Below are 144,179 nucleotides of genomic sequence, written 5' to 3'. Positions count from 1 at the left end.
ACTCCACCCCATCACCATGAAGCTCCCCACTGGAGTGTAGCTAACCTACCAGGCAAGCAGAAAACTGTTCAACCTCTGGCACCTCCAGGCCAGAATCAAGACCAGACCAACCTCTGTCATCGAGCTGCAGTACACAGGTGATGCCTGTGTGCGCGCACACTCAGAGGCTGAGCTACCAACCATCGTTAATGCATTCACTGACGCAAATGAGAGAATGGGCCTCAGACTAAACATCCGGAAAACAAAGGCTCTCCACCAGCCCGCTCCTGCCTCATGAAACTGACCCCCAGCCATCAAGATTCACGATGAGCCTCTGGACAATGTGGATCATTTCCCTACTCTCAACATGAGCAGAAATCAACGGTGAAATCAAGCAGCGCAATGCACCAGTGCAATCTTCGGACGCCAAAGACCGAGAACTCAAATCCAGCACCACGCTCATGATCTAAAGAGCAACCGTGGCCTCTGCCCTCTTCCATGCATCAGAAACATGGCCAATGTACAGCAGACGCATCAAATCCTTGGAGAGTTATCACCCACATTGATTGCACAAAGCCCTGCAGGACAGGCGTCCCAACGTGAGCATCCTCTCCCAGGCCAATATCCCCTGTATTGAGGCAGTGGTCCCGCTCGACTAGCTGCAATGGGTGGGCCACATTGTCCGCATGCCCAGCACAAGACTCCAGAAACAAATGCTCTACTTTGAGCTCTACAATGGCAAGCGATCACTAGCAGGGCAGAGGAAACGCTATAAGAACACTGTGAAACTCTCCTCCTGAAATAAATGCAATATTCCCATCGACATGTGGGAATCGCTGGCCTTAGAATGCACAAACTGGAAAAGAAGCACCCACAAAGGTGCCAAACACCCTGAGTGCCATAGGGTGGAGCATGTGGAGCCCAAGTGTGGCATGGAAAAAGAGTGTAGAATCCAGGGTGTCCCACCCACCCACCTTATCAAATACCACCCACAAAACCTGTGGCAGAGTCTGCGAATCCAGGATTGGACTATTCAGCCAGGGCAGAACCCCACCACCTCCCTGGAGTGGAAGCAAGTCATCTTTGGCCCTGTGGGGCTGCCCAAGAAAAGTGAAGAAGAAAAGTTGGAGTTGCAGGTCTTCTGAAAAGATGTTGAAACAAGGCCCCACCTAACCTCTCATGTCAAAGGTACTATGGCAAGATTTCAAAGAAGATCTGGTGAGTATTCCCTGGTGTTCTGGTAATTTATCACTCACTGGTGGTTAGCACTGCTGCCTCACAGCGCCAGGGACCCAGGTTCGATTCCGGTCTTGGGTGAAAGCTTGTGTGGAGTTTGCACATTCTCCCCCTGTCTGCATGGGTTTCCTCCGGGTGCTCCAGTTTGCTCCCGCAGTCTAAAAATGTGCAGGTTAGGTGGATTGGCCATGGTAAAATTGTCCCTTAGTGTCCAAAATAGATGTGTATATTATGCTAAGGGGTCATTGGGATTGGGTGGCAGAGTGAACTTGGGTCGAGTACTCTTTCAGAGGGTCTGTGCAGACTCAATGGGCTGAATGGCCTCCTTCTGCACTGTAGGGATTCTATGACTCTGTGATAAAACTGATTGCCTGACAACTGCAAAGTACTTAATTTTCTGTAAAATTCTTCGGGGTGCTGTGAGATCATAAAAAGAATAATACAACGGATTATCGTTCTGAATAGAAGTCTTGTGATGAAATCTTCAGGAATACATTTAGTTGGCAACCCCACCTGTAGGGTCACATTTGAGGTTGGTATTAACAGGAAATATTACTGAAGCATATGTTACAGCTGTGCTCAGGAAGGCCGAAGTATGGCACAAGTGATAATGCTCATTTGGAGAATGGCTGCAGACACAATGGCCAAATGGCCTCTTTCTGCACCTTAACAATTCTCTGATCATGTGATTGAATTGAATCATCATGACAGGAATATTCCAAAAATTACAATATTCAAATGCCTCCTGTAGTTTTATTGGACGATCGTGTTTTCTTGAGCGGATGCTATCATCAGATTATTTTTGATTATTTTAGCCATCTTCGGTGTTATAAATCTATATCCAAGACAAAAAAACATAGCTGCTTCATTTTGTTCATTTACTATCCAGAATTAATCAGCAGCCTGAGAATCCTCTAAACCTTCCTGCTTACTTGTTGTATGCTTCACCAATGGAAATGGAGCTCAAACACTTGGTTGAGCTCACGGTGGCAAAACGAGAATGTCAGTTGGCTTAACGCCCCCCCCCCCCCCCCCAGATGAGGGGAGAGAAGATGGCAATGTTGAGGCAATGTGTTGCTGTTCACAGGCACTGCTCCAATGATAATTGGTCACCCAACGGCATTCTGAGGAGCTTGGTTGCCCTTTACACCAGGGAATTTTGCACATGGGAAAAGATGCCATGGGGCGGTGCGGTGGCACAGTGGTTGGCACTGGTGCCTCACAGAGCCAGGTACTTGGGTTCGATTCCAACCTTGGGCGACTGTCTGTGTGGAGTTTGCATGTTCTCCCTGTGTCTGCGTGGGCTTTTCTTTATTTGTTCATGGGATGTGGGTGTCGCAGGCTGGACCAGCATTTATTGCCCATCCCTAATTGACCTTGAGGGGGCAGTTAAGAGTTAACTACACTGCTGTGGGTCTGAAGTCACATGTAGGTCAGACCGGGTAAGGATGGCAGATTTCCTTCCCTAAAGGACATAATAATAATATAATTATTATTAACAATCGACAATGGTTTCATAGACATCATCTGACTTTTAATTCCTCTGAGTGCTCCGATTTCCTCCCACAGTCCAAATGTGTGCAGGTTAGGTGGATTGGCCATGCTAAATTGCCCTTAGTGTCCAGGGATCAGGTGGGGGATTGGGCCTAGGTTGGGTGCTCTTTTGGAGGGTCGATACATTCCCGATGGGCCGAATGTCCTCCTTCTACACTGTTAGGATTCTATGATATGTAATGATTTTACCAAGGCAAAAGGATCAATATACAAAAATAGAAGGGGCCAAGAAGGAAACATGGAAATTTTCTATTTACTTACAAACTGAACCTATATTGAAAATAGGATAATTCTGCATTAAAATAATTTAAACAAAGGTTCCACTGATGTTACACTCTTTCTCATTCCCATACTAAAAATGGATATTTCCAAAGAGCCAACATCTCTTCAATATTTTAAGCCACCGGAGGTGCATAAATTCACGACAAAATACAAGATGTAAATTTTTAAAATGACAGCTGCTGCTCTAACTTCAGAAACACTGATGATTTCTCAAAGCTCTGCATCCATTTTATTATTTATGGCATAGCAGTATTTGAAGGATACCAAGATTTTGAAATAATTAATCAACAGATGACATGAAAACAATGCTTAAAATGGGCTGCAATAAAACGCAAAAGGTACACATACGGACACGTGTTGGTATACGTGTGGGTGAATGTTTTAGCAATAAATTAATCACCCTTCACGAGTCTCGGAACAATTGAACTTTAGTTGTCTTTTCTGAAAAACTTTCATCTTTTCTCCCAGCAATGGAATCATGGCCAACCAAGCTGCAGTCAGAATGTTTAAGTTTCAATGTGGTATCACTTGGGCCTGTGATAAATGTAAGAATTTCAGATATGTTGTGTTATATGTATTTGGTGCAGTAAAATTCAAATGCCTGGGTTAATGTGTGTATGACTGTTGATTTTAAAGAATACTGGTCTGAAAGGTTCGGAGAGTCAGGGGTGTAATTAAGGCATCGTAAATGTTTGGGCTCATGGAGTTGTGTTCGGATTAAGGGGGATTCCCTGTGGAGTTCATTAGATTTCAGCTCGGTAAGATGATGTAATTAATGGGGAGAAGCTAAGTAATCAGGCGTTTTGCAGATAGGCAGTTTTGTTGAGTGTTAGATGTAGATGTGAGCAGAAGCCAAGCATCTGCTCCCACTCCAGTTCAGTTAAAAGATATGCCTGTAGATAGATTAGCAGTTTCTTTCCAAGCAGTTTAGAATTGTGTGGGTGGAAGGTGATCTGAAACAAGCTGAAGCAGCTTCTGAAGAAATGCAGCCAGAGTTTCTGCATGGTTCTGACAGGATTCGGGACTTTTCTTTAAAAATCTCTCTTTCGCAAAGTAAGAGTATCCAGACATCTCTGTAAAGCAGGTATTCCTGAGTGCTAAATGTATTTAACAGTGGATTGAGAACTGTGACGGTTTTGTTGTTTGTTTGGGAATAAAGATAGCAGTTAAGGGTTAATATGACACTGCATTGATTAGTATTGTTTAAAGGGTAATTGGAAGCTATCTTTGGGTGATGTTAAAGATATTTCAATACTGTGTTAGTAATAGTTTGCTTTAATATAACATGTCCCTTTTTCTTCATGCAATCTCTCTTGGAGCGAGGTACCCTTTCCTCACAGTCTGACAAAAGTAAAATAAAACATTGGAATTTCTGTGTAGTAGCGTAGCTACTGTTGCCGTCTCATCTGAGATCTTAGAACGGTCCGGGCTGGTTTAGCACACTGGGCTAAATCGCTGGCTTTTAAAGCAGGCTAAGGCCGGCCAGCAGCACGGTTCGATTCCCGTACCAATGTAGATCCCCAAAATTTCTTTCTCTGTCAGTCTGGCCTCAATAAAAGTTGAGACGGATTCGCACGTAAAAAGAAGTTATTTATTTAGCTTGCAAGCTTGAATCATCTTACAGAAACGTAAAAGACATCCAGCCTCTTACATCCCAGAAAACGACTGAACTAAAAGACAAAGGGATCTCTGCAAAATCAATTCAAATGGTATCAAGTTTCACATACTCGACGGACATAGGTCAGCCTATGTCCCTCCTGACCTGTTCGATCTATTCTGATTGGCTCACTTCCAATCCCTTTCTCTGGCCCCTATCAATGCAGCATCACTCTCATAGACACACCTCTTCCTGCTTTTTCCATGCGGTCTCAAACTCCTTTGTCCCTAACTGCAAGAATCAAAGTGGCTTATTTCTACATTACATTAACTAGTAACTCTAAAGTAACTATTTTATATCACATTCGTCACCAGCCTCCCTGAATAGGCGCCGGAATGTGGCGACTAGGGGCTTTTCACAGTAACTTCATTGAAGCCTACTTGTGACAATACGCAATTTTCATTTTCATTTTCATTTCATTAATAGGCCCTATGTATCAGCTCCAGTTCCTGGGGTCAGGTGAAGAGGGGTGAAAAGAGGCTCACATGGATCATTAGGAATCATGATCCATATTCAAAAGTAACTGTGATACTTTATTATGTTGGGCCATCCATGTCTGATAAACATAAGAACATAAGAACTAGGAGCAGGAGTAGGCCATCTGGCCCCTCGAGCCTGCTCCGCCATTCAATAAGATCATGGCTGATCTTTTGTGGACACAGCTCCACTTTCCGGCCCGAACACCATAACTCTTAATCCCTTTATTCTTCAAAAAACTATCTATCTTTATCTTAAAAACACTTCTTTTTTGGGGGAAAATATTTTTATTCAAATATTTCAACAAACCCCCCCCCCCCCAACAAGAAAAATGAAACAAGAACACAACAAGCAGAAATTACACATTGGATTTCCCCCATATACAATGACCCCCCATATAACAGTAAAAAACACAAATAGGGAAACCCCCCCACCTTAACCCAAACGCCACCCCAAAAGAACCCCCCCCGCCCCTGGGCTGCTGCTGCTGCTGACCACCTCCTAACGCTCCGCGAGATGTCCAGGAACGGTTGCCACCGCCTTAAGAACCCTTGCACAGACCCTCGCAAGGCAAACTTTATCCTCTCCAGCTTGATGAATCCTGCCATGTCATTGATCCAAGCTTCCACACTAGGGGACTTTGCATCTTTCCACAGTAACAAAATCCTCCGCCGGGCTACCAGGGACGCAAAGGCCAGAATACCGGCCTCTTTCGCCTCCTGGACTCCCGGCTCGTCCGATACCCCAAATAATGCTAATCCCCAGCTCGGCTTGACCCGGGCGTTCACCACCTTGGACATAGTCCTCGCAAAACCCCTCCAAAACCCATCCAGGGCTGGGCACGACCAGAACATATGGACGTGATTTGCTGGGCTCCCCGAGCACCTCCCACATCTGTCCTCCACCCCGAAGAACCTACTCAACCTCGCCCCTGTCATATGCGCTCTGTGAGTAATTTTAAACTGTATTAGGCTGAGCCTGACGCAAGAGGAGGAAGAATTAACCCTACTCAGGCCACCAGCCCACAGACCCTCCTCTATCTCCTCCCCGAGCTCCTCCTCCCACTTGCCTTTTAACTCCTCCACCGAGGCCTCCTCCTCTTCCTGCAGCTCCTGGTAAATCGCCGAAACCTTGCTTTCTCCAACCCATACACCTGAAATCACCCTGTCCTGAATCCTACGTGCCGGAAGCAGCGGGAATTCCCTCACCTGCCGCCTCACAAATCCCTCACTTGCATGTCCCTGAAAGCGTCTCCCAGGGGTAGCCCAAACGTCTCCTCCAGCATCCCTAGGCTCGCAAACGTCCCATCGATGAACAGGTCCCCCATCCTTCTAATCCCTGCCCGATGCCAGCTCCGGAACCCCCCATCCATCCTTCCCGGGACGAACCGATGGTTCTCCCGAATCGGGGACCAAACCGAGGCTCCCACCTCGCCTCTGTGTCATCTCCACTGCCCCCAGATCTTTCAGCATCACTGCCACAACAGGACTCGTGGTGTACCTTGTCGGCGAGAGCAGCAGCGGTGCCGTCACCAGCGCCCTCAGGCTCGTGCCCACACAGGACGCCATCTCTAGCCTCTTCCACGCCGCCCCCTCTCCCTCCATTACCCACTTACGGATCATCGCCACATTGGCTGCCCAATAATAGCCACATAAATTCGGCAGCGCCGTCACCCCCTGTCCCTGCTACGCTCCTGAAACACCCTCTTCACCCTCGGGGTCTTATTCGGCCACACAAATCCCATGATGCTCCTGCTTACCCGTTTGAAAAAGGCCTTGGGGATCAAAATGGGAAGGCACTGGAACACAAAGGGAATCCTCGGAAGGACCATCATTTTGATCGACTGCACCCTACCCGCTAGTGAGAGTGGCAGCATGAAATGAAATGAAATGAAAATTGCTTATTGTCACAAGTAGGCTTCAAATGAAGTTACTGTGCAAAGCCCCTAGTCGCCACATCCCATCTTTTAAAATCTTCCTCCATCTGCTCCACCAACCGCGTCAAATTGAGCTTGTGCAGGGCCCCCAACACCTAGCTACTTGGATCCCTAGGTACCGAAAGCTCCTTTCCGCCCTCTTCAGCGGTAGCTCGTCTATCCCCCTTCCCTGGTCCCCTGAATGCACCACAAAGAGCTCACTCTTCCCTACGTTGAGTTTATACCCTGCAAAGTCCCCAAACGCCCTAAGGATCCGCATGACCTCTGCCATCCCCTCCACTGGATCCGCAACATACAACAGCAGGTCATCGGCATGCTACGACACCCGGTGTTCCTCCCCCCCCCGAACCAATACCCTCCATTTCCTGGACTCCCTCAGTGCCATGGCCAGCGGCTCAATTGCCAGTGCAAACAACAAGGGGGATAAGGGACACCCCTGCCTCGTCCCCCGGTACAGCCGAAAGTACTCCGACCTCCGCCGGTTCGTAGCCACACTCACCACAGGGGCTTTATATAGCAGCCTGACCCAACTGATGAACCCCTCCCCGAACCCAAACCTCCGCAACACTTTCCAAAGATACTCCCACTCCACCCGATCAAAGGCCTTCTCCGCGTCCATAGCTGCCACTACCTCCTCTTCCCCCTCCACCGAGGGCATCATAAACACATTGAGGAGCCTCCGCACATTAGTATTTAGCTGCCTACCCTTCAAAAATCCCGTCTGGTCCTCATGAATCACCCCGGGACACAGTCCTCAATTCTTGTAGCCAGCACCTTCACCAGCAACTTAGCGTCAACATTGAGGAGCGAGATCGGTCTATACGATCCACATTGCAATGGATCCTTGTCCCACTTCAAAATCAAAGAAATCAGTGCCCTGGACATTGTCGGGGGCAAGGTCCCCTCCTCCCTCGCCTTATTAAAAGTCCTCACTAGCAAAGGGCCCAGCAGGTCCACGTATTTCCTGTAAAATACAACCGGGAACCCATCCGGCCCCGGGGCCTTCCCCGCCTGCATGTTCCCCAATCCTTTAACCAGCTCCTCCAGCCCAATCGGAGCCTCCAAACCAGCCACCTCCTCCTCCTCCTCCACCCTCGGGAACCTCAGCTGATCTAGGAATCGTCGCATCCCCTCCTCCGCCGCTGGGGGCTCAGAGCTGTACAGATCCCCATAGAAGTCCCTAAGTACCGAGTTTATTCTCACCGCACTCCGCACCGTATTCCCCCCTCTATCCCTCACTCCACCAATCTCCCCCGCTGCCTCCCTCCTACGAAGCTGATGTGCCAGCATCCGACTCGCCTTCTCCCCATACTCATATGCCGCTGCTCGCGCTTTCCTCCACGGTGCCTCTGCTTTCCCCGTGGTCATCAGGTCGAATTCCGTCTGGAGGTTCCGTCGCTCCCTCAGTAGCCCCTCCTCGGGGGCCTCTGCATAACTCCTGTCCACCCTTAAAATCTCCCCCACCAACCTCTCCTTCTCCCCCCTCTCTCTCTTCTCCCTGTGGTCCTAATGGAGATTAGCTCTCCCCTGCCACCGCCTTCAACGCCTCCCAGACTACGCCCAACTGCACCTCCCTGTTGTCGTTGGCCTCCAAGTATCTTTCAATACACCCCCGCACCTGCCCACACCCCCCCTCATCCGCGAACAGTCCCACATCAAGGTGCCACAGTTAGGCACTGGTCCCTCTCCTCCCACAACTCCAGCTCCACCCAATGCGGTCCGCATTGTAGGGCGTAGTCCGAGATGGCTATGACCGAATATTCCATTCCCTCTAATTTCGGGATTAGCGCCCTACTCAAAATGAAGACATCTATCCAGGAGTAGGCTCTATGGACGTGGGAAAAAAAGGAAAATTCCCTGGCCTGCGGCCTGGCAAACCTCCATGGATCCACTCCCCCCATCTGGTCCATACACCCCCTGAGCACCTTGGCCACAGCCGGCCTCTTACCCATCCTGGATGTGTTTTATAAATCCGGCATCATCCCAATTCGGGGCATATATGTTCACCAGTACCACCCGCACCCCCTGCAACATACCACTCACCATCACATATCGACCTCCATTATCCGCTACAAGATACAGTGCCTCGAACGACACCCGCTTCCCCACTAGTATTGCAACCCCTCTGTTCTTCGCATCCAGCCCTGAATGAAAGACTTGCCCTAGACATCCCTTTCTCAGCCTAACCTAATCTGCCGCCTTCAGATGTCTCCTGGAGCATAACCACGTCTGCCTTCAGTCCCTTTAAGTGCACAAACACCCGGGCCCTCTTGACCGGCCCGTTCAGGCCCCTCACATTCCAAGTTATCAGCCGGATCAGGGGGCTACTCGCCCCCCTTCCCCTGCCGACTAGCCATCTCCTTTTCTAGGCCAGCCACGTGCCCGCGCCTCCCGCACCCTCCAGTCCCCCAGGCGGCGGACCCCTGCCCCGACTACCTCCCCTACTTCCAGCTCCCCTTTGGCCAATGCAGCAGCAACCCAGTTCCCCCCCTCCCCCCTCCCCCGCCGCTATCTTAAAAACATTTAATGAAGGAGCCTCAACTGCTTCACTGGGCAAGGAATTCCATAGATTCACAACTCTTTGGGTGAAGAAGTTCCTCCTAAGCTCAGTCCTAAATCTACTTCCCCTTATTTTGAGGCTATGCCCCCGAGTTCTGCTTTCACCCGCCAGTGGAAACAACCTGCCCGCATCTATCCTATCTATTCCCTTCATAATTTTATATGTTTCTGATGCATGTGTAAGAGCTGAGATTGATTTTCCAGGATGGCTTAGGTCCTTCCTCATTGTGCCACATTCGTTAGGTCCAACAAGCTTTTAATTTAAATTCAATATGTCGCCAGGAGGAATGTTTTCACTGCCTGTCAGGCAGGCTTTCAGGGAGCTAGGATGGAAGCTCAGAACTAGAACAAACAGAGTTGTTATCTCTGGGTTGTTGCCCGTGCCACGTGATAGTGAGATGAGGAATAGGGAGAGAGAGCAATTAAACACGTGGCTACAGGGATGGTGCAGGCGGGAGGGATTCAGATTTCTGGATAACTGGGGCTCTTTCTGGGGAAGGTGGGACCTCTACAGACAGGATGGTCTACATCTGAACCTGAGGGGCACAAATATCCTGGGGGGGAGATTTGTTAGTGCTCTTTGGGGGGGTTTAAACTAGCAGGGGCATGGGAACCTGGATTGTAGTTTTAGGGTAAGGGAGAATGAGAGTATAGAGGTCAGGAGCACAGATTTGACGTCGCAGGAGGGGGCCAGTGTTCAGGTAGGTGGTTTGAAGTGTGTCTACTTCAATGCCAGGAGTATACAAATTAAGGTAGGGGAACTGGCAGCATGGGTTGGTACCTGGGACTTCGATGTTGTGGCCATTTCGGAGACATGGATAGAGCAGGGACAGGAATGGATGTTGCAGGTTCCGGGGTTTAGGTGTTTTAGTAAGCTCAGAGAAGGAGGCAAAAGAGGGGGAGGTGTGGCGCTGCTAGTCAAGAGCAGTATTACGGTGGCGGAGAGGATGCTAGATGGGGACTCATCTTCCGAGGTAGTATGGGCTGAGGTTAGAAACATGAAAGGAGAGGTCACCCTGTTGGGAGTCTTCTATAGGCCTCCAAATAGTTCTAGGGATGTAGAGGAAAGGATGGCGAGGATGATCCTGGATAAGAGCGAAAGTAACAGGGTAGTTATTATGGGAGACTTTAACTTTCCAAATATTGACTGGAAAAGATATAGTTCGAGTACATTAGATGGGTCGTTTTTTGTACAGTGTGTGCAGGAGGGTTTCCTGACACAATATGTTGACAGGCCAACAAGAGGCGAGGCCACGTTGGATTTGGTTTTGGGTAATGAACCAGGCCAGGTGTTGGATTTGGAGGTAGGAGAGCACTTTGGGGACAGTGACCACAATTCGGTGACGTTTACGTGAATGATGGAAAGGGATAAGTATACACCACAGGGCAAGAGTTATAGCTGGGGGAAGGGCAATTATGATGCCATTAGACGTGACTTGGGGGGGATAAGGTGGAGAAGTAGGCTGCAAGTGTTGGGCACACTGGATAAGTGGAGCTTGTTCAAGGATCAGCTACTGCGTGTTCTTGATAAGTATGTACCAGTCAGGCAGGGAGGAAGACGTCGAGCGAGGGAACCGTGGTTTACCAAAGAAGTGGAATCTCTTGTTAAGAGGAAGAAGGAGGCCTATGTGAAGATGAGGTGTGAAATTTCAGTTGGGGCGATGAATAGTTACAAGGTAGCGAGGAAGGATCTAAAGAGAGAGCTAAGACGAGCAAGGAGGGGACATGAGAAGTATTTGGCAGGTAGGATCAAGGAAAACCCAAAAGCTTTATATAGGTCTGTCAGGAATAAGCGAATGACTAGGGAAAGAGTAGGACCAGTCAAGGACAGGGATAGGAAGTTGTGTGTGGAGTCTGAAGAGATAGGCGAGATACTAAATGAATATTTTTCGTCAGTATTCACTCAGGAAAAAGATAATGTTGTGGAGGAGAATGCTGAGACCCAGGCTAATAGAATAGATGGCATTGAGGTACGTAGGGTAGAGGTGTTGGCAATTCTGGACAGGCTGAAAATAGATAAGTCCCCGGGACCTGATGGGATTTATCCTAGGATTCTCTGGGAGGCCAGGGAAGAGATTGCTGGACCTTTGGCTTTGATTTCTATGTCATCATTGGCTACAGGAATAGTGCCAGAGGACTGGAGGATAGCAAATGTGGTCCCTTTGTACAAAAAGGGGAGCAGAGACAACCCCGGCAACTATAGACCGGTGAGCCTCACGTCCATAGTGGGTAAAGTCTTGGAGGGGATTCTAAGAGACAAGATTTATAATCATCTAGATAGGAATAATATGATCAGGGATAGTCAGCATGGCTTTGTGAAGGGTAGGTCATGCCTCACAAACCTTATTGAGTTCTTTGAGAAGGTGGCTGAACAGGTAGACGAGGGAAGAGCAGTTGATGTGGTGTATATGGATTTCAGCAAAGCGTTTGATAAGGTTCCCCACGGTAGGCTATTGCAGAAAATACGGAGGCTGGGGATTGAGGGTGATTTAGAGATGTGGATCAGAAATTAGCTAGCTGAAAGAAGACAGAGGGTGGTGGTTGATGGGAAATGTTCAGAATGGAGTTCAGTTACAAGTGGAGTACCACAAGGATCTGTTCTGGGGCCGTTGCTGTTTGTCATTTTTATCAATGACCTAGAGGAAGGCGCAGAAGGGTGGGTGAGTAAATTTGCAGACGATACTAAAGTCGGTGGTGTTGTCGATAGTGTGGAAGGATGTAGCAGGTTACAGAGGGATATAGATAAGCTGCAGAGCTGGGCTGAGAGGTGGCAAATGGAGTTTAATGTAGAGAAGTGTGAGGTGATTCACTTTGGAAGGAATAACAGGAATGCAGAATATTTGGCTAATGGTAAAGTTCTTGGAAGTGTGGATGAGCAGAGGGATCTAGGTGTCCATGTACATAGATCCCTGAAAGTTGCCACCCAGGTTGATAGGGTGGTGAAGAAGGCCTATGGAGTGTTGGCCTTTATTGGTAGAGGGATTGAGTTCCGGAGTCAGGAGGTCATATTGCAGCTGTACAGAACTCTGGTACGGCCGCATTTGGAGTATTGCGTACAGTTCTGGTCACCGCATTATAGGAAGGACGTGGAGGCTTTGGAATGGGTGCAGAGGAGATTTACCAGGATGTTGCCTGGTATGGAGGGAAAATCTTATGAGGAAAGGCTGATGGACTTGAGGTTGTTTTCGTTGGAGAGAAGAAGGTTAAGAGGAGACTTAATAGAGGCATACAAAATGATCAGGGGGTTAGATAGGGTGGACAGTGAGAGCCTTCTCCCGCAGATGGAAATGGCTGGCACGAGGGGACATAGCTTTAAACTGAGGGGTAATAGATATAGGACAGAGGTCAGAGGTAGGTTCTTTACGCAAAGAGTAGTGAGGCCGTGGAATGCCCTACCTGCTACAGTAGTGAACTCGCCAACATTGAGGACATTTAAAAGTTTATTGGATAAACATATGGATGATAATGGCATAGTGTAGGTTAGATGGCTTTTATTTCGGTGCAACATCGTGGGCCGAAGGGCCTGTACTGTGCTGTATCGTTCTATGTTCTATGTTCTATGTTCTAGATGTTTGGGATTTAGCCGTTCTGGTATGCTGACAAACTTCTAAAAGCTCTTGCCATGGTTTTCGGTGATGGCGATATGCTGAGAAGTCACATGTTACATGTCCCTGCTCACACAAACCTGAAAATAGGTGCTTTTCACCCGAAGCAGTCTGCTAACACAAAGAAAAAACATCCCCACACCTCTGCCAGCATCAATACGAGGGGAAAATGCCAAACAACCGCCATTCCAGAGGCCGTGTGGAAACTAGGAGCGGAAAAAGCCTGGAGAAACAAAAAGGCCGAGTGGGCTAACGCATTAAGCGGCGAAGCTTGGGCCTTGCCAGAGCGAGAAGGACCACCCACATCAGGGGGTCGGTGGAGGATGTTTCACTCAAGAAAATTGAAGAGACAAAAAACAACTTTCAAGCTGCGGTCAGGGGTGGGGTTATGGAAGCTCTGGCGACTATGTAGGTGGTCCTAGACCAGGTGGAGAGGTGACTGGAAGCTGAGGAAAACAACAGTAAGAGCTGGAGAAACCCACAACAGACTGGATCGTCACCCTGGAGAGAGAGGTGGCAAGGCTGGTTGCGACCCAGGGGAGCCTGAAGGCAAGAATCAATGACCAGGAGAACCGATCGAGGCGCCAAAACCTACGGATCGTGGGCCAGCCGGAGGGGACCGAACATAGGAACCGCGCGGACTATGTGGCCCAAATTCTGGGCATCCTGGTGGAAAGGGACAGCTTCCCCAACCCACCAAAAATAGTCAGAGCCCACTGGTCATTTCACCCGGGGAACAGCCGAAGGCGATGATCGTCAAAATGCACCGTACCAAGACCGGGAACGAATCCAGCGCTGGGCGAGACAAACTAAGAACTGTAACTGGGAAGGTCACCAGATTTGGGTCTATTGGGACACTGGGGTTGGCCTGGCGAAGCACCGGGCAGGATTCAATAGTGCGAAGGCCACACTGTATAAGAGCAGCCTAAAGTTTGGGATGCTGTACCCAGCCAAGCTCTGGGTCACATTATCAAGGAGAACTTTATCATGGATGCGGACAAGTTTGTCCTGGAGAACAGACTCGAGAAATGGCAGCAGGGATAGCAATGAAGAATCCATCGGGAAAGACATTTACTTTTTGAGTTGCAAACTGTGAACGAACATGTTGAACACTTTGCGCGGGATTACACTGCCTTGTTCTGGGGACGAGGGAGGAAAGAGAGGAAGGAAGGAGTGAGGGCAGCAGAGCGCAGGAAAGGGTGAGGGTAACGGCAGGTAGGGAGCTCAGGGAAAGGGCGACGGGAGAACACACAACTAGCCCTGGGAGAGGGGGACACCACACTAGCCGGGAAGCTACCAACGGGAAGCGTGCAGGATAGAGAGGCCACGGCACATCTCCCGCAAGGGGGAAAGCGCCTGACAAGGGGAGGCAGACATCGGTAACAGGGGGATGACTGGGGAAGAAGTGGAGGATGAGGGACACCTATAGGGAGGGGGGAAGGAAGACGGGGGGAGAAAACACCACAGGTGGAACATTGGAACAGAGAGAACAAGAGCATTAGGCTGGCTGCAACAGCCACACGTGGTGACTTGGAACAAAATTGTACAGTAAGCAACCACTTTGGAGGGTCCCTGAACAGTACAGATTAACTTACTTACCTTGCAGGGAGTACAGATTAACTTACTTACCTTGCAGGTTAGCTGTTGAGTTCGGGAGTGAGAGCTGGGACCTTAGAATCAGCGCGGGAATTTTGAAAAAGCGCGGGGGCTGCGAGGCAGAGGGGACCATTTAAAAGGTCGCTGTCTGTGGTGAGGTCAGCTGTTGAGTTCGGGAGTGAGAGCTGGGACCTTAGAATCAGCGCGGGAATTTTGAAAAAGCGCGGGGGCTGCGAGGCAGAGGGGACCATTTAAAAGGTCGCTGTCTGTGGTGAGGCCAAGTCGATTTCAGCAGGAGCGGAGCAGGCTAGTCCATTTCAGCGGGGGCAGTGCGGAAGTGATTTCTGGGAGGTAAGTTTCTCCTTTAAATAATTTTTTAAAAAAATTCTAGTGTTTAAGGTGGGAACAGGAAGTCGACCCGCGGACTTCTGGGAAGACCCTCACCAATAAATTCTGGTGGAGAGGAAACCCGAGACACTACACGTGTAGTGTCTCCCACCCGCCCTCCTCCTCTAACCTAATAATAAAACCCTTTGGTGTGAGGTAAGTACCATATTTTATTATTGTTATTACTAATATTATTTTTTTTTATATATAAAAAAAAAATTTAGTTTAGTTGTTAGCCAGATCTTGGTAGAAAGTTAGAGGAATGGCAGGGAAGGGAGTGCAATGTTCCTCCTGCAGGATGTTTGAGGTGAGGGATGCCGTTAGTGTCCCTGCTGATTTTACCTGCAGGAAGTGCTGCCATCTCCAGCTCCTCCAAGACCGAGTTAGGGAACTGGAGCTGGAGTTGGAAGAACTTCGGATCATTCGGGAGGCAGAGGGGGTAATATATAGCAGCTTCAGGGAATTAGTTACACCAAAGATTGGAGATAGATGGGTAACTGTAAGAGGGACGGGGAAAAAACAGTCAGTGCAGGGATCCCCTGCGGTCGTTCCCCTGAGAAACAAGTATACCGCTTTGGATACTTGTGGGGGGGACGACTTACCAGGGGTAAGCCATGGGGTACGGACCTCTGGCACAGATTCTGTCCCTGTTGCTCAGAAGGGAAGGGGAGAGAGGAGCAGAGCATTAGTAATTGGGGACTCTATAGTCAGGGGCACAGATAGGAGATTTTGTGGGAGCGTGAGAGACTCACGTTTGGTATGTTGCCTCCCAGGTGCAAGGGTACGTGATGTCTCGGATCGTGTTTTCCGGGTCCTTAAGGGGGAGGGGGAGCAGCCCCAAGTCGTGGTCCACATTGGCACTAACGACATAGGTAGAAAAGGGGATAAAGATGTCAGGCAGGCTTTCAGGGAGCTAGGATGGAAGCTCAGAACTAGAACAAACAGAGTTGTAATCTCTGGGTTGTTGCCCGTGCCACGTGATAGTGAGATGAGGAATAGGGAGAGAGAGCAATTAAACACGTGGCTACAGGGATGGTGCAGGCGGGAGGGATTCAGATTTCTGGATAACTGGGGCTCTTTCTGGGGAAGGTGGGACCTCTACAGACAGGATGGTCTACATCTGAACCTGCGGGGCACAAATATCCTGGGGGGGGAGATTTGTTAGTGCTCTTTGGGGGGGTTTAAACTAATGCAGCAGGGGCATGGGAACCTGGATTGTAGTTTTAGGGTAAGGGAGAATGAGAGTATAGAGGTCAGGAGCTCAGATTTGACGTCGCAGGAGGGGGCCAGTGTTCAGGTAGGTGGTTTGAAGTGTGTCTACTTCAATGCCAGGAGTATACGAAATAAGGTAGGGGAACTGGCAGCATGGGTTGGTACCTGGGACTTCGATGTTGTGGCCATTTCGGAGACATGGATAGAGCAGGGACAGGAATGGATGTTGCAGGTTCCGGGGTTTAGGTGTTTTAGTAAGCTCCGAGAAGGAGGCAAAAGAGGGGGAGGTGTGGCGCTGCTAGTCAAGAGCAGTATTACGGTGGCGGAGAGGATGCTAGATGGGGACTCATCTTCCGAGGTAGTATGGGCTGAGGTTAGAAACAGGAAAGGAGAGGTCACCCTGTTGGGAGTTTTCTATAGGCCTCCAAATAGTTCTAGGGATGTAGAGGAAAGGATGGCGAGGATGATCCTGGATAAGAGCGAAAGTAATAGGGTAGTTATTATGGGAGACTTTAACTTTCCAAATATTGACTGGAAAAGATATAGTTCGAGTACATTAGATGGGTCGTTTTTTGTACAGTGTGTGCAGGAGGGTTTCCTGACACAGTTTGTTGACAGGCCAACAAGAGGCGAGGCCACATTGGATTTGGTTTTGGGTAATGAACCAGGCCAGGTGTTGGATTTGGAGGTAGGTGAGCACTTTGGGGACAGTGACCACAATTCGGTGACGTTTACGTTAAGGATGGAAAGGGATAAGTATACACCGCAGGGCAAGAGTTATAGCTGGGGGAAGGGAAATTATGATGCCATTAGACGTGACTTGGGGGGGATAAGGTGGAGAAGTAGGCTGCAAGTTTTGGACACACTGGATAAGTGGAGCTTGTTCAAGGATCAGCTACTGCGTGTTCTTGATAAGTATGTACCGGTCAGGCAGGGAGGAAGGTGCCGAGCGAGGGAACCGTGGTTTACCAAAGAAGTGGAATCTCTTGTTAAGAGGAAGAAGGAGGCCTATGTGAAGATGAGGTGTGAAGTTTCAGTTGGGGCGATGGATAGTTACAAGGTAGCGAGGAAGGATCTAAAGAGAGAGCTAAGACGAGCAAGGAGGGGACATGAGAAGTATTTGGCAGGAAGGATCAAGGAAAACCCAAAAGCTTTCTATAGGTATGTCAGGAATAAGCGAATGACTAGGGACAGAGTAGGACCAGTCAAGGACAGGGATGGGAAGTTGTGTGTAGAGTCTGAAGAGATAGGCGAGATACTAAATGAATATTTTTCGTCAGTATTCACTCAGGAAAAAGATAATGTTGTGGAGGAGAATGCTGAGCTCCAGGTAAATAGATTAGATGGCATTGAGGTACGTAGGGAAGAGGTGTTGGCAATTCTGGACAGGCTGAAAATAGATAAGTCCCCGGGACCTGATGGGATTTATCCTAGGATTCTCTGGGAGGCCAGGGAAGAGATTGCTGGACCATTGGCTTTGATTTTTATGTCATCATTGGATACAGGAATAGTGCCAGAGGACTGGAGGATAGCAAATGTGGTCCCTTTGTTCAAAAAGGGGAGCAGAGACAACCCCGGCAACTATAGACCGGTGAGCCTCACGTCTGTAGTGGGTAAAGTCTTGGAGGGGATTATAAGAGACAAGATTTATAATCATCTAGATAGGAATAATATGATCAGGGATAGCCAGCATGGCTTTGTGAAGGGTAGGTCATGCCTCACAAACCTTATCGAGTTCTTTGAGAAGGTGACTGAACAGGTAGACGAGGGTAGAGCAGTTGATGTGGTGTATATGGATTTCAGCAAAGCGTTTGATAAGGTTCCCCACGGTAGGCTATTGCAGAAAATACGGAGGCTGGGGATTGAGGGTGATTTAGAGATGTGGATCAGAAATTGGCTAGCTGAAAGAAGACAGAGGGTGGTGGTTGATGGGAAATGTTCAGAATGGAGTTCTGTCACAAGTGGAGTACCACATTGACCTGTTCTGGGGCCGTTGCTGTTTGTCATTTTTATCAATGACCTAGAGGAAGGCGCAGAAGGGTGGGTGAGTAAATTTGCAGACGATACTAAAGTCGGTGGTGTTGTCGATAGTGTGGAAGGAAGTAGCAGGTTACAGAGGGATATAGATAAGCTGCAGTGCTGGGCTGAGAGGTGGCAAATGGAGTTTAATGTAGAGAAGTGTGAGGTGATTCACTTTGGAAGGAAAAACAGGAATGTGGAATATTTGGCTAATGGAAAAGTTCTTGAAAGTGTGGATGAGCAGTGGGATCTAGGTGTCCATGTACATAGATCCCTGAAAGTTGCCACCCAGGTTGATAGGGTGGTGAAGAAGGCCTATGGAATGTTGGCCTTTATTGGTAGAGGGATTGAGTTCCGGAGTCAGGAGGTCATGTTGCAGCTGTACAGAACTCTGGTACGGCCGCATTTGGAGTATTGTGTACAGTTCTGGTCACCGCATTATAGGAAGGACGTGGAGGCTTTGGAACGGGTGCAGAGGAGATTTACCAGGATGTTGCCTGGTATGGAGGGAAAATCTTATGAGGAAAGGCTGATGGACTTGAGGTTGTTTTCGTTAGAGAGAAGAAGGTTAAGAGGAGACTTAATAGAGGCATACAAAATGATCAGAGGGATAGATAGGGTGGACAGTGAGAGCCTTCTCCCGCGGATGGAAATGGCTAGCACGAGGGGACATAGCCTTAAACTGAGGGGTAATAGATATAGGACAGAGGTCAGGAGTAGGTTCTTTACGCAAAGAGTAGTGAGGCCGTGGAATGCCCTACCTGCTACAGTAGTGAACTCGCCAACATTGAGGGCATTTAAAAGTTTATTGGATAAACATATGGATGATAATGGTATAGTGTAGGTTAGATGGCTTTTGTTTCGGTGCAACATCGTGGGCCGAAGGGCCTGTACTGCGCTGTATTGTTCTATGTTCTATGTTCTAAAGGGAAACCCGGTGTGCAGGGGCTGACCCATATGGCATACATGCAGTTGGCAGTCTTGTTGGGTGCCGCCTGGGCAAAGGGAAACCACGGAGCCCGACCTCATGAAGAGAATGGTGACAGTGGCCACCATTGAAGATGGCCACATTACAAATGGACATCCCCGAGTGCAGGGGTGCATCCAATGGGTAAGTATTGTTGATCCCGTTGAAGCGAGGGTCAAAAACCTCCCATCAGTATGGTCACCTGGAATTCAGGGGAATTTAACGGCCCAGTGAAAAGATCCAGACTCTTCGCCCACCTGAAGAGTTTGAAGACCGACATAGTCTTCCTCCAAGATATGCATCTGAGAGAGAAGGACCAGCTGCGGGAAAGGAAGGGCTGGGTGGAACAGACCTATCATTCCTGCTATGGGCAAGGACCAGGGGGGTAGCCATACAATAAACAAGAGGACGGTGTTTAAGGTGCCAAGGATGGCTATGGACGTAGGAGGATGGTACGTCATGGTCAGCGGTGTCCTGGGCGGGGCACTGGCAGTCCTTGTTAACGTGTACTCTCCCAACTGGGACAACACGGAGTTTATAAAAAAGACCATGCCGGAAATCCCCAAAATAGATACCCACCGACCAATCATGGGGAGGGGGGGGGAGAACTTTAACTGCATAGAGGACCCTCGGGCAGACAGGTCGAGTCCCAAAATAAGAAGGACCTCCAACATGGCGAAAGATCTCAGCTTATTCATGGAGCAGATGGGGGCTGTGGACCCATGGCGGTTCACCAACCCAGGGGAGAAGGAGCTCTCCTCCCAAGTGCACAATGTATATTCGCGGTTTGACTTCTTTGGAGTGGGGAAAAAGCTGCTCCAGGGCTAGTAAGAGCGGAATATTCCAAGATTGTAATCTCTGACTGCGCTCCGCAATACGTGGATGTGAGGTCGGAGACGGGCCGTGCCCAATGGCCCCCATGGAGGTTGGGCACTGCCCTACTGACCGATAAGGCTTTCTGTGAATATATATCACAGGTCAGAGGCGAGTATATTACAACCAGAGTGGGGAGATCTCACCCTCCACGTTCCGGGAGGCGCTGAAGGCTATGATCAGGGGTGAAATTATCGTTTATAAATCACGGAGAGATAGGAAAGAGAGGGTGGCAAGGCAACAGCTAGTCAACTCTATACTGGAAGTAGACCGGCGATACTCCGAGGCCCCGAGCATAGAGCTCCTGGCAGAGAGAAGAAAGCTACAAATGGACTTTGGCCTGCTCTCCACGAGGAAAGCAGCGCACCACCTCCACCGGGCTCAGGGGACTCTGTACGACGAGCAAGGAGACAAGCCAGCCGCCTGCTGGCTCATCAGGGGAGAAAGCAGGTAGCCAAGAGGGAAATAGCCCAGGTTAGGGACAGCAGAGGCAAAATAGTAGCGGAGCTGCAAAAGGTCAACAAACCCCAGCAGGGTACTTGAGGATGAAGCAGTTCCTCGATGGACTGGACATGCCAGTCATGAGAATCAAGATCGGAGATGGGGCCTGGAAGCACCGCTGGAACTGGGAGATGTCATGCAGAGTATCAACTTCATGCAGGCAGGGAAGGCGCTAGGACCAGATGGTTTCCTAGCAGACTTCGACAGACAATTTCCGACAGCACTGGCCCCTCACCTACGGGAGATGTTCACAGACTCACTGGCGAGAGGCATCCTTCCACCTATGCCAGCACAAACCTTAAACTCGCTGATACCCAAGAAAGACCAAGACCCAACTGAATGTGGGTCTTACAGACCCATCTCGCTGCTAAATGGAAACGTGAAAACACTGCCCAAAATCCTAGCCAAAAGACTGGACGACTGCATACCAGAAGTGGCAGCAGAAGACCAAATAGGCTTTGTCAAGGGTAGGCAGTTAACATCGAATATCAAGTGTCTGCTAAATGTGATTATGACCCCATATGGGGAGAGAGCGTCCGCGGTGATCGTCTCGTTGGACGCAGAAAATACCTGCCTGGGTAAATTCACTGCCTGGGTGAAACTCCTATACAAAGCTCCCACAGCGAGCGTACGGACGAATACCTCCAGCTCTAAGTGCTTCCAGTTGCAGAGGCAGGAATGCCCGTTGTCACCGCTGCTGTTCGCCCTCGCGATTGAACCAATGGCGATTGCGCTTGGGGAGTCAAAGAATTGGAAGGGGATCCGGAGAGGCGACAGAGAACACAGCGTCTCACTCTATGCGGATGACCTGCTCCTCTGCATCTCGGACCCGCAAAGCAGGATGGAGGGAATCATGGCTCCTGAAAGAGTTTGGAGCCTTCTCGGGCTACATACTCAACCTGAGCAAAAGCGAGATCTTCCCGGTGAACAACCAAGAGGGAAGGGTAGTCTGGTGGGAATGCCATTTAAAGAGGCCCAACACAAATTCACTGGCAGGGAGAGTGCAGGCGATCAAGATGAATGTACAGCGGACATTCCTCTTCCAGTTCAGATCCATCCTGATCAACATCTCCAAGGCCTTTTTCAACTCCCTAAAAAACTGATCATTCCATTTGTGTGGGGGCGGGAAGAATGCAAGGATCCCAAAGAAAGTACTGTACTGCAGAGAGCGAGAACCATGGGGGGCCTAGCCCTCCCAAACCTGCAATATTACCACTGGGCGGCAACCGCGGAGAGGGTAAAGGGGTGGATAAAATACCCAGAAGCCGAGTGGGAGCTTACAGAGAAGGGCTCCTGCAGAGAGACCTCCCTCCGGGCCCTCGCCACGGTGGCACCAGATAAATACGCAATGAGCCCAGTGTTGATAGCAATACTCCCAATGGGAACCAGCGACGATAGCACTTTGGGCTGACCAAAATGTCTGACAAGGCCCCCATCTGCAACAACCACAGGTTCACACAGGGAACAATGGATGCCACCTTCAAAAGGTGGAGACAGGATGGGGGGGACAGTTAGAGACTTTTACACTGACAACAGACTGACAACGCTCGAGGAATTAACAGGGAAGTTCCAGCTTATGGGGAGTGAACGAGCTAAGATGCATGCAGGTCAAAAGCTTCTGACGCAGGGAATCAATGGCTGATAGACTTCACGCATGGTGCCTTTCTGGGAGTGCCCCACATTAGCAGGAAAGGGATCAACTCCCTAAACATCCAGCTCATGTGCAACCACCACATGAGAATCATACACGTGAGTGCATGCTTCCCAGGATGTTTGCGCGACACCTACATCCTGGGGAAAGTGGACTCCCCAGCTTCTTCGAGGGCCACCGCACGATGGCTGGTTGACTCTCGATGGATAAGGGGTCCCCCCTGAGGAGCTGACTAATGACAACAGTACGGAGGCGGAAGACCGATGCGGAGATCTGACACAATGAGGCCCATGTGGCCACCCAGTCTGTCATTGAGCAGTGTATTGGACTGCTGAATCACTCCAGTGGTGCCCTTCAATACACCCCCGGAAGGTCGCCCACTTTGTAGTAGTCTGCTGTGCCCTCCACAAGCTGGCACAGCCGCGGTACGACGTTTTGGAGACCGCCTCTGAGAATGAGGAGGCGGATGGGGAAAGGATGATGGGGAGAGGTCAGACCAGCAGGGGTGGAGTAGGAGGACACCTGCTATGGAGAGATGGGCCAAGGGTTCGGAGATCACGCGTGTTGCGGAAGAAAGTGTCAGAGGCATCATACTGGTTGTGGTGAATGGTTTTCAGTGCTTCACAGGTGTCCAACAATGCCCCACTCTCCCGTTGGTGCATTCCACACTCCCCTCCATCCACTCACCAACCCCTCATCCCTGCCGACAACCCCTCTTGCCCCCCCCCCTCCCCCAGTGCCTCCTCAGTGATCCTCAACATGCTTAGCCTTCCTTGCTCGACTGGCAATTGTGGGAGAGCCTCTCCTGCAGAGACACAGAGAGGGCATTGTCGGCCGCTCGCATGGGTCACAGTGGTAGGGGGTTGGTGAAGGAAGGGTTTGGTTGAAGGGACTGGGGGTAAAGGGAGGGTTGGGAGGCACATGGAGGGTTGGGGGGGGGATGCTCGCTTGGGGGCGAAAAGGTCTCGGGGTGTGGGAGAGGTGGTGGTGGGTGGTGTTAACTCACCTGTGATGCTCAGTGTAGGTCGTTGACCTTCTCGCGGTCTTCCTAGTCACGCTGCCCGAGCTGACGGCCACTGCCACTTCATCCCAGGCGGCACCGGCTGCCCTGTAGCTCACCCTCCCAGACCCTCGGGGGAACAGGACGTCCCTCCTGGCCTCGACCACATCTAGGAGCCTCCTCAGGTCTGGGTCTCCAAACCTTAGTGCCGGGTGTCGCAGCGCCATGACAGCAAATTGGGTGGGGTTTGCCTTGCAAGTGAAGTTTAAGTGCTGCCCGACTTTGTAGGTCGGGGGCTGGCGAGCACGGCCTCGGCAAATCGGCTGCCGAGCCTTGATTTGCGGCTCGAAGCCCTTGTGGCCTCATTAAGTGGAGCAATTAACATTGTATTGCATTGCCGGCCTTACCAGGCCGAGCATCGGGAAGCTCATGGCAGTTCCCGCTCGCTACCATTCTTTGCAGAGAATCGCGCCCTCAATGTCAAATTATGTTTGATAATACCCCTTGTGGCATTACACTTTGAAGGTACTTTACAAATGCAAGTTGTTGGAGTTGTACAGTGACTAAATTAAATTGAAAGGGTCAGCAGTATTTGCCAGGTGCGACAAACATGGAGGCAATGCCTAAGACCCAGATCATTGGGAGATGAAGCATGAATGATGAGCATGGCTGACAGTAACTTCTCGCAGGAGGAGAATGCTATGAAGCAGGATTATTCTAAATAACCCCGTGCAGGCTTGGTCACTGCGGTTCAAAGTGTTTTTGAAAGTTGTGTTCCGAGATTTCGAAACAACTCTGTGGTGAGCTACAGCGAGAATAAACCTGAACGTGATGTCTGTGTTCATAGTGAAGCATTGTAATGAGATCATGCATTTGCTGACTGGGGAGTTTTCTGGTCAGGATCCGTTTTAACATCATCCATCTTGGAGGCTTGACATATATTGAACATAATATAAATACTGCGGAAAGGAAGGCCATTGATGTATCCCATTTGTGTAGTGTTGAGCAGACTATCTTGTTGGTGTGCACTGGGACTAGAAAAGCTGCATTCAGGAACATTAAGACCACTATAGAATGTCTATCTGATGAATGGATCAATATTGCTAAGGGTTTTCTAACTCTTAAGCTGTCAAGATGAAGAATGGATTGAAACATGTAGGCAAGACTTGTGTTAAAATTTATATCACACATATAAAGCCATAAAGTTTTTCAATAAGCAAACCACAGATACCAATTCTGATAATCGTGAAATAGTTCTGTTACAACATTATATTTTTTTCAGTGAGGGCAAAGATCATTACATATTTTAAGAGGAAATAGATCTTTATTTGAAGCAGAAGAATTACATAGGGTGAGAATGAGATCGAGAGAGAATAAGGCAGTGGGATTCGTTTTGGATGGTAGCACTAAAGACATGATCGGCTGAATAGCCTGTTGAGTTGTCAACATTGATACCCCCGTGGCATCATTATGCACAAATAGAGTTGAACAGCTGGACTATTGGCATAAGTTACCATTGGGAAAATATCTTTAACAGAACAACAACCTGTAGTTATATAATGCATATAACGTAAAACAATGGTCCAGTTACTTCTGTGCAAAGGGTGATCAGAGATGAGGAAGAGGAAGGGCTAAGGATAGATTGTTGAGGATTTCAGGGGCAATGGTGCATGGACGAGAGATTGGGTTTGATTGCGCGCGTCCCTCTATAATATCTGGCCGCCATATCTAAAAGGTGCCAAACAATATTGACCTGCTGTTGAAGAAAGAAGATCGACCTCTTTAAAAAGGAGATAGACCTCCAGTAACACTCTGAGGCTGGAAGATGGACCTCCTCAGTGACACTGAAGCTGGAAGATCCAGCTGAAAGATGCTCCCCCTGCCAACTGTTGTGGAGTTCCAGGGTCCAAGATAATTGGGGGCCTCCTTATGAACATCAGAGCCAGCCCCAGGGATTCTTCAGGTATTTCCTAACTTCTGCAATGCACTCTGGGCGCGATTCTCCACTCCCACGCCGGTTGGGAGAATCGCCTGGGCCGCCAAAATTTCCGGGGACGCCGGTCCGACGCCCTCCTGTGATTCTCCCAAGCGGCGGGAATGGCCCGGTCGAGTTTCGCGGGCCACAGGCCGGAGAATCGCCGGAGACACCGAAAATGGCGATTCTCCGGCACCCCCGCTATATGAGGCCTGGATGGGCCGCGCGGCCAGGCCAAAACGGCGGGTTCCCCCCGGCGCCGTCCACACCTGGTCGCTGCAGTCGTGGGCGGTGCGTGAACGCTGGGGGGGCGGCCTGTGGGGGGGCGAGGGGGATCCTGCACTGGGGGTACCTTAAATGTGGGGTGGCCCGCGATCGGTGCCCACCGATCATCGGGCCGTCCTCTCTGAAGGAGGACCTCCTTCCTTCCACGGCCCCGCAAGATCCGTTCCCCATTTTCTTGCGGGGCGGATTTAGAGAGGACAGCAACCACACATGCGCGGATGATGTCCGTTATGCGGCGCCGGCCGCGTCATCTATGCGGCGCCCCTTTTACGCGGGCGACAAGGCCTGGCGTGGGTAGATGACGCGGCCCCGATACTGGCCCATTGTCAGGGCCTGAATCGGTCGGGAGCGGGGCCGTTCCGCGCCGTTGTGAACCTCAACGCCGTTCATGACGGCGCGGCCACTTCGGCATGGGGGTGGAGAATCCCGCCCATTGTTCCAGGCGTGTTCTGGACCCAATTGGATAGATAGGAATGGAACCACGTCCGGCTGGTCCCACCAAGTAGGACAGTGGGCGTGAGGCATTGGAAGAGAATGTTGTGGTCGGGCTATGTTAAATGTTGCAGAGGCGTCGGGAATGAGTAGTGCACCCATGGCAACAATCCAGTCAGAGGATGTTATCTGTGAGTTTAATTAGGGCTGTATCAATGCTGTGGCAACAGCAGAAATCTGACTACAGAGGGTGCGATTCTCCGGCCTCGCCCGCCTGGCAACCGGAAATTCCCACCCGATGTCAATGGACCTTTACGTGGTCTGCGTTCCGTCCGTGGCGGCCTTGCAGCAGGCAGGGCAGAATAATCCAGCCCAGAGACTGAAACCTGGGTGGAATTCTCCTATCTGGAATTAAGTTCTGTGGCAAGAGTGGGGGTGGGGATAGGGAGTGTTTCCTGCTACAGAGGGTGATGGGAAGCCATGCCAGATCTTCCTGCCCCGACGTCATTAATTATGCATCTGGGGCTTTAGCGCCATATTGCGTGGTGGGGTGGGTTTGATTGCGGGTGTCCCTTCATCATATTCGGGTGCCATATTTAAAAGGCGGCCAACAATACTGACCCACTGTTGAGGAGATAAGATTATCTCCAAGACTACTCTGAGGCTGGAAGATGGACCTTGTCGATGACACTGAAGCTGGAAGTTCCACCGGATTGATGCTCCTCCCATGCACTGCTCTGGAGTTCCTGGGTCCCTGGTGGTCTCCATCCAGAACTCCAGAGGCAGGTCCAGGGCTTCTTCAGGTAAGTTCTGACTTCTGCACAGTACGTTGTTCCAGATGTGTTCTGGACCACCGTGTTTTCCTGCCGGCATCGCAGAGAATCTAGTGGGCGAGTAATTATGGTCGGGCCTTGATTTGAACCCCTTTAGCGGGATGCACATCAATTTCACACCAGCCACAAATGTATTTCCCGATCTGCCATGGCAGGCACCAGAGAAAAATTCTGCGGGAAACCCATGCCGGCATAAAACTGATTTTTGGGCCTCCTGCTGAATTCTCCCACCCCCGCCTCCCATTGAACCTGCTGACAGGAGCATGGGAGAATTCCGTGCATGGAGTGTTGAAAAAGATTGGAATGGCGTTGGTAGGCAAAGAAAAACATTGTAGGATTTTGAAAGGAAAGGAGAGTTAGGGATGACCTGGTACATTGCAAGGACAGACGAGTGGAAGGTCTTATTTTGAGGGATCAGCAGCAACATTTTTGACAAGCATGGTGTGGCAACCATCAGCTAGCATTCTGCGGAGGAAAGGAAGGGGGTAGTTAGCGGTTTGGTGGGAATGGAGATCACAAGAGCAAAAGGCAGATCCCATGGGCAAGGTGAGCATGGAAAGGAAATGGGGGAATACAGGAGGGAAATTCAAGAAGCAAAAATTGCCCAATCACCAAGAGAAAAAAATGGAGAACACCATTGATGACAAAGAAAATAATCATGCTTTGTGGTACAGACAACAAAGCGGGAATGAAGATTATCCTTGTAGTCTAAGGCATGTCAAACAGCTGATGGGGCTACATTACTGCAATCTTTATCATTTACCTGTTACTTACAGCATAACTTTACTATCTTCAATGGAGAAATTTAAAACACAGTCCATCGCTGGTAATTGAATTGAAGTTCGGATTGGTTTATGAATATCACCAGAACTTTTTTTTATTCGTTCATGGGATGTGGGCATCGCAGGTTGTGCCAGCATTTATTGCCTACCCCTAATTGCCCTCAAGGGGGCCGTTAAGAGTCAATCACATTGCTGTTGGGCTGGAGTCATATGTAGGCCAGACCAGGTAAGGACAGCAGATTTCCTTCCCTCAAGGACATTAGTGAACCAGATGGGTTTTTACAACAATCGACAATGGTTTCATGGTCATCATTAATTCCAGATTTTTATTGAATTCAAAGTTCACGGGATTTGAACCTGGGTCCCCCGAGCATGACTCTGGGTCTCTGGTTTACCTGTCCAGTGATAATACCACTACACCACCACCTCCCCTAAATACGTGTGGTGTAAAGCACATAAAGAGGCCATTCAGCCCAACCTGTCCATGCTGGTTTGCCCTCCACTTGGGCCTCCTCACATTTTTCGTCATTTAAATCTATCATTGTAATCCTCTAGTCCCTTCTCCCTCAAATGCTGGTCTACTTCCCCTTTAAATACATTCATACTCTTCACTTTAATCACTCCCTGAGGTAATGTCCTCTGACTTCTTACCACTCCTTTAGAAATAATTCCTTCTGAATTGCTTGTTGGATTCTTTGCTGATTATCTTGTATTGATGCCTTCTCGTTTTGCTCTCCTCCATGTTATCCCAGGCTGGAATTTTCCGACTGCTCCCGCCAGCAGGATCTTTCAGTCCTGCCAAAGTCAATGGACTTTTGAATGGCTGGTTGCATTTTCCGGACCCGCCTCTGCATGATGGGCTGGAAAATTCAGTCCTCTGTATCCACACAATCGCAACTTTTCATAATTTTAAATACCTCTGTTAGGTGGTAGGTCAGAAGGTTGGACAGAATATAAAGAACAGCAAAGAATGGCAAAAGAAAAGAATGAAAAATTAGAGTATGAGAGAAAGCTGACTAGAAACATAAACACAGATAATAAGGCTTTATAGAGATAATGAAATAAGAAAAGTGTTAAGAAAGTGAGCAGTGGTTCAAAAGAACGTGCTGGGAATTAATAATGGAAAATAAAGAGATTGCAGATGAATTGAACAGGTATTTTGTATCGGTCTTCACTATAGAGGAGACAGGTAACATTCCAGGGCTGAATTCTCCGCCATCGGGATGCTCCGTTTTGCTGGCATGGCGTGGGACTGCCCCACAATGGGAAACCCCACTGACCAGCCGGCAAAACGGAGAATCCCGACAGCGTGCTGAACCAGAAATCTGGCGCGCCGGAAGGAGAAACCCGCCCCAGAAATAGTTGTCAATCAAGAAATGGAAGGGAGCAACTCAGTAAAATTACAATCAGCAGGGAAATGGTACTGAGAAAAATGTTGGAGCTGCGGGATGACAACTCCCCTGATGGACCTCGTCCTGAGGTCGGGAACAAATTGGCAATGACATAGTTGATGCATTGGTTTTCATTTTCCAAAATTCCCTGGATCCATGGACAGTGCCATTAGATTGGAAAATAGCAAATATAACTCGTTTATTCAAAAAGGGAGAGAGACAGAAAGTAGGAAATTGTAGGCCAGTTAGCTTGACAGCTGTCATAGGGAAAATGTTGAGATTTTTTGACAGGGCACTTAGAAACATTCAAGGCAACTGGACAGAGTCAAGGTCAGTTTATGAGATGGAAACCATGTTTCACCAATTTAAAAGTTCTTTGCAGGAGGCAAGTATGTTATGGGTAAATGAGATGTATTATATTTAGATTTTTTAAGGTGCCATATCAAAGGTTATTGCAGAAAGTGAAAGCTCATGGTGCAGCATGTAAAACATTAGCATGGATTGAAGATTGACTAGCTAACAGGAAATGGACAGTAACTATAATTGTGTCCATTACTGGTTGGCAGGGTGTGTCAGAGGGATCATTGCTGGGGCCTAAACTTTCCACAACTATATAAATGACTCGGATGAAGGGACAGAAGGTATAGTTGCTAAATTTGTTGATGATAAGGTCAGAAAGTAAGTTGTAAAGAGGACACAAGGAGGCTACAAGGGGACATAGATGGGTGAAGTGAATGGGTAAAGACCTGGCAGATGGAATATTATCCATTTTGGCAGTAAGAATAAAAAAAGAATACATTACGTAAATGGTAAGAGATAGTAGAGCTCTAAGGTTCAGAGGTATCTTAGTGCCCTTGTGGATGTATTGCAAGGGCCTTTTTCTGTACTGTAAAACTCTATGACTCCTTGACTCGAGTTAAGTATTAACAACAGAAGGTAGTGAGTCTTTGGAACTCTCTTCCTTGAAAGGCAGTGGAAGCAGAAGGCATGATTCAGCGGGCTTAAAACTATGTCCTCTTTTGGGCGCATTTGTTGGGGTGATACTTGGGGCTACATTGCCGAGAATCACTTCGCTATTCAACGGGTTTTTTTGGCCTCCCTGCTGAGGCTGCACATAAAGAGATTTCCTGCTGGCGAGCTGAACTCAACAGCAGGAACGGTTTATCTCAGATCCCAGCGCCATTTTGATTGGTAGCTCCGATCTTCCCCTTCGCTACTTTCAGGCGCCCCCAACACCGCCCCCCCCCCATCCACTTTATGGACCTTCCCCTTACCCCAACCATCCTGAGGTCCCTGGGAACCCCCCCTTCCATAGGCAATGCCCCACGCTTGGCCTGACTCTTGGCAGAGCAAACCTGACACCCGGGCACTCCGGCACTGCCGGGATGCCAGGCTGGCAGTGCCAAGGTGCCCTGGTGGCAGGGGTAATGCCAGGGTATCACCCTGTCCTGTCCTCGACCGTCCAGGGGTCTCCAGTGTCCTGAGAGCTCCCCCCCCAAGGTACTGTTACGCCTGGTCCACATTGGTGTGGACCAGTATTAAACGGCGTCCTGGCGAGGTTTCACAGGCATGGCCATTGAGTTCCGGGGGCCGGGTGAATATCCTTAGACTCATTAAAATATGCGGGTCTGGATCTCGCCCAGCGAGGGTGGGATCCAGGTCACACCGGGCGGAGTGAGTCGGGTGACTCATGATTGTCCCGCTGCGGAGTCCGAGTTGAGTTCCACATCAGGTGCAATGGGGTTGCTAAATCGCACTGAGTCTGAATGTTTTTAAGGCAGAGATACATTACTTCTTGATAAACCAGGTTTGTAAAAGGATATCGGGTGTGGGTGGGGCATTACAATCAGATCAGCCATGATCTTATTGAATAGCAGAGCAGGAAGGGACTGAGATACCTATTCCTAATTTATTGGTTTGTATGTTCGTATGTGAGGCAGTTGCATGTTTTTGAAGTTTCATTTGTAGAAAATTTAAAGGGTGGGATTCTCCAATAATGGGGCTATGTCCCCATGCCCGCTTGTAAATGTGCGTGAACCACTCCGGCATCATCGGTCCCCGATAATGAGGAATGATTCCCTTCCGAGGGGGCTAGGTCGACGCCAGAGTGATCCCCGCAGCTCCAGCTGGCGCGGAACGACTAGCGCGTGTTAACGCATGCGCGGAACTGCTAGCGTGATTCCGCACATGCGCCCTACGGCCGGCGTGATTCGGCGCATGCGCGGGGATTCCCTTCTCCATGCCGGCCCGCGGGCAATATGGCGAAGCCCTGGCACGGTGGAGCATAGGCTCCCACGAAACCAGCCCGCCCGCCGATCGCGGGCCAGGCAACCGTGGGGACCCCCCAGGGTCGGATCCCCCCGCCCATCTCCAGGACGGCCCCCGTGTACACACCTTCCAGGTCCCGCCATGTGGGACCTGAGTAACGCACGCCGGCGGGACCCGGCCGAACTGGGCGGCCACTCGGCCCGTCGGGGCCTGGAGAATCGCCGGGGGGGGGGGCGCTTTCAATGGCCCCTGACCGGCGCGGCGGGAATCCCACGGATGCCCGAGAATCGGCGGGGGAGAATCGGTAAGCCGGCGTCAGGGCACAATTCTTACTCCCCCCACCCCCCCCGCGATTCTCAGACCTGCCGCGGGATCGGACTATCGCGGCCAAAGCATCTGGATTACTGACAATTATACTGCACTGAGAAAAAGGACTTTTCGTGACATAGTGGATCGTTATGAATGAGTTACTTCTTTAAACAATTTGCTTTACATATTTTATCGTCACTATATGGTTCTTTGGTTCTATACTGATATAATGGGCCAATGGGCAGGTACGTGCCACAGCTTTGGATAAGAGGCATCACTGGAATGTCTTACATTGCTTGGCAATGGGGGGCAAGGAGGACCATGGAAATGGGTGGAGGGCCATAGCTTGGCATAGGGTGCACGAGAGGTCATCGATTGTGGGTGGGGGCATTTAGTGACATAGAATGCATGATGGAGCATGAGAATGGGTGGAGGAGCACTGTTTGACATTGGATGCATGAGGGGTCATGGAGAGGGTGCGGGACACAACTTAACATGGGGGCATGACTAGCTATGGAAGATGGGTGGGGGGGCATGAGATGGCATGGATGAGACATGGGGAGGGGTCTGGGGCCCGTTTTTATTTTAATTCGACAAAGTCCCACAGCACCAAGGTGAGCCATTTGAACAATCCGGCTCCACACCCAGGAGACCTTGTGGCTTCCTCCGAACACCTTCCGCGTCGGCTGGCCCAGGCTGCAGCCAACGCCCACAATGAAAACCCCATCCTTGTGGGCACTTCCACCCAAGGTGGGTGGGTAGGGGTGCTGAGCCAAGATTTTACCAAACTCTCAGCACCCACCTCAGGGGTGAAAATCCGGATCCAGGAGAATCCTCCTCATTGTCATGTCTACCATTGGTGCACGGACCAAATAAGATTGTTTGTTCACCGTTATGTTGCCATTTTGGGGGGATCTTGCTCTTTCCTACATTACAACCATAACCAAACCATTAAGTATTTAATCAATTCAAATTAAAAGAACTTTTGAACATCCTGAGGTCATTATGTCAATGAAAATTATTATTTCTTCCTCTTCGGTTCTTTTCCCTCTCTATTTCTAGCTTTATAAACTCATTGGTATTTCTTTGGAACAGTTTAATTGTTCCTGAAACAATTCCCTTCTTGTTTCTGTATTTCATTACTTCATTGTTCAGCGAATCTGGGGACATTTTGTTTGAGGATACGACAATGTTTCAAACTGCTTCTCTGGTATCTCTATACAGTCACAACAATGGCTCTGGGAATTTCCTTTGAGTCAAAATTCCTTTACTTTCTTCCTCTCCTACGCCGCCCCCATTTTTTTTTAACAGTTCCCCTTCTGGTTTATTTCTCTGGCTCCCCCATTTTCCCTCGCTCTCCCTCAGCCTTAGTGACTGTTGGCTATTTCCTCAGGTAACAGAGAATCTGCTCAGCGAGTCCGTGCGATGTCTCAGAAAACATAGCAGTTCGTTTTACGTGCGTTTAACTTTATTATTTCAGGACACATACAGCACTCCCCCTCAAGCTGCATCATTTATTCCAAGATGCCTTGAGCTCCCTTCGTCTTCTCTTCATGCATCTTTTATCAGTCACCTGATGGCTGCTACCTGTGGTTTTGTAATAGAGAGGCACTGATTTTTTACACTGTTACCAAATGAGATGGACAATGAGAGTACATAATATTTCATTCTGATGATTGACTCTTTCCTCCAATAATTTTCATGGTCATTATTCCGTATTTGGGTAGCATTCCAAAAAACCGGCATGCCTTCTTGCATTCAAATACGATTCTTGCAGGTCTTTCGGGAATCTGGCTCAAATTACCTTGACTGGTGAACATTTTATTTTGAGGATGCCAAATCCATTTTGCCATTTCCTCCTTTGTGCCAATTCCCAGAGTGATTTCAGTCAATCAGGCCACTCATGTTTCTGAAAGAACGCCTGGATAGCATTTTCCCAGCCTTCCGCAGATGTAACCTCCAGTTGGCCACAAGAGGGTGGTATGCCAATGGTTCAGCAGCCATGTTGTGGCACAATTGATGTGCTGAAGCTTTCCCTTTGGGATCAATTGTCGTGACCACTCCTACTCCTTATTCTTCACCACATACTCAAATAAAATTACAGGGATCAAATTTTCTTTTTAAAGTTGCCAAATGAAAATTAATAATTGCAAAAGGTTTTTTTTGTAAAAATAATAACTCTATTAAAAACCCTCATAAAATTCAGGAATCCAGTTGACAAGTGTCCTTTGCTGAGAACCCCGCTGATGTTAAATGCGAGGATATCCCAAAACCCAGAAAGGTAACTTGGAACTCCGGTTCTTGAATGCTTATTTTGCAATTTGGTTTATTGTTGGGAAAGATATGCAAATCGGTGAGGCCAAGTCCATTCTTGTTGTAATCATTCAAATAAAATAATGTTTATTAACTTGTAAAACACACAACATGAAAGGTAATAGCAAGGGACAATTCACAATTAATTACAATAACGACTAAACACACAGTATACTTGTATTAACCCTGACGAATGTGATATAAAATAGTTACTTTAGAGTTACTAGTTAATGTAATGTAGAAATAAGCCACTTTGATTCTTGCAGTTAGGGACAAAGGAATTTGAGACCGCATGGAAAAAGCAGGAAGAGGTGTGTCTATGAGAGTGATGCTGCATTGATAGGGGCCAGAGAAAGGGATTGGAAGTGAGCCAATCAGAATAGATCGAACAGGTCAGGAGGGACATAGGCTGACCTATGTCCGTCGAGTATGTGAAACTTGATACCATTTGAATTGATTTTGCAGAGATCCCTTTGTCTTTTAGTTCAGTCGTTTTCTGGGATGTAAGAGGCTGGATGTCTCTTACGTTTCTGTAAGATGATTCAAGCTTGCAAGCTAAATAAATAACTTCTGTTTACGTGCGAATCCGTCTCAACTTTTATTGAGGCCAGACTGACAGAGAAAGAAATTTGGAGCTCTACATTTGGTGCCGAAAACCGGGATTTCTCTGGGCGATCCTGATCCAACTGCGAAATCAGAATTAGACTGATTATGAACAGGAAGATGGGGAACAAAGGGCCCTCAATGTAGAACTGGAAAACGACCGCGCATTGATTGTTCCCCTCTTCTTATCGTCTGATTAGTCTGGTCACTCGCGGTTGGCACAGAAAGACCGCCTCGACGAAATCACAGGTCAGTCTGGGGATTAGCACTTTAATTGATGGGATTTCATATTGTTGTTTCGGCTTGGGTTAGGGTTTTGGGCTGATGGGACTTTAATAATGAAGGTTCAGTCTATTATCAGGGTTCAGAGGCTGATGGGACTTAATTAATGAAGGTTCAGTCTATTATCAGGGTTCAGAGGCTGATGTGACTTAATTAATGAAGGTTCAGTCTATTATCAGGGTTCAGAGGCTGATGTGACTTCATTAATGAAGGTTCAGTCTATTATATGGGTTCAGAGGCTGATGTGACTTCATTAATGAAGGTTCAGTCCAGTATAACTGTTTTTAAATCTGAAGATGGTTCAACTCTATGTGTGAGTGTTTTAAATATATAGTTGATTAAGCTAAAATTGTCTCCTTGGACTGTAAATTTCCGAGGTCTAGTTGAGATTGTGAGGAATGCTGCATATTGGTTGAAGCAGAAGTCTCTCAAAGGGTTAACAGCAGCAGGCGGAGTTGAAAACAGACAGTGCTTCTCACTCAGGCTTTGAGATAACAGCAGCAGCCGTAGTGTAATCGGATACCTTTCCTTTGAGTCAGTGAACACCAGCAAAGTTACGTTTTGAATTAATTAAAGGAAACCAGTGGGTTTCTCCACCTCTTTGATAAAAGTTATTATTTTCGAAAGCAATTGATTGAAATTGCCAGAATCTTAAATTTTACTTACTTGAAATAAGGTTTATCTCATTTTATCTGGAGATTAATAGAAACTTAAAGAAGATCATGGACACCATTTTAAAAAGTGTCAATCTGGAGATGATAGTTGATTTTGCTAATACTTATGATAGTTGATTTTGCTAATACTTATGTGTATGTAAAAGAAAAAAAACTTGTTAAAAGAAAAATTGTTAAGATAAAGAAATAATTAAGTTGTAAATGTTATACAAGTTTGTGTTAAGCAAATTGTAAATTTAGTTCTGAGTTGAGATCAGAGCTAAGCTTGCAAGTTGCAGTAATTCAATTTGAATTTTCAAACATTTTTAAGTTTTAAAAAAAAAGACAGCAAATAGAGAAAAGAAGGACACAGATCTTGAATGCGTTGAATAGCACATTTCAAAGGCCCATAAATCTTTCTGTTATCTTAGACCTAAAACCTAGGAAGATTGACGAGCCATAGGAATTTCTGGGGCGTTTTAATGAAATCTACCGGGGGCAGTCAGGCGATTTGCTGTATCAAAATGGTCAGAATTCCCCTCAATACTGTGCTATGTTAATGCATTGCCTACCACCTTCTGTGGTTACTGCTGTGAAATGTAATAACATGAATTGGACAGAGAACGACCCTTCCCAGATGGCAAGGGCAGTCAGATTTTACTGGAAGGAGGGTGTAGGCCAAGAAGGAGGCTCAGTTACAAAGGTTAAGACTGAGTATGTAATGAAAAAGGATGATCTGCGATCCCAACAAGCAGCAGAAATGGTAGTTTACCAGCAGGAGCTCCAATATAGTGACTTTGGGTGGGTGGATCAGCGAAGAGGAGGATGAGACAACAGTGCTATATTTCTATCACCCCCCAGTGGTGGACGTTAGACATTGAACAGTCACTGCATCACGTTACCCTGGCCTATGACAGAACTGGACGAAACAGGGAGTTGGAGGACAAATACCGGCCATTACTTGAGACCGAATGGCCAGTCAAGGTTACAGCCACAGTCACGGGAAAAGAAGGTACAGCCGATTTTGTTACAATATCACCACATTTATGGCCACAGTCAGCTTCGGTAAGCCCTCATATTACACGTCAGGTCCATGACCAGTACCATGCCAGGGATATGGGGCGAATGGTCAGCATCTTACCGCAGCTCGTCAGAATAGGTATGAGATATACCTTTTGAACAATCCACGTCTGACATTTAAATACTGTACCACTATCAATCCAGCCTGTTTTCTTAGTGGTCCCCCTGTCCATGAAGACGCACCTGGCCACGACTGTTTAGCCTTGATTCAGGAAACTACCACAATAAGGGGCGATTTGAGTGACATTTCGTCAGAACAACCTGACATGATTATGTGTGGTCAAATATCCCACCGGGGTTTAGTTAATGACCTACTGCAGGCCCTCCTTCTGCCAGCGCAGATTTCCGTTATTAAATGCGCTGCCCACACGAATGGTACAACCCCAGTTGACGTTGGTAATGAACGAGCAGATTGTGCAGCGCGCACAGCCGCACAAATTCAGCAAGTGATGGTGCCTAAAATGTTAAGTCAGACTAAACGATCTACTATGAATGTGTCTGCTTCTGACAAGCCAATGCCAACCATCCAAGACGTCATAAGGTTACAGGAGGACGCTCCTGAGAGTGATAAACAAATGTGGAAACGGTTAGGTTGTACATATGATTCTGTTTCCTCTTTATGGACCACGCCTGCACATCAGACTTGTATGTCTGATGTACTGGCTTTATGGGTCATCGAATGTGTACACTTTGCAACTCATTGTGGGGCTCGAGGGACTAGTGATTTGTTGCTGGACACTTGGTGGCACCCTAAAATGCAGGGGTTGGCCCAAAGTATCAGTAATCGGTGTTTGATTTGTCAGCAATATAACACCGGAAAAGGTATCCCTTGTGGGAAGGGGCAAACCCCGTTGCCCAGTGGTCCCTTTGAGACGCTCCAAATGGATTACATTGAGTTGGAAAGGTGTCAATGTTACAAATATGTTTTGGTCATTGTGGATGTGTTCAGCAGATGGGTCGAGGCGTATCCGACTATCTATAGTAAAGCTGCTACTGTGGTTAAAGTCTTGATGAGGGAAATCATTCCCCGGTACGGTATACCAGCTCAGTTAAGTTCTGATAATGGGCCTCATTTTATTGGACAAATTAACAAGGAGTTTTGCTCCCAGTTGGGCATACGCCAGCAGTTACACTGTGCTTACAGACCGCAGGCAGCCGGGGTGGTTGAGAGACACAATCAGACCCTCAAAACTAAATTGGCTAAATTAAGAGCAGACACGGGACTGACATGGCTTAAGTTGCTCCCCGTTGCCCTCTTCCAGCTGCGGGTTACACCTGCGGGACCAGCCCGGCTCTCTCCCGCCGAGATTCTTTATGGCAGGCCTCTTAGAACTCCTTGGAGCCTGCAGGTTCCCAGACGGGTTCAGTTTCATCAGATGACTGAAGAAATGACCACCTATGTTCTAGCCCTTACGCAAGTGCTCAAGGAACTCCATGGCCCAGTCCGTGCGGCTCACCAGCCATTGCCCCAGTACCGAGCTCACTTTCAGTCCAGCCCGGTAGTTATGTCATGGTCAAAAATTGGACTAGGAAGGGGTCGGAGCCGCGATGGGACGGGCCCTTCCAAGTTCTCCTTACCACCCCCACAGCAGTTAAAGTGGAGGGGCGAAGTGCTTGGGTCCACCTACATCACTGTAAATTGAGTCCATCTCCACTACTGTAAAAGGTCGGATACTAACCTGCCTCCCTTCTCCAGTGCTATTTTACAGGTGTGGAGCATGATGGAGTGGCTACGCATCGTCTGTCTGATATTTGGCCTCACTTCGCTTGGCGTGTTATTGGCGATGGACATGGAAAAGGGGAATATTATGTATCTGTGTAGCCCCAACCAATCTACAAGGATACATCACCTATGCAAAGGTGATGTTCTTCACTGCCCCCATATACGAGGACATGGTATCGACTCATGGAAGGTCATCAAAGTTAAGGAGAATGCGGGAGTCATGAAGCAGCTGCACCGGTCCCGGCGATGGGAAGGGAACATTATATGGACATTGCCTTGTTTTTGGAATACATGTAAATTTGATTTTGGATGTGTTAAAAGTGGTACAATAAAGGTAACATCAGGCTGTCAGAAGAGTGTAGGAAGAGACCATGAGAAAGAGAAAGGGACTAGAGAGAGGACGGGGCGTGTGAGAAGGGAAGTACAGCTAGAACGTAGGTTACCGGGAGATGCACTTAAGTTAATTAAAGGCCAAACTGAGGAAAACCCGGGTAGTATGAATCTCTTCTACCAGATTTACCACCGTCTGTATGGCCAGGGACGGGTTGTCTGCTACCCAAACCCCGCAGCGGTGTCTAGGTTATTTTCTGTTTCACCGCTTTGGGGCACTCCCCAAACGGTGGTTCATTGTCAGCGTTCCGAGCCATTGCCCGAGCACGTCACTCTTCCTTACGATCCGGATTCAGCACCACCGGCTATTTGCCTTCCCCTCCCTCGGGATAATTCCCATTCACAGTACGATAGGCTGCGACGGTGGAGGGCGTACATACCTAGCCACTTCACTCCCAATAGGGATTCCCGGTCGTACGAGAATTGCTTCAGCAGTGAAGGATATGGCTGTTTGCTGGTAGAGGTGGACACAAATATAACATGTCTGTTTCCCACCTGTACGGACAGGAGGTGCCATATCACCCAGGCGTCTGGCCAATGCGTTTGTTATAACACCACTTGCGTTCCATTGAACGCTGGCCTCCAGCTCCTTTGTGGCTGAGCGAATGTCTCTCATATCACTGTTGGGAATAGGGCTTTCCGCATTGCTGGGCGGCCCGAATGGGCATTTCAAAATTGGATAAACTGGGCTACTGGGAGGTCCTTACGCAACCGATATGCTGATTGTGATGCTAGTCTCCACACGGAACAAGGATACTACTTTTTATTTAATGGTACGGCGACCAACGTTTTGTCACCCCATTTCCCCGCCGAATTGCTATAGGGACTCTAGTCCCTACCACAGTCCCCTGCCCTTCGGCGTGGAACCTGCATAATCAGTTAGCACGCCGGGCAGTCTCTGCTGAATTTTGCGAGAACTGGAAAAAACCTCAGGTTCTTGCACCCAACCGGGGCCACTCAGCCGGGTGGGGCATTCTGAGCGTATTGACACTGGGAGGTGTGGGGGGTTCCTTGGCTGTTAGTGATCGGAATTATTTTATTTGCGGCCTTACCATCTTGGGAAATGAAACCTTGGGAGCCCTCGGGGCAATAACTAAGGAGTTGTCTCAGCTACGGTTGTTTGCAATGCAGAACCGGTATGCTCTTGACTATCTTCTGGCCTGTGAGGGTGGGGTATGCACCATAGTACAGGGCAAGTGTATCATGGGTGTTCAGGACTTGACCGCTAACATTACTAAATTTATGGATCGCATACGGGATCACTTGGACGGGATGCAGGATCCTGACTCTTGGGGTAACTGGGGATCTGGAGGATGGAAGGACTGGTTGATAAATATGGCCATGTATCTAGTGGTAGCTATCGGCTGCATCTTTGTGGGCCTGGCCATCCTTAAATGTGTGATGGGTAGAATGCGGGGTGCACTAGATCAGATCACCGCCCCAATCACCGAGAAAAAAAATTTAACTGTTAAAATCCATGAGGGTGAGGCAGATGAAGGGGGGCTAAGACAGGAATTGGAAATGCAGCGACGGATCTTTTTAGATGAGGAACCGTAGCTATAGATTGGATAGTTCGGTTATCATGGAATGATAAAAGGAGGGAATGACGAATGTGATATAAAATAGTTACTTTAGAGTTACTAGTTAATGTAATGTAGAAATAAGCCACTTTGATTCTTGCAGTTAGGGACAAAGGAATTTGAGACCGCATGGAAAAAGCAGGAAGAGGTGTGTCTATGATAGTGATGCTGCATTGATAGGGGCCAGAGAAAGGGATTGGAAGTGAGCCAATCAGAATAGATCGAACAGGTCAGGAGGGACATAGGCTGACCTATGTCCGTCGAGTATGTGAAACTTGATACCATTTGAATTGATTTTGCAGAGATCCCTTTGTCTTTTAGTTCAGTCGTTTTCTGGGATGTAAGAGGCTGGATGTCTCTTACGTTTCTGTAAGATGATTCAAGCTTGCAAGCTAAATAAATAACTTCTGTTTACGTGCGAATCCGTCTCAACTTTTATTGAGGCCAGACTGACAGAGAAAGAAATTTGGAGCTCTACAACCCCATTCCAAATCTATCCACTTTCCTAAACTCCGATAATATACCTTCGCCAAAACAACATCCCATTGGTTTTAACACTGAGTCAAATCCAGAAAATAATTACCACACAGCACCTGAATCTTTATTTTGAGAAACTTCTTCTGTTTCAGCGTAGTCTCTGAGGTTTAAAACAGTAGCATTCAGAACAGAAGCTTGCTTTTTGCAGAATTCTGTTTCCAGTTAGGCGTGGTTGTGATTTAAGTTGCTCGCACTGTACAAGACTAACCATACCTCTGATATATGGCTCATCACATTTGATCTTGTTCCACCTAAACAATCAGTCTTAGAAGTCACGTTTTAGCATATGTGTGACATGCATTCTTATCTCTTCATTTGAACTCCTACACTTTGTATCTTTAAGTCTTACAATTATATGACCAATTGTACTCTACTTGACTCAAGTAGATATCTGTTCACCCCACTGCTAGGCTAATCAAACATATCAACAGCCCTCAGTGCAACTGAAGGTTCCTTTTATCCAATACTTTAATTGTTATTTTATCCATGCTTCCTAACACCTTCCTCCTTGAGAAATATGCCTGCTTGCTGCCTTATCTGAGCAGAACATTTCAGTCAAGAATTTTGTGGATGGTGCAGGAGGAGCAAGAGCTTCAACTTCTTCCCTTGAATGGCGTTCGAAGGATTACTTTAAGCTGCTTCACGCCAAAGTAGTCCAACACGAAGAACAACAGAATATCTCAGCCAGTACTACCATCAGCAAAGAACCCATACAAGTCGTACATAACTTGGAAGCCAGCATAATAAAGCTTTTTGTAGCTTGGAAATATTATTTTAGGAACTTGTGTGACATTGTATGTATTACAACCCTATGAATTCCTTCTTAATGGAACAATGCGTAAGGTAATTATTCTAAATGGTGTTTTCGTGTCAATTGGCTTAAGAGCTATTTGAAGTCTGTAATGCGTGCCGGAGCAGTTATTAGCTTGGTTACAGCTGTCATATTAACTCTTCTTGCAGAAATAATAGAAATTTTTTTGATTTAATGAATGATTTTTTTAACACATCAGGCAGAACCCCAATCAAATCTCTTCTTTAGGAATGACAATGACTCATTCTGCTTGAAAATGTAATTATGTGTGCCGCTGGTAATTATCAACTCCCAATATCTGGGTTGGGGATATTGCAACTTGGATTGTTCATGGAAATGGGATTTGAGGTTATGGCCGAGAGAGGGGGACACCTTTTATCTTCCTCAAACAGTTACTAATCCTCTAGGATTGCCCTAGATTCTCCTGCAGCTAAGGGGTAACCTCAGAAAATTCAGGAAACTGAACCAAGAAATTGTGTTTACGGTTAAGTTTCTTTGCACATTGTTTATTGGTTATAAAGATAATAGCGCCACAAGTACACCAGATGGGCTACAGCAGTTCGGGGAGGTGTCTTGCCACCATGTTCTCCAGACTACTTGGGGATGCGCAACAAATGCTGGCCTAGCCAGCAACACTCACATCCCAAGAAGGAATTTAAAAAGGTCCAAATCAACCGATCAGGTAATGGTGCTTCAATTTGCTTTCCAAATGGCAGAAGGAAAGCAGTATGGAATGTGGGGAAAGAGAGAGTGGAGGCAGGATGTGCCCAGTGCATATCCAAGCAAAGTTGGCAACCCCAGCCCTGCAGCAGTTTTGAGGTATCCCTCATGTACCCTGAGAGATTCTGCCCACTTAAATACAGATCCAATGATTCTTGGGGTTTCTGCTCGATTACACTGGTGTGGTAACGCAACCCCTTTCAGGGGCATGCCCTTGTAGTCCATGTAACTGGTTTGGGGCCTATCGTGCAGGAGCACATGAACCCCGACCAATGAAGAAAAAGCACAGGGCCCGGGGAGTGGGGTTCTGGTCAGAGTGAACCCAGGAGCCAGATTGCGAACACCTGAATAGAGACTCGGTGTCTGTATGTAAGTTACCCTTGTTAGTTGCCAATAAACACTTTGTTCTGCCTTGCTGATGTCTACACGGTATTGCCTCGAGATACCACAAGTGTTCAATAATAGTAAACCCCAGGATGTCCAGTATCCTAGGCCACTGTTGAAGTTTGGTCTGGGATTGCAATAATGTCAAACTTTCATTCCTACACAGGACAAATGCAAGGACATTTGACAGACAATTTGAATGGATGAAGAGTGAGAATCTTCAGAGACATGGGGCGCGATTCTCCGACCCCCCACCGAGTCGGAGAATCGCCAGGGGCCGGCATGAATCCCGCCCCCGCCGTGTCGCGAATTCTCTGCCACCAAAGATTCGGCGGGGGCGGGAATCGCGCCATGCCGGTCGGCGGGAATCCGCCGGCGATTCTCCGATCCGCGATGGGCCGAAGTCCCGCCGCTGTCAACCCACGCCAGCCGGCGTGGATTGAACTACGTTTGGGACGGCGGGACACGACGGCGCGGGCAGGCTCTGGGGACCTGGGGGGGGGCGCGCGGGGCGATCTGGCCCCGGGGGGGGGGTGCCCCCACGGTGGCCTGGCCCGCGATCGGGGCCCACCGATCCGCGGGCGGGCCTGTGCCGTGAGGGCACTCTTTTCCTTCCGCCTTCGCCATGGTCTCCACCATGGCGGAGACGGAAGAGACCCCCTCCACTGCGCATGCGCGGGGATGCCGTGAGCGGCTGCTGACGCTCCCGCGCAAGCGCCGCTCGGCAAGGTCAGTTTCGCGCCAGCTGGTGGGGCACCAAAGGCCTTTCCCGCCAGCTGGCGGGGTGGAAATCAGTCTGGCTCGGGCCTAGCCCCTCAAGGTGAGGGCTCAGCTGCTCAAGATGCGGAGACTTCCGCACCTTTGGGGCGGCGCGATGCCGGACTGATTCAGGCCATTTTTGGCGCCGGTCGGCGGACATCGCGCCAATATCGGAGAATTACGCCCATGATTTAGAGCAAAAGTGAATGAGAGACTAGGTTGGAGCTGGCTCTGGTGGTTGAATGAGGAGCAACTTATGTGGATTGTTTGTTGGAGATAAAACTACCAAAATGTTCCTCCCAGTTGGTGGTTGAGGAGATGGTAGCAGTGCCTGGATGAAGCAAATTGGGAGAGACCATGGCCGAATCATCCTCCAGAATAGTGAATGATTTTGCCTGCCGCTAACAAAGCACCCAATACAGAAAAACCCGTGACAGGCAGTTTGTTATTATTTGCATAGGTTGGCTCCAAACATAACTAAACACCCTCCAGGACACAATAAATTAAATATGGTAGGTAGCACAGGAAATTCATTGCTAGGAAGCAAAAAAATAAAATTGCACGCAAAATATTTGACATTGATTAAAAGATACATGAAGTTCTATTCAATAAATCACTGTTAGCGAGAGCAAATATATCAATTCAAGTAATAATGATTGTAGTAAATTAGATTTAGCGCTAACGTAATGTGAAATGGAGCCATGCAAATCATCAATTTATAATCTGAATAGTGAATACAAATTTAAAACAGGGAACCTCTGAAGGAGCTAACAGATGACTATATAATTCCCTTCCATTGAAACTTTGTATGACATGAATCCTTACATTGTATCTGGAGAGCTATGACAGGATACTTCACTGGAGATATGTGCAATGTCATACACAACATGGTAATGGCACGCTTGAATCAATGTCATTGAATAATAGTTCAGTATTCTTCTCGGGTTTTGAGTGCAACTCTTGGAGGTCTAATTGGTAATGCATCGTAAATGTGTCATGGACGATAGTGACAATCTTCTATACACCTGCATTAAAATAAGTAGGTTCAATGACATGCATTAAAATAATGTGCAAAGGATTCTTAACATAAATCTCCTTAATGGGTCAACCATAGCTATGCGAATTCCAGAATCCACCCTTTCAAGTTCCAGTAAGTCACAAAAATAGGATTCAGGAAGCTGGGGTCAATGACCAAAGCCTTCTTAAAAATTGATGCCGACAGTCCACAAAAAATGCATGCATACATAATTAATGGCACCAAGAATTTTTAAATATTTCGATTGGAATCATGCTGAGCAGTATATCAGTAAAGCAAAGATTGTTTTGAAATTCTTTCATCTCCAATCTTAACTATTGAGCACTTGAACAGATTAATATCTGCAGACAGTCCAAAACAGTAAATACAGGATTTAATGTACATTTGTGATTGCATTAATTTTATACATGTAATTGTCATGATATGCAAACATGCAGCTAATGAACACATAGAATAGGACACGACCAATGAGCAGTCAGGACACTCAGGGGTGGTATCTCACTATAAAAGGGATGAGGGACTCACACCCCGCCTCTTTCCACAGACCAACATCTACAGAGTGAGACAGGGTGTATCCTCAGCATCACACCCCAGCATGTGGCTTAGAGCAAGGCTGGTTCAGTTAGACTGAGTTACTACATTTAGATTAGTGGAGAGTCGAACTCATTGAGAACTGTGCTAATAGTTCAATAAAACACATTGAACTCACTTCAAAGTCTGGAGCATCTTTTACTCAAAACTGCATCAAGTGGCATCTTGTGTTATTCCAAATTACATAACACATCACTAATTTCGATGTAATTGACAACCCAAGGTTAAAATACACACAGAGAAAGAAAACTGCTGGCGAATCTATGACGATTCCAGTTGGAATGTTAACCATTGTTAGTGACTGAAATGTTGACTTCACTGGAAAAAATTTGCATTAAGGAGAAAATTGTCCCATTTCATCAGCAGCAGGTTTGATGGTGGGCGAGGGCGGAGAATCCTGCGGGAGACAAAAAGCCAGAAACCTGCTACTGTAAAAACAGTTTCAAATTCTCCCAGTGGAGAGTTGATGGTATGATGGTTTTCTCACTGCCTGGTGACATGCATGTCATTTGCATTCATTTGCACCTCATGAATGCTCATTAAAACTGCCTCTTGCCGGAATCTCATCAAGTCGTCCAGGTGTGCGTCACACCAGCGGGAAATTATATCAGCCTCAAACCCATTTGAAAAAGACCTAATTTTGCAATATACTTGGAGATGAGTGCAACATACATAGCCTGCCTGCCATAGCCAGCTCCATGCTGAGCTGGACTTTATGGATAGCACTGTGTGTGGTGTTCTTTGTGGTTCTGATCCTAGGATGGTTGGCGTTATGTTCACAAAGACCACAACTAGCTTTTGTATTAAACAAAGCTGAATATTTATGTACACTATTTAATTGAATTCGACCTCTTACTTCTATGTAATAAACAATTGGCAATAAACATACAATCTACACTCATCTACCACTAATCTCTAACTAATACAATAACGATGATCTGCTCTCACTCACACTAGCTTTCCTATAGTATTTCTCCCAGCCTTCTCCTCAACACTCTCCCAGAAGGTTTAGAATTGATGCTTTATATAGTCCTGCATCTAGCTCCTTCTAGTTGTTGATTCAGACATAATATTAACCCTTACAGTTCTGTACATTTCTCATAATGTCACACTGTGTTCCTCAACTCAAGGACCCTTCCCTTTCACTGACTCAGATTAGTACTGCGCCCGGGGTTGGGGAATGCAGGGGTCTTCTTCTCTTGGTGACTCATGCAACCTCCACTTCAGCGGACTGAAGGTCGGCCGGGGGGAGGGGGGGGGAGGCATTTGGGGGGGTGAGGGGTTGTGGGGAGCTGATGATGACAAGGGGGCAATGTGAAAGGAGGGCTGTGCAATGGCAGAGGGAAAGGCGAAGGGTTCACAATGGCAGGCAGAGGGGCGAGGAGATGGATAAGGATGAGGGACAATGGAATGCAGAGGGAAGACCGAGAGCTGGGAAGCTGGACCCCCAACAAGGCTACATGAAAAGCTGACAAACAAGGGCAGGGGTGCTCAAGGATACCTCATCGCTTACTGTAAGTGAATGCAGATTCTACAATATGGGGATGGGGTTGCCTTGTTGGTGTGGCACCTTGGGAATGGTTCACACCAGCATGTCGGGGGGGTGCAGTGGTTTGGAAGGGTCATTTTGTACTTTGTCCTCTTTGGAAAGGGGAACTATGGCAAGCTTCCCATTTTAGTTCAGGGGCTGGCAGACAGGAGTCAGAGAGTGCAGACATTCTTGCTGTGAAATGGAAAGGAGTCACAGATGACAGGCAATCCAGGGGCTATGTGGATCTCACAGTCTGGAGTTAAAGATTAGAGACATTGCAGAAGTGCATCAGGACAAATCATTGGAAGCTTCGTGTACCCCAGCTACAGGGAGGAGCAAGGGCTTTGTGCTCCACAGGAAGAAATCACAGTTTGGTGCGCAGGGCTGTTCCGCGTGGGTTTCCTCCGGTTGCTCCGGATTTCTCCAAGTCCCGAAAGACATGCTGTTAGGTGAATTGGATATTCGGAATTCTCCCAGTGGACCTGAACAGGTGCCGGAGTGTGGCGACTAGAGCCTTTTCACAGTAACTTCATTGCAATGTTATGTGAGCCTACTTGTGACAATAAAGATCATTATCATTATTGACGTCCCTGGTGGGCTCTGCACTGGATTGCAGAGGGAATGGTGATGGTCACTGGGGCATTTGCAGCCTGTCGGTAGGGGGCTGGATGTGAATCTCTAATGGGATCATTTTTGAACATAATGGTGCACACACTCTGTAGGTGATGGGGTCGGAGGTGGGGGAGGGGGGATCAGAATGTCCACTACAACAATGACTGGATCCAGTATTTTATTTTGTAAATTTAGAGTACCCAATTCAGTTCTTTCCAATTAAGGGGCAATTTACCGTGGCCAATCCACCTAGCCTGCACATCTTTAGGTTGTGGGGGCGAAACCCACGCAAACACGGGGAGAATGTGCAAACTCCACACGGACAGTGACCCCGGTCCGGGATTCGAGCCTGGGACCTAGGCGCCGTGAGGCAGCAGGGCTAACCCATTGCGCCACCGTGCAGCCCGTGGATCCAGTATTAGTGGAGAGTCTGGAAAATAACAGTAGGCCGGTGTACCTGCACATCGTGAGGCGCCAGGCTAATCAGAGGCGTGCAGACACTGAGGGAGGCAGGGGCAAACTCCATTCTGAGTAGAGGTTAACACCACCATCTTGATGTCCCAGAATAATGGCGTTGTGCAAAAACAAAAGTAAGATAGGTTCTGTCTGGCAGTGGTAAGAGTCATTGTGAGAGGACAGCTACAATGGCTATAAGGCTTGTTCTTGGGATCAACAGTGGCCACGACCTGGCTGGTTACAAAGGTCAGAGACATTGTTGCCGAGGAAGTAACAGCAAGCCAATCATTTCATTCTGAGTTGTTAAATGAATCGGCAGGACCCAATAGCCTCACATCAAAGTTTCAATATCAACAGGGTCAAAGGTCAAAATTCAGCCTCGGAGAGTGAAGGTTGTAGTGCAGGGGGCACAGCTGTGCAATATCTGCCAATATATCACTAAAGGGAAGTCATGGGTTAACAATTAATACCATTCATCTGTGACCGAGTGGATTCCACTCATTCACCATGCGCAACTGAAACGTCATAGTTGTGCAACTGCAAAAAATTGAGTGTCAAACTATTTTTATTCAAACGTTTCATTCACAACTTATCACCCCTCAGAGTGCTTCAGATGTCATGGGCTAGATTCTTTGAGCCCCAAAGCCAAAATCACGTTCGGCGACGGGGCAGAGAATCTCCGATGACGTCTGAATCGGGGGCGCGGCCACTTTCAGGCTGCTCCGTCCCCTGAAAAACGCTGTACTCTAGGAGTTCACCGCACGCTATATCCACGGCCTCAGGCTATTGCCTGAGACCCGCCCCCCCGATGCGCCGTCCCCAACCGGCTGAGTTCCCGATGGCGTCAGACTCTCATGGTCTCATTCGGCTGGAATACAGCGTTGCGGCTGCGGACTCAGTCCAGCGACCCCACAGTCAGGAGAGGGCAGATCTGCGAGCAGGGGGGGCATTATTCGGGGCTGGGGGTACTGTGCAGGGGCGGTCTGGGGCACGCGAGGTAGCCAAAGGGAGGCACTATTTTTGAGGGCCGGGTCCGTGGGCTGCTACCGCCATGAAGCACGGCGCGGTTGTTGCAAGCCGCCGCCGCGCGCATGCGTGGACACGCACCCGGCAATACTCCGGGCCGTATCGGCAGCTAGAGCTGGGAGCTGTATGCTGCTCGCTCCCCCCGCCCCCACGGATCAGGGAATCGGAGGCTGTTTTGCGCCAGTTTTCCTGGCGTAAAACACCACCGTTTTCACACCGGCGTGGGGACTTCGTCCCCCAAATGGAGAATCCAGCCCAGTATCTCGGGATTAGATTGGTGCTTCCCTCCATGTGTGTGCAATCAAGGAACCCAAAGCTATGCAGTCCCACATCTCCCATTGCTCTCTCAATCAGAGTGTCCCTATCTGCACTCTTTAACCATCATTGCCCTCTGGGGGATATATTAAGGGTGGAAAGGAGCTATGCAGAGGCCCCCGAGGAGGCACAACTTAGGGAGCGACGGAACCTTCAGACGTAATTCGACTTGCTGACTACTGGGAAAGCAGAGGCGCAGTGGAGGAAAGCGCAGGGGGCGGCGCTTGAGTATGGGGAGAAGGCGCTGGCACATCAGTCGGATGCTGGCACATCAGCTTCGGAAGAGGGAGGCAGCGAAGGAAATTGGTGGAGTTAGGGATAAAGGGGGGAACACGGTGCGGAGTGCGGTGGGAATAAACAAGGCATTTAGGGACTTCTATGAGGAGCTGTATAGGTCGGAGCCCCCAACGGGGAGGGGGAGATGCGCCAATTTCTAGATTGGCTGAGGTTCCCGAGGGTGGAGGAGGAGCAGGTGGTTGGGCTGGGGACACCGATTGGGCTGGAGGAGCTGGCTAAGGGACTAGGGAGCATGCAGGCAGGGAAGGCCCTGGGGCCGGATTGGTTCCCGGTAGAATTTTATAGGAAGTACGTGGACCTGCTGGGCCCGCTGCTAGTGAGGACTTTCAATGAGGTGAGGGAGGGGGGACCTTGCCCCGACAATGTCCAGGGCGCTGATCTCTTTGATTTTGAAGCGGGACAAGGACCCATTACAGTGTGGATCGTACAGGCCGATCTCGTTCCTCAATGTCATGCGAAGTTGCTTGCGAATGCACTGGCCACGAGAATTGAGGACTGTGTTCCGGGGGTGATTCATGAGGACCAGACGGGATTTGTGAAGGGTAGGCAGCTGAACGCCAATGTGCGGAGGCTCCTTAATGTAATTATGATGCCTTCGGTGGAGGGGGAAGCGGAGGTAGTGGCGGCTATGGACGTGGAGAAGGCCTTCGATAGGATGAAGTGGGAGTATCTTTGGGAGGTGCTGCGGAGGTTTGGGTTCGGGGAGGGGTTCAACAGTTGGGTTAGGCTACTATATAAAGCCCCGGTGGCGAGTGTGGCTACGAACTTTCAGCTGTACCGGGGGATGAGGCAGCGGTGTCCCCTGTCCCCCTTGTTGTTTTCACTGGCAATTGAGCTGCTGCCCATGGCATTGAGGGAGTCCAGGAACTGGAGGGGATTGGTTCGGGGGGGAGAGGAACACCGGGTGTCGCTGTATGCCGATGACCTGTTATTGTATGTTGCGGACCCAGTGGAGGGGATGGCAGAGGTCATGTGGATCCTTAGGGAGTTTGAGGACTTTTCGGGATTTATATAAACTTAACATGGGGAAGAGTGAGCTCTTTGTGGTGCACCCAGGAGACCAGGGAAGGGAGATAGATGAGATTCCACTGAAGAGGGCGGAAAGCAGCTTTCGGTACCTGGGGATCCAGGTAGCTAGGAGTTGGGGGGCCCTGCACAAGCTCAATTTGACGTGGTTGGTGGAGCAGATGGAGGAAGATTTTAAAAGATGGGATATGTTGCCACTCTCACTGGCGGGTAGGGTGCAGTCGGTTAAAATGACGGTTCTTCCGAGGTTTCTCTTTGTATTTCAGTGCCTTCCCATTCTGATCCCTAAGTCCTTTTTTAAACGGGTAAGCAGGAGCATCATAGGATTTGTGTGGGCGAATAAGACCCCGAGGGTAAAAAGAGTTTTCCTAGAGCGTAGCAGAAACCGAGGAGGGTTGGAGTTGCCGAATCTATGTGGCTACTACTGGGCAGCCAATGTAGTGGTGATCCGTAAGTGGGTAATGGAAGGGGAGGGGGCGGCGTGGAAGAGGCTAGAGATGGCGTCCTGTGTGGGCACGAGTCTGAGGGCGCTGGTGACGGCACCGTTGCCGCTCCCGCGGACAAGTTACACCATGAGTCCGGTGGTGGCGGCGACTCTGAAGATTTGGGGGCAATGGAGGCGTCATAGGAGTGAGGTGGGGGCCTCGGTTTGGTCCCCGATTCGAGAGAACCAGCGGCTCATCCCGGGAAGGATGGATTGGGGGGGTTTCTGAGCTGGCATCGGGCAGGGAAAGAAAGGGGGACCTGTTCATTGATGGGATGTTTGCGAGCCTAGGGGCATTGGAGGGGAAGTTTGGGCTACTCCCGGGAAACGCTTTCAGGTACATGCAAGTGAGGGCGTTCGTCAGGCGGCAGGTGAGGGAATTCCCGTTGCTTCCAGCACGCTGGATTCAGGACAGGGGGATCTCGGGGGTATGGGTTGGAGAACGCAAGGTCTCGGCGATTTACCAGGAGCTGCAAGAAGAGGAGGAGACCTCGGTGGAGGAGCTAAAGGGCAAATGGGAGGAGGAGCTCGGGGAGGAGATAGATGAGGGTCTGTGGGCTGATGCCCTGAGTAGGGTTAATTCTTCCTCCACTTACGCCAGGCTCAGCCTGATACAGTTTAAAGTTGTTCGTAGAGCGTATATCACAGGGGCGAGGTTGAGTAGGTTCTTTGGGGTGGAGGACAGATGTGTGAGGTGCTCGGGGAGCCCAGCAAATCCTGTCCATATGTTCTGGACGTGCCCGGCACTGGATGGGTTTTGGAGGGGTTTTGTGAGGACTATGTCCAAGGTGGTGAACGCCCTGGTCAGGCCGAGCTGGGGGGTAGCATTATTTGGGGTGTCGGACGAGCCGGGTGTGCAGGTGGCGAAAGAGGCTGGTATTCTGGCCTTTGCGTCCCTGGTAGCCCGGCGGAGGAATTTGTTACTGTGGAAGGATGCGAAGCCCCCTTGCGTGGAAGCCTGGATTTACGACATGGCAGGGTTCATCAAGCTGGAGAGGATAAAGTTTGCCTTGCGAGGGTCTGTGCAAGGGTTCTTCAGGCGGTGGCAACCGTTCCTAGACTTTCTCACGGAGCGTTAGGAGGAGGTCAGCAGCAGCAGCGACCGGGCCCGGGGGGGGGTGGGTGGGGGGGGGTGGGGGGTGGGGGGGTGGGGGGTGGGGGGGGGCTAGGGGTGAGGAGAGGGGGGTTTTCTTTTGGGGTGGCGTTTGGGTTAGGGTGGGGTGTTTCCCTATTTGTGTTTTTATTATATAGGGGGTTATGGTAGTTTGGGGAAATGCTATGTATAGTTTTTGCGGGTTGTGTTCTTATGTTCTTGTTTCTTTTTTCTGTGGGGGGAGGGGGTTTGTTGAAAATCTGTTGAAAATGTAAATAAAGATTTTTTTTTTAAAATCATCATTGCCCTCAATGTTTACTTTCAGTGAGAAGGCAAGAAATAAATGAGTGTAGTTCTCCAGGCTACATTTCTCAGTGGAGGAGGTGAAGGAGGGATAGACGTTAGCATGCACAGTTGCAGCAGGAGGCACTGCCTGGGAGACAAGGCCAAGGGGAGTCTGAGCATAATCAGGAGGCTGAGGAGGAGAGACGCAAACAGCAGAGGGGTCTCCCCACACCGAGAATCTATCGGCAAAGAGTCTCCTCTTATAAAAAGGTAATAGGCAATGCCGGCATATCTGCAATTGTCCAGAAACCTCGTACATCTCATATGCCACATTCTTTGTGGAGACCTGATGCCATGTGGGGTTGGAAGCTTCCTCTGCCAGTGGTCAGTGACAGTAGCACTCAATTTATTTTCCTCTGGATCTTTCCGGGGATCAACAGGGGACTGGAGCAGGATTTCTGAGCCGACAACACATCACTGCATAAAGGTGACTGATGCCCTTTACAGGAAGGCCCAACATTATGCCACGTTTGCTCTGGACGAGGATAGCCAAGCTTAAAGTTTCACTGGTTTTGCAGCTATCTCAGGTTTCCCAAGAGTACAGGGTGTAATGGACCGCATCCATGTGGCTATATGAGCTCCCTGGCTACCCCTAAGGTTTGTAAAGCATTACCATTCCATCAATGTGCAACATGTTTGTGACCATTGCATGCACATCCTGCATGTGTGTGCATGTTACCCTCGGAGTTGTAATGGCTCCTGCATCCTCAGTTACGCTTAGGTGCCTGGTACTTTCAAGGGGCCAGAACGCAGGGATGGTTGCTGGTGGATAAGGGCTACCGACTTAAATGCTGGCTGATAACTCCAGTGTGCAGCCCTCAAACCCATGCCGAAGAGGTACAGTGCTGCTCACAGCTCTACAGTGCAGACCACAGGACCTCTGAAGATACAGTTCAGATGCCTGGACAGCTCAAGTGGCTCTCTGCAATATGTCCCAGAGAGGGATTTCTGAGCCCTTCACAATCCCTTGATTGGTGATACCTTGCCAGCATTGAGGGCATTTAAAAGTTTATTGGATAAACATATGGATGATAATGGCATAGTGTAGGTTAGATGGCTTTTGTTTCGGTGCAACATCGTGGGCCGAAGGGCCTGTACTGCGCTGTATTGTTCTATGTTCTATGTTCTATTAGGGTGAACTGGAGAAGGATGAGAGCTCATTGGAAGTTAAAGATGAGGAGGTGCAGGAAGCTCAGGAGCTACCAAGGGACTGTGTGAGTGCGTTGATGCTATGGACGAGGGAATACATGGGAGACGTGGAAGATGTACCCATGACACTTTAATAGCTGACAGGTTCCGGGAGGAAAAAGGTTAAGTGATGGCATCTGGAAACATCTTCCCTAACCAACTAAGCCATTCCCTGTCAGCTTAGGGAATAGTCAAACCATTGCTGAGAGGACAGGTCCTGCATTCACACTTGAGCGTTCTGACTTCATGACTCGCGAGGACATGATCTTAGCTTTGTTCAGCAGTGACCTGCTAAAGTACTCGCTCTATGAACTTAAAGTCCACTGAGAAACAGGAGAGATGTAAGACAAGGCTTGAAGCTTTCAACGCCATCTAGTGATGCAAACACTGCCGTGAATGAGATGCGGACCAGCCTTGGACTCTTGTCCTAAAGTGTCTTGTGTTCAGACCCTATCTGAGGAGACCCAGATGCTGCTTGAATATCAACGCGGATGATCTGTTCTCAACCATTGCTGTCACTTGAGGAATAAGGATTCAAAATATTACCATCATACACTCATAACAAAGATTTCAACCAGCTTCCTGACAACACACAAGGGTCCAGAGATCAGTTGCGTTGAGGTTGACATCACAGGAATGTGCATCTTAAAATGCAACACTCTGAGTGGGAGGAGGATAGCTGAACCTTGAGGTAAGAGGATTCCAAAGAGCAAAATCAAAACACTTGTATCTGACCAGAACATTCACATACCCTCCTAATGAATTTCAATAAGTGCAATTTATTTGCAGAGTTCGAATACCCGTCAACAAGAGGTGACAGCAAAATATCTAAGCTTTCCTAACCCTGCGCCTCGGTACAGCCCCGACATCAGCAGCAGAGGTGGAGGAGGCCTGCTGACTGCGACATTCTGATGCCTGTGATGGCCTTTGGCAGATGGCTTCTGGTCATAGATGCAAGACAGAAAAATGAGTAAAAGTGCAGAATAGCCGTGATCTGATTGAATGGCTCGCAGACTCGAGGAACTCAATGGTTTCCTTCTGTTATTTTGCTGAGAGGCAATTCAGAGTTACCATTGATTCCCTATCCTAGTGACACTCCCTGTGCCACGTGCCAGTGAGGTTAGAAATAGGAAGATAGAGCAGCTAAACACATGGCTAAACAACTGGTGTAGGGGGGAGGGTTTCCATTATCTGGACACTGGGAGCTCTTCCGGGGCAGGTGTGACCTATATAAGGATGGGTTGCATCTAAACTGGAGAGGCATAAATATCCTGGCCGCGAGGTTTGCTAGTGTCACACGGGAGGGTTTAAACTAGTATGGCAGGGGGGTGGGCATGGGAGCAATAGGTCAGAAGGTGAGAGCATTGAGGGAGAACTAGGGAATAGGGACAGTGGGGCTCTGAGGCAGAACAGACAGGGAGAAGTTGCTGAACACAGCAGGTCTGGTGGCCTGAAGTGCATATGTTTTAATGCAAGAAGTATTACGGATAAGGCAGATGAACTTAGAGCTTGGATTAGTACTTGGAACTATGATGTTGTTGCCATTACAGAGACCTGGTTGAGGGAAGGGCAGGACTGGCAGCTAAACGTTCCAGGATTTAGATGTTTCAGGTGGGATAGAGGGGGATGTAAAAGGGGTGGCGGAGTTGCGCCACTGGTTAGGGAGGATACCACAGCTGTACTGCGGGAGGACACCTCAGAGGGCAGTGAGGCTATATGGGTAGAGATCAGGAATAAGAAGGGTGCAGTCACGATGTTGGGGGTTTACTACAGGCCTCCCAACAGCCAGCGGGAGATAGAGGAGCAGATAGGTAGACAGATTTTGGAAAAGAATAAAACAACAGGGTTGTGGTGATGGGAGACTTCAACTTCCCCAATATTGACTGGGACTCACTTAGTGCCAGGGGCTTAGACGGGGCAGAGTTTGTAAGGAGCATCAAGGAGGGCTTCTTAAAACAATATGTAGACAGTCCAACTAGGGAAGGGGCGGTACTGGACCTGGTATTGGGGAATGAGCCCGGCCAGGTGGTAGAAGTTTCAGCAGGGGAGCATTTCGGGAACAGTGACCACAATTCAGTAAGTTTTAAAGTGCTGGTGGACAAGGATAAGAGTGGTCCTAGGATGAATGTGCTAAATTGGGGGAAGGCTCATTATAACAATATTAGGCGAGAACTGAAGAACCTAGATTGGGGGCGGATGTTTGAGGGCAAATCAACATCTGACATGTGGGAGGCTTTCAAGTGTCAGTTGAAAGGAATTCAGGACCGGCATGTTCCTGTGAGGAAGAAGGATAAATACGGCAATTTTCAGGAACCTTGGATAACGAGAGATATTGTAGGCCTCGTCAAAAAGAAAAGGGAGGCATTTGTCAGGGCTAAAAGGCGGGGAACAGACAAAGCCTGTGTGGAATATAAGGAAAGTAGGAAGGAATTTAAGCAAGGAGTCAGGAGGGCTAGAAGGGGTCATGAAAAGTCATTGGCAAATAGGGTTAAGGAAAATCCCAAGTCTTTTTACACGTACATAAAAAGCAAGAGGGTAGCCAGGGAAAGGGTTGGCCCACTGAAGGATAGGCAAGGGAATCTATGTGTGGAGCCAGAGGAAATGGGCGAGGTACTAAATGAATACTTTGCATCAGTATTCACCAAAGAGAAGAAATTGGTAGATGTTGAGTCTGGAGAAGGGTGTGCAGATAGCCTGGGTCACATTGAGATCCAAAAAGACGAGGTGTTGGGCGTCTTAAAAAATATTAAGGTAGATAAGTCCCCAGGGCCTGATGGGATCTACCCCAGGATACTGAAGGAGGCTGGAGAGGAAATTGCTGAGGCCTCGACAGAAAGCTTTGGATCCTCACTGTCTTCAGGTGATGTCCCGGAGGACTGGAGAATAGCCAATGTTGTTCCTCTGTTTAAGAAGGGTAGCAAGGATAATCCAGGAACTACAGGCCGGTGAGCCTTACGTCAGTTGTAGGGAAATTACTGGAGAGAATTCTTCGAGACAGGATCTACTCCCATTTGGAAGCAAATGGACGTATTAGTGAGAGGCAGCATGGTTTTGTGAAGGGGAGGTCGTGTCTCACCAGCTTGATAGAGTTTTTTGAGGAGGTCACAAAGATGATTGATGCAGGTAGGGCAGTGGATGTTGTCTATATGGACTTCAGTAAGGCCTTTGACAAGGTCTCTCATGGTAGACTAGTACAAAAGGTGAAGTCACACGGGATCAGGGGTGAGCTGGCAAGGTGGATACAGAACTGGCTAGGTCATAGAAGGCAGAGAGTAGCAATGGAAGGATGCTTTTCCAATTGGAGTGCTGTGACCAGTGGTGTTCCGCAGGGATCAGTGCTGGGACCTTTGCTGTTTGTAGCATATATAAATGATTTGGAGGAAAATGTAACTGGTCTGATTAGTAAGTTTGCAGACGACACAAAGGTTGGTGGAATTGCGGATAGCGATGAGAACTGTCAGAGGATACAGCAGGATTTAGATTGTTTGGAGACTTGGGCGGAGAGATGGCAGATGGAGTTTAATCCGGACAAATGTGAGGTAATGCATTTTGGAAGGTCTAATGCAGGTAGGAAATATACAATGAATGGTAGAACCCTCAAGAGTATTGAAAGTCAGAGAGATCTAGGAGCACAGGTCCACAGGTCACTGAAAGGGGCAACATAGGTGGAGAAAGTAGTCAAGAAGGCATATGGCATGCTTGCCTTCATTGGCCGGGGCATTGAGTATAAGAATTGGCAAGTCATGTTGCAGCTGTATAGAACCTTAGTTAGACCACGCTTGGAGTATAGTGTTCAATTCTGGTCGCCACACTGCCAGAATGATGTGGAGGCTTTAGAGAGGGTGCAGAAGAGATTTACCAGAATGTTGCCTGGTATGGAGGGCATTAGCTATGAGGAGCGGTTGAATAAACTCGGTTTGTTCTCACTGGAACGACGGAGGTTGAGGGGCGACCTGATAGAGGTCTACAAAATTATGTGGGGCATAGACAGAGTGGATAGTCCGAGGCTTTTCCCCAGGGTAGAGGGGTCAATTACTAGGGGGCATAGGTTTAAGGTGAGAGGGGCAAGGTTTAGAGTAGATGTACGAGGCAAGTTTTTTACACAGAGGGTAGTGGGTGCCTGGAACTCGCTACCGGAGGCAGTGGTGGAAGCAGGGACGATAGTGACATTTAAAGGGCATCTTGACAAATACATGAATAGGATGGGAATAGAGGGATACGGACCCAGGAAGTGTAGAAGATTGTAGTTTAGTCGGGCAGCATGGTCGGCACGGGCTTGGGGGGGCCGAAGGGCCTGTTCCTGTGCTGTCCATTTCTTTGTTCTTTGTAGTATCCTTTCAGCGCAGTCAGTGCTTTCAGTGTAATCAGTCCCCTTAAGTTTCATCTTTCCAAACTGAAATGAGTCATTGCAAGTTAAACAACCACAAAATACCTTTACACTATTTCTCAATTATTACAGGTGAGTGATTTTATGTCAGCTGCAGACGTTGAAGTTCACATCTCCAGAAAGCAGAATTCCGTGTTGGCTCTGTGTAATTTTATACTTTAAATTTTTTCTCTTCTGAATGCACAATGTACCTCATGCTACAACTTTGCTTAAAGATGTGAATGAACGTGCTGCTGTTGTAGATGTTTGAATGATTTTATTTTGCATCCAGGCCTTAGTCCATCTTCTATTGGACAGGGCAAGACAAAGCTCTCCATCTTCCCTCTCGAGTAGTTGTTTAAGTTCCCTTGTCATAGCTCGAGATAACACTCCGGAGACTTCCAGTAGGAACAAACGGGTTTATTAATGAAAGGTCAAGGCTGGTAACACTACAGGCATAGAACACAATAGCATGGATCTTAGCGCTCAGGCTCCGGGGTCCACACTATCTAGGCCTCACACCTACTCGTTATTGACCGGTCACTGGGCTGCCAGGCCCACCTCCTTAAATGGGCCATGCTACCACATTCCTCGCCCTTAAGTCCTTTGTCACATTTTACAATATCCATGTATAGGCTCTTATACCTGGCAAAAGACATTAGGGGAAAGAGAATTTATCAAAGAATCAGTCAATCTGGGGATCTTCAAGTCCTCCCGGACCTCCGTGGTCCTCCAACAGGCTCAACAGCCTCCAGGGTTGTCATGTTGTCAGCGTCCAACAACAGATCAGGGAATCCCATACCCTTGGTAAAAGAACTGATCTCACCGACTTCCATTGGTACAAATGGCTGGCTTGACTTGGGAGTTCTCAGCTCCCTCTGTGCAGGAACATTCGTCAACAACATTAATTGGATCCGTCTGCTCTGAACTAGGGGGTCACTGCCCCCTTGCTCCTCAAATGGTCAATATGCTTTTTGACGGTCCTGCCATTTACATTCACCACATGACATGGTCCCCGACTGGGAGACAATCTGCCCAGCTAACTAAAGTTGCAAAGTTGCGAACTAGGTCCCCCCCATCCGAATGATCTGTCGTCCCTTTGTGTCACCCGTCGACTTCGCTGGGAGGCCTGACGTGCCTCCACATTCCCTACAAAGTTAGGAAATACCAAATCCAAATGAGTTCTGAGGCGACAGTCCATCAGCAGCCTTGAACCCCCTTTGTGGTGTGGTGGCTCGTGCTGCACGACTACAGAGGATTTGCAAGCCAGTGGCACAGCGGTCTGTCTGATTGTTTTCTCATGGTGTCTGTATGGCGCTCTTGGCCAACCCTTTGGATGTAGGTTGGTATGAGGCCATCCTGGTGCGGCAAATGCTGTCTGCTCGACCAAAATTTTGGAAGTCGTTCCCAGTAAGATCAGTGCCCTTGTTGTATACAATGGATTCTGGCATCCATGTAGAGTGGCGACAAGGCGTAAGGTGCCCACTGTAGCCACGAAGGTTGTGGTTCCTATTTCCTGCCCAGACACCCATTTGGACTGGAAATCCACCAAAACTAAAAACATCCTGCCTATGAAAGAGCCTGCGTAGTCAACATGGATCCTGGTACATGGGCAGCCCGCCTAGTTCTAGAGGTGGACACTGGCCGAAGGAGGCAGCAATTGTTGAGTCTGACAGGAGAGACTTGCTGCATCATTTCTTCGATGGCTTTATCAATTCTTGACCATCATATATAGCTGCGTGCCAGCATCTTCACCTTTGTTGGCTCTGAGTGGGCCAACTCCTGTAAGAGACATCCCCCAATGGTGGCAGAACCATGACTCGTGAGCCCCACAGTATCACACCATCCTAACAGGTCAGTACATCTTGGTGGGTTAAATAGGGCTTCCAGCTGCTCTGATGTCCCATTGTGCCACCAAGTCTATATCATCCATTTTATTTATGACAATATCAGATTCCACTGGGTTCAGTTCTGATTGTGTCCAGCCGACACTGGCAAGATATCCAAGATGGTTAATGTCAATATGGTCTCCTGGGTACTGGTGGTGGTTCATTCAGTAGGGGGAGTCAGCCCAATGCACCTGCATTGTCAATCTCTGTACCAGGTCTGTGCTGGAAGGCATAGTTGTAGGCCACAACTGCAAGGCCCAACACTACACCCTTGCAGAGGCTATTGGTGGCATTGGTTTATCCTCTATCAAGAGACCCAGCAGTGACCTATGGTCAGTGATTAGAATGAATTGCCATCCGTACATATATTGATGAAATTTCTTCACACCACGTATAACTGCTAATCCCTTTCTTTATTTGAGCATAGTTTCACTCTGCTTCCGAAAGTATCCTCAAGCAAAGGCGATAGAGTGCTCATCTTGTGGGATAGTACTGCCCCATTATAACCAGAGAATCATAGAATCCCTACAGTGCAGAAGGAGGCGATTTGGCCCATTAGGTCTACACCGGCCCTCTGAAAGAGCACCCTACCTAGGCCCACACCCCCAACCTGTCTCTTTAACCCCATAAACCCACCTAATTTTGGCCACATTAAGGGACAATTTAGAATGGACAATCCACCTAACTTACATCTTTGGACTGTGGGAGGAAACCGGAGCACCTGGAGGAAACCCACGCAGGCACGGTGAGAACGTGGGGTGCAAACCCCACACGTCGACCCATCAACGTGAATTCAAAAATAAGTAACTTCTGAGGCCTGGAATTTACATTTTACACGTCTGAGGCCGGCGTGTGGGTCCCAAAGCCTTTTAAACACCTCCTCCAGACTAGGCATGTGTTCTTCAGGAATGGTGCCAGTAACTAAAATGTCAAGGCAGACCACCAGCTTGGGAATCCATTGAAGGAGGTTTTCGGTTGTATGCTGGAAAATAGCACAGGCTGACCCTGTCATGATATACACCAGTATATCATGGTGCAGATACAGACACACTGATGGACACACAGCAAGACCAATCAACACACACAACACCGCAGCCAATCACCAGTTAAAGCACACTCACTATAAAGACAGGGGGCATCAGAGTTCCAGCTCATTCGGGATGCAACCTCCTACAAGGACAGAGCTTACAGCTTACAGCACAGGTCCTCACCATGTGCTGAGTTCATAGACTGGTTCAGACAGGCATAGGTCTTTAGTTTAATCTAACATCATGTTAACCCACAGTGAAAGTATGTTCAACAGTTTCTAAATTAATAAAATAGTATTGCACTATTTTAAGTGTTGGTGGCCTGTATGTGATCCACGGATCCAGAACACCCAACACATCATGATACCAGGAGTTGAGGGATATTAGAACTTCTTAGACCTACCTGCAAGTGATCTGCCTTCCACCAGCATACAGTCATCCTGCAAAATGGACAGCGTCCGCCCGCCGCCGCCGCTCCGCATCACCGGTAACCTGGGGGCCAACTGGAAGATATTCAAACAACGCTTCCAGCTCTACCTGGAAGCCACAGACCGGGAAGATGCCTCGGACACCAAGAAAATCGGTCTCTTCCTATCCACTGCCGAAGAACATGCCATCCACATTTTCAATTCTCTCACCTTTGCTGATGTTGAAGATAAATCAAAATTCAAGACGGTCCTCCTCAAGTTTGACACTCACTGCAACATAGAGGTGAATGAAAGTTTCGAGCGCTATGTATTCCAACAGCATTTACAGGGTAAGGATGACCCTTCCAGTCCTTTCTCACCCACCTCTGCATCCTTGCACATTCCTGTAATTGCGGGCCCACCTCCGACTCCGTGATACGCGACCAGATCGTTTTCGGTGTTCAGTCGGACCCCCTACACCAGCAGCTCCTTAAGGTACAGCAGCTCACCCTAGCGACCGCCATCGAGACCTGCGTGCTACACGAACACGCCACTAGTCGGTATTCCCACATCCAAACGACTGAAAAGGCGCGGCAAGGTCCCCACGAGGCTGAACGGGTCCAAGCAATTGAGCAACTCCAGGGCCTCAGCCCGGATGAGGGCGGCCATTTTGCGCAGTTTTCGCGGACTCCCGCGCTTATGCGCACCGAACGAGGGGACGGCGACGTTGACGAACATACTGCGCAGGTATGCACAACGTGCAGCCGCACCACGCATGCATGGTGGCACAGCGAACGTACTGACGCTACAACGTGCGGCAACTGTGGCTCCGCCCTCTTAAAGCGGCAATGCCCTGCCAAATCTCGACAATGCCTGAGATGTGGCAAACTTGTACACTAAGCTGCTTTATGCAGATCAGCTCGGCCTGCCAATTCGTATCGCTCCGGCCAGACTCGCAGGAATGTCCGGTCCATTCAACCCACGGTCACCGAGTCCGATGCGGACCTACTACCCGATATTGACACCGAGGACCCGAAGACACCTTTTTGAATCGGTATCGTTACAAAAAACAGGGTGTCCCCGAAGCAAAGAATCCAGCCTCCATCGGTATACAGCATCGATCCAGACGATGAGTGGTGTGCCACCCTTACAGTCAACCGGTCCCAAATACGGTTCCGCCTGGACACTGGTGCCTCCTGCCATCTCATTGCGCGGTCTGACCTCCAAAGCCTTTGTGTCAAACCAGCCATCCTCCCATCAGCCTGCCAGCTATTAGATTATAATGGCAATGCCATTGCTGCCAGCGGCTCATGTCAGCTCGAAGTGACGCACAAGTCACACAAAGCCATCCTTCCCTTTGAAATCGTGGGCTCCTCGAAAGCCTCCCTGCTTGGCGCGCAGGCATGCAAGTTGTTGAACCTAGTTCAGAGAGTTCACTCTCTCTCTCCTGCTGACGTGTCTGCCTTTCAGGACACCGACTTCAGGGCGCAGCTCGACGCCATTATCAACCAATACCACAAAGTCTTCAAGGGCATGGGCACGCTCCCATACACCTACAAGCTTTTATTAAAACCGAATGTCACGCCTGTGGTTCACGCACCTCGTAGGGTCCCAGCACCCCTTAGGACCGCCTCAAGCAGCAGCTGCAGGACTTTCAGGACCAAGGAGTGATTTCCAAAGTCACGGAACCGACCGACTGGGTCAGTTCCATGGTATGTGTAAAATAGCCTCCGGCGAATTGAGACTTTGCATCGATCCAAAGGATCTAAATCGCAATGTCATGAGGCAGCATTATCCAATTCCCAAGCGCGAAGAGCTCACATGCGAGATGGCTCGCGCCAAGCTCTTCACCAAACTCAACGCCTCAAAAGGATTCTGGGAAATCCAGCTCGATAAATCCAGCAGGAAACTTTGCACATTTAATACCCCCTTTGGCAGATATTGTTACAACAGGATGCCGTTCAGGATCATATCTGCATCAGAAGTGTTCCATAGGATTATGGAACAAATGATGGAAGGCATTGAAGGTGTTCGCGTCTATGTCGATGACATAATTATTTGGTCCAAGAGCATGTTAGTCGCCTCCAGCGCGTATTCAGACGTATACATGAGCATGGCCTCCACCACAACAGGGCCAAATGGTCTTTTGGTCAGACGGAACTCAAATTCCTCGGGGACCACATCTCCCAATTGGGTGTGCAGCTGGATGCGGAAAAGGTAGCTGCCATCACAGCTATGAAAACACCAGAGGTCAAGACGGCGGTCTTCCGATTTCTGGTCTGGGCAATTTTTTAGGGAAATTTATCCCGAACCTCGCCTCTCATACCACGACTCTCAGGAACCTGGTCAGGAAGACAACAGACTTACATTGGCTCCCTGCCCATGAGCGCGAATGGAGAGAACTCAAAGCAAAACTGACCACGGCCCCGGTCTTAGCTTTCTTTGATCCAGCAAAGGAGACCAAAATTTCGACCGATGCCAGTCAATCCGGCATTGGGGCAGTGCTCCTTCAATGAGATGAGGCCTCATCATGGGCCCCCGTTGCATATGCGTCACATGCGATGACCCCCACGGAGCAGCGCTAGGCACAAATAGAAAAGGAGTGCCTGGGCCTTCTGACCGGTGTGGTTAAGTTTCACGATTATGTCTACAGAATTCCTCAATTCACCGTCGAGACCGATCATCGCCCGCTGGTCGATATAATATAGAAAGACTTGAACGATATGAAGCCTCGCCTCCAGCGTATTCTTCTCCAGCTCAGGCGATATGACTTCCAGCTGGTATACACCCCAAGCAAAGACCTCATCATTGCTGATGCTCCCTCCAGGCCAGTCAACACTCCATGTGACCCAGCGGGATTTGTCTGCCAGGTTGATGCCCATATGGCATTCGGGGCCTCCAATCTACCTGCCACGGATGAACGCGTCGTCCAAATTCGCCGTGAGATGGCGGCTGACCCCTTGCCTAAGCGTGTCATGTGCCACCTAACGGACGGGTGGCTCAAGGGCAAATGCCCTCAGTTCTATAATATCAGAGATGATCTGGCGGTAGTAGACGGAGTTCTTCTAAAACTGGACCGCATTGTCATCCCACATAGCATGCGCCAACTTGTCCTGGAACAACTACACGAGGGCCACCCTGGCATGGAAAAGTGCCGCCGACGGGTCCGAGGGCAGTGTACTGGCCCGGCATTAATGAGGACATAGCCAACACACTGCTCAATTGCCCCACTTGTCAGCACTTCCAGCCGGCCCTACCATGTGAGACCCTGCAGCCCCATGAGTTGGTCACGTCACCATGGACCAAGGTAGGCATCGACCTGTTCCACGCGCTGGGTAGAGACTATGTCCTGATCGTGGACTACTTTTCAAATTACCCGGAGGTGATATCGTTGCACGACATCACCTATCTGCCATCATTAGTGCATGTAAAGAAACATTTGGTCGACACCACATCCCGCTCACAGTTATGTCGGACAATGGCCCCTCCTTCGCCAGCCAGGAATGGTCCAACTTTGCCAGGCAGTACAATTTTGCCCATGTGACATCCAGTCCCCTGTACCCCCAATCCAACGGTAAAGCGGAGAAGGGAGTACTTATAGTCAAACGGCTAATATGCAAGGCTGCCGATGCTGGGTCTGATTTCAACCTTGCCTTGCTGGCCTATCGCTTCGCCCAGCTGTCCACTGGCCTGTCGCCAGCCCAGTTACTCATGGGTTGTACCCTGAGGACGACGGTGCTGTCCATTCACGTCCCAGACCTCAACCATGTTCCTGTCCTTTGCCGGATGCAGCTGTATCATGCACAGCACAAGGCGGCTCATGACTCCCGTGCAGCTGATCTCCCTGCTCTGGCTCCAGATGACAACGTCCGCGTCCATCTTCCGAATGGGGGCTAGTCTGCAACCGCTGTTGTCCTTCGGCAGGTGGCCCCCCGCTCGTTCCTGGTTCGTCTACCGAATGGCTCCATTCTGCGCCGCAATCGACGCGCCCTTCGTCTCGTTCCATGCTCACCACGTGATCCTCCACTGTCGCCTTGCCCTCCTGCTGACCTTGCCACGGACTATGCAGAGCTCCCTGTCATTCTGTCTCCCCCTGACTCTGATGCAGTTCAGCCTGCTCCTGAACCGGCGGCTTGAGGCGGTCAACCAGAATTCGTCGCCCACCTCAGAGACTTAATTTATGAACTTTGCGGACTTATAGACTCTCTGAATTGTTTTGTTGCTTTGTTTGATCGTTTCCCTGGTTTGTATATAGTGTTGATCTCGTTATTCTTGTTGCATACTGCTTCTCTGCACCAGGCACCTTCCCATGTAAATAGCTTAGTTCTCATGTAGGTAGTCCTGTAAATCTTCGCACCCAACACGTAGTTAAGAACATTCTCACCATACATTATTTATTGCCACACACATAAATTCTTTTATAAAAGGGGGAATGTCCTGATACACACCAGTATATCATGGTGCAGATACACACACACTGATGGACACACAGCAAGAGCAATCAACACACACAACACCGCAGCCAATCAACAGTTAGAGCACACTCACTATAAAGACAGGGGGCATCAGAGTTCCTGCTCATTCGGGATACAACCTCCTAAAAGGACAGAGTTTACAGCTTACAGCACAGGTCCTCACCATGTGCTGAGTGCATAAACTGGTTCGGACAAGCATAGGTCTTTAGTTTAATCTAACATCATGTTAACCCACAGTGAAAGTATGTTCAACAGTTTCTAAATTAATAAAATAGTGTTGCACTATTTTAAGTGTTGGTGGCCTGTATGTGTTCCACGGATCCAGGATACCCAACATATCAGACCCTATTGCAAGTGGCAGCCTTATGTACTGAAATTGGCCATTATGTGTATTTATCTTGGTAAACTTCTGGGACCTTTTCTCCAATTCTAATTGTAGTTATGCGTGGCTGGGATCTAATTGAGAGCAGGTAAGGCCTCCCGCCAGCTTGGAGTAGAGGTCCTTGATCCTGAGGATTGTGTCCCTATCCACCTGGCCAGGCTCATTGACGGTTAAATTGTAGAACTGTTGCTAACTCTTGGTTCGTCCTTAATTTGGCTCTATTTAATCACGTTTGCTTAAGAGTCGCCAGGTATCTGTCAACACCGCCACAAGGTTCAGAACCGAATACTGATCAATGACTCGATACACCAGTTAGTAAGTTCAAAAGCAATGCTCATTTAGTGACACACAGTCAAATCTACTCATGCATAAACTCTACAAACTAAACTACCACTATTACTAAAGCCTATACTTAGCTTCGGGCGCCCACTCAGTCAGAGGAACAATGGCCGTTGCTCGGCTCTGAGGCTGCTGGGTTGAGCTGTTTACAGGGTAGCAACTAGGAGCATCTATCTCGTAGCGTGCGTTGACTTGGGACTTACTTGGTCTGATGCAGCTGCTAGGCAGGTCTCTCGCTTCGGTGAGAGCCAAAGCCAAAGGAGAAAGATTCTCCCTTGGGTGATACCTCTTATACTGCAAAGGGCTTCGCGCTCTTTTGGGCGGGCCTTGAACTTGGCCTCAACTAATTGGGTCTTTCCTAATCATCTGTATCGATTTTCCTCCAATAGAGGGGTGGTTCCCTGATCGCTGGGCATGTCCTGGTGACTGTCAGTCTGCTTTGTCTTAGCTACTTCTGGCGCCGGGGAGTCTGTCCTAACATTGTGTATCTAAATGTTTCCCTTTTGTCCCCGGAGATGGCTCATTAGTATGTAAATTGTTTGGTAGTTTCTGTCCTGTCTGAGCGTTTAAGGTTCTAATCAACAGACAGAGCTTACATCTGCTTGTCTCTTAGCATTGTCCAATTTTCCCTGCATTCTTTGCGGTGTCCATTTTGTAATCGAGACGTGGCCATCCCAGGTGGCTAAACTCCCTCCTTGTGATCCTCAACGCGAAGCGTGAAGGATTACATTACCATGGTGTCTTCATCCTCTGATCCCCAGGGCACCCATGCTTAGGCCCTACACTGTCCTATCCAATGCAACACAATTTTACCTAAACCATTTTAAATACATTCATTATCATAAAATTCTACGGGAGCTATGACATTAATACATGCATTACAGAAAAATAAAAAAAATTGGAACCTCTAACTATTCTCAATAAGCTATCCTCATTCAAACAATCAAAAATACAAATAATCCAAAAATAATCTATACATTTTGAACTGTACAAAATAGCAGCACACAAATTTCTCTGGCCTGGCAGTCAGACACAGAGATTTACATCTCTTTATTTCATAGAATACATTAAACAAAATGGATGCTTTTTAATCCATCCCAATGGGTTCGGGGGTCTGGTGAAACCTGAAAATGGGGGACCTAAATCTGAATACCGGGGTGCGAGAGCGATATGCTCTGTTTTGCCATTTTCTGACTCTAAACGTTTGCACGACACTGCAAAGTATCTCCAGCACTAAGAGTGCTTTGACTACATATGAAAGTGAGTACCAGGTGATAAACACCAGATCGGCTGTCGCTGGGCTAGTTATCTCGGGGTTCCGTGTATTGCATGGGTGAGAGTCATTTGTGGTTTGTGTGGTAGGGGTCAGGGGGGTAGCGTCCATGCGCAACTGAAGGGATCCCGCTAAGATCCCTGTGAACACGAAGGCTGTCTTCATATTTGTCGGACTTCTTTGTCTTCCTCTGTGGTTCCTGGGTTTCTGGAGTTCTGTGAACACAAGCATAATTTCTGTTATTATCTTGCTTAAGATCTCGTATGTCTGTCTGTCCTTTACTGCCAATTTCCCTTTATAATTGGTCACCATCTGTTACTCCCTCATTTTTTTATTTAAACCGAATATTTGGACTAGACATCTAAGAAAAATACTGCCGTATTGCGAGCCATCTCGCAGCCTGTGTGATTTACCATCCCAGTGTTTGAGGATGTAAATAGCATAGGGAAGCAACCTAAGGGTTGCCAAAGCCAAACAAAAGAATTTTGAACGTAACGAGCCAAAATGGTGTGCGTATGGGCCGCGGCGGGTAAGAAATGAGTGGACTCCCCGGGTAGGACGGTGATCAATGCCGTATGTGCTCGGCCCGAGCATAGCTGACCAGAGGGGGGTCCTCAGGTAGGGCGGGAACCAATACCGTTTCTCCACTGCCTGAGCAACCGGCAAGAACGGGTAAGAATGTGGTCGTCGTGGGGGCTGCCTCTCGAATTATGAGAGCAACTGTGAGTCGGGTTCTGTCGACAAACTAGTTCCTCTGAACTATTGTCTGGAACAAACTTGTTCCATTAACAATTTTCTGGGGACAAACTAGTTTCTCTAACTGCCATTGGGCGTCAAAGGGGGTGGTGATGTGGGGCTGTGAAAAAACTTTCCGAGTTTACACACAGCACTTAACGATAACACTAACGAACAAACATTCAACAAACATGGTGCAGGTTCCATCAGAAAGGACACCGTATCCCTCCATCGGTTCCTTTTTTCTCCATCATCTGGACACCTCACTGCTCAATAGCGAACAGGGTCGCAAAGGGATTCGTTTGGTGGGAGTCAGACTCTAAGTCATCATCTTCTCCCGGCTGCCAAACTCTGGTCTGTAGTAACCGTGCTAAAGCTGCTTGGGGCGAATTGGGGTCCATCTCATCATTCCGGATGAGCCTGAACGAATTGTCTTGGTGCCAGAATCGTGTGTCGAGGTTGGAGCTACTATGCTTCAATCTGTAATCGTCAGGCTGTGGGTCTGGGTCAGGGGCTTTGATATAAGTGATCTCGAATGGGTCGGTAGAATCATGCTCAGATTCGCTGGGAGTGGGGCCTGGTGCAGGGGTATAGTCGTAACGTGGTGTGCTGTGGCTGTCGTCATCATGAACGTTATCACTGTGGCTGTCGCTGCTGGTTGAGGGAAGGGAGAGGCGGAGTCATGCCTCTGGGGGCGGAGCTGAAGTCGTGTCTGAGGGCGGGCTGGAGTGGTTGGGGGAGGGTAGGAATACATCATCTGTGGACGTGGCGTGCTCATCTGCTGCTGAGACCAGGATGTGGTGTGTGTGGTTATTCTGTGAGCCATAAGCCTTGAGCTGGTTTGTATGAAACCACGCAGACATACCATTGGGATAGGTTATTTTGCATACTGAGGGGTTGACTTTGTCTGAAATGGAGTACGGTCCGGAAAATTTTGGGGAGAGGAATGAACTGGGGTTGCAAAGGGAAAGCATGACTTGTTGCCCTACTGTAAACTCAGTGGCGTGTACTGTTTTGTCTAAACAGGCCTTGCTCTGTTTCTACCTGGTTCCAAGTCTCACTGCTGCGGTGAGTTGGGCTGCCTTTATGTTCTGTCCTAGTTGTGTAACCGCATTTTCATGCGTGTGGGCTGTAACTGCGGGGCTGGCCAAATCCAGTCCTAATAAGTACTCAGTGCCTTTCATGGGGAGTCCGGTCATGAGGGTGTGGGGGGTGTAACCTGTGGATGTAGATCCTGTGTTTCGTGAAAACATCAAAGCAAATGGGAGTACTGAATCCCAGGTGCTATTATTTTGCTGTACCATTTTCCTGAGGGTGGCTTTGAATGTCCTATTCATTCGTTCTACAATACCACTTGACTGGGGGTGGTATGCGATATGGAACTTTTGTCTAATTCCAAAAATCGTGAGGACGTTTTTCATTACACGTCCGGTGAAATGGGAGCCTTGGTCGGACTCTATACCGCGTGGGAGGCCCCATCTTGTAAAGATATGGTGTGTTAATATTTTAGCCGTCGTCTTGGCCGTATTAGTTCATGATGGAAATGCTTCGACCCATTTTGTGAAGGTGCCTATGACCACCAACACAAACTTGTATCCATTTCTGCATGGGGGTAGGGGTCCTATATAATCTATCTGGAGATTTGTCCAGGGTCCATTAACGAGGCGGGTATGGCTAAGTTGAGCCTTTTTAGCATATCTGTCTGGATTGTTCTGGACACAGATTAAACAATTCTCTACGTAGTGTGTGACATCGATTTTTAAATCAGGCCACCAGCAAAGCGGTCTGAGGTGGACTAGGGTGGGTTCAATTCCTTGTTGTCCATGGTTGTCATGGAACTGACAAATGATCTGGTTTCTGTCCTGGCTGGGAACTATATAAATGACATCCTTTAAAATCACACCGTCGTGTGTGGTTATTGCGTTTTTAAACTTGTCGTACGGGGCTGGGAAGGTTCCCTATAATACTTCCCTGAGTTTCTCGTCCTCTTTCTGGGCCTTCGCTAAATCCTGAATGTTGGTCTGCGAGACATGAACTGCGTGTACTGCGGTGCTTTCGGGGGGTTCCAGAAATAACCATGCCTGGAGCCTGCCTTCATTCGGGCGCCTGCTTTAATGTTTCCAGGGGGGGAAGAACGGTGATGACTGCGAACCTTAATTGTGCCGTATTTCCTATCCTTCGCTGTCTCTAAGATATGGCGGAGTAATGGGGCTGAGGATAGGGGTTTACCGTCCGCGGAAACAAATCCTCTTGTTTCCCAGAGTGGTAGTAACTCTGTCAAACTATTACAGACATGCAAGCTGTCTGAGTCGATGTCTGCTGGGGTCGGGAACGAGGCTAGGTGGTCTACATTATATGCAATTGCTGCCAGCTCTGCTGCCTGCGAGCCTAGGTGTCCTGGCAACTGCAAGGAAATTTCATCTAGGGCACGTCCCTGCGTGTCCTCTACATATATATCGCAACCGGTAATTCTCTCTCCATTTAACACTGTGGATGAGCCATCCACAAAGATCTTCAGGGGTGCGCATGTGTCTGTGGGCTGGGGTCTCTGGGGTTTACTACCTGTTTTCCTGGGGGGTGTTTTGGGAATAAATGGGCCTGTGTTCTGTTTCGTGGTGATGATCTCACATTCATGAGAGGTGCCTGCATACTGCAAATTATCGGCAAGGAATGTGTGGGTTTTGGTTCTCTTTACCGTGATGACCCGTCCCTGTGAAAGAAGGATCCAACGGGCTGCGCGAATTTGGCTGACTGTGCCATCTGTAAGTCGGCCATCGAACAATAGCTGTGTCGGTGTGTGCTCTGTGAGGAGGTGATGGGGTTGAGGCCTGTAATGTAGGCGACGTTTGTACTGCCCAAAAAACTGTGAGCAGGTGCCTTTCACAGGCGGAAAATCCTTGCTCTACGGGGTCTAACATTCGTGAGGCGTATGCTAACTGGTCGTGGCGCTCCTGGAGGAGCACGGCCGAAAGCATTCGGTCGGTGCTTGCTACCTCAATAGCGTACGGGGAATGTGGATCTGGGACCTGAGTGCTCTTTTTAAAGCAACCACGGCATCTGTATGCTGTGGAAGCCATTCCCAAGGTGCCTGCTTCTTGAGAAGTTCGGAAAAGGGCGCTGCTTTAGTGGCGAAACTGTCAATATGGTTTCGGCAGTAACCAACTAGTCCTAAAAATGACCGGAGGGCTGAGACATTGTGGGGAAGGGGCAATTTGACGATGGAATCAATTCTCTTGTGCTCGATCCCGCGTTTCCCATGAGTGATCACTATCCCCAAGTAAATCACTTTTTCTTTCAGAATCTGGGCCTTCTTGGGGTTGACTTTACAACCAATTTCTTTTAGGAGTGCTAGGAGTTCGGCGAGAAGCAAAATGTGCTCTCCCTTTGTGTCTGTCTGTAGTAACAAGTCGTCTACATGCTGGACCAGACAATCGGGGCGTGAAAAGTTTGCTAATCCATTTGCCAGCTGTCGGTGGAAAATGGAGGGGGAGTTGTGGAGGCCTTGTGGAAGGCACGTCCACGTGTACTGTTGCCCTTGGAATGTAAAGGCGAATTTGTACTGGCACGCTTTAGCCAATGGAATGGACCAGAAGCCATTACTAATGTCCAAAACCGAAAAAAAAATTGACTGGAGTCCCTGTTTGAGCATGGTCTCGGGACTCATGCCTACAGTGGGGGCTGCTGCTGGGGTTACTTTGTTCAGTTCCCGGTCATCAATGGTCAGTCGCCATGATCCATCCGGTTTCCTGACGGGCCAAATCGGTGCGTTGTTTGTGAAGGCTACTGATCTGAGTATGCCTTGATCCAACAAACTCTTTATTACTTTGGAGATTTCTCCCTCTGCTTCCTGGGGAACTCCGTATTGCTTCTGGGGTTTAGGGTCGGGACCTGTAATGTTCACAAAGCCAGCCAAATTGCCACAGTCGTGCTTGTGCTGTGCAAATGCTGCTTTATGTTCCTGCAGGACTGCCCTAACTTGTTTGTCTGCACTAATGGCTCGAGGGTCGAACCAGAAGTCTCCTACAGAGCTAATCCTATTTACGTATTCTCCTACTGTGAGCGTGGCGGGGGCTCGTGCTGCCTTTGCCATTTTCCATACACACTTGTTCACTGGGTCGAAAGAAAGGTTATGGGAGCTCATGAAATCGATCCCAAGGATATGTTCTGCTGTCTGGGGCAGATCAACTAAAACTACAGGGTGCTTGGCTGTGATGTTCCCTATCTGTATTGCTATAGGGGCTGTGATGTGTCCCTGTTGTAAATGGCCTGTAAAGCCGCTGAGTGTAATGGTGTCTGTTGTGGGTCACGTATCTCGCTGGAACATCGTGGAGGAATTGAGTGTGGTGCGGGACCCTCCTGTGTCCCAAAGAAATTCCACGGGTTGTCCCCGAACTTTGCCTGCTACTACCGGTCTACCGGACCTGTCCCAAAGGGTGTCGCAGACCCAAGTTGGGGAGCCCAAACACAGTCAGTCGGTGCCGTTCATTTCTGTACTCTCTGAACGGGCGCTAACGTTATGGATCGGCTTTGCCCTATTCTAGTTTAGGGTGCCTGTCTGTTGGTTTCTCTGCTGCTTCTGGGGCGCATTGCACTCTCGTGCAAAGTGTCCTAGCTGTCCACAATTATAACATTCCTGAGCTTTGGGCTGGGGTTGGCTGTTCCTGCCCTCATTTACCCATGCGGGGTTCTGGTGTGCTTTAACTGGGTTCATTTCTGCCTGCTCTTCATTGGATTTTATAAATGCGGTTATGCCTGCAATTGATTGCTCCCAAGCGCGGGACAATCTTTTCAAAACCCATTTTTCATTGTGGGCCTCATCTGAGGGGTCATAATTTGCGCCACCTTTTCGTCCTGTTTCTGTGGCATGGGAGACTAGAATTCGAGTCCATTTGGCCATATTATCTGGGGACAAATGGGCACGGGCTAACTCTCCAAAAACTGCAGTGAAGTGAATCCACAAACGTCCAGCAAACACTGTGGGGTGCTCTGCCTTCTTTTGCCAACACTTATTTAGGCCTTCAACGGGGTCTCCTCTGTTAAAGCCGATCGCATCAAGGATCACTGTGTGCATCTCTTGGAGTGTGCCTCCTCCTACATACTGTGGGTCGGGAAGGGCTGCTACGACTGAAGTGTCGAGGCTTAAAACTGTGAGCTTCACTTGCTCCTTTTCATCCAGGCCGGACATGGTTGCCCGTTGTTTGACTTTCGCGAAACATTGGTGGAGGTCTGAAGCGGGAAGGAACGGTGTAATTTACCACACACGTCCCGTAATTGGGTCACGGTTAATGGGGTTGTATAAAGGAAATCTGCTTCTTCTTCTCCTGCGGCCCTGCGGTGTGTGGTCACAGGATTCATGGGGGGGGTGTTCTGCCTGTTCGGTTGGGGCGCTTTCCTTTTCTGGGGTTTTTCCTGCGTACATGTCCCATGTACGTATCTATGGGCAGTCTCGTTCAATTCCTGCCAATCGGGGCCATTTTCTTGATCTAATTGGGGTCCGATTGTACTCTGAAATCCATTTTGCATGGACAGCAGAGATTGCAATTCTGAAATTTGCTTCCGGCACTTTGCATGGTTGACTGAGATCTGCCTTTGTTCCATCGTGGAAGTATGGAGTGCTCGTAGGGCTGCTTTTAAATCGTTGCACTGTTTCTGTAATTTCTCAACTTGCGGTTCTGTTTCTTGTCTTACCAAGACCGCACGTTGCATGTCCTGGTAGGCCTTATCGTATGTGTCTGAAAATTGTTCAAATGCGCGAGACAAGACTGATGTGCCCCCTTGGCATCATCCACCTCTCTGTCCCTTGCTGCTAACTGCTCTTTCAGATCTCGATTCTCTTTCTCTACCTCACTCACGTCTACCTCACTACTTCTGTCCCTCTCCTCTATCTCTCTACGTAGCGTCCTAACGACCTCCTCTGTGCCTCGCAATTGTGCCAAACAGGACATGATTGCCTTCGGTTTGCGAGCTTTTCCCAAGCTCTTCTTGTGGATCTCTGACAGGTTCCCCCACCAAGTATGTCCTATACTCCCGGGTCCTGTTTCCTCATTATCACAGAATTCACTCCAAACGGGCCATCCTTTCCCTTTGAGATATTTCCTGATCTCTTCTTCCCAAACGGGACACTGTCCTACTCTACCGTTGGTCACTGCAGCCTCGAATTCCTGGGCGTTCATAAGGCATTCCATTGCCTTCATTCCCATTCTCTCTTCTAGCATCTCGACCGAATTTGGAACAGAGGGTGATAAAGCGGTGATGGAAACACGGGTACGGCTTACGCTAATTTCCGGCCTACAAAGCTCCCGACAGTTTTTCGCAACAAAATCTCTCAGGTTTACCTTATATCCCTGTTAGTACGCATGCATTAACACACTTCCGAATCTCAGAGGCTTGATCAGTACTGTTTTGACACTTGTGGTTTTTCTGTTCCCAATTGGATTCTCAATTCAAATTTTGGGTTCTCTCGGAGTGGTTAGGCCACTTCTAAATCGAGTCCCGTCAGATGTCGCCAGTAAATGTCGCTAACTTTTGGTTGGTCCTTAATTTGGCTCTATTTAATCCCGTTTGCTCAAGAGTCGCCACGTATCTTTCGACACCGCCACAAGGTTCAGAACCAAATACTCGAAACACCAGTTAGTAAGTTCAAAAGCATTACTCATTTATTTACACACAGTCAAATCTACTCATGCATAAACTCTACAAACTAAACTACCACTATTAGTAAAGCCTATACTTAGCTTCGGGTGCCCACTCAGTCAGAGGAACAATGGCCGTTGCTCGGTTCTGAGGCTGCTGGGTTGAGCTGTTTACAGGGTAGCAACTAGGAGTGTCTATCTCGTAGCGTGCGTTGACTTGGGACTTACTTTGTCTGATGCAGCTGCTAGACTCTCTCTTTGGTGAGAGTCAAAGCCAAAGGAGGAAGATTCTCCATTGGGTGATACCTCTTATACTGCAAAGGGCTTCGCGCTCTTTTGGGCGGGCCTTGAACTTGGCCTCAACTAATTGGTCTTTGCAAATCATCTGTATCGATTTTCCTCCAATAGAGGGGTGATTCCCTGATCGCTGGGTGTGTCCTGGTTGTGGTGTTGGGTTCTCTGGTGCACAGATGAGCCAACACAGTTGTATGTGGTACAACTCTATTTTATTTTAACTCTTATATACAGTTCGTTCTGGATACTCTGCACGTGCTGTCTCCCTGAGTGTGTCGTGTAACAGGTCTGTCCTGGTCCTTGTCTCCAGCTAATACTGACCACCAGGTGTCATGTTTGTGCTTTTATATCTTTCTGTGATTGGTTGTGGTGTTGTGTGTTCTGATTTGTCTGTTGGTGTGTCTATCATGATGTGTGTGTTTGAATATCATGACATCCCCCCTTTTTACAAAGATATGTGCCTACGTGGTTATAAATATAATCGTGTCGTGAGTGCATCTAAGAGTGTGTGTGTGTGTTGTGTACAGCGTGTGTATATGACGTAACTATTTACATGGAGCGATGTCGGGTGCGTCACACTAACAAAGTTGTACCATAACAAAACATGAATGCGAGAAAAAAAAAAACTTGAACAGTGGTCCGGTCAGACGATATCTGGAACGATAAACAACAACAGGTTATAATACAGAAGTGTTTGACTTTTTGAACGTATGAACAGCGTTATAAGTCCAATCTAATGGGTGACCGCCTCAAGAATAGGCTGGTCCTCAAGCCGGTTCAGCTGTGGAGATTTGGGTTCACACTGGTTCACCTTGGACTGTTGGAGGTGATGCTGCTGCCGAAGTCTCTACTTTTCCATTTGTTGTACTTCGTGCAGTGCTTGGTTTTTCATTCGTGCAAATATAACATTCAACATCTTTGTTAGTGTTGCCTTGGCTGTGGTTTGGTTCTGGTGGCGATGGAAGGGGCATGATCCGTGGCATCTCCACAAAGTCATCCTTGGGAACCAGTGGAGGATCCGGCGTGTGCGTACGGTTCAGTTGCGAGCGTGGAAGGCGGCGCAAAGCTCGCTGATTGCGCCTACGCACCAATCCATCCGCCCTGCATGCCAGGAACAAGGTGGAGTCTTTTTTCTTTTTATGTTTGTGGTGGACGGCATCTTGTAGCCGATGGGTCGTTGCCATCGAAGAAGCACCATCACTAATATCATGCAAGGCGATGACTGTGCCAGATGTGGAAGTTGGCCTAGACCGTGCACGCTGGTTCCGGCCACCTGCTGTGCCGGAAGGGCGACTCCGCAGAGAAACGTCGCAGCATGTCTCCTTGGAGAGAGAATTGTTGCTCGCATCAACGTCTGGCGATGGCGCAAATTGGTGTGTCCGTCTTGGACCGCCGGTGCTGGTCGCCACTGCCGACCTAGTGGGACTGCCACGCGATCCATTCCCTGTTGCCGTGGCATCCGCCATCACCCTGAGCGTGCCATCACCGAGGCCGCGACACCGCCCGTCCGGAGCAAGGTCTGGCGTACGCGAATCAGAGTCGGCGCTTGGCTGCTCCCCATCTGGAGTCCGGTCTGCCTTCCGTCGATGCTCCCCGTCCGGAGTCCCAACAGGTTCACTGGAGGCAGCCGAGATTCCCTGAAGCTGCACTTCTGGAGTCGGAACATGCAGGAATGCACCGACCAATGGAGAGGCTCGAGCCATCGAGGGTGGAAGCGGTGCGCCGCCACCGCAGTCATCAGTGGTCCCACCGTGATCGTCGAGTGCCTCGGTACGCACTAGGCGAGGTCTGTCACCTTGCACCTTTTGCATGGGAAGTGGGATGCTGTCGTCACTCGTCTCACATCCCGTGGATAGATCCTCATTAGCAGCTTGCTGTTCACTAGGGTTGGGTAAATTGTCAGAGTTTTCATCTGGTGGTGCACACCATGTCGGTGGACTGTCATTGTCTTGCCGTTGTCCTTCATTTGGGCTTTTCTTCTTTGGAATTTTAAATCTTCCCCCAGACATTGCAGAACCTTGTTTATTACCCCCAAATTCTCCCATATGTATGGTCTCGAATATAGGATCCAATGTTTCTATCGACATTGTACTATTTTCCAAAGAACATTCCGTTTCACTTTTCTTCTCAGGTACCTCATATGTATCTTTGTCTAATGTACATGCCTTCATGGTCTCTGGGTCTGATTTTGCTGGGACTGGCATGGTCACAGTCTCTCTTTTACTGTTCTCAATTGCCCACATTATACTCCCCATACATAACTGCTTAATCACTGGGGTTAGTGTGGTACAATGGATAATCGGGTCGACCTTATCTGCATCTTCACCATTAGTGGAAAGCACACTTGGTTCACTTGAAACTGCTGCGGATTTTAAATTCGTTATCTGGCTACTCGATGTCGGTGTCCTCAGGATTCTTGCTCCAATGTTCTGCTCATTTATCAGTGGAGTGTGTATGGGTTCAATGCAATTAATGTTCCCCTCAAGGTTTGAAGAGTCATTACTGACTAACTGCTGGTCTCCGAAGTTGGGACTTTGCGGCGTTGTGTTGAAGGGAGACATTTGTCCCTGCTGTAGATATGATTCAGGTTGTGTTATTTCCATTACCTGAGGATCAATGTCTTGTCCATTTTTTCGATCCGTACTAAAACACTGGCAATTCTCAGTCTGCTCCTTGCAAGTTAAACATTCAATTAATTTCGTTAGCAAATCCTCAGCATCCTTCTGTGACCGTGCAGAATTATTAATCTCTGTTCGGCTATAATGATCCTGAAGGTCAGAGCATAAACCTTTTTTCTTCGGGCTTGGAAGAGGCGATTCCTTTGGCTTGTCTTCAGTTGGGCTGGAACATTCTTCAGCGCTGTGCCCTTCATTGTAGCATGAGAGACCGTCATGGTCATGCTGCTGTGTAGTGGAGCATGGTAGGCTGTTATAGCCTTCTTGCTGTTCACGTGAGCATGGCAGACTTGCATTGTCTGCCGCTGGTTGTTCAGGAGAGGTTGCTAGACCATCATGGTCTTGTTCCTGCAAGGACCGCACATTGGAGTCTTGCGTTGCTTCTATCGTGGAGGCTGTCCACGAGCTCTCTGTGGAGGCTTGTGACACTGGAGTCACTTCTTGTTCGTGCAAGGACTGCGCTCTGGAGTCTTGCATTGCTTCTATCGTGGAGGCTGTCCACGAGCTCTCTGTGGAGGCTTGTGATACTGGAGTCACTTCTTGTTCGTGCAAGGACTGCGCTCTGGTGTCTTGCGTTTCTGCAATTGTGGAGTCTGTCCACGAGCTTGCTGTGGAGGCTTGTGACTCTGGAGTCACTTCTGGTTCATGCGAGGACTGCGCTCTGGAGTCTTACATGTCTTCTTTCATAGAGTCGGGAACGTTGAGCGGGACGTGGACCACGCTCTGTGTGGCAGCAGGGCGCTCTCCGTGTGCTTGCACCACTCCCTGTCTGTTAATGTCAGGCTGCAGCATCATCCGGTACTGATAAGTTGGGACGTCATATCTGCTGGGTTGAAGATCCTCAAATCCGAAAAATGAATCCGCACCTTCGTCGGATTCAATGTGGGGGCCGCCAATGTGCAACACGACAGGTTCGTCCGAGTCATAGTCGTATAGGACCACGGAGCTATCATTGGGCTCGCGAGGTCCGGAAACACTGTAAAGATCGTCATCGAAGTATTCGAGGTCGGAATCATCGGCTTGTGCGTTGGTAACTGCTTGTCGGAGGGTTCTTCGAAGGTCAAATTCATCTCCTGGGTCAATTTGCGGCAATGTGCTGTCATTCCAGGTGAGGGAAGGTTGTTTTACAGCTTTAACAGATTTTTGTTTTTTTGATTTGGGACATTTCCCTTTTAAATTGGATTTGGGACGTTTCCCCTTTAAATTGGTGCGGTCTGGGTCCTCTGACATCCTGACGCTCGGTATGTAGCACGTAGGAAGCGACTGCGCATGCTCAGATCGCTGTTCCTTTACCGATGGCCGTTTTCTTGATTGCGCATGCGCAGCACCTCGCGCATGCGCAAACGAAACTTCCGGTTCTGCGCACTGCTCGCGCAACTATGCTAGCGTTATACCTTTAGCAAGATGGCCGCCGACCTCGACCCAGCCCTCTCTCAGGCCCGGGATTTCGGCCTCTTGGAATTCGGGCTCCGGGATCCCGGCCACGAGGTGAGTACTGCCGCTTTTCTTCCGTTTGCTTGCCGATTGGATTGCGTTTTCTTCACAGTACTTGGAGAATTTGTCCAGGACTGCCTGGCAATCGTACCTTTGCTGCCTCCTGAAGAACCTGAACCTTGTGAATATTTCTCTTGCCCTTGCACCGGCGATGCTGCGGAGAAATTCAATTTTTTCGCTATCATCCAGGTCTTGGTGTTCAGCTGCCACCAGGAACAATTCGAACACTTGCCGGAATCGCCGCCAGTTTTCGCGGAGATCGCCGTGGCACTGGAGCGGCTGCAGAACCGGGAGCTCTATCATTTTGCCTGGGCACTGCTGGTTGTCTGTGTACACTGAGGTATGCCGGCAGGTATCGATCCACTCCTGTACCATGTGGTGTTGGGTTCTCTGGTGCACAGATGAGCCAACACAGTTGTATGTGGTACAACTCTATTTTATTTTAACTCTTATATACAGTTCGTTCTGGATACTCTGCACGTGCTGTCTCCCTGAGTGTGTCGTGTAGCAGGTCTGTCCTGGTCCTCGTCTCCATCTAATACTGACCACCAGGTGTCGTGTTTGTGCTTTTATATCTTTCTGTGATTGGTTGTGGTGTTGTGTGTTCTGATTTGTCTGTTGGTGTGTCTATCATGATGTGTGTGTTTGAATATCATGACACTGGTGACTGTCAGTCTGCTTTGTCTTTGCTTCTTCTGGCGCCGGGGAGTCTGTCCTAACATTGTGTATCTCATTGTTTCCCTTTTGTCCCTGGAGATGGCTCATTAGTATGTAAATCATTTGGTAGTTTCTGTCCTGTCTGAGCGTTTAAGGTTCGAATCAACAGACAGAGCTTACACCTGCTTGTTTCTTAGCATTGTCCAATTTTCCCTGCATTCTTTGCGGGTGTCCATTTTGTAATCGGGACGTGGCCATCCCAGATGGCTCAGTCCCCACAGATCCTTCTAGATCAATTCAGCTTGACGATGGTGTCTATGGAGGTCACCTATTTAGAAAACTGAACTGGCCTGATTATGCGCAGTTCCTCTAATCGCTAAGCTCAGCTTCAACCTTTTGATGTAGGGCATAGGGAACTGGTCTGACTCTAAAAAACCTGGGTGTCGAATCCGGATTGACATGATTTCTGGCTTTCATCTCTTTGATCCAGCTCTCGATGAAAGTCGTCCTCGTAGCTTCACAGAACATTTGGAAGGAATTTTAAAAAAATTTCAGCCAATTGTGTTGAGTTGATGCAACCAGTTCCTTCACATGAGGTTGGGCCTGTGCCTATCAATGGCAACCAGGGGAAGATGGGCCTCTTGCTCTTTCTAAGCCACCTGTGTGTTGGTGGTCCCAAGGATTTTCAGGATTTCCCTAATGTAAGTGGAAAGCTTGATCGTGCTGCTCTATTTTAAGGTTTAAGTTCCATGACAAATATACTTGAAGGTCTGTTCCCCCACAACTGACACTGAGGCCCAAGTATCGACTTCCACTTTCAAGGGTTTGCCATTCACACCGAGGCTAATTTCAATGGGTCCTGTCTTGTTTACCTGGACTACGTTCAGATGGCCCATTGTGTGCTCCTTCCCAGAGCTTTTCTGGCATTGTGGATTGCTTCTGCTGTCGTTTAATTTGCACTGACATGCGCTGTCAAGTATGTCAATGTGCTTGAATATGGCCTCTACGGTTACAATGGAAACTCATGAACTGGTGACAATGGCAACTCTCTTGGGGATGGTTCCCCCCATAATTACAGCAGTCCACCTCTGTTTCGGGTTGATAACCCATTCTTTTCCTGATTCTTTGATTCTGGTCCAGTGCTGAGGACCGCATCTGGTTCTCTGTTGCCTGTTGACCGCAGTGCTCAGTGAGCTGGCGAAGCTTGGCAATAAGGTTGAAATAGACATTCCCTGACAGCAGAATTGAATTTGTACCACTGGAAGATGATTGGGGTTAAAACTTTCCTTGACCAACTTGACCAACTGGTCAAAGATCTTTGAGCCTCTGTGGACGTGAGGTTCCTTATCAAATTGTATGTTTGGGATCCACAAACTGTCGGATATATGACCTTCTGCTTGTCTCGTTCACAGTGAAGAAATAGTGGAGCTGATGAAAGTACTGACTCCAATCTTCAGCCCATTGGTCAAATGGGCCTCGTTTACTGATAATAGGCATTTTCACTCACATTTTGGATGTCACGTTTGATGGTGCTTGACTCTTGTTAGTCTTTCTTTTTTTTCAATTGCTCCTTCCTCCCTCGAATCATGAATACCTCGTCGCCAATGTGGTAGCTCGAGACAACACCCTGGAGACTCCCAGTGATAACAAAGGGGTTTAGTGTCGGAAGGCTTTTTATACGCTGGTATAAAAAAGGCACAGAACACAAAAGGATGGGTTTTAGCTCTCTGACTCCAGGGTCCACGATGGCCTGGTCCCTGCACCCAGGGCCCCGCACTAACTCGCTATTGGCCCCTAGCCGGTCACGTGGGCCGTGCCACCACAAACACTGTTCGAACAAGAGCATGGGACATCTCCTCAGTATCCTGACCATTATATTTTTCCCAACCAAGATCACTAAAGCAGATGACCTGATCATTAATATCATTGTTGTTTCTGGAAATTCACTATATGCAAATTAGCTGTCATGTTTCCTATATATTACATCAGTGACTTCACTTCAAAAGTACTTAATTAGTAGCAAAGTGCTTTGGGGCATCTTAATATTATGAAAAGTGCTTTATAATTGCAAATCTTCCTCTTCTTTTACAGTGACAAGCAATAACAGATTAAACTTCAATGACATTCCTGTATTAATAGAACAATATACTCCAACTTGTTGTAAAACCGCCTCTTTGTCCTTATTTATTTATGAATTCTGCAGGTTAGAACTTACCATTGGCAATATCCTGTTTAATGCAAAGGTTTATTTCCAAATAATGTTACTCATTAAAATATTCATTTAATTTAATTTCCCTCCTCTGATAGGCTCACTACCTCCCTGAGCCACATCAGCCCTCAGGACATCGTTAACAGTCACTAAAGAGAACTACTTTTAAAAATAGCAACTATAGAAATTTACAGAATTATGGATGAAGTACATTTTTAACATTGATTATTTATGAAAGGGTGTTGGTATTCCCAGAATGACACAATTCACTTACCAAGTATATAACTCAGTGTGGAGATCAGGAAGAACCTACTTTGATCCCTAAATGTTAAATTGGCTGATCTCATTGGGGGATCAAATCCTGGCCATGATTCAGTAGGGGATCACACAATGTAAGAACATAGGGAACAGGAACAGGAGTAGACCATACAGCCCCTCAAGCCTGCCCCACCAATCAATGTGACAATGGTTGATGTTCAGGCTCTACTCCATTTTCCTGCCCACGCCCCACACCTGAGAGACCGAAGATCTGTCCATCTCAGTCTTTCATAGAATTTACAGTGCAGAAGGAGGCCATTTGGCCCATCGAGTCTGCACCGGCTCTTGGAAAGAGCACCCTACCCAAGGGCAACACACCCACCCTATCCCCATAACCCAGTAACCCCACCCAACACTAAGGGCAATTTTGGACACTAAGGGCAATTTAGCATGGTCAATCCACCCAACCTGCACATCTTTGGACTGTGGGATATATATTCAACAAAATGGGGCATCCACAATCCTCCGAGGTTGAAACGATTCACAACATATAATGATAATCTTTATTAATGTCACAAGTAGGCGGACATTAACACTGCAATGAAGTTACTGTGAAAATCCCCCAGTCGCCACACGCCGGAGCCTGTTTGGGTACACTGGGGGAGAATTCAGAATGCCCACTTCACCTAACAAGCACGTCTTTCGGGACTTGTGGGAGGAAACCATAGCACAAGGCGGAAACCCACGCAGACACGGAGAGAATATGCAGACTCCGCACAGACAGGGACCCAATTGGGAAACAAACCTGGGACCCTGGAGCTGTGAAGCAACATTGCTAACCACTGTGCTACCATGCCGCCCATAATCTACCAAGGCCTGATAATTTACAACTCAGGATATCAAAAGAGGTGGCCATGGAAACAGTGGATGCGTTGGTTGCCATCTTCCACAATTCTGTAGAGTCTGGAACAGTCCCAGTTGATTGGAGGAAGGCCTGAAATGTAACCCTGCTATTTAAAAAAGGAGGGAGATGCCTCACGGCGCCGAGGTCCCAGGTTCGATCCCGGCTCTGGGTCACTGCCTGTGTGGAGTTTGCTCATTCTCCCTGTGTTTGCGTGGGTTTCGCCCCCACAACCCAAAGATGTGCAGGGTAGGTGGATTGGCCATGCTAAATTGCCCCTTAATTGGAAAAAATGTATTGGGTACACTAAATTTTTTTTTTAAATGTGGTAGAGTAAACGGAATTACAGACCGGTTAGCCTAACGTCAGTAGTGGAAAAATGCTGGAGCCTATTATAAACGATGCAATAACAGGACACATAGAAAGTATCAAAAGGATGAGGCATAGTCAACACTGGGGGCGTTGGGGACTCGATAGTTAGAGGGACAGATAGACAGTTCTGTGGCAACGAAAGAGACTCCTGGATGGTACGTTGCCTCCCGGGTGCCAGGGTCCGTGACGTCTCGGACCGTGTTTTCAGAATCCTTAAGGGGAAGGGGGAACAGTCACAAGTCATGGTACACATCGGTTTCAACGACATAGGTAAGAGTAGGGACGGAGATTTAAAACAGGAATTTAGAGAGCTAGGGTGGAAGCTGAGAGCCAGGACAAATCTTGTCATCTCTGCTTTGTTGCCGGGTGCCACGAGCTAATGAGTTGAGGAACAGGAAGAGAGTGCAGATAAACACGTGGCTGCAGGGATGGTGTAGGAGGGAGGGTTTCAGTTGTGTGGATAATTGGAGCACATTCTGGGGAAGGTGGGACCTTTACAAACAGGACGGTTTGCACCTGAACCAGAGGGGCACCAATATCCTGGAAGGGAAATTTGCTACGGCTCTTCGGGGGGTTTAAACTAATTTGTCAAGGGGATGGGAAAATGAGCTGTAGTCCAGAAACCAGTGTTGAGAGTAGTGAGGTCCTGAGGAGTGTATCAAGGTCGCAGGAGTGTACCGGCAGGCAGGAAGGTGGGTTGAAGTGTGTCTACTTTAATGCAAGGAGCATCCAGAATAAGGTAGGTGAACTTGGAGCGTGGATTGATACTTAGGACTACGATGTTGTGGCCATTACGGAGATATGGTTAGAACAGGGACAGGAATGGTTGTTGGAAGTTCCAGGGTATACATGTTTCAGTAAGAGTAGGGAAGGTGGTAAAAGAGGTGGAGGAGTAGCATTGTTAATCAAGGATAGTTTAACGGCTGCAGAAAGGTAGTTCGAGGGGGATCTGCCTACTGAGGTAATATGGGCTGAAGTTAAAAATAGGAAAGGAGCGGTCACATTGTTAGGAGTTTTCTATAGGCCCCCAAATAGTAATAGAGATGTGGAGGAAGAAATTGCAAAGCAGGTTATGGATAGGTGTGCAGGTCTCAGGGTAGTTGTCATGGGTGACTTTAACTTTCCAAATATTGATTGGAACCTCTATAGGTCAAAAAGTTTGGATGGGGCAGTTTTTGTACAGTGTGTCCAGAAGGGTTTCCTGACACAATATGTGGATAGGCCGACAAGAGGTGGGGCTAAATTGGATTTGGTACTGGATAATGAACCGGGCCAAGTGTTACATTTGTTTGTGGGAGAGCACTTTGGAGATAGTGGCCACAATTCGGTATCTTTCACTATTGCAATGGAGAGGGATAGGGCCATACGGCAGGGCAAGGTTTATAATTGGGGGAGGGGTAATTATGATGCGATTAGGCAAGAATTAGGGAGCAGATGGGAACAGAAACTGTCAGGGAAAGGTACAAATGAAAAGTGGAGCTTGCTCAAGGAACAAATACTGCATGTCCTTGATGGGTATGTCCCTGTCAGGCAGGGAGGAAATGCCCGTGTGAGGGAACCATGGTTCACAAAAGACATTGGATGTCTTGTCAAGAGGAAAAAGGAAGTGTATGTAAGGATGAGAAAACAAGGTTCAGTTGGGTCACTTGAGGGTTACAAGGTAGCAGGGAATGAGCTAAAAAAAAGGGCTTAGGAGAGCTAGGAGGGGGCATGAGAAGTCCTTGGCGGGTCGGATCAAAGAAAACCCCAAGGCTTTTTACTCTTACGTGAGAAATAAAAGAATGACCAGGGTGACGTTAGGGACGGTCAAGGACAGTAGTGGAAACTTGTGCATGGAGTCAGAAGAGATAGGAGAGGCGTTGAATGAATACTTTTCTTCAGTGCTCACCGAGGAGAGGGGCTATGTTTTTGAGGATGAGAGTGTGATACAGGCGGGTAGGCTAGAGGAGGTAAATGTTCGGAGGGAAGATGTATTCGCAATTGTGAAAAACCTGAGGGTCGACAAGTCCCCTGGGATATATCCTAGAATTTTTGGGAGGCAAGGGATGAGATTGCAGAGCCTTTGGTTTTGATCTTTGGGTCCTCACTGTCCATGGGGATAGTGCCAGAGGACTGGGGAGTGCGGAATGTTGTTCCTCTGTTCAAGAAAGCGAATAGGAATGATCCCAGAAATCATAGGCTGGAACGTCTTACTTCGGTGGTCGGTAAGTTAATGGAAAGAGTCCTGAGGGACAGGATTAATGACCATTTGGAAAGATGCAGCTTAATCAGGGATAGTCAACATGGATTCGTGAAGGGTAAGTCTTGCTTGTCAAATTTGATTGAATTCTTTGAGGAGGTAACTAAGAGTGTAGATGAAGGTAGAGCAGTTGATGTCGTATACAAGGATTTCAGTAAGGCGTTTGATAATGCGCCCCATGGTCAGCTCATGAAGAAAGTAAGGAGGTGTGGGATAGAGGGAAATTTGGCCAAGTGGATAAGTAACTGGCTATCACATAGAAGACCGAGGGTGGTGGTGGATGGAAAATTTTCAGACTGGAGACTGGGAGCTGTGCACCACAGGGATCAGGGGCTGTTTAGCACAGGGCTAAATCGCTGGCTTTGAAAGCAGACCAAGGTAGGCCAGCAGCACGGTTCGATTCCCGTAACAGCCTCCCTGAACAGGCGCCGGAATGTGGCGACTAGGGGCTTTTCACAGTAACTTCATTTGAAGCCTACTTGTGACAATAAGCGATTTTCATTTCATTTCATTTTCATTTCATCAGTGCTGGGTCCTCTGCTATTTGTGAATTTTATAAATGACTTGCAGGAGGGGGCTGAAGGGTGGGTCAGTAAATTTGCTGATGACACCAAGATTGGTGGAGTAGTGGATGAGGTGGAGGGCTGTTGTAGGCTGCAAAGAGACATTGATAGGATGCAGAGCTGGGCCGAAAAATGGCAGATGTAGTTTAACCCTGATAAGTGCGAGGTGATTCATTTTGGTAGGACAAATTTGAATGCGGATTACAGGGTCAACTGCAGGATTCTGAGGAATGTGGAGGAACAGAGAGATCTTGAGGTTTATGTCCACAGATCTCTGAAGGTTGCCACTCAAGTGGATAGAGCCGTGAAGAAGGCCTATAGTGTGTTAGCGTTTATTAACAGGGGGCTTGAGTTTAAGAGCCGTGGGGTTATGCTGCAACTGTACAGGACCCTGGTGTGACCACATTTGGAGTATTGTGTGCAGGTATGGTGACCTCATTATAGGAAGGATGTGGAAGCATTGGAAAGGGTGCAAAGGAGATTTACCAGGATGCTGCCTGGATTGGAGGGTAGGTCTTAAAGAAAGGTTGAGGGAGCTCGGGCTTTTCTTATTGGAGCGAAGGAGGATGAGAGGTGACTTAATAGAGGTTTATAAGATGATGAGGGGGATAGATAGAGTGGATGTTCAGAGACTATTTCCTCGGGTGGATGTAGCTGTTACAAGGAGGCATAACTATAAGGTTCGGGGTGGGAGATATAGGAGGGATGTCCGAGGTAGGTTCTTTACTCAGAGAGTAGTCTTAGAGTGTGGAATGGACTGCCTGCTGTGATAATGGAGTTGGACACTTTAGGAACTTTCAAGCGGTTATTTGATAGGCATATGGAGCACACCAGAATGACAGGGAGTGGGATAGCTTGATCTTGGTTTCGGACAAAGCTCGGCACAACATTGAGGGCCGAAGGGTCTGTTCTGTGCTGTACTGTTCTATGTTCTAAGTCAACTTGGATTTTCAGAAAGCTTTTGATAGAGTTACATATAAGTGGTTAGTCTGCAAAATTAAAGCACATGGGGATTGGGGGTAGTATATTGGAATGGATTGAGAATTGGTAAGTAGACAGTAAACAGAGAGTAGGTGTAAATGGGTCACTTTCGAAGTTGCAAGAGGACTTGAGTCTTACTGCAGCTGTATTGAGCTTTGGTGAGGCCACATCTGGAGAATTGTGTGCAGTTTTGGTCTCCTTATCTAAGAAAGGATATACTTGCCATTGAGGGAATGCAGCACATGTTCACCAGATTGCTGAGATGGCACAATCGTTGTATGAGGAGAGATTAGGTCAACTAAGCCTGTATTCACTAGAATTTAGAAGAATGAGAGGACATCTAATTGAAGAATATAAAATTCTGACAGTGCTGGACAGACTGGATACAGGGATATTGTTTTCGCTAGCTGGGGGGTGGGGGGGGGCTCTAAAAAAGGAGCCGCAATCTCAGGATGGGGGTGGGGAGGCAATTTAGGACTGAGGTGAGGAGAAATTTCTTCACTCAGGGGGCGATGTACTTGTGGAATTCTCTACCACAGAAGGCTGTGGAGGCCAAGTTATTGAATATATTTAAGAAGGGAATAGATAGATTTCAAGACTCTAAAGGTGTCAAAGGGCATGGGAAGAGTGTGGGAGTAAGGCATTGAATAGAGGAACAGTCATGATCACGTTGAATGGTGTAGAAGGCTGAAAGGGCCCAATGGCCTGCTCCTGCTCCCATTTTCTATGTAATTTATGTCTTTCCTATGAAGTGTCTTTCAAGCCACTTCGCATCCTGTACACTGAAGACAGGGTAATATCTAAAACCGCAGTTTGATTACATCAAGCGTCAAATTCTTATGTTTAATCAAATAGATCATGCCCCAGTCAGATTAACACCTGTGGTAGGAAAGACAATGGAGAAAACATTTTAAAAAGGCTAAAATGATAATAACAGATAGTCAGCATGGTTTTCAAAATGAAAATTATTGAGCGACCCAAACTTATTGAATTCTTGGAAGCAATGGAAAGTGTAGACAAGTGTGATGCAATAGATTTTACTTTACGATTTTCAAATGGCTTTTTGATAAGGTACCACATAACAGATCAATGTATAAGGTTTTTTTTAAATTTAGAGTACCCAATTCATTTTTCCAATTAAGGAGAATTAAGGATGCATTGAGGAGACATCCTGACTCAGCACTCCATTACATCCCCGGGCAACCTCATCCCCCCACCTCACTTCAAAAATCCATCTCCACAGGCCCTGAAAATTCAGCCCACAATTATTCAATACTGAGGTGGACTGCGACAAATTACAAGAAGACATGAACAAACTTGTAGAAAGGGCATATGGTTTGCAAATGAACTTTAACAGAGATAAGCGTGAAATATTACAAAAGTTCAATAATGAGACCAAGATTTACTTGGAAAATAAGAATCTAAATGCAGTAGAAAAGCAAAGTGAAATGGAAGCACAAATAGACAAATCATTAAAAGCAACACTACAGGTTAATAAGGCCATAAAAAAACCAAAGTATTTGGATTTACTTCTCGAGGGATATATATGAACAATAGAGAGGATATGCTGAACATTTATTGAATCTTAGTTAGATCACTATTGAAGTGCCCGTGCATCATGATCACCCTATTATAAAAGGATGTTGAGGCACTTGAGAGGGTGAAAAAAGATTTTAAAGGATTATATCAGAATTGCAAGGTTATACCAATCAGAAAAGGATAAACAGATTTGTAATTTTTTATCTTGAAAAGGGAAGGCTACGGGGTGATCTCATAGAAGTCTTCAAAATTTTATATGTTCAACTAGTGTAGATCCAGCGAGAATGGGTGGGATTTACCGGCTGTTCACATTGGCGGGAAATTCCTGCCCTGTGCCTGCACACAGGCTTCCTGGCAATGAGGGGAGTTGTCAACGGGAAATCCCGGTGAGCTGGTGGGACAATCCCGCCTAATGTTTCCACTCGTGGGGAATTCAATCAAAATTGGGAATTAAAGGACTCACGGTGGCCCTGACACCATTGTTAATTGTCTTAAAAACCCATCAAGTTCACTAATACCCTTTCGGAAAGGAAATCATAGAATTTACAGTGCAGGAGGAGGCCATTCGGCCCATCGAGTCTGCAACGGCCCTTGGAAAGAGCACCCTACTTAAGCCCACACCTCCATCCCATACTCACACCTCCACCCTATCCCTGTAACCCTAGCTAACCTTTTTGGACACTAGGGGCAATTTAGCAGAGGCAATCCACCTAACCTGCACATCTTTGGACTGTGGGAGGAAACCGGAGCACCTGGAGGAAACCCATGCAGACATGGGGAGAACATGCAGACTCCGCACAGACAGTGACCCAAACCGGGAATCAAACCTGGGACCCTGGAGCTGTGAAGCAACTGTGCTAACCATTGTACTACCGTGCCTGCCCTCCTTACCTGCCATCTGCCCACCTTACCTGGTCTGGCCTACATGTGGCTCCAAACCCACAGCAATATGGTTAACTCTGAAATGGCCTAGGAAGCCACTCAATCCAAGAGCATCTAGGAATGGGCACATGTAAGAATTCTTTTCAAATTGTAGATTTAGGATTTTGAGGCATAACATCTTCTGATTTAAAAAAACCTTTAGGTCTGAATTTTTCAATTTCTAGCACGAGGGTCCTCAGTTGTGGTTGACCTATTTATTCTTTTTGGGCAGTCCCTGAGTGTCGAGGATGACTTGCACCCACTCCGCGGAGGTGGGTTCTGCAGTGGTTGAATGGTCCATTCCTGGATCCGAAGTTTGATAAATGGTGTTTGATGAGGTGGGTGGGTGAGATGCTCTGGATTCTGCTCTCTCCTTCTGCTGTTTATGCCTGTTCTCTGCGAACTCCACCCTACGATGCTCAGGTTAATTGCCAGCCTTGCAGATGTTTTTTCCAGTTTATGCGTTCTAAGGCAAGTGATTCCCAAATGTCGATTGGGTGTTGCCTTGATTTAGGGAAGCTTCCAGAGTGTTCTTACAGCATTTCCTCTGCCCTCCTAGTAATTGTTTGCTAATGTGGAGCTCGAAGTAGAGCACTTACAAGGTATGAATCACTACGATTTATGAATTAAGTGGAATTTATTAAGCAAGATCTCACATATAATTAAGAAGCAGTGAAGACAATTTAGAGATTTCCCATCTCTCAAAATCCTAGGAGTTCCTAGTGTTGCCAGCACAGTCGATATTCTTCTGTTTTTTGTCTTTGAAGTGATGTTGAAACTGTCCTGAAGAGTCATATCCCAAAAGTTGTGGTATCACGGTTTTAAAAAAGTCGACAATTTTCAACTTTTAACCCTCAGTTTTTCATTGTTCCTCCACCTTAAATTGTCCCTGAGTTGGAAAAAATGAATTGGGTACTCTAAATTAAAAAAAAGAAAAATACCCAAAAGGCGCGATTCTCCCCCAAAATTTTGAAGTTAATTTCTGGCGGACTATTCAGGGAGTTTCCCATCGGTTCTGCCGGCGAGTTCCCCACTGCTATTCAATGACACTGATTCACCTTTTTGGACCCTGGGGAGTTTCTCATTAGTTTAGCCCACACTTAGAGTATGATCCTCCGACCACGCTGCACGGGAAAAGCATCTCACCTTGGCGCGGTGCGGCCGACAAAAGCCGGGAGGCCCCACTCCCGGGATTTACCTGGCTCCCAACGCCTCGTGAGATTCAACGCAATCTCGCGAGATGTTGCAAGGGGAATCCTGCCCACAATGGGATCACTTTTTAGCAAATCGCCATATTAGAGCGAGGCAGTAAACCTCTGGGCTCAATTCTCCGGAACAATTTCCAAGTGCTGTAGCGAGCGAGAATTGCACCATGTTTGCCGGCAACACTATTCAACATTAATTGGCCTACTTAATGAGGCCGCACGGGCTTCCCGCCCCGATTGCCGGTTCGGCAGCTGATTTTCCGTGACCACGCTCGCCAGCCCCTCGCTAACAGGTTCCAGCATCACTTAGGTTGCACCTGCTCAGCCACCCGCTGGCCAGCTCACAACAATGGCGCCAAGGAGACCGGCCCCAAGATTCGGGGATGCTCCTGGATGCGGTGGAGACCAGGAGGGATGTCCTGTTCCCCCGAGTGTGACCAGGAGGACTAGCCTCCAGTGTCGGAAGATGGTCAACACTCCACACCGGGCAGCTAGAATGAGTACACACCGTCCCACACCCCAACCCCCAAGGGAGCATCCCCCAGGCGAGCCACAACCCTCCCTCCATCCCCTCCCCCTTCCGCACTCCCTCCACTCACCCCTCTAACCCTCCCCACACCCCAACACACCCTTCACACACACCCCAACCACTGTGAACCATGCGTGTGGCTAATGATGCCCTTTCTGTGTCCCCGCAGGAAAAGCTCTCCATAATTGGCGGGAATGGGCCCAGGCTGGCGGTGGGCTGCCGCACCAGAGAGTCCTCACCTCCGACGAGGTGCGTGCCCTGGAGGTGACTGGTGTGGCCGAAGACAGGGCGGTTACCCACGCGGAGGCTGGCGGACGCCGCAGAGGTGAGGGACCATCAGGCTCCACCCGGAGGACCTGTCAAACGTGAGTAGTGATTACCTTACATCCCTCCCACTGATAACATGTCCATTCTCCCGCAGGTCCAGCAGCCGACGGCGCCTGCCCATCCTGAGCGGACCCCTGTCCTGACCCCGGGGACAACACCTCAGGGGAAAGCTCTGAGGATGCCGTCGTGGTCACGGCACAGCTGCCATCCCCACCCTCCAACAGCTCACATACATACATCTCGGTGGGACATGCTAGTGGACAGGCATCTGGGGCACAATCTGGTGAACACCACACTGCTGATGATGTACATCAGGTGGAGGCAGGACCCCCCAGGCGAGACAGCAGTCAGAGGGCTGCTGGAACCCAGGACCCAGCCGAGTCCCAGCCTGATGCTGTGTCCCTGGCACTGAGTTTCCCGGAGCTGGAGAGGCCGGGACGTTCAGAGGGAGATGTCAGCATCACTCCAGAAGATGGCTAATTGGAGAAGACCCACCGGCTACGGGCGCAGGAGATGGCGCCGGCAATGCGTGGCACCGAGGCCAGGATGGTGACCACAGTGGAATGCCTGGCGCATGACGTCGGCACCATGAGTGAAGGTGTCGAAGGCATCGCTCAATTGGTAATGGCCATAGCTGAGGGTCTTGACAGTATGTCTGCAGCACTGGGGGATGTCACACAGTACCAGGCTGATGTTGATGGGGTCCTGCAAGACATGTCCCGCTTTCAGATGGGAATGGCCGAGGCGCTGCACAGCTTGTCCCAGTCGCAGGTGGGCATGGCTGAGGCACCGCGGAGCGTGGCCCGTTCACTAGGGTATGTGTCCCAGTCACTGAGGGGCATCGCCGAAGGTGTCAACACGATGGTGCAGACCATGGGGAACTGCCAGGGCTGTCAGAGCCAGATGATGCAGGGGCAGCCGGGGCTTGAACCAGCTGCCGCTCCATCCCAAGGTGAACCCCAGGGCCCTATGGGCACTGACTAGGAAGAGATGAGTGCCAACCCGGTCAGACCTATGGGGCGGCAGCAGTGGCACCCAGCTCTCCAGATTTCCATCCCTCTGATGAGGCTGTGTCTCGGGGTTAGCACATGGGACAGGGCAGCACGGCTGTGCATGTGCCGCCGACAAGGGAGCTGGAGCTCTCTGGCCCCAGAGCCCCAGAGGACACCCCCCAGGGGCATCAAAGGTGATTGGACGAGGTGAGCAGCTGGCTTCACCCACCTCAGATGTGCATCCTGGGGAAACACCAAGATGTAATGGTAGATCTGGGAGATCCAAGCACGTTGAGAATCACTGAGGGCACCAGGGTAGGGGAAAGGGTAAGGTATGGGTGGGAAGGGGGTGGAGTTGTAGACTGTAGGGGCGTCACTATCGGGGATGGTATATTGTACAACACGCTAAACAACTTTTTTGCAGAACCATTATGATTCCTCTGTCACTTTTTTCCGTGATGCAGGATGATTCCCAGATCCTTTGCCTATCTCTCCAGTCAATCCCCGCCACCGTGGCACCCACCCACCCTCCGGCCGTGGTTGTGTCCCGGGACCTGTGCCCCATCCCTTGGGTTTTTGGATGTTGGCTGCTGCGTGTGTGGTGTTGACTCCCACACAGTGCCCAGGCATCAAGGCGCGATTGGAATGCGAGGCAATGACGCCCACATGCTACATGGCGCGCCTACCCATGGGAACCCACTTGGCGTCTATCAAGTTCTCACTTAACGACGGTTGCCAATTCTCTACTAGCGATAACCTTCAGCGCGCAGCCCGAGGCCTCAGCAGTTGGTGTAGGTTATGAGTAACCGGTGGGGCAGATGGGCAGGGACAGTGTCATAATATGCACCCATGCACATCATAAGGTAAAAACAGGCAGTGACAGACACCCAGGTTAGCCAATCAACATACAGGAAAGAACACAACCAATCACCAGACAGAGGGGGATTCCAACTATAAAACACACCCGGCATCAGCACTCCGCCTCTTTCCACTGGTGACAACTATAGCGACAATCAGGGTGTATATATCAGTCAGCACCTTCTACACGTGGATCAGAGCTAGCCTGGTCTAGTAAGTTAGAGTTAGTACACTTAGAGTAGTAGAGTGTCAACCCACAGCCAGCTGTGTGCATTGTTACAGAAGTTCAATAAATCGTATTGAACCAACGCCTAAGTTTGGTGTATGCTTTACCGTTCATCTGCATCCTGTTGCAGTCCATGTTACCCCAGGGTGAATAACACAACATGATACCAGGAGTCTGCTTCATGTAAGTAATTTACCTTGAATAATTCAGTGACAACCAGCAAGTGCCTTCCAGCAGCATGGAGAAGATCCCGGCCCCTCCACAGCTCTTGATCTCGGGAAATCTCGGCGCCAACTGGCGGGTCTTCAAGCAGAAATTCAGTCTATACATTGAGGCCTTGGGCCTCGAGGATGCATCCGATGCCAGAAAATTCACACTGCTCCTATCGACTGCGGGGGACCAGGCCAACCAAATCTTCAATTCGCTCGCTTTTGCCGACGGCGAGAACAAGACCAAGTTCCAGACCGTGTTAGCCAAATTCGACAGTCACTGTGAAGTCGAAACGAACGAGAGCTTTGAGCGCTATGTCTTCCAGCGACGCCTTCAGGGTAAGGATGAGCCTTTCCAATCCTTTCTAACTCATCTCCGCATATTAGTGCAATCCTGCAACTACGGTGACACCGCTGATTCCTACATCAGTGATCAGATCGTGTTTGGGGTCCACTCCGACGCCCTGCAGGATCAGCTCCTAAAAATAAAAACATGACCCTGCCAGTAGCCATCGAGATGTGTAAAGTGCATGAACAGGCGAAAAGTCGCTACTCCCGCCTTAAATCGGCAGAACAGGACCAACTTGCCTCCCACGAGGCAGAGAGTGTACAGGCCATCGCCCGAATGCGGCGCCTTAGCATCGATGAAGGTGGCCATTTTGCGCGCTTTTCCCGGGGTCCCACGCATGCGCACGATGGACAGGAAAACAAAGCGGCTGAAGACCACACTGCGCAGGTGCGAGCGGCGGCTGACCTCACTGCGCATATGCGACGATGAACGGAGCATTACGACATCAACGTCATTACGGCCCAGACTGCAGCAATGCCCTGAAAGAGGCAGGCAATGTTTAAATTGTGGGAAGCCTGGCCATTATGCAGCCTTGTGCAGGTCTGCACCTCCGATTGTGGGCCAGCGATCCCAGTTCCAACGCAAACGCGTTCGAAGTGTGCAGCAAGGGCTGCTGGATTCGGAACCTGGTAACACCACGGATCCAGAGGACGACTGCCTGGAGTCCCCATATCGTGTGGGCATCATTACCACGTGTGACAAGGCCTCCTCAAATTCAGCAACATGCCTACCCATCCTCAACGTGGATTCTGCGGACGAATGGCGTGCTGTCGTACAAGTCAACCAATGCAGCATCCGGTTCAAGCTGGACACTGGTGCTTCAGCCAATCTCATATCTCAGGCAGATCTTGCTCGCATCCAAAGGCAGCCAAAGATTCTTCCGCCGCCTGCCAGCTGCTTGATTACAATGGCAATGCCATTACTGCGTTAGGGTCTTGTCACCTGCATGTCCCCAACAAGGCCATCAAAGCACACTGCGATTCAAAATCGTCAAGCCTAACAAGGCTTCCCTGCTTGGTGCCCATGCATGCAAGCTACTCAATCTCGTCCAGCGTGTACATGCCATGTCCTCTGCCAATATGAATCTTCAGGCTGACATTGACAAAATCCTGTCACAACTCCCGGATGTGTTCAGTGGGATGGGCACGCTGCCGTACTGTTACAAAATCTTACTCAGGCCTGATGCCACGCCTGTGATCCATGCACCACGCCGGGTGCCGGCTCCTCTGAAGGAACGTTGAAAGGCACAGCTACAGGTGCTCCAAGACCAGGGTGTAATCTCTAAAGTGACAGAACCGACTGACTGGGTCACTCGACGGTCTGTGTGAAGAAGCCCTCTGGAGAACTGCGCATATGTATAGATCCCAAGGATCTTAACCGAAACATAATGCGGGAACAATACCCGATCCCGAAGCGGGAGGAGCTAACCAGTGAGATGGCACATGCCAAATTCTTCACGAAGCTAGATGCATCGCGTGGCTTCTGGCAGATACAACTGGACGAGTCCAGCAGGAAGCTCTGCACGTTTAATACACCTTTCGGAAGGTACTGTTACAACCGCATGCCGTTTGGTATTGTTTCAGCCTCTGAAATCTTTCACAGGATCATGGAACAGATGCTGGAGGGCATTGACGGTGTGCGGGTTTATGTTGATGACGTCATTATATGGTCCACGACCCCAGAGGAACACATATCTCGTCTCCAACAAGTCTTTAGGCGCATACGTGCCAACGGCCTCAAGTTGAACAAGGCCAAATGCTCCTTTGGCATGTCATCAATTTGAGCAGCATGGTAGCATTGTGGATAGCACAATTGCTTCACAGCTCCAGGGTCCCAGGTTCAATTCCCGGCTTGGGTCACTGTCTGTGCGGAGTCTGCACATTCTCCCCGTGTGTGCGTGGGTTTCCTCCGGGTGCTCCGGCTTCCTCCCACAGTCCAAAGATGTGCGGGTTAGGTGGATTGGCCATGCTAAATTGCCCATAGTGTCCAAAATTGCCCTTAGTGTTGGGTGGGGTTACTGGGTTATGGGGATAGGGTGGAAGTGTGGATCTTGGGTGGGGTGCTCTTTCTAAGAGCCGGTGCAGATTCGATGGGCCGAATGGCCTCCTTCTGCACTGTAAATTCTATGATTCTATGATTCAATCAAGTTTTTGGGTGATCAAATATCCCAGCAGGGCGTGCAACCGGACTCGGACAAAGTCAAGGCCATCAACACCATGAAGACCCCGGAAGACAAAAAGGCGGTACTACGCTTCCTGGGTATGGTTACCTTCTTGGGAAAGTTCATTCCCAACCTCGCATCACACACCATGGCTCTCAGGCATCTGGTGAAGAAGTCCACTGCCTTTCAGTGGCTACCCACACATCAAGCAGAGTGGCTCGAGTTAAAGGCAAAACTCACCGCTGCTCCGGTACTGGCGTTTTTTGACCCAGAGTGGGAGACAAAAATCTCCACGGATGCCAACCAGGACGGCATTGGTGCGGTGCTCCTCCAGAAGGATGACTCCTTGTCCTGGGCTCCAGTGGCCTATGCATCCAGGGCCATGACTCTCACTGACCAGAGGTATGCTCAGATAGAGAAAGAGTGCCTGGGCCTCCTCACCGGCATTGTAAAGTTCCATGATTACGTCTACGGTCTACCAACCTTCACAGTAGAGACTGACCACAGACCCCTAGTCCATATCATTCACAAGGACTTGAATGATATGACGCCCAGGCTTCATCACATTCTCCTTCGACTCCGCAGGTATGATTTCGAATTGGTTTACACACCGGGCAAGGAGCTAATCATTGTGGATGCCCTGTCTCGCGCCACCACCTCGCTCTGTGAACAGGTCGACTTCATCCGCCAAATTGAGGCACAGGTGCAACTGTGTGCCAGCAACCTCCCGGCCTCAGACGAACGAGTCGTCAACATTCGAGAAGAGACTGCCAAGGATCCTCTTCTGCAGCGGGTCATACATCACCTTGCAAATGGTTGGCAGAAAGGGCAATGCCCCCAATTCTTTAATGTCAAGGATGACCTAACAGTTGTCGAGGGGATCCTCCTCAAGCTGGATCGTATTGATATTCCTCGCAGCCTCCAGAGCTTAGTGCTCAAGCAGATCCACGAGGGACACCTCGGTATCGAGAAATGCAGGCGCAGGCCCGACAGGCTGTCTATTGGCCTGGCATAAATGAGGACATATCCAACATGGTCCACTATTGTGTGACTTGCCAGTGTTTCCAGCCTGCTCAGCCCCAAGAAACACACCAGCAACACGAGATCGTGACCTCTCCATGGTCTAAGGTGGGAATCGACCTTTTTCACGCCAATGGGCATGACTACGTGCTTATAATTGACTACTTCTCGAGTTACCCCAAAGTGGTGAAACTGTCCAACCTCACATCAAGGACTGTCATCAAGTCCTGCAAGGAGACATTTGCCTGGCATGGTATTCCGCTCACGGTCATGAGCGACAACGGTCCCTGCTTCCACAGCCAAGAGTGGTCCAACTTCGCGAAGCTACTCAGTTCAAACACATTACCTCGAGCCCGCATTACCCGCAATCTAACGGGAAGGCCGAGAAAGGGGTCCATATCATGAAGCAACTGCTCTGCAAGGCTGCGGACTCAGCTTCTGACTTTAACCTTGTGCTCCTGGCGTACAGGGCAACCCCTCTGTCCACCGGTATGTCTCCAGCACAACTCCTTATGAATCGTGACCTGCAGACGACTGTTCCGACCATTCATTTACCTGACCTGGATCACCTCTCAGTGCTGCAAAAGGTGCAGCAACTCAGAAACCGGCAAAAGCTGACTTACGATGCTCATGCTACTGATTTGTCTATGCTCTCTCCGGAAGATGCTGTTCGCATCAAGTTGCCTGGTGGAGGCTGGTCAACTCCAGCTGTTGTTCTTCGACAGGCTGCTCCCAGGTCGTTCGTGGTTCGCATGGCTGATGGATCCATTGTCAGGCGCAACAGAAGGGCACTGTGCAAACTTGCCTGCCCACCACCGGATCTCACGTTCCCAGTTGTCGTTATGCCTTTTCTGGACACCTCGCTCCATGAGGCCACCAATCTGGCTGCAATCCCCCCTGTCAAGGTGCCGTTGTCCCCACCTCCACCTCTCAGGCAGTCGACAAGGATCCGACGCCAGCCCCAGAGATTGGACTTATAAATATTTCCTTTCTACATATTGTTCTGTATCTGCACGCTAGACACCTTACATGTACATATGCATTCACTCGCCATTTGCTGTAAATAGTTATATCTGTAAATATGTCGTATATGCTCTAAGCAAAGACAATTTTTTTTTTAAAAAGGGGGTATGTCATAATATGCACCCATACTCATCATGAGGTAAAAACAGGCAATGACAGACACCCAGGTTAGCCAATTAACATACAGGAAAGAACACAACCAATCACCAAACAGAACACCAGAGGGGGGGGCTTCCAATTATAAAACACACGAGGCATTAGCACTCCGCCTCTTTCCACTGGTGACAACTGTAGCGACAGTCAGGGTGTATATATCAGTCAGCACCTTCTACACGTGGATCAGAGCTAGCCTGGTCAAGTAAGTTAGAGCTCGTACACTTAGAGTGGTAGAGTGTCAACACACAGTCAGCTGTGTGCATTGTTACAGAAGTTCAATAAATCGTATTGAACCAACGCCTATGTTTGGTGTATGCTTTACCGTTCATATGTATCCTGTTGCAGTCCGTGTTACCCCAGGGTGAATAACACAACAAACAGGAGTTGCCCCCATCTTGGCCCTGGGATCCTAGGGTTGGCATGGTGGTGCCGCAAGCATTTGCCCCCCCCCCCCAGTTGCCCCCCAGCGCCTCCACCCACACCCTACGATGGCGTCCCACCCCAGACCAGGGTCGCCCACCCCAGCGTCGAGCACTGAGATGGCAAGGCCAGCGCCCCCGGTCTCTTTGCCTGAGCGCAAAGATGGCTACTCCCCAGCTCGGCTCGCCACAGAAGACCTTCCGTCAGGTTCATGTTTTTAAAAAGGAGTACCAATCAGCACCAGGATTACCAGTTGCTGGGGAGGCCGGTGAATAACAGGAGGCCGTTGGATGATTGATGGCTCTCGTTAATTGTATGGAAATGGGCCTTCAGTGGGGATAATTGGTTTCTCGCCACACTACCGTGTGATTCCAATTTCGCCTGTGGGAGCAGGCCAGTTGTATCGCAAACTGTTTGGCGCCTGGCACGATTCCCATTTTTGGCCTCTCCCGGTGTTCACCGGCCTCGTTACGTTTGAGTGGGAGTGTAATGAGGCCAGAAGATCTCAGGGAGCAAACAACCTGTAAAAATGTGTTACGTGGCGGCAGGAGGCAGCCCATCAATGGCCAGCGGCGAGATCTTCTGATCTCGCCATTGTCAACGGACTGCACCCCTCGCTGCTGGGAATTCCGCAACGGATTTGGGATTTTGTTTATTGTCACGTGTACTGAGGTACAGTGAAAAGTATTTTTCTGCGAGCAGCTCAACAGATCATTAAGTACATGGAAAGAAAAGGGCAACGTAATAGGGCAACACAAGGTACACAGTGTAACTACATAACACCGGCATCGGGTGAAGCATATAGGGGTGTAGTGTCAATGAAGTCAGTCCATAAGAGGGTCATTTAGGAGTCTGGTAAAAGCAGGAAAGGAGCTGATTTTGAGTCTGTTTGTGCATGTGCTCAGACTTTTGTATTTCCTGCCCAATGAAAGAAAAGGGATGCGTTCGGCGGGACCAGAAGATCCCGCGGTGTGAATATCTGGAAAATCTCACCCGATGGCTTCCCGGAGACAGCTTCTTCCTGTCTCACCAAGGTAAAGGATGGATCATTCAGGAGCTAATCCCTGGGACATTAGAATGATAATAAGAAGAATCTTTATTATTGTCACAAGTAGGCTTACATTTACACTGCAAAGAAGTTACTGTGAAAATCCCCTAGTTGCCACACTCTGGCGACTGTTTGGATACACTGAGGGAGAATTCAGAATGTCCAATTCACCTAACAGCACGTCTTTCGGGATTGTGGGAGGAAACGGAGCACCCGGAGGAAACCCATGCAGACATGGCAACAGCGTGCAGAATCCGCACAGACAGTGACCCAAGCCGGGAATCAAACCTGGCTCCCTGACACTGTGAAGCAACAGTGTTAACCACTGTGCTACTGTGCCCCCCAACAAAGTTCATTACCCCGCCATGAAGCAATGGCTAAAGCGAAGCTTTGCGAAATGTAATCTATTCCTCTATAGTCTCTGTAATATACAACCAACATGGAGAGGGGTCATGTGATACAACCTTTTGTGTGCATGTCAGAATTGGAATCGAAGCCGAGATCAGAAAGGCAGCAGAGTTCTCCTTCCCTCTCTTTCCACAACATTTTCATGTCAGCCTGCATCCTGTTTAGCCAAAAGAAGTGTTTACATCCCGGCAGCAAACAGAGACTCGACTGAAAAGCCATTGGATTATCCGCATCAGGGATTCCAGGATCTACCAGCCACACCTGAAAAGAAACTGCTTCAGTGAAGAATCAGAATGTGGATTCAATCGGTAAAACTTTATTGATTCTGCTTTTTTAATTTGCATTTTATTTGGTCAAGTTTAATATCTGATAAACTCTGTGAAGTTATATTTTTCCAGCATGCTTTGTGTTTGAATGTGTGTTTGCACACTTTAATGGGTAGGGCATATTTGCATGCTTGTCACATTTAAATATTTTATTTGGATGGGTTTTAGCAATGAAACTAACTCCTCGTACATTCAACTGAAGGATACGTGTCTGGTTTATTCCTCACAGATACTGATTGCCAATATCTCATTCTTTTAAAATTCAAACCTCTGATGGAACCAGCCGGGGAGTGGGAAAAGAGAGGAGTCAGTTCACCCCCGGCTCACCTGGTATACTGGCCGGAATTTCTGCGACGTTATCTGTCGGTACTTGGGCTGTACAGTTCCGCCCACTGTTTTTGCACTCTTCCCTGGTGAAGTTATTGTCGTGTTCCTCGTGATGGGAGGCTATGAATAAAAGATTGCAAATTTAGACAGGCATTTCCCTCAGAAGTGTGGATAAAAGAATTCACTGCCTCATCCCTCTAGGTTAAATAGGATGGCAATGCAGAAGTTCTCACCTGTTACATTATGTTCGGGGGTAAAAGGGCAGCAAGGCCGAGCGAACATCATGCACGGGATTCTCAGTTTCTGAGACTAAGTGTTGACGCCAACGGAGAATCCGCGGACTTTTACGACAGAAGGACCAGCGCCGCACCAAGACCAATTCCGCTACCGTTGAGGGGCTAGCACCAGTGCCGCATGGAACACAATCAATTCCAATGAAAAACGAGGATTCGCCAGTCTGTGTTTGACACCCAGGAGGCTGACAAGCTGCGGCTACACATAAACATTACACTCCCCACACACACTTATCTCAGCCAAAAAGATTTGTTTTTTTTCCATTTAGAGTACCCAATTCAATTTTAAAGGGGCGATTGAGCGTGGCTAATGCACCTACCTGCACATCTTTGGGTTGTGGGGGCAAAAACCCACACAAGCAGGGGGAGAATGTGAAAACTCCACATGGACAGTGACCCAGAGCCGGGATCGAACCTGGGACCTCGGCGCCGTGAGGCAGCAGTGCTAACCACTGTGCCTACGTGCTGCCCTGACCCAGCCAAAAAGATGGCACTGGTTGTGCTGGAGTGGCCCATACAGCTGATGGGTCGGTTGGGGCCAGAGGGCCCTCGTGCCTTGGGGGGGACACCTATCCGGTCCATGGCACCAGATTGAAATTGGGCAGTTAGCGGTGTATGCAGCTGCATGGCTGCCTTTCCGACTGTGGCAATGGTGCTCCGTGCCCGTCCACCCCGACCACACAGCCCGCCTCCTGGCCATCCCCCCCCCCCCCCCCCCCCACTACATCCCCTGGCCCTGGCAGAAGCTCCCCGGCCAGCGGCACAATTGTCAGCAATCAATGGTGATGTTGGACACCTTCTGTACCCCCTCTCTCTTTCAGCAGCCACCTCGCGGGTTTCAAAATTGTTAAAAGCACAAGTGAGCCACGCCGTCGGGAACCTGCCACATCAGAGGCAGAGAATCGCGGAGGTCCTGGAAAGCACCAGATGGGGCCTGCTAATGATATGCAAACGGTGTCTGACGTATGTGTGGAGTGAAACGCATTGACGCCATTTTCGAGGTGACGGAAAATCGCAACTTTGTGTCAAATCGGCGTCTGCTGCGGTTTTGGCGTCGGAAACTATTCTCCGCCCAATCGCATTTCCCGATTTCGGTGTCGGTTAACAGAGAGTCCCAAGTAATTTTGGAAGATAATTTTTCTCAGGAAATAATGGCTCCAGTAGAAATAATTTTGAGAGAAATTCAACATAGGAACTGAAAGAACAATGCTCTTGGATTGTTTAGTCTTACCCACCCGGAGAGCTTCCTAGCTACAGCGTCTCTCCCCTCTCATGCCATGAGTTCTATAGAACTTAGTCTACTGTGCTTCCAAGGTGCCCTGACTCTGCCCCATCCACCTGTTACCTTTCAGTCTCTCCTATCATCTACCCGCTCACAGTATTTTTTTAAATTTAGAGTATCCAATTATTTTTTCTTTTCCAATTAAGGGACAATTTAGCGTGGAGGAATGTGCAAACTCCACACGGATAGAGACCCAGGGCCGGCATTCGAACCCGGGTCCTCAGCGCTGCAGTCCCAGTGCTAACCATTATGCAACATGCCGCCCTTACCCTCTCACAGTTCAAAGTTGAAGCATATTCACACACTTCCTTCAAATTAGAGGGCCTTTCATAGGAACTCACATGTTACCCATCCATATACCTGACTGTTAGTGAGATCTGCTGAACACCCTTTGTCCCACACCTGTGCGGATCCTCGCTCTCACTTATTTTCGACAACTGTGTCAATTGTGCTTGCGGTTCAGTCTGATTTAAAGATTTTATTCAATTATTCAAGGTCCATACCTGACCCTTTTCCTCCCTGCATTGAAAGAGAAAAATCGATTACCCTCTGATTCCGCAAAGACCAAACAAGACTCAGGTTTTCTTTTACCCATTTATTTGTGTAGTTGCAAGGGAAGTTGCAACCATATAAGATGGAGTATGGGTTATTTGAAAGACTACAAAACATCATATTAATACTGACATACAGATAATAGTTCATTTGCTCTTACAATCACTAAGGTACACATTAGTTGTCTTTAAATTCTATCTAATTGTGTCTATTTACATGTACATAACTGAATTCCCTTATTACATTCTAAGCATGTACATATGATTATAATTGCTAATCACTACCAGGGCACATATGCATAATAGGTTGACCCCTTTCTACATAAGCAACACATGAATACTTGTAGTTTGTCCAGCCGACTCCTTTGCATTTTGTTTTGTCTCAAATTTTTAACCCCTTCATGCATGAACAGCTTTCTGTCTAACGCTGGAGATGGAGTTATCACTGTGATAGACCCAGCAAATCCCATAATGAACTGGATTATGATGGTAATTTCTTCCCCGCTTCCTGGAAGTGGTTTAATGGTAGCACTATGGACTCTGAATGAAGGTTGTGGATTCAATACAGAATTGAGTGAAAAACCGAGGTCAGCACCTCAGAGTGAAACAGTGAGGGGGTGCTGCACTGTTGGATGTACTGTGATGTTGAATTGAGGCCCTGACTGACCATTCAAATGGACATAAGAGCAGAGCTGTCAACGTTTGTGTCCTGGTCAATTTTTATCCCTTAACCAACACTAATAAATCAAATTATCGCATTTCAACCTTTGGGTTAATGTCATATTATCTGATATTACAGCAGTGACTCCAGAAAAAATTAATTGGCCATTAAGCACATTGTGATATCATGAGGTCAGGAAAGGCGAGTTGTTTTTAGGCATTGATTCCTTTCTTCTTTTTTCTTCATCTCTTTTCTTCATCTCAGCCATTGAGAAGTGTCCCTCCTTTCCCTCAGCTGAGGATTCCCCTTCACTGTGTTGGATGGTTGCCTCAATCATGTCCATTCCATATCCTCTTGCCTTTGCCCTCAACTTTCCAGCCCCACCCACACCGGTTATATAACCCGTGAGCTGCATGACTCGCACCCCACCATTCCTATTGTGAACTTTCACCTGATCTTCTCCACTTTTGCAGAAGGTTTACTGGAAATCTGCCCAAGTGACAAGCCACCCAGAAAAGAAGTGGTGACTCCCACCTCAGAGCAGTTTTGGCAGGAAAAGGCCACAGGTTGCACATTGGTTTACCACTCCTATTTCTTTTTTTTATAAATTTAGAGTACCCAATTTTTTTTTTCCAAGTAAGGGGCAATTTAGTGTCGCCAATCCACCTACCTGGTACATCTTTGGGTTGTGGAGGTGAGACCCATGAGACATGGAGAATGTGCAAACTCCACACGGACAGTGACCCGGAGTCGGGATTGAACCCGGGTCCTCGGTGCCGTGAGGCAGCAGTGCTACCACTGCGCCACCATTTCTATTTCTTGACCCATGTACTGCTGATTGACAATATTATACCGCAATCAATATCATGGCAACAGATCACAGTTGTGTAAAAAAATTACATCAACTTGGCCAATTGGTCCTTAACATTTAAAAATCCAGCTAAAAAGCGTTACTATTGTGTGAAAATCTACATTGTTGTATTTTCTCAGTAGGTTTTTGGCACAGAGGCCAAGGAATACAGCTCGCAGCATGCCTGCGGAGGTTCTATATAGGCCCAATTGCCTGATTCCCTTTGGCAGCTTACTCAAAGAGGAGCCAAATCCCACCGTGGGACAATCATTTGTGGGCATGATGAAAGTTCCATGTGGACCGTCTAGGGAAGCTAAACGAGCCTTCTGATGGCCTGTCCCGCGGCACTTGTGCCACTGCACAAGTGGACCGCCTCCGAGCCCTCCACGAGGACCTCTGCCACCCGGGGGTCACTCGTTTCTTTCACTTCATCAAGACCCGCAACCTGCCCTACTCCATCGAGGAGGTCAGGTCAGTCACCAAGGACTGCCAAATCTGCGCGGAGTGCAATACTTCTACCGGCCAGAGAGGGCGCACCTGACAAAGGCTTCCCATCCCTTTGAACGCCTCAGCATGGATTTCAAAGGCCTCCTCCCCTCCACCGACCGCAACATGTATTTCCTGAACATGATTGACGAGTACACCCGGTTCCCATTCACCATCCCCTGCCCAGACATGACCGCAACCACCGTCATCAAGGCCTTCCAGGGTATCTTTACACTGTTCGGTTTCGCTGCGTACATACATAGTGATAGGGGGTCCTCCTTTATGAGCGACGAACTGTGTCAATTCCTGCTCAGCAGGGGCATTGCCTCAAGCAGGACGACCAGTTACAACCCCCGGGGAAACGGACAGGTGAAGAGGGAGAACGTAACGGTCTGGAAGACTGTTCTACTGGCCCTACGGTCCAGGAATCTCCCAGTCTCCCGCAGGCAAGAAGTCCTCCCGGTGGCCCTCCACGCCATCCGGTCGCTGCTCTGTACAACTACCAATCAGACACCCCATGAACGTCTCCTTGTTTTCCCCAGGAAGTCCTCCTCCAGGACCTCGCTGCCAAACTGGCTAGCGACACACGGACCCATCCTGCTTCGGAAGCACGTGCGAGCGCACAAGTCGAGAGGGTCCACCTGGGCAGTCGGGACTCTGACATCCTAAGCATATGGGCGGCCCAGCGGAGTTGGTTTCAGATGATCATGGCCTTGATACTGGCGCTATCGATTCCTTCAGGGACACTAATGTTAGCACACTTGTCCGTTTCAGCTTATTCAGAGCTAAAGTACATTTGGATTTTGCAATGTATTTTAAGTTGAGTTTTTTACGAGTCTCCTGACGGAATGTTCATCCTGAGAAACCTCAGTAATTACTTCAAATGGTTGAGCAAAGTTTAATGTATTAGTTGATATATGCAAACCTCCTGTAAGCTAATGTGAAATATCTGTCTGACAGGTATTGACAGTGAACCAATTACCCACCCCTAAGAGTGTACTGCCAAAGGACATTCCAAAATGATGTCAGAAGAGATGTGCGTCAGGACACTGTGCTTCAGCAGCTGCTGCTTTCGGACATTGAGCTTGTCAATTAACAATGGATATGTCAAAACTCTCCCCTTCCCCCCTCTTCCCTCCCTCCCCTCTTCCCTCCCTCCTCTTCCCCCGTCTTTCCTCCCTCCCTTTACAAATAGACAGAACCATGGTGTTTAAGTGAGAAAATATATTTTATTGCAAGAAATTTGAAAACGTTGAGCTAGTTTTATGTCATTGTTCAGCTGATAAAGTTAACCGTTAGGTTAAATGTTAACTGGTTTCAATGTTTTGTACTTATAAAATTATTTTTTTAATAAATGTTTTACAGTAAACTTTACAAGCTCCTACAAATGTCTTACTGAAACACAAGAACACAACATTTAATTATGAGACAATTATAAATGAATAATATAATTGAAGTAAACAATGCAGGAACATATTTAACATGGGTAACACGGTGTCACACTAGTTAGCACTGCTGCCTCCAGGGACCCGTGTTCAGTTCAGACCTTGGGTGACTGTGTGGTGTTTGTCCATTCTCCCTGTGTCTCATGGGTTTCCTAGAACCATGGGGCAGCACGGTAGCATAGTGGTTAGCACAGTTCCTTCACAGCTCCAGGTTCCCATGTTCAATTCCTGGCTTGGGTCACTGTCTGTGCGGAGTCTGTACGTTCCCTTGTGGCTGCGTGGGTTTCCTCCGGGTGCTCCGGTTTCCTCCCAGAGTTACGGGAATAGGGTGGAGGCTTGGGCTTAAGTAGAGTGCTCTTTCCAAGGGCCAGTGTGGACTCGATGGGCCAAATGTCCCCTTCTGCACTGTAAATTCTAGAATTCAATGATTCTATGAATAGAGAAGGAGGCCACTCAGCCCATCAACTTGCACCGATCCTCTGAAAGTGTAACCTACCTGGGTGCACTGCCCAGCCTGTCCCCGGAACCTAACCTGTACATCCCTGGACACTAAGGGGCAACTTAGCACAGCCAATCCACCTAACCTGCACATCTTTGGGTCGTGGGAGGAAATCAGAATTCCCAGAGGAAACCCACGCAGACAAGGGGAGAACGTACAAAGTCCATGCATACAGTCACCCAAGGCCGCAATTCAACCCAGCTCCCTGGTGTTGTGAGGCTGCAGTGCTAACCACTGTGCCACCGTGCTGCCACCATTTCCTCTGGGTGCTTCGATTTCCTCCCACAGTCCAAAGATGTGCAGGTTATGTAGTTTGGCCATGTTAAATTGTCCCTTTGTGTCCAAAGGTTAGGTGGGGTTAGGCCAAGGCCGTGTTTTGGAGTGTCAGTGCAGAGTTCATAAGCTGAGCGGCTTTCTTCTGCACGTCAGTGATTCTATAAACACTGAGAAAAAAACCCCAGATGTTACAAGGAAAGTGACAGCAAAAAGCCCTGGAGCACTTTAAAAATCTTATCACCATAATCTTATTTAGAACATACAAACATTTTTAAGCATGCCACACGTAAAATTATATGATAATATTGTGCAGATTTAAATAGTTTCACAGATTTAAAACAAATAACCAAAGTTATTTTCACTTATAAATAATGACCTTTAACCACAAAAAAATTAAAAATTAATTTAAAAGCATCAACAATAGTAATGCCTGTTAAAAGAAAGCGCAAAACAAATATCGTCTACATACCTCTAAAACACTTGTTAAAATAGCTTTTCTTTAAATATTTTTATTAGAAATTTCTAATTTTAACAATTTAACAATTAGACATATAAAACACATATAATATTTACCAAATGATACGTTTCTTATGTACAATTTACATGTACCCCTTTCACCTGCCCTCCCCCTTTCTTTGCTACTCCTTCCCCTCCCCCACGCCCCCTCTTCCCCTGTTGATTGTCAGGCTCCAACTTGGCCCCTTCTTCCGTCATAGGTGTTATATTCTTTCTTTCATTTTGTGATGGTTGCTGTTGCCCTTATGGATTTGCTGAAGGGGGCTGTCTTGCCTCCCCCCCTCCCTCTTTTCCCATGTCCCTTCCTGATCCTTCCTGGGTCCGTTCCTTGCTACCCCCCCCCCCCCCCTTGTTCTTATCAACTCTGTGCTATCTTGTTTGCCTTTCTTGGTCACCCCTCCCCCCTTTATTCCTAATCACTATTGGCTGCGAACAGGTTTTGGAATAGGCTGATGAATAGCCCCCATGCTTTGTGGAAGCCCTCGTCCGACCCTCTAATAATAATAATAATCTTTATTAGTGTCACAAGTAGGCTTACATTAACACTGCAATGACGTTACTGTGAAAATCCCCACAGTTCGGTACAGTGAGGGAGAATTCAGAATGTCCAAATCACCTAACAAGCACGTCTTTCGGGACTTGTGGAAGGAATCCAAAGTACCTGGAGTAAACCCACGCAGACACGGGGAAAGCGTTCTGCTCCTCCGCACAGACAGTGACCCAAGCCGGGAAATGAACATGCGTCCCTCGGATGGTGAATTTGATCTTTTCCAGGTGGAGAAATTCCGCCAGGTCTGCCAGCCAGTCTTCAGCTGTGGGTGGTGCTGCTGATCACCAGAGGGGCAGCACGGTAACATTGTGGATAGCACAATTGCTTCACAGCTCCAGGGTCCCAGGTTTGATTCCGGCTTGGGTCACTGTCTGTGCGGAGTCTGCACGTCCTCCCCGTGTGTGCGTGGGTTTCCTCCGGGTGCTCCGGTTTCCTCCCACAGTCCAAAGATGTGCAGGTTAGGTGGATTGGCCATGATGAATTGTCCTTAGTATCCAAAATTGTCCTTAGTGTTGGGTGGGGTTACTGGGTTATGGGGGCTCTTTCCAAGAGCCGGTGCAGACTCGATGGGCCGAATGGCCTCCTTCTGCACTGTAAATTCTATGACAATCTATGATTCTTTGGCATGCGATGAAGGAAGCAAAAGCAAGGGCATCAGCCCTCTTCCTCATATGTAGTTCTAGCTGGTCCAACACGCTGAAGACTGCCACTCTCAGGTAAGGCTCCACCCTCACGCCCACAACCTTGGACATCACCTCGAAGAAAACTGTCCAGATCCCGACAGGTCTTGGGTAGGCCCAGAACATGTGGGCATGGTTGGCCGGACCTGCCTGGCACCGTTCACATTTATCCTCCACGTCTGGGAAGAACCTGTTCATTTGAGTTCTGGTTAGGTGTGCTCTGTGCACCATTTTAAACTGCAGGAGGAGGTGGAGTTGGCCCTAGTTAGCGTTGCGCTCCAGAGTCCCCATCCACTTCCATCTCAAGGGCGTCATCCCACTTCTGTCTGCTCCGTCTAATGGTGTTCTCGCTCCTTCCAAAAGTCAACAGTGAATGTCCCCACAGTTCCCCTTCTCCATACTGTCCACATCCAGCAATTCCTCCAGCAATGTGTCTCTCGGGGCCTTAGGGTACCTCATCATCTTCTTGGGGAGAACGTTTTAATTTGTGAGTGTCAGAGCTACTGTCCATTCGGTAACTCCAGTCTCTCCATTAGGTCAAAAGGATTGCGAGTCTGTCCCCCATGTAGAAGTCCCTGATCGCTCGCATCCCCTCTTCCTGCCTCCATGTCTTAAAAGTGGTGCCCAGCATAGCTGGTGGGAATTTGGCCATGGTGGACATCTCCGTTAAGCTGAAGTATTGTCTCATCTGGTTCCATGTTTTCAACATGGCTACCACCACTGGGCCGGATGTTCTTTACTTTGTTCTTTATTTTGGAACATAGCCCAGAGCCTGGCTGGGAGCAACATTCCAAACTTAACTCCGCTCTTGCACAGGGCCGATTTTGCCTGGTTGAATAAAGCCCTGCGCTTTGCCAGGTCTGCCCCAATATCCCGGTAGACCCGGATTCTGTCTCCTTCCCAGTTGCTCGCCTTTGTCTGTCTTGCCCACTGCAGGATCCTCTCCCGGTCCTGATACCGATGTAGTTTGGCAATTATTGCCCTTGGCTGCTCCCCCACTTTGGGCTTCGGTGTGTGTTCCCTGTCGATCTCCGATGGTTTGAAAAAGCTGTCCCTCCTGACCAGGTTGCCCAGCATCTGGGCCACATCGTCCTTTGGGTCCCTGCCCTCGATCCCTTCTGGCAGGCCCACGATCCGTATATTTTGGCACCGGGACCCGTTCTCCTGGTCCTCGACATTCCCTTTTAGGCTTCCCTGGATTGTCTCCAACCTTTTAATTTCGGCTTCCAGAGGAACAATCCTGTCGCTCTGGTCAGTCGATGCTTTCTCAATGTTCTGGATCATCTTCCCCTGAGTGTCCAGCTTCTTCCACAGTCCGCCGATCGCTGTCTACATGGCGATCAACGCATCCATCACTGCCACCTTGACTTCCACCTAGATCTCCACCTTTATCGGCAACAGTTCCTTAGTCAAGAACATCTTCCACCCATCTCCAGGCCGGGGGGTGGGGTAGGCTGTTGTTTGAGTCATCTGTCTCCCTCTCTCTGGGGTGGCTGGGACCCCTTGCCTCATGGGTTCGCCGTATCGTCCACCCGCTGCTCTTGGCCTGATGTGCAACTGCTCAGTACATCACTGTCACTAGAAGGCTTATTAAAATAGTTGCCTGTTTTTTCTATCGATTTAAATGCCAGTCCTCAATGGTAGTTCCCAAGCTGGCTGCGTTATAAGAGGGTGGGGCTGCACTCCTCCTGGTCCGCACTGGAGCCTGCGCAGACCGGGGCGCTGGAGGCCCCAGGCTGCTGAAGATAAAGGAAGGTTCCTCATAACATCGGAACGCAGGTAAGTGCGCACGTTTCTTTCAAAATTGGTTCCCGCCGCTCATTGCAAGTTATAAGTCAATGGCCCAACTCTTCCATTGTTCAGAATGGCAAACTCTGGACTTCAGTCTGTGTTGCACCTGGGACTCTCCGCACCAGAATTGCCCGGGAAATTTAAACTTCCAGTGGGTTGACTTGTGCTGACCAGGATACTACTTAAATCTCTCTGACCCTGGGCTCCACGCCAGGAAACTGCGCCAAAAATGTGGGATTTAACTGGATACCCAGCAAGTTACACTTGATAACACATGGTCTAACACAGTGATTAAGACTGCGTAATTGAACTGAGCACCACAACTGACCCCCAAAATTAACAATGCCCCACCACCCACCAATCTGACCCAACCCGACTCTAAGTCCATTACTCATATGTTAAGGAATGAATGCGTCTGAAGCCTCAACACAGTACCTTAATACAGGTGTATTTCCAAGATTGCACAGTCTCTTCCAGATTCCCCCTCCCCTCCCCCGATGGAACATTTTTTTTACACTCTTGCAATGATTCCCCAATCCTTGCCCAATTAGGGACAGCCGCTCTTACTTACCAACTTAATGAAAGAACTGTATTGCACTACAGTTTCAACACTGACATGACTATCGCCAACCCAACTCCCCCTTTACCCGACAACCCCACTGACCCGACTACCCAGCCCCTGACCCAACCTGACTATATGAATTGTTGACTTCTGAACTGTTGCTTCGCAACAGCTGGGTCGACAGAATAATCTGAGCCAAGGTTACCTTTGTCTTTCTGCACTTTTCTGTGATTTGTGATAAAACAGCATGAGTGTTTCTAAGAGTTAGTTCCTCCTTTGGGGGCAGGACAGTAGCACAGTGGTTTGCACAGTTGCTTCACGGCTCCAGGGTCCCAAGCTCGATTCCCGGCTTGTGCCACTGTCTGTGTGGAGTCTGCAGGTTCTCCCCGTGTCTGCGTGGGTTTCCTCCGGGTGCTCCGGTTTCCTCCCACAGTCCAAAGATGTGCAGGTTAGGTGGATTGGCTATGCTAAATTGCCCTTCGTGTCAGAAAAAGGTTAGGTGGGTTACGGGGATAGGGTGGAGGTGTGGGGATGGGCTGGAGGTGTAGGCTTAGGTAGGGTGCTCTTTCCAAGGGCCATTGCAGACTCGATGGGCCGAATGGCCTCCTCCTGCACTGTAAATTCTATGATTCTATGATTCTTCCAGAGGTGCTGGTGCAGTTTAATTTAGTGGCTTTATGGGAACAGATGAACTGCGTTTAAGGTGAATGATATTAAAGTTAGCGGTCAGACTCCGAACCTTCTGTATTCGGACTTCTGTATTTGGAGCAGCACGGTGGCATAATGATTAGCACTGCTGCCTCACTGCGCCAGGGACCCAGGTTCAATTCCAGCCTTCCGTGACTGTGTGGCGTTTTCATTTTCTCCCTGTCTCTGCGTGGGTTTCCTCCGGGTGCTCCGGTTTCCTTCCACAGTCCAAAGATATACAGGTTAGGTGGGTTGGCTATGCTAAATTGCCTCTTAGTGACAAAAAAAAATGTGTAGGTTAGGTTAAAGGGTTATTGGGATAGAGCAGGATAATAAGCTTGGGTGGAATACTTTCATAGGGCCAATTGCAGACCTGATGGGCTGAATGGCCACACTCTGCACTGTCGGGATTCTATGATTTAGAATGAATGAAATAAGGGGGAACTCTTCTCTCCAAATGCTTTTAAGTCTATATTAAGCTTCTTCCCTCCTTCATTCCAAACCTTGGCATTGCTCCTAAAGTCCCTCCCAATCTACCTCATGCAGTTTGGGTTTGCAAATCCTGATTCTAACACACGTGGCCAGGCAGGGGAATATCACGGAGAAGCACATTCCTCCAGGCTCAAGTTGCATTTTTAACAACAAGGTTAAATTATTGGTATGGAAATCTTTGTTAAAAATGGAGATGAAAGAGTTTCATTACCAATATCATGATTTACACCCTCTGATGCAGAAACAGAATGTTCCATTAGCAGGTGACCCTCCCCCCCCCCATTCTCATCATGATCTGCGCATCGTCACCACTAATAAATAATCAGAAGTTGACAAGTGCACAACATTCCTTCAACAATATACAGCAGCTTTTCTCTGAGGACACATGTTCCAGGTGAACCATTTTGTCATAGCATCAGATGGAAATAAGTGAACCCTTACAATGTGGACCAGTGTGTGCTCTGGGGTTGAGAAGATTTTAATTAGATTACCAATTGACTGGATAAATGGAAAACCACATGAATGGAAGGATTTACATGTGAATGCACTGCTGAAAAGGCATGGACAGGGAAATTAGGAAAACAGCTTACACCTCAGGGCTCTTTTTATTGTTGATATTATTGTGTTATCTTTGTGTCTTCTCCTTTCATGTGTTACTTGTGTTCCCTCTTGAGGCCGGGAGAGTTGAAAGCAATCGGTGGACTATGATAATGGCAAATGATTTTCAGAATTAATAGCTTGAAGGAACCCCTTTCTCGGAGCCATTTCATGACCCTTGAAGTGTCGGGAAATTGAAATGGCATAGAAGTGACAATGAGGCGTTTTACATTGTGCAACTGTTGCACAAAGGAACACACCATGGCAGTACAGGCTGTGTGGTAAGGCATAATTCTGTGCCCTCACTTTGCCATGCAGAAAGTTTGGATCCTCGACTTCCTGACCCATCGACCACAATCAGGAAGGATAAACAACAACACCTCCTCCACGATAGTCCTTAATACCGGGGCCCCACAAGGCTGCGTCCTTAGCCCCCTACTCTACTCCCCATACACACAGGACTGTGTGGCAAAATTTGGCTCCAACTCCATCTACAAGTTTGCTGATGACACGACCGTAGTGGGTCGGATTTGGAATAACGATGAATCAAAGTACAGGAGGGAGATAGAAAACCTAGTGAAGTGGTGTAATGACAATAATCTCTCCCTCAATGTCAGCAAAACTAAAGAGCTGGTCATTGACTTCAGGAAGCAAAATATCGTACACACTCCTGTCTGCATCAATGGTGTCAAGGTGGAGATGATTGACAGCTTCAAATTTCTAAGTGTGCATATCACCAACAATCTGTCCTGGTCCACCCACGGCGATCATGAAAGCATAACAGCACCTATACTTTTGCCTCTATGACTCTGACCAATTTTTGTAGATGCAACATGGAAAGCATCCTATCTGGCTGCATCACAGCCTGGTATGGCAACTGCTCGGCCCAAGATCGGAAGAAAGCACAGAGAATCATGAACACCACCCAGTCCATCACACAAACCTGCCTCCCATCCATTGACTCTGTCTACACCTTTCCCTGCCTTGGGAAAATGAGCAGCTTAATCAAAGACCTTCCCACCCGTGGTATTCACTCTTCCAACTTCTTCCATCGGGCAGGTGATACAAAAGTCTGAGAACATGCACCAACAGTCTAACATTCAAAAACAACTTCTTCACCACTGATATCACACTCCTGAATGACCCTCGTATAGATTTATCTGATCCCTGCAAACATCTTCTCCACTGAGTAGTACTGCACTCCTGTATGCTTCACCCGATGCCTGTGCCTGTGGGTGGAATTCTCCCGCACTTGGCGCGATGGCCCGACGTCGGTGTCGAACCACCCGGAAGTTGCGGAATTCTCCGCACCTCCGGGAGCTAGGCTGGCGCCGGAGGAGTTGGCAACCCGCCAACCGGCGCCGAAGGGCCGCTGTGGGCCGGCGCGAGTTGGTACAAGCGCAGAACCGCCGGCATGTTCTGGCGCATGCGCAGAATTGCCGGCGTGTTTCCTGAGCATGCGCAGGGGGTTTCTTCTCCGTGCCAGTCATGGCGGAGCCTTATAGAGGCCGGCACGGAGGGAAGGAGTGCCCCTGCGGCACAGGCCCATCCGCAGATCGGTGGGCCCTGACCGCGGGCCAGGCCACTGAGGGGCCCACCCAAGGCTGGATCCTCCCGTGTCCCCCCGAGGACCCCGCTAGACGGCCGACAAGCCAGTTCCCGCCGGGATGGACCATGTCCATTTCACGTCGGCGGGACTGGCCGAAAACGAGTGGCCGCTCGGCCCATCGGGGCCCGGAGGGGCCACTGCCAATGGCCCCCGACTGGCATGGTGTGATCCCCACCCGAAAACCGGCGCTGGAGAATTCGGCAGCTGGTGTCGTAGCGGCGGGGCGGGATTCACGCCGCCCTCCCGGCGATTCTCCGATCCTTTATGTATGCTCTATATCTTTATCATGTATGCAATGATCTGTCTGAACTGTACGCAGAACAATACTTTTCACTGTACCTCGATACACATGACAATAAAACAAATCCCAATCAAATCCATTATGGGGGAGTGGTTGGATCGGTGGTGGGGCGGATTCTTCAGTGGGCGGGATGTTGTCATCTCCCATTGCCAAGGTGACGTGGTGGGCGTGGTTACGTTGGGCACCGTAGGCTTTGAGTTGGTTGATGTGGAACCAACCAGTCATACCATTAGGGTACGCTATTTTGTAAACGGTGGGGCTTATTTTGTCAGAAATGGAGTAGGGATCTGCGAATTTAGGGGATAGGCAGGAAGGGGCGTGGAAGGAACGAGACCATAACTTGCTGGCCGACTGAATAGTCTATTGGGTGGACCTTTTGTCAAAGCTGCCTTCACTCTGCCTTTTTCTAGCGCCTAGTCGGACAGCAGCAGCCAGTTGTGCCACTTTAATGTTTTCTGTGACTTGTTGCACTACTCTTTCGTGGGTGAGAGCGGTTACTGCGGGATTTGCCATATCGAGCCCTAATAAATATTCAATGCCTTTCATGGGTCTCCCTGTCATGAGCGGGTGAGGGGTGAAACCTGTGGAAATGGAAACCGTGTTTCTAATGAACATGAGGGTGAAGGGAAGTACTGCGTCCCAAGTGGTGTTGTTCTGCTGCACCGTCTTTCTAATAGTCGTTTTTAAAGCGCGGTTCAACCGCTCTACTATACCGCTAGACTGGGGATGGTATGCTATGTGGAACTTCTGTTTAATGCCAAATATTGTCATTACATTCTGCATTACCCTGCCAGTGAAGTAGGAACCTTGGTCTGACACAATGCTGCGTGGAAGATCCCGCCACGTGAATATCTGATGGGTCAAGATTTTAGCGGTGGCCTTTGCTGTGTTGGAATGAGTGGGAAATGCTTCGACCCATTTAGTGAATGTGTCGATAACGGCCATAACATATTTGAAACCATTTATGCAGGGGGGGAAGGGACCAATGTAATCGATTTGAAGATTTTTCCAGGGGCCCTCTACAGGTCGGGTGTACCTTAATTGTCCCTTCTTTGCTTAACGATCAGGATTGTTTTGAGCACAAATGAGGCAATTCTCTACATAATGGGTGACGTTGATTTTCAATTCAGTCCACAAACACAGAGGTTTTAAATGGGCAATGGTAGTGTCTATTCCCTGATGTCTGTGTCCGTCATGGAACTGGTATATTAATTGGTTTCTGTCCTGTTGTGGGGACCACATAAATTCCGTCCTTTAAAACTATGCCGTCCTGTATAGTGAATGTGTCCTTCCATTTGTCATAAGGGACTCATCTGCCTTCTATACTTGGGACAGATCTTCGATATTGGTTTGGGATATCTGGAGCGAATGCACTCGCCTTCGGGTGGTTGCCTGTAGTGACCATTGCGGGCTCCAGCTTTAACTAAGGCGTCTGCCTTGAGATTATCGGGTGGCGAGGTGCGGTGATGACCTCTTACTTTAGTGAGGCCATATGTGTGTCTGGCTGTTTCTTTAAAGATGTGTTTCAGTACAAGGGCGGAGGGTAGGGGCTTTCCGTCGGCGGACACAAAACCACGAGCTTCCCACAGGGAGAGGAATTCTGTGAAACTGTTGCAGACATACAGGCTGTCTGAATGTATGTCCGTAGGCATTGGGAAAGAGTCTGGGTGTTCAATTACATAGGCTATGGCTGCAAGCTCTGCTGCCTGGGCTCCTAAATGTCCTGGCAATTTTAAAGATACCTCCTCAGTGAACGTCCCTTGGAATCCTCCCTATAAATCCCGCATCCAGTGATCCTAACACCATCCAATAAATGTTACTACCTTTATTATCAAACCACAAACAGCGAGTATGTTTCTTATATTGACCCAATGACCACATAACCAGTATGTTAGTACAAACAACAGTTTATTATTAAACACAAGACTTATCTCTATGTTTCACGTGGCTACGCATTAAACTACACCTATCAACTAACATGACCTTTACTTAACTTCTGGATGACCGGCTCTGTGCGGGTAGATAAGGCCTTTATCTGAGGCCCCACGTGTGTCGGCTGCAAATCGTCAGGTTCGTCTCGGCTGCGGCTCGTCTCTCTCAGGTAGCGATCGCGGGTCTTGAACTTGGCTGGTCGTTATGCTGCGGTTGGTGTGGGCACAGGCCGGTGTAGCCACCTGGGATGGCTACTTACAACCAGGAACAGAGAAACTCGCAAAGCATAACGGGTAAAATGGACAAAGCAAGATTCAGGCAGGCTCAGAGCCTGAAATGTATATTTGCAAGCAAGGAGTCCAGACGGTATCGAAACTCCGACCGATTAGCATTTTGATGGGACGATTAGCATTTGATGGCCCATCGCCACCAAGACAAAGGACTGGCAGTTGAGCGACCGGTGCAGTCCCAGACATTTCGGCGCCACTCCCTGTACAAGGGAAGTGTAAACAACAGGGTCAGTAACCACTTGGGACACACCCAGCCATCCAGGCACCCGTCCATTTATTGTTTCGAAATCAAACAGAGTGATCAGGGATCACCCAATTAGTGGGGTCCAAACTGAAGGACTGCCCAAAAGAGTGCGAAAATCCCCAAGCATAAGAAGAGAGTCCACCATGTGTTCGTCCTCTTTTGGACCTGGCGCCACAGCTACGACCATCTCCAATCGCAGCACCACCAGAAGCAAGTCCAAGTTCAACGCTCGCTACCAGGTGGATGAGCCTAGCTGAGCAGCAGTTACTCCTCCAGACTCGATAGATCCAGAATCGAATAATGGCGACTGTTCCTCTGACCTAAGCCAGGTGCCTGAAGTTAAGTACAGGTTGTCTTAGTCGATAGGTGTAGTTAACTAGTAGTGTATGTTGCATGACTAATTTTGTGTAAATAAAGTACCCTTGACCTTGAACTAACTAACTGGTGTTTGGCTCTTTGATCGATAGCCGGTTGAAGCGTGTGATGGTATCATTCGATACCTGGCGACTCTGAGCATTAGAACATAGATATCAAAAGAAAGGAGGGCAAACTCACTGATTGCCATAGTTACAGCAGAGCCACAGAAAAGGCAACAGCGGGCCCAAAAGAGGCCGATCCCTAGTTCGCAGGGCTTCTATTCCTTCTTCTCTTTCACGCCCTTTTGGGCGTGGTTAACTCAGGATCTAATGGATCGATAGGGTCTCGATCACTCTGATCGATATCGGCCAATTAGGGGCGGGTACCTTGATGGCTGGGCAGGTCCTAGTCGTTATTGTTCCAAGTGCATAGGTCTTTCCAAATAAGGGGAGGTGGCGCCGGGGAGTGTGCTACTGTTGCTGTTTCTTAATTTGAGTCTATTGTCCTTGGGAAATCGGTGATTGATCTTTAACAGGTGCAACTTTCAATTCGGTCTGGTTTTCCTTTGCACAATGCACAGGGGCTGTGCACTGTCTGTGTCCTGGCTTGACCACAATTCCCTTTATTCTTTGCGGGTGTCCATTTTAGGTGGCCATATAGGGGGCTCAGGTAGCGGCATTATCCATTCCTGCATTTGGTTCTGACTGGAGTTAGTCAAATCTATTTGCCTCAAGTCTTTCAGAACACCTTGCCCTACATTCTTGATGGTAATTTCTCGACAAGCATACAAGGTTTGTCCTGGTTCCCATTGGATTGGATTGGATTGGATTGGATAACATTATGGCTCTCTCCATTTGAGTTGCTTGCTCTAGAATGCAATTCATTTCCTCAGGAAATGACTTGGAGTGGAGATCTCCCATCCCCAACGGGTTCAATGGCGGGTGGAGGTCTGAAAATCGATTTTACGCCAGGGTGCATTTCCAGCAGGATCTTCCACTGCTGTCCATTGTTGCGGATCTGGAAACCTACTGGAGGTTGGTGTGAAACTTATTTGCATCCTATTACTGGGATGCAGCCAAAGGCCCAACAACCCATGGCTGATTCTCCATGGTGCCAGTGAGAAAACACGCCGGTGCAAAACACCTTGGCAATGTGGCATGTGGATTTCGGGACTCACCTGATAAATGCTTGGGGCTGCCTCTGAAGTTCAAAATGGAGGCTGCCCTCAACCCTGGACCTGGAGACAGTTCAGCAGTGGGAGGGGGAGGGAGCAACTGAACATAGAACATTACAGCGCAGTACAGGCCCTTCGGCCCACGATGTTGCGCCGACCTGTGAAACCACTCTAAAGCCCATCTACACTATTCCCTTATCGTCCATATGTCTATCCAATGACCATTTGAATGCCCTTAGTGTTGGCGAGTCCACTACTGTTGTAGGCAGGGCATTCCACTCCCTTACTACTGTCTGAGTAAAGAACCTACCTCTGACATCTGTCTTATATCTATCTCCCCTCAATTTGAAGCTATGTCCCCTTGTGCTAGACATCACCATCCGAGGAAAAAGGCTCTCACTGTCCACCCTATCCAATCCTCTGATCATCTTGTATACCTCAATTGTCCTGGGGAAATCGGTGATTGATCTTTAACAGGTGCAACTTTAAATTCGGTCTGGTTTTCCTTTGCACAATGCACAGGGGCTGTGCACTGTCTGTGTCCTGGCTTGACCACAATTCCCTTTATTCTTTGCGGGTGTCCATGTTAGGTGGCCACATAGGGGGCTCAGGTAGCGGCATTATCCATTCCTGCATTTGGTTCTGACTGGAGTTAGTCAAATCTATACCTCTGCACCTTCTTTTCTCTAACGAAAACAGCTTCAAGTCCCTCAGCCTGTCATCATAAGATCTTCCCTCTATACCAGGCAACATTCTGGTAAATCTCCTCTGCACCCTTTCCAATGCTTCCACATCCTTCCTAAAATGCGGCGACCAGAATTGTACACAATACTCCAAATGCGGCCGCACCAGAGTTTTGTACAGCTGCAACATGACCTCATGGCTCCGAAACCCAATCCCTCTACCAATAAAAGCTAACACACCGTACGCCTTCTTAACAACCCTCTCAACCTGGGTGGCAACTTTCAGGGATCTATGTGCATGGACACCAAAATCTCTCTGCTCATCCACACTGCCAAGAATCTTACCATTTGCCCAGTACTCTGTCTTCCTGTTATTCCTTCCAAAATGAATCACCTCACACTCTTCTGCATTAAACTCCATTTGCCACCTCTCAGCCCAGCGCTGCAGCCTATCTATATCCCTCTGTAACTGGTAACATCCTTCCGCACTGTCCACAACTTCACCGACTTTAGTGTCATCTGCAAATGTACTCACCCATCCTTCTACGCCTTCCTCCAGGTCATTTATAAAAATGACAAACAGCAATGGCCCCAAAACAGATCCTTGTGGTACACCACAAGTAACTGGACTCCAGTCTGAACATTTCCCATCAACCGCCACCCTTTGTCTTCTTCCAGCTAGCCAATTTCTGATTCAAACTGCTAAATCACCCTGAATCCCATGCCTCCGTATTTTCTGCAGTAGCCTACCGTGGGCAACCTCATCAAGCGGTTTACTGAAATCGATATACACCACATCAACTGCTTTACGCACATCCATCTGTTTGGTCACCTTCTCAAAGAACTCAATAAGGTTTGTGAGGCACGACCTACCCGTCACAAAACCGTGGTGACTATCTCTAATCAAATTATTCTTTTCCAGATGATTATACATCCTATCTCTTATAAACCTTTCCAAGATTTTGCCCACAACAGAAGTAAGGCTCACTGGTCTATAGTTACCGGGGTTGCCTCTACTCCCCTTCTTGAACAAGGGGACAACATTTGCTATCCTCCAGTCTTCTGGCACTATTCCTGTAGACAAAGATGACTTAAAGATCAAAGCCAAAGGCTCAGCAATCTCCTCCCTAGCTTCCCAGAGAATCCTAGGATAAATCCCATCCGGCCCAGGGCACTTACCTATTTTCACACTTTCCAGAATTGCTAACACCTCCTCCTTATGAACCTCTTGCCCTTCTAGTCTAGTAGCCTGAATCTCAGTATTCTCCTCGACTATATTGACTTTTTCCTGTGTGAATACTGATGAAAAATATTCATTTAGCACCTCTCCTATCTCCTCGGACTCCAAGCACAACTTCCCATTACTGTCTTTGACTGGCCCTACTCTTCCCCTAGTCATTTGTTTATTCCTGACATTTCTACAGAAAGCTTTAGGGTTATCCTTGATCCTACCTGCCAAAGACTCCTCATGTCCCCTCCTGGCTCTTCTTAGCTCTCTCTTTAGGTCCATCCTAGCTAAGTTGTAACTCTCGAGCGCCCTAACTGAACCTTCATGTCTCATCTTTACATAAGCCTCCTTCTTCCTCTTGACAAGTGTTTCGACTGATTTAGTAAACCACGGTTCCCTTGCTCGACCACTTCCTCCCTGCCTGACAGGTACATACTTATCAAGGACACGCAGCAGCTGTTCCTTGTGCCCATCCCCTGCAGTTTTTGTCTCCATCCGATGCATCTTAAGTCATGCCTCATCGCATCATAATTGCCTTTCCCCAGATATAACTCTTGCCCTGCGGTATATACCTACCCCTTTCCATCACTAAAGTGAACGTAATCGAATGGTGGTCACTATCACCAAAGTGCTCACCTACCTCCAAATCTAACACCGGTCCTGGTTCATTACCCAGTACCAAATCCAATATGGCCTCGTCTCTCGTTGGCCTATCTACATACTGTGTCAGGAAACCCTCCTGCACACATTGGACAAAAACGGACCCATCTAAAGTACTCGAACTATAGCGTTTCCAGTCAATATTTGGAAAGTTAAAGTCCCCCATAACAACTACCCTGTTGCTTTCGCTCCTATTCAGAATCATCTTTGCAATCCTTTCCTCTACATCTCTGGAACTTTTCGGAGGCCTATAGAAAACCCCTAACAGGGTCACCTCTCCTTTCCTGTTTCTAACCTCAGCCCATACTACCTCAGTAGGCGGGTCCTCATCAAACGTCCTTTCTGCCACTGTAATACTGTCCTTGACTAACAATGTCACCCCTCCCCCTCTTTTACCACCTTCCTTGAGCTTACTGAAATAGCTAAACTCCAGCACCTGCAACAACCATTCCTGTCCCTGCTCTATCCATGCCTCTGAAATGGCCACAACATCGAAGTCCCAGGTACCAACCAATGCCGCAAGTTCACCCACCTTATTCCAGATGCTCCTGGCATTGAAGAAGACACACTTTAAACCACCTTCCTGCCTGCCGGTACACTCCTGCAATTTTGAAACCTTACTGGAGGTGGACCTTTCAGATTCGTCCATCTTCCAATCTCAAATGTTTCCAGAGATCCATCTTGAATCTCAGGAGGTCCATCTTCTGGTCTCAGAATGTTCCCCGAGATCCATTTTCATTTTCAGGAGGTCTGTCTTCTTTCTTCAATCATGGGCCAGTGATGTCGGGTACTTTGTCTCTATGATGTCCAGATAGGATGTCAGTCTACATGGCATTGGGCCTTCCCCGACATGCATTACAAAGCAAAACTCACATGTGCATTACCAATGAGGCTGGAGCCACACAATTTGGTGCATTTTCCTGCCAGCCGTTGCTGCGGGAAACACTCCATTCTTCCGACCTCCCGTGGGATTTAGTAGCAGGATGAGAGAATTCCTTCCTTGGTATCTCACTTCTGAGTGACCTTCACAAAACCAACACACTAATTTGATAAACATGCTGACTTGAACCCATGGACAGCATTCCTATTGCTCTGCATTGCATTTTAGTGCATTTTGAAGTGGCACCCCATTTTTAGGCATCATGCTACAAATGTTAATGTCGGCTCAGTATTATCGATAGAATTAGAAAAGTGGTGTATATATTCTCATTTTTGGAATTGTGGTAGCAATGTAAAATAGTACCCCTGATGTGAATATGAATTATCTCTTTGTGTTTACCTCAGGATTACTTTCTGAAAGCTACTGTTTGATATTACTTTGTCCCATTTGTTATCCCATTACATGTTCTAACATAGAGAATTGGGTAATATGGAAAAGTCCAGTCTGCCACTGGGAGACATCCAACAACAGGCCTTAATAGGGCCTTTAAGTAGTCTTGCTGCCCCTCTCATCCCATCTCTGGGGAAGTCAACTGGGGCTGGGTAGGTGTTGGGAAACTGGCACATTCACTGGCAGCTAGAAATTCTGTATCTGTTCAACCTCTTTGCCTGGCCCTATTGGGACCAAGATATTCAGTCCAAAAGTTTGTATTTTGAAACTGAGGAAGTTCTTTAAATAGTCTAAAATTAAATGTGTTACTTAAATTGGAATGAAGTATGAAGTGTGTGTTCCCAATAAAACAAAGTAGAAAGCATGCCTCAAGGTTTCTGAAATACCAAATCCCCCTTTTCAGATTGCAATGCAATAGCACAATTCACATGGGTCTGAATCTACTTCACAAGGGTAAATAAACATTTTGGAGATATAGGCCGGGATTCACCAAGCCTGCGCCGGCTCGGAGAATCAGAGATGATGGCGAGACAACCCGCGACGCCGGTCCGGCGCTGGGATGCTATTCTCCGCCGACCGGAGAATCGCTGCCTGCAGCGTGCGCGGTCGACGCGGTGCCGGTCGGGGGACGATGAAAGAGGCTCCCCCCAGCGACTCTCCGGGGTCAACCGGCCGAGTTCCTGCTGGCGTGGTTCTAACATGGTTCCACCCAGCGGGAGCTCGGATCCGCGGCCTCGGTGGCTGTCTGGTGGCGGGGGCGGGGGCGGGGGGGGGGGGGGGGGGGGGGCGGCGAATGGATCAGATTCCGGGATAGGCCTCCACGACAGCCAGGCCCACGATCGGGGGCCACCGATCAGCGGGCGGACGCGATCCGGGGCGGGCCTACCTTCTTCCGCACCGACCTGCTATGTGGCACCGCCATGTTGCGCGGCGCCGGCATGCAATCGGCCACTGTGCGCATGCACGGACCCGCGGCGAGCAGTGCAGGGCCGCCTATGGCAGCTGGAGCAGCACAGAGCACTTCAATGCCGTGCTGGTGTTGCTATATTTGCTTGCTATAAATATGGCAGTTAATAAGGTCGCCTTTCTTAATCCTAATTATGAGTTTGCCTTCAGAGTCGCCAGGTATCTCTCGATACCGCCACATGTTCAACCGAATACCGATCAAAGAGCGAATACACCAGTTAGTTAGTTCAAAGTCAATACTACTTTATTTACACACAATATGATTTACTCATGCACAATAACACTGCAGGCTAAACTATGTCTATCACTAACACCTATACTTAACTTTGGGTGCCCACTTAGGTCAGAGGAACAATGGCAGTTGTTCGGTTCTGAGGCTGTTTGGTTCGAAGAGGTAACAGGAGTACAGCTAAGGTCATCCGTCTGGTAGCGAGCGTTGAATTTGAACTTACTTGCTTCTGGGGGTGCAGGTGGATTTGTCTCTCCGTTTGAGAGCCAAATCCAAGAGAGTGAACCTATGGCAGGGGTTCCTTCTTATACTTGGAGGGGCTTCGTGTGCTTTTAGGCGGGCCTTAAACTTGGTCCCAATTAATTGGGCAGCTTCTTGATCACTGCCATCGATCTAAGCCAATAAAGGGGCGGGTGCCTTGAAGGCTGGGCGTGTCCTAAGTGGCCGTTGGCCTTGCTTTGTTTGTGTCTTCTTGCTGGGGTAGTGGCGCCGGACTGTCTGGGACAGGATCGCCTACCTGAGCACTAATTCTTTGTTTCCTGGAGATGGGCCATCAATATGTAAATCGGCCTCTGTCTACAGTCTGTCTTCCAAATATACATTCAGGCTCTGTGCCTGCTTATTTACTTTGCATTGTCCATTTTCCCTGAATGCTCTGTGAGTGTCCATTTTATATACTGAAAGTGGCCAACCCAGATGGCTTCACTGGCCCCCTGTGGGCAACAGACTCGCTGGGCCAAGATGCCCATTGACGCCGACGTGAAACATTCCTGTTTTTACGCCAGCGTCAACACTTAGCCGCGTTTTCAGAGAGTCCCGGCCATAATTCTCAACCCATGTATTACATGAGCTGAGTGGCTGACAAAGCTTTAATATAGTTATTGTTTTAATTCCATGCCATGCATCTTAGTGATGTTTGAAAAGCCCATTATCAGCAAGTTTTGAGTTCACTGCTCTGTGGATCTGAAAGAAGGGTCAAGGACTGAGTGCAGGCGTCAACATTTGAAGAGGTGAATAAGAAGAAAAGGCAATTGAGGAATATGACTATTACTAGGGGGCATAGGTTTAAGGTGCGAGGGGCAAGGTTTAGAGCAGATGTATGAGGCAAGTTTTTTACACAGAGGATAGTGAGTGCCTGGAACTCGCTACTGGAGGAGGTGGTGGAAGCAGGGACGATAGTGACATTTAAGGGCATCTTGACAAATACATGAATAGGATAGGAATAGAGGGATACGGACCCAGGAAGTGTAGAAGATTGTAGTTTAGTCGGGCAGCATAGTCGGCAGGGGCTTGGATGGCCGAAGGGCCTGTTCCTGTGCTGTACTTTTCTTTGATCTTTGTTGTTTTGTTCTTTGAAATTTGGTATATTTTCCTTTGGTAGGTTTACGCTCAGGATGTTCCTGTCAGAGCCATTATTTACATACTGCTGACACGGTAGCACAGTGGCTAGTTCTGCTGCCTAACAGCACCCGGGTTCAATTTTGGCCTTTGGTGACTGTGTGTGTGGAATTTTCACGTTCGCCATTTGTCTGCGTGGGTTTCCTCTGGGTGCTCAGATTTCCTCCCACAGTCCAAAGATGTGCAGGTTAAGTGCATTGACCCTCAGTGTCCAAAGATGGGCAGGTTAACTGGGATTGCGGGGATAGGATGGAGGAGTGGGCCGAAGTAGAGTGCTCTTTCGGAGGGTTGCTGCAGACTCTGGGCCGAGTGGCCTCCTTCTGCACTGTAGGTGTTCCATAGTATCCCTAATTTTCCCTTTGTCTAGAAAGGTCATTGTCATGATATTCAGGTAAACATCATAGCACATACATACTGATGGACAGATCAAGGGACCAATCAACACACACACAACACTACAGCCAATCACAGGCAAGAGCATACACAGTACAAAACAGGGAACGCGACACTTACTGAGCATTCCAGCAGGAGACAGCTCAGAGCACAGAGCTCATAGCAAGCCACTCAGATATCCACCATGTGTTGAGTGCCACTACAAGATAGTATTAGGAATAGGTGCACAGATTCTAGCGTTATGATCGAACCTCAGTAACCAGTTTACCACTGTAAATAAATGTTAGCAATAAAACTGAGTTGTACCATTCACAACCGTGTTTGTTCGTCTGTGTAGCAGAGTACCCAACACATCAGTCATAGCAATGCTTGTCTTAATGTATAGAAAGTTCTTCAGATGCTAACAGGACTTTGGATGGGAATTCTAATCAGGAAAAACTGCCTAAGTGACGGAATTTGAAAAGAATGCTCAGAACAAATTCCACACTGCTGAAGTGAAGGTCCAACAGTTTGAATATTCCCAACTTCTTTTCTTATTCATTCATGGGATGTGGGCATCGCTGGCCAGGCCTGCATTAATTGCCCATCCCAAAATGGCCTCGAAGGTGGTGGTCAGTTGCCTTCTTGAGCTACTGCAGTCCATGTGGTGTAGATACACCCACAGTGCTATTAAGGATGGAGTACCAGGAATTCTACCCAGCGACAGTGAAGGAACAGCGATATATTTCCCAATCAGGATGGTGAGTGACTTGCAAGGAAACTTCCAGGCATTGGGGTTCCCATGTATTTGCTGCCATTGTCCTTCTAGATGGTAGTGGTCATGGATTTGGAAGGTGCTGTCGAAGGAGCCTGTTGTGTTATTCACCCTGGGGTGACACGGACTGCAACTGGATGCAGTTGTCCTGTAAAGTAGACACCAAACTTAGACGTTAGTTCAATATGTTTTATTGAACCCCTGGAGCAGTGCACACAGCTTGCTGTGGGTTGACACTCTACTAATCTAAGTGCTAACTATAACTAACTAGACCAGACTAGCTCTGAGCCACGTGTAGAAGGTGCTGACTGATATATACACCCTGACTGTCACTACAGTTGTCACCAGTGGAAAGAGGCAGAGTGCTGATGCCTCGTGTGTTTTATAGTGGGAAACCCCCCTCTAGTGTTCTGCCTGGTGATTGGTTGTGTTCTGTCCTGTGTGTTGATTGGCTGTACTGGGTGTCTGTCACTGCCTGTCTGTATCTCATTATGTGCATGAGTGCATATCATGACAGAGCCATGGAAAGTTTCTGCAGTGAGCTTAATTGATGGTACACGTTGCTTCCACTGTGGGTCGGTGGTGGAGGGAGTGAATGTGAAAGGGCTGCTAATCAAGCGGGCGGCTTTGTCTTGGATGGTGTCCAGCTCCTTGAATGTTGTTGGAGCTGCACTCTTCCAGGCAAGTGGAGAGTGTTTCATCACACTCCTAACTTAGACCATAAGACTTATAAGTAAAAGTCGGTCATTCAGCCCATTAAATCTGCTCCACCATTCAATATGATCATGCCTGATCTAATATGATAATCCTCAACTCCACTTTCCACCAAACCACATAACTCTCAATTCTCATACTGATTCAAAGTCTGTCTGTCTCAGCCTTGAGCATATTTAATGACCTAGTCTCTGCAGCTCCCTGCAGTAAAGAATTCCACAGATTCATCACCCCCGAGAGAAGAAATTCTTCCTCATCTCTTTCATAAATGGGTGACCCTTGCTCTGAGATTATGCCCCCTGGTTCTAGACATATACCTTGTAGATGGTGGAGAGGCCTTGGGAAGTCAGGATGCGAGTTCCTGCCACAAGGATCCTAGCTTCTGAGTTGTTCTAGTAGCCACAGTATTTATATTGGCATTCCAGTTCACTTTATGTTCAATGGTAACCCCCAGGATGTTAATAGTGGGTATTCAGCGATAGTAATGCCACTGAATGTCAAGAGTCAATAGTGAGATTCTCTTTTTGGAGATGTTCATTGCCTGGCACTTTTGTGGTGCAAATGTTATTTGTCGCTTGTCAGCCCAAGCCTGGATATTGTCCAGGTCTTACTGCATTTGTACATGGACTACATCAGTATCTGAGGAGTTACGAATGGTGCTAAACATTGGGCCATCTTCAGGGAACATCCCCACTTCTGACCTTAAGATGGAAGGAAGGTCATTGAAGAAGCTACTGAAGAGAGTTGGGCCTAGGACTCTACCCCGAAGAACTCACGCAGTGAGGTCCTGGAACTGAGATAACCCCCAACAGCCACAACCATTTTCCTTCATGCTAGGTATGATTCCTACCAGCCAAAGTTTCCCCCCTGATTCCGATTGTTATGGTACTGGCCCAGACCCACAATTTATGTCAGGAAACCAGATGAGACCCCAACAAATTTTCAATTTGAAAAACTGTGAGGAAAGGTTACTTCGCCCCATGAGTGAGTCCACTGACAAATCGAGATTTTTTAAATATCAAAACAAATGTTATTATTAACACAGTATTAACCAGATTAACATCGCAGAAATATAGCCCTACAATTAACAGTTAATCAGCTCTAAAAAAAAACAGGGAAACACTCTAACTACTATCACATACCTTCTCTATTTCCAATTAAACAAAGCCCATTTTAGATTAAAAGCCACTTATAAATAAAGTTAACAACTTGCATAGAGATTTCTTGGAAAGACTGCTTGGAGAGAGAGACCCTTTCAGGCACAACTTGCAAATCCTTCTGTCTTTGTCAGGCTAAAACATCTACAGCCAAAACCGCTTGCTACAGACATGACTCCTCCCACTAATGACATAATCTCTATCCCATTCAGATCCGATGACCTGCTTACCTAACTCTTAACACAATGTTCCAAATGATTTACCTCCAACAAAACTCCAGCAATCATAACTAATTTCCATGAGGCATCTCTTTACAAGCAAGTACATGGTTGGAATGAATGATTATTTCACTTTTATGACATCTTAATTGCAGCCTCCGCAGGCACACCACCTGCCTGTATGTTAAACCAGGATTATTGGAAATAGTACTGCAACAGATATATATATATATATACACCTTAACCCAGGCTTATCACTCTCATCTCACCTTTGGAGTTCAACTCTTTTGTCCATGTTTAAACAAAGACTGTATTGAGGTCAGGAGCTGAATGATGTTGGCGAACCTAAACTGAGCATCAGTGAGCAAGTTATTCCTAAGAAAGTGCTGCTTGATAGCACTGTTAATGACCCCTTCCATCGCTTTACTGATGATCAAGAGTGGACTAATGGGGCGCTAATTAGTCAGGTCAATTTTGTCCTGTTTTTGTTTGTGTACAAGGCATACCTAGGCAATTTTCCACATTGTTGGATAATTGTCAGTGTTGTAACTGTAGCGGAACAACCTGGCTAGCCCACAGCAAGTTCTGGAGCACAAGTCTTCAGTACTATTGCCAGAATATTGTCAGGGCCCATTACTTTTGCAGTATAATGTACGTTCAGCCATTTCTTGATATCAGCTCGAGTGAATAGAATTGGCTGAAGTCTGGCATTTGTGATGCTGGGAACCTCCAGAGGAGTCCAAGATGGATTATCCACTTGACACGTCTGGCTGAAGTGTGTTGCAAATGCTTCAGACTTATAAAGCCATAAGACAAAGGAGCAGAATTCGGCCACTTGGCCCATCGAGTCAGCTCTATCATTCAATCATGGCTGATATTTTTCTCATCCCCATTCTCTTGCTTTCTCCCCATAACCCCTGATCCCCTTATTAATCAAGAACCTATCTATCTCTGTCTTAAAGACACTCAGTGATTTGGCCTCCACAGCCTTCTGCGGCAAAGAGTTCCACTGATTCACCACCCTCTGGCTGAATAAATTCCTCCTCATCTCTGTTTTGAAGGATCATTCCTTTAGCCTGAGATAGTGACCCCTGGCTCTAGTTTTTCCTATAAGTGGAAACATCTTCTCTACATCCACTCTATCCAGGCCTCGCAGTATCCGTAAGTTTCAATCAGATCCCCCCTCATTCTTCTAAACTCCAACGAGTACAGACCCAGAATCCTCAACCTTTCCTCATTTCACAAGCTCTTCATTCCAGGGATCATTCTTGTGAACCTCCTCTGGATCCTTTGCACAGATGTGCTGTGCTCCCCAACGATGAGGATGGGGATATTTGTGAAGCCTCACCCTCTAATGAGTTGTTTGTTTAATTGTCCACTACCATTCACGACTGGATGTGGCAAGACTGCAGATCTTAGATCAGATATGTTGGTTGTGGAATTGCTTATCTCTTTCTATTACTTGCTACTTATGCTGCTTTGCACATAATTAGTTCTGTGTCATGGTTTCACCAGGTTGACACCTCAGTTTCTAGGTATAGCTGGTGTTGGTGCCGCTCCTGGCATGTCCTCCTGCGCTCTTCATTGAACCACTGCTGAAATCCTGGCTTGGTGGTAATGGTAGAGTGGGGGTTATGCCGTGCCATGAGGTTACAAAATCTGGTTGAGCGCAATTCTGCTGTTGCTGATGGCCCATAACACCTCATGGTTGCCCAGCCTTAAGTTGTTTGGGCTCTATCTCATTTAGCATGGTGGTAGTGTCACACAACATTATGGAGGGCATTCTCAATGCAAAGATGAAGCTTCATCTTTACAAGGACTGTTTGTTGGCCACTCCTACTAATAGTGTAATGGACGGGTGCATCTGCAGCAGGAATGTTAGGGAGGATGAGGTTTTTCCCTCACCACCTGCCGCACACCCAGACTAGCTGCGCTCTCCTTTTGCATTCAATCAGAAATGGTGCTACTGAGTCACTTTTGGTGATGGACATTGAAGATCCCCCACCCAGATTACATTCTCTGCCCTCACCATCCTCAGTGCTTCCTCCAAGTGGTGCCCAACATGCAGGAGTATTGATTCATGGGGAGAGGGGGGGCAGATGTGGCAATGAGTAGGGATTTTCTTTGCCCATGTTTGACCTGATGACATAAGTTCTCATGGAGTATAGAATCAATGTTGAGAGCTCCCAGGGCAACTGTATACACTGAGGGACAGGACATATCCAGGGATCTTGATGGTGGTTTTTGGGACATTACCTGTAAGGTGTGATTCCGTGAGTGCGATTATATCAGTCTGTTGATGGTCTATGGGGCAGCTCTCGCAATTTTGGCACAAGCCCCTAGATAATAGTAAGGAAGACATTGCAGTGTCGAAAGTACTGAGTTTGCTATTGTCGTTTCCGGTGTCTTGGTCAAAGCCCAGTGTACCATTCAGTTTAATTTCTTATGCAATTTTCCGTAGCAGTTTGATACATCTGAGTGGCTTGATAGGTCATTTCAGAAGGAATGTAAGAGTCAACCACATTGCTTTGAGTCTCATGTACGCCAGACCAGGACACAACTGCAGGTTTCACATTTGTGAACCAGATTGGCTTTTCCAACAATCGTTTCATGGTCATCATTAGACTCTTAATCATGACTAATTTTACTGAGATTTAAATTCAATTCCAATTGGATTCAAACCCAAGTCCCTGGAACAGCCCCTGCGTTTTTGGATTACTAGTCCAGTGACAATACCACCAGTGACAATACCAGTGATAATACTATTATTTATCGTATGCCCTATGTTTTTGCATTTATGAAACGATCTGCTTGGACTGTATGCAGAACAAAGATGCTTTTCATTGTACACGTGACACTGAATCTAAATCTAAATCTAAAATGATACAGCTCTCCTTAATTGTTGACCTTCTAGGCTGTGAGTGATATGAGGGTCTTAAGTTATGTCAATACCAGGCCACCTGCACCATTATTTTTCAGTCTAAGTGATACATGCAGTATTAAATGGTTGTTTAATAAAAGAATGTACACCATTGGTCGCAATGATGGATGGACTTATGACAATAACTTTTCCTGATTAAATATGGTGACACAGCGGCACAGTGGTTAGCACTTTTGCCTCACAGCGCCGAGGACTCGGGTTAGACCCTGGCCCCGGGTCACTGTCTGTGTGGAGTTTGCACATTCTCCCACTATCTGTGTGGGTCTCACCTCCACAACCCAAAAATGTGCAGGGTAGGTGGATTAGTCACGCTAAATTGCCCTTAATTGGAAAAATGTTTTTCCTGATTTAAGCAAGTCTCGAAGCTTGATGAATTAGGGTGCAATAATGGCTCAATACCATTCGTTCCGGAAGCATCCACCTACCTGTAATGACACAAACCATTGAAGGGCGATTGCTTATGGATTTGCTTCATGCAAAGTCCAGTTTGATAGGTTTGAAGAAGACTTTGATGACATCTCACTGTATCAGTAAATGTCCGGATCACGGGTTTGGCTGACAGGTTTTCAAGTCGTAATGTGTTCTAGACGAAACATAACAAAAACAAAGCCCTGACTGTGTTGGGTCTGTTTCTGCTCAGTCAGGTTGCTATTATTTAATCAGTCAGCATTTAGCCAGCAGTTTCATGCTTAATTTTGTTTTTGTTGAATATGGATTTTAAATTGAAATTAACAATCTGCTAATACGTTCATAATAACCTGAGCTTTGAAAATGTACTCATCCTGTGGATGTAATTGTGTTAGCCGGCATGAGAAAGAAAATCAGCAAATCGCAATGCTCCCTATAATGAAGGTCTGGAGTTTGCAGTCAGCAGTAAAGCAAGACCATGTGCCAATAACCTTGAAGAAAGACTCACCTTCCAGCAATGTCTGTGTTGAAAACTTTACCTCTCTTGCTATGCAATTGATGGCAATGGGGGGGTGGGGGGTGGGGAGGGGGGGGGGGGTCCCAGAGTGGAGCTGGAATTATGTCAATGAGCTGACCCAGCAGTCAATCGCATTATAGAATGTTCCCCAACAGCCAACCAGGAAATGGAAAACACTCAGCTCAAGTCAGTTCTCAAAACATTTCACAGGAAGTGAAATTAAGACTGGCATAAACACATGGGATCAAGGGAGAAATTGAATCAGCATGAAAAAGCTTTTTCATAGAGTAATAGAATCATTGAATTTACAGTGCAGAAGGAGGCCATTCAGCCCATTGAGATTGCACCGGCCCTTGGAAAGATCAGCCTACTCAAGCCTACACCCCAACCTCATCCCAGGAAGCCCACCCAACCTTTTTTGGACACGAAGCGCAATTTATCATGGCCAACCCACCTAACCTGCACATCTTTGGACTGTGGGAGGAAACCAAAACACCACACAGACACGGGGAGAACATGCAGACTCCGCACAGACAGTGACCCAAGCCGGGAATCGAACCTGGGACCCTGGAGCAGTGAAGCAATAGTGATAACCTCTGTGCTACCGTGCTGTTGATAAGATATTTTTGAAAATCTCATAATTCAACATAATGGAGATATTTCACAACAATTTGTTTTTTGGGACAGATCTATTACCTCGGGGATTTGTGGCCTAGAGTCCCCAGGGAGCGGATTCGGAGAGGCGGAGCATCGGAGCAGTAAGTATAAAAACCTTACCTCGGTGATTCACGGCCTAGTCTCTAGGGAGCAGATTCGGAGAGGCAGAGCATCAGAGCAGCAAGTACAAAAACCTAACCTCGGGGATTCGCGGCCTTGCCCCCAGGGAGCGGACTTGGAGAGACGGAGCCTCGAAGCGGTAAGTACAAAAACCTAACCTCGGGGATCCGCGGTCTAGCCCCTCGGGAGCTGGCTCGGAGAAACAGAGCCTCGGAGCGGTAAGTACAAAAACCTAACCTCGGGGATTCGCGGCCTGGCCCCCAGGGACAGGACTCAGAGAGACGGAGCCTCAGTGTGGTAAGTACAAAAACCTTACCTGGGGATGCGTGGCCTAGTCCCTAGGGAGCTGACTCGGAGAGACGGAGCCTTGGAGCGGTAAGTACAAAAACCTAACCTCGGGGATTCGTTAAAGCTGAAACCAAACTGAAAAAAGTGCTGTCACAGAAAAGCTATGACCTGATTGGCTGACAGGGAATCTGTGCTAAATTTGAAAAACTAACTAAGTAAAACAGAGAAGGTTGGGCAGGTGATATGCCAGAGCTGCATGATATGGGAGCTGGTAGAACCCATTGCGAGTTGCAGTGACCACATCTGCAGCAAATGTTTGCAGCTCGGGAAACTTCGGTTCAGAGTTGATGAGCTGGAGCCTGAACTTCAATACTGTGGCACATCCGAGAGGGGGAGAGTTACTTGGATGCTTTGTTTCAGGAGTATCTCAAATTTGCCCACTGGTCATGGACAGTAGGGTGTGACTGCAAGTGAGACAGGTAGATGGATTCTGAATTCAGAAATGGAGGAGCCTCAGATCTTAACTTTGTCCAATAGATACGAGGTAATTGCTCCCTGTGTGGATGGGGAAACGGACTGTAGTGAGGATGAGCTAGCTAGCTGATTGCTGCATCATGGTACAAGAGGCTTTCAAGCAGGGGGAAGTGGTAGTGGTGGGAGATTCCATAATTAGTGGTGCTGATAACGAGACTTGGGGGTTCAGATGCATAGATCCTTAAAATGCCACAAACAGGTGCAGAAAATAATCAAGAGGCTAACGGAAAGCTAGCCTTTATATCGAGAGGATTGGAGTGTAATGACACAGTAATTTTGCTGCAGCTACACAAAACCCTGGTTAGCCCACTTCACGTACTTGAACAGTTCTAGGCACCACACATTTGGAAGGATTTTTTGACCTTGGAGGGAGTGAAATGCAGGGTTAAGTTACAAAGGAAGATTACACAAATTAGGCCCGTTTTTGCTAGAATTTAAAATGTTAAGGGGTGATTTCATCAAAGTATTTAAGACATTAACGTGGAAAGACAGGGCAGATAAAAATAAACTATTTCCACTAGTTGGAGATTCTAAAACTAGGGGACATAGTCCAAAGATTAGGGCTAGACCGTCCAGGAGAGATGTTCAGAAGCACTTCTTCACTCAAAGGGTGGTAGAGGTTTGGAGCTCTCTCCCACAAATAGCAGTTAAAGCTCGAACAGTTGTCGAACAATTTTGAATCTGATTTAGATAGATTTTTGTTCAGCAAAGACACTAAGGGATATGGGGCAAAGGCAGGTATATGGAGTTAGGCACAGGTCAGTTATGATCTCATTAAATGGTGGGCCTGGCTCGAAGAGCTGAATGGCCTACTCCTGTCCTATATTCCTATGTCCAGAGATGTGTAGGTTAGGTTACGTTGAGAGGACGGAGAAGTGAGCCGAGATAGGGTGCTCTTTCAAAGGGTCGGTGCAGACCCGATGGGCCAAATCGCCTCCTTCTGCACTGTGGGGATTCTATAGTTCTCCGACGGTTTCTCAGTCAAAATACTCCATAAAATCAAGCAGCAACGTACTGTGAAGCATGTAATTTGACTCGGAAAAATGGTCTTGTTAAATAGAGCCCTGATTAACAGAACTAAATGAACTGGTAACTACTGCCATGTAGTAACCTGAGTAGAATCTTGATGGGGGAAAATAGTCCCAACATGACATACTAATTGGTAGTACGGCAGTACAGAGTTGAAAAAAACTAAGGACCTGACTGCAATTTTCAATTGTTCATTTGTTCTGTGTTTGATTATGTGAGTCTGATAATTACCTATGTCATAGTGGCTGATGAATTAAGCCTGTGTGGACTCAGAGTAAAGTAAACCAACACCACATAAGTTACTCGACTCTGAGTTTTAAGCATGAGTGCAGATATTTTGTGATAACAGAGATATTTTAATATGCTTATAAATAAACCTGGTGCACACTTAGAAGTTGGTGTCACCTGGGTTTTGCTATGAGATATATTCTTTTTTTAATAAAAATTTTTTTTTTTAAGGGTACCCAATTCATTTTTTCCAGTAAAGGGGCAATTTAGTGTGTTCAATCCACCTACCTTGCACATCTTTGGGTTGTGGGGGTGAAACCCACGCAAACACGGGGAGAATGTGCAAACTCCACACGGACAGTGACCCAGAGCCGGGATCGAACCTGGGACCTCGGCGCCGTGAGATTGCAGTGCTAACCCACTGCGCCACCGTGCTGCCCTTGCTCTGAGATACAACACTGACTGGTGGAATTGAAGGAGTTATATAATCTGAAAAAATGCCACAATTGCCTATGTAAAGAAAAATAATGTACTGCAAGAATGAGTTTTCAAAATGTCAAATAACTCTGCCTCAACACTGTATTTATCTTCAATGACAGAACTTGTAAAGCACAGGAGTCACAACATGAAGCACATCACTTCTTATAAGCTTTTCTTGATCGGTTATGAGGAAGAACTCGGAGAAGAATGTTTAATTCATAACATTAACCATATTATTCAGTTTATGATTCATCTCCTACAAGAGGAGAGTTTAGCAAAGCATTGACCGTAAGAGCAATGTTAATGGGAAGAAAAGCAAGCAGAACAGTTTTGGAATATAGGTTGAAGGCCAGAGCAGAGAGAGGAATTGTTATTGGACACCAAACTCTTAGAATCATGGAATTTCTGCAGTGCAGAATGTGGCCATTCAGCCCATTCAGTCTGCACTGACCGACTGTATACTTTACCTCGGTCCACTCACCCTGTGACCTAACTTGCACATCCGTGGACACTGAGGGGAAATTTTAGCATGGCCAATCTACTTAACCCGCACATCTTTGGACTGTGGGAGGAAACCAGAGCACCCGGAGAAGCCCACGCAGAGACTGGGAGAACGTGTAAACTCCACACAGTCATCCAAGGCTAGAATTGAACCAGGACCCTGACACTATGAGGCAGCAGTGATAACTGTTCCAACTATGCCACTGTTCCACTCGTTATTGTATCATAGACACAAGTATGAAAGAGGTGCTGGAACAACCAAGTCACATCAGAGGAACTATTCAAATTTAATAGACAGGCATTATGGATAATTAGAGCTTTTTCAGGAATATAGATGTGGTTGACGTGAAAGGCTCCACTAATGTTTGTGGAGGTAACATTAGCAATGGAGGAGTTTTGACTGGGCGTGAGACCAAGCACATGGATAGATGAAAAAAGACAAAGGAATGAGAAAAGTAAAAGAAGATGGAACAACTTTCAAGATTCTACTGCCCGTGTTCTTACACCAGGTTCAATTCACCTATCACCCATGTGCACGCTGACCTGCATTGACACTGGGCGAAGAATGCTTTGATTTGAAAATTCTCATTCTTGGGGTGAAATTCTCCCAAAAAATTACTAAGGACAGGACTCTCCATTATATCCTTCCATGGGATCTCAGTCACTTGTAGTTTGTGTTGGCGGTAGGAGTGGCACCAGAAGCATTTACCTCTTCCTTGTCTTGCAAATCTAGGCATGGCGGGGAGCGCAATGGATTCTGCTCAGAATCTCACTATCATGCTGAAATTGTGAGTTGGCAGCCCGATGCTGAAGACAAATGGCTGGTCCCACTCCCCTCCACAATGCAAATCCTCACCCCTGGTTGACAAGTAGGGGCATCCACTCCACCACCATAGGAATTGCCAGGTCACCCCCACCCACAGCGCACATACATGAGGATGACCCAACCCTCCCACCAGGCTACCATCGACCACCCCCACCAAACCCCCCACCAGATGCCCCCACCTGAGACCCTACCAGAGACCCCCAACAGAGACTGCCGCCAGACCCCCACATCAGCCCCCCCATCAGATCCCTCACCAGAACCCACATCAGACACACTCCCACATCAGAGAGCCCCCATCAGATCCTCATCTACAACAGTCACCCCTGAGGGGACGCAGTGGCACAGAGGCACAGTGGCATTACGTATTCCAGAGAAACATATCAACCATGATTGAATGGTGGATTAATTAGCCAAATGGCCTAAATCTGCTCCTCTGTCTTACTGTCTTATGTTCTTGTGGTCTAATCCAGAGCCCCAGGGTATGGGTCTGGGAACGCAAGTTCAAATCCCAACACATCAGACAGTAGAATTTGAATTGATTTGTTCATTTAAAATAAAACTGGACTTAAAAGTCTAATGATGACCATGAATCCCATGTTGATTGTGATTTAAAAAAAGGCTTCTGTTGACTTTTAAGTAGAAAAAGCTTACAGTTGGTTGCAGTTGACAGGGTAACATATGGTAGCACAAGTGGCTAGCACTGTGACTTCACAGCGCCAGGGTCCCAGGTTCGATTCCCTGCTGGGTCACTGTCTGTGAGGCGTCTGCACGTTCTCCCCGTGTCTGCGTGGGTTTCCTCTGGGTGCTCCGGTTTCCTCCCAAAGACGTTTAGGTTAGGTAGATTGGCCATGCCAAATTGCCCTTAGTGTCCTAAAAAGTTAGGGGGGGGGGGGTTATTGGGTTACAGGGATAGTGTGGAAGTGAAGTCTTAAGAGGGTCTGTGCAGACTCGATGGACCGAATGGCCTCCTTCTGCACTGTATGTTCTAATGGCTTCCAGGCAGCAGGGCGCCTGGATTGTTTATTTCAATTTCCCTTTATGCTTGAATGCATACCACGTACCCTGCTTTGAACCTAACCTCAATGCTTTTAAACAACCAACTATGATTGACAGCTCCTGACCACATCAAAAGCAATTAAGTGCTTTCTGCTGAGAGAAAGTGAAAGCATTTACCCTGTCAAGCGCCTTAAGAATCCTGGGCAGGATTCTCTAATCCTGAGGCTAAGTGTTGACGCCGTCGTAAACGCCGTTGCGTTTTACAACGGCATCAACAGGCCCCCAGGATCAGTGATCCTGCACCCTTAAGGGGGTCAGCACAGCTCCGGAGCAACTCACGCAGCTCCAGCTGCCGATACCAGCAACAAACGGGTGCCACATGCATGCTACGGCCAGTGTAAATTCGCGCATGCATGCTACGACCGGCGCAAACTCACGTGTGTGCGCAAGTTGCCTTCTCCACGCCGTCCCTGATGCAGCATGGCGAAGAGCTACAGGGGCCCGGCGGTGAGTAAAATTGGCCCGCAGCAGGAGAAGCCGGCCCGCCGATCGGTAGGCCCCGATCGCAGGCCAGGCCATGGTGGAGGTCCCCCCCGGTGTCGGATCTCCCCTTCCACCCACAAGACTGCCCCCCGCAGGATGAGGTCCCGCCAGGTAGGACCACATGTGAACGGCGCATGTGGGACTCGGCCTATTCTTGGCGGCCACTCGGCCCATCGCGCGTGGAGAATTGCCGGGGGGAGCAGCATAGAGTGGCCCCTGACCGCGACCGGCGGCGGAGCGGCGTCACTTGAATCACGGCCACCCGCCCCCCCCCCCCCCCCCCCCCCCCCCCCGCTGCCGGTTCTCCGATCCGGCCCTGGGCCGGATGAGATGACCTCTCATTCTTCTAAATTCCAATGAGTAGAGACCCAACCTGTTTAACCTTTGCTCATAAAACAATCCATCCGTACCGGGGATCATCCAAGTGAACCTTCTCTGAAGCGCTTCCAATGAAATAATATCTTTCCTTAAATAAGAGGTCCAAAAATGCTCACTGTACTCCAGATGTGATCTCAGTAGTACCTTGTACAATTGCAGCAAGACCTTCCTATCTTATTCTCCACGCCACTTTAAATAAGGGTCAACATTCCATTCACCTTCTTGATTGCCTGCTGCACCTGAGTGCTAGCTTTCTGTGTTTAATGCACAAGTTCCCCCAAGTCCCTTTGTGTTGCAGCTTTCTGCATTTTTCTGCATTCAATTAAAACTTTGTTCTTTTGTTCTCCCTTCCAAAATAAATAACTTCACATTTTCGCACATTATACTCCATTTACCAAGCTCTTGCCTGTTTACTTAATCTATCAATGTCAGTTTACAAACTGTTTATATTCCTATTGCAACTTGCCTTTCCACCTATTTTTGTGTTGTCTGCAAACTTGGCTAAATTATATTTGCTTCCTTCCTCCAAGTCTTCAATATATGTTGTAAATAATAGCAGTCCCAGCACTGATTCCTGTGGCATCTTACTGGTTACAAGTCATCAACCTGGAAACTAATCATTATCCCATTCTCTGTTTCCTGCCCATCAGCCAATCTTGATCCATGCCAATAGACTACCTCCAACACCATGGGCCCTTATCTTATAACTGAACCTTTTGTGAGGTGCCCTATTGAATGCATTCTGGAAGTCCAAATGCAACACATCTACTGGATCTCCTCTATCCACTCTTATTGAAACTGCCTCGAAGAACTCGAATAAATTAGTCAGATACAATTTCCCTTTCATGAAGCCATGCTGACTCTGTTTGGTTACATTATGATTTTCCAAATGTGCTGCTATTATTTCCTTAATAATTGGTTTCAATACTTTTCCAACGATAGATGTTTGGCTAATCGGCCTACAATTACTCACTTTTACCTCTCTCCTTTTTGGAATAATTGGCACATTGGCAGTTTTCCAATCCTCTGGTACTTCTCCAGAAGCAAAGGAGTTTTGGAAAATTATAACCAATGCATCCACTAACTCTGTAGCTTCTTCTTTTAGGTCCCTAGAATGCAAGCCATCATGGCTGCATCTGTCTTTCGCCCCATTAGTTTGTCTAATAATACTTCTCGAGTGATGGTGATGATATTTAATTGCTCCACTGTATTCTTTAGTAATAATGGGACGTTTGAAGTATCTTCCACTGTAAATACTGATGCAAAATATCTGTTTACCTCCTCTGCCATTTCCTTGATCCCCATAACTATGTCCCCAATTTTTAATGGGTCTATGGTAACTTTGACTGCTCTGTTCCTTGTTGTATATTTAAAGAAGCTCTTATTGCCAGTTTTATATTCCACTAGTTTGCCCTCAAAATTTATTTTCTCTCTCTTTATTATCTATTTAGTCCTCCTTTGCTGGATTTTGAATTTATCTCCTCTTCGGAGCTGTCACTGACTTTTGCTACCTTATGTGCTTTTTCTTTCAACTTAATACCCTGTTTATCTTATTATCATAGATTATCATAGAAGTTACAGTGCAGAAGGAGGCCATTCGACCCATCGAGTCTGCACCGGCTCTTGGAAAGAGCACCCTACCCAAGGTCAACACCTCCACCCTATCCCCATAACCCAGTAACCCCACCCAACACTAAAGGCAATTTTGGACACGAAGGGCAATTTATCAGTGCAGAAGGCCATTCTGCCCATCAATTCTGCACCAGCCCTTACAAAGAGCACCCTACTCAAGCCCACGTATCTATCCTATCCCCGTAACCCAGTAACCCCCACTTAACCTTTTTGGACACTAAGGGCAATTTAGCATGGCCAATCCACCTAACCCGCACATCTTTGGACTGTGGGAGGAAACCACGCACACACAGGGAGGATGTGCAGACTCCGCACAGACAGTGACCCAAGCCGGAATCGAACCTGGGACCCTGGAGCTGTGAAGCAATTGTGCTATCCACAATGCAACCATGCTGCCCTTGATTAACCATGGTTGGTGTATTCCTCCCTTTGAATCTTTCCTCCTTACTGGGATATATTTGTGCTGAGAGTCATGATTTACCTCCTTAAATGTCTGCCACTGCTTGTTTACTGTCTTTCCTGCTAATCTACCCGCCCAGACCACTTTGACTAATTCTAGCCTCATTTCATTGTTGTTCCCTTTATTTAAGTTGAATATGGTTGTTTCTGATCCATGTTGCTCACTCTCAAACTGAATATTAAATTCTATCATGCTATGATCACCACTTCTTAGGGGATCTTTAACACTGAGGTAATTTATTAAACCTGCCACAGCACCCATTACTCAATATTGCATGTTCCCTAGTTGACTCCATAACATATTGCTCTAGGAAAATATCCCTAATGCACTCTATGAATGTGTTGTCACAGCTACCCTTTCCAACTTCATTAACCCAATAAACATGAAGATTAAAGTCACCCATAATTATTGCTCTATTATTTTTGCATGATCCTATTATTTGTTGATTTATTGCTTTTCCTACAGTGTGGCTACTGTATGGGGGTGTATACTCTACTCCCGCCCATGTCTTCTTTCCCTTGTTGTTTTCACCTCCACCCAAATGGACTCTACATCATCTGAGTCCAGATCGTCTCTCACAACTGCCCTCATTTCATCTCTTATTAATCATTGTAAGGCGGACAGGAGCATGCACAATTTCTGAGCCTGGCCTTTTTGATTGAAGACCATCAGGGAGGACTGGGAGTGCATGGATGTTATAGAGTGTCCTGAGCATGTGCAGACTTTTCTCCTTTCTAAGCATGTGTGCGGCTTCAATCTAAGAGAATCCTGCAAGTCCAGATGTGTTCTCCAGTTTCCTTTTCTTTCCTATTGTTTGGTGGACAGTGTACTTTATTTATACAAAGATGATCCTTTTAACAATGCATTTGACTACTCAAGTTGCCACATTTTTGGCGACGAGGATGGAAAATATTTGTTCACCATGGCAACACAGGGTTGCAAACAGTGGGTAGCTGGTTTCTTTGGGAATTTATTCAATTGAATTTTCAGTTAGCAGCACCACAGCTATGCTCAGGGTGGTTGGAGAATTTAATGAGTGAATTAAGGACTGGGCAGAATATGTGGAGAGACTGCAGCAATTATTTTTAGCAAATGCAATAGAAGATGCAGCCAAAGCAGCATTTGATTTTCTTGAGTGTGTCTGGGGTGAGAACTTATAAGTTGGTGAGGAATCTGTCCATATCACAGAAGCCAGGGGAGATTTAATTTGAAGACGTAGTCGCTCTGGTCCAGAGCAATCATTATCCAGAGCCCTCAGTGTTTTTTCAAGGACTCAGATTTTATAGCCATTTTTGAAAAGTAGATCAATCCGTACTTTAAAAAATATATAAATTTAGAGTACCCAATTCATTTTTTTTCCAATTAAGGGGCAATTTAGCATGGCCAATCCATCTACCCTGCACATCTTTGGGTTGTGGGCGTGAAAGCCACGCAAACATGGGGAGAATGTGCAAACTCTACACGGACAGTGACCCAGGGCCGGGATCAAACCTGGGACCTCAGTGCCATGATGCAGCAGTGCTAACCACTGCGCCACCATGCTGCCCCTGGTCAACCATAGTTAACTTTGTGGCAGAATTACACCAGTTTTCTGAACACTGATTTTGGAACTATTTTGGTAGACATGCTCAGAGACAGGCTGGTCTGAGACATTAACAAGGACAGCATTCAGTGATGATTGTTTGGGAAGCCACACTTATTTTAAAGAAGGCTCTAGAAATCTCTCAGAGCATAGAAATGACTGTCATCCATGCCAGAGCTTCAATCAGCTATGTACTGCATAGAAAGCATGGAGCCAGCAGAGGAGAAAACTTATAACATGTTCAATGTTAATGAGGCCCGAGCAGAGTCTATTTTTGCTACAGTTGTAGTCAACTGCAAGCAGATCATGATAGAGGTAGACAGAGGAGCCTCCACATCTGTAAGTAGTGATGAGACATACAAGTTGATGTGGGATTCTAATCGAGTGTCA

At 48.1% G+C, this 144,179-nt stretch overlaps 1 long non-coding RNA gene across 1 annotated transcript; it reads right to left on the bottom strand.

The window, feature by feature from the left end:
• Positions 1–43,422: 43,422 nt before the first annotated feature.
• Positions 43,423–134,794, bottom strand: LOC140398256 (uncharacterized). The gene is made up of 3 exons (XR_011937447.1): positions 134,629–134,794; positions 101,815–101,934; positions 43,423–44,626 (listed from the first exon to the last, which is right to left on the bottom strand). It is a non-coding gene; the product is annotated as an uncharacterized lncRNA (long non-coding RNA).
• Between the last annotated feature and the right edge of the window lie 9,385 nt (positions 134,795–144,179).

This window comes from Scyliorhinus torazame, chromosome 21 (genome assembly GCF_047496885.1).
Source record: "Scyliorhinus torazame isolate Kashiwa2021f chromosome 21, sScyTor2.1, whole genome shotgun sequence".
NCBI lineage: Eukaryota > Metazoa > Chordata > Chondrichthyes > Carcharhiniformes > Scyliorhinidae > Scyliorhinus > Scyliorhinus torazame.
This window is presented reverse-complemented; position numbering and strand designations above follow the sequence as displayed.